A 144,179-nucleotide genomic window follows, 5' to 3' on the forward strand; every position below is an offset into this window, starting at 1 on the left:
TTCTGGTAGAAAGTGCAACATCATTTTAGTAATGTTTTCATTTAAAATTCCTAACCGACATTCAAAAGTTCATTCACAGTTATGCATGTTATATCGAAGTCTTTACATAATATAATCAATTGTGGTTCGATTTATAAGTGTACGCACATAATAACTTTAAAAGATATATGTAAAACAGAAAAAAGGAGGGATTTTTAAGGACTTTTTTCCCTAAATCATCCTGCAAATAGATAGAGAGCAATCGTTTTCTATGCTTATGAAAAAAACTCTAAACCACAGACCACATAACGTATAGTTTAATAACTGTAGATCACCGTAGAGACTTCAACAATGAGTAAAACGTATACCACATACTAGAAGTAAGCTTTTAAAGGCCCCGAAATGACGAAGGTAGATTATTTGAAGTGAAAAAAAAAAAGAAAAAAAAAAAAACAAACAAGAGCGGCCTTCAAGACTATAAACGGAAAATAAATATGATTTACAGAAACAAACGACAACCACTTAATAACAGGCTGTTATATAATTTGGAATCGGGGCATACAGAATGATATGGTTTTAGATATGTTTGCCAGCGCCAAGCCCCAACCCAATCCAAACATTACTATGGTGCAAATACAATAGTGATATTTACTTTTAGATAGAATATGTTTTACTTCTTGAAAATTGTCACCTCTGTACCAACATAATAGTAAAAGTAAGAGATTAATACAGGACAGGGTAAAAATAACGCCACTTAAAGAAGACCAATACATGATTAAACCAAAACGAAGATATGTTTTCTATGCTACAAAATTTCACTTTTCTATTTAGTTGTAATCTTTATCACTCTCTTGATGGGACCGTATCACATTTTCTGATATATTATATAAATATGAAATTTACAAGATAATAAGAGAGAATCACACAGAATATGTGGTATTCAAATTATATGATTTAAGATGCCATTACATGAATTTTAAAAGCCTGCATTTATCATACGTTCTAATGACATGAGATAAAATCGCTGAAAGTCCCTTCGTCCATTTTGATGTATGTGATATTTGGATTTTTTAAAACTCAAGGATGTTCCGACCCATGAATAGATTTCCTTAGCTGTATTTGTGAAGTCAAAATGTTAAGGAATTTTGTGTTCTCAATGCACCTTACTATCTATTTTTTTTTTAAACTTCTTTGATTGATTAGTCTTTTGTAGACGGAACGCGTACAACCTTACAATCCTGGTATATATTATGAGTTTATTTACAACCAATGGATAGATGCGACTGAAAGAGTTTTTTTTATCACCGATAGTGTCACCAGCCAAGTAGTCAACACTACATGATCATTGATATGGTCATAATTACGAATTTATTGTTCGAAATACTGAGGATTTATACCAAAGGATAAGAATATCATATGAAAGCTATTTTTGGAAAACTTTAAGGAACGTTGATTGCTCAATGCTTTTCGTACTTTATTTGGCCTTTTAAACATACGTTTTAGAAGTCACTGCTTTGTAGACAAACTGCGCGTCTTGTGTACACAATTTAAATCCTGGTACCTTTGATAAATTTAATTACTACCACTTCTTTACATGCAACTACTGGTTGTGTCTGTCATCCAGAGAGTATCACAATCATAGTAGTCAGCACTTCTGTGTTGACATGCATTATCATTTATATGGTCGTTATGATGAATTAGCTCTTTTCAAAACTGTGAAATACTGAGGATTTGTACCCAAGGAATATATTAATCTAACTATAATTTGCAACTCATGTTAGGTTTTTCTTCTTTAATGCTCAACTTCCTTCTTTATTGTGTCTTTAATCTTTTTGATTGGAGTATAACCCTTTGAAAACGTGCGTCTGACGTACAACAATTCTGGTAACTATGAAAAGTTTATTTAGATCCATATATTCGGGATAACGTTTCAATAAAGGTAACAGTAGTATACCGCTGTTCAAATCTCATAAATCGATAGAAAAAAAACCCAAACAAATCCGGGTTACAAACTAAAACTGAGGGCAACGCATTGAATATAACAGGAGAACAACGACACAACATTAAAATGTAACACACACAGAAACGAACAAAGCATTAGACAAAATCCGATGAGAATAACTAATATAACATCAAAACTAAATACATGAATTTGGGATAGAAAAGTACCGTAAAACGTCTTATAGTAATGTGAATTCACACTCAAATATAAAAAGAAACAAACGACACAACAGAAACTCAACGTTAAAATGTAACTCACACTGAAACGAACTATAATATAACAATGGCCATATTCCTGACTTGGTACAGGACATTTTTTAAAAAACAAAATGGTGGGTTGAACCTGGTTTTGTTGCATGCCAAACCTCCTGCTTTAATGGCAATGTTAAATATACCATTAAAATGACAACATAACATTACAGGACTACAATAAAAATAAATAGGAGAACAAATTGGACAAAGAAACACACGAATGATTGCTAACAAAAGGCACCAGGTTTAAAATTAAATACGCCAGAAATGCGTTTTGTCAACACAAGACTAGCTAGTGACACCCAGATACAAAAGATTGAAAGCCAAAACAAGTACAAAGTTGAACAGCACTGAGGACCTAAAGTTCAAAAGTGTGTTTAAGACATACTATGTATATACAATACCATAAATAACATACCGATAGATAATAATGCAATGCGATACTCAATACTTTAAAACAGACACAGAATACGATCCAGGGACAGATTCACTTGGAGAAGTTTAAAAATTATATTATCAGGAGACTGTGATTTAGAAATTATATTTGGTAAATGTATGTTATACTGTTTTGTTGTTGAATGTTTGTTCATTAATCTCGCCGTTGGTTGTTTGTTTGAATTGTTTCACATATTGTTATGTCAGGACCTTTTATACCTCACACTAATTTTTTCAATGTTTTTTCATTAATCTCGCCGTTTGTTGTTACTTTGAATTGTTTCACATACTATTATGTCAGGACCTTTTATACCTCACAGTAACGGTATGGGTTATGGTAAATGTTAAAGTCATAAGGTGAACTATAATTGCTAAGGTCGTTTGTTAGATTATACTTTATGTACCAAAATGTAATACTGGAAACTAATCACGTTTTTCACTCATAGTGAAGTTGATGAAACGTTTTATTATTGGATCATTACAGTACTATTATTACATGCTTGAAAATAGTGTCTACTCAATACCAAATTTCCCTAAATTTGAAAGATTTACGTAACTATGTTATAGTCATGTATCTATTGTTGAAGATATCCTTGTCTCTTTTTTTTTAATGTAGAAAGACGGTTGTCAGAATCTCCCTTTCATTACTTCAATATCTTAAAAAAATAATCTTTAATTCTTTATTGGACATCATCACTCAACAGTTTTGAGTGAAAAAACACAGTATTAATAGCACTGAAATATGGACAAAAGATACCAGATGAACAATTAAACTCATAAATCATCAAAAAAGGACAAACAGCCATATAATAATACACAAAACACAACTAAAAATAAAGCTTAAGCAACACGAACTCCTTAAAAAACACGGGTGATATCAGGAGCTCCAAAACTGTATGCAGATCCTGCTCCACATGTGGCACCCGTCGTGTTGCTCAAATTATTACAAACCCGAAACTAAGTCGTATTTGGTAGGTCACATTCGTGAAAAGTGAATACGAAATAAGGAACATATCTGCTATCATCTGCTTAACGGCTATTCAATAACGGCCAAACAACCGCGATGGCGTCCGTACATTTTACGTAGGGATGATAACAGTTGCACCATTTGAAATACTTGGTTTATTAGCGTCATTGTGAGCAGCAATCCTCTTTAACGAAGATCATAATAGGAAATACAAACCCGGTAATAACGTTGCAATTGAGAGATATATACTCCTTATGCAAGCGCTGCTGGCGTGTAGGTACATATAAATGGAAAGTTTACATTTGGAAGCTGAAATAATTTCTTTTGTCATTATGTTTTGTTTTTTAACGACCCTCATGGTCACAAAATTTTGAATTATTTAGTGAGAGAACATCCTCTTTAAGGTTGCACTTTGTAAATACAGCTGTTTCTCAAACCACGCCTCTTTTGGGGAGATTTAGAATATTCATAGACAATTAATGTTGTTTACATACTGGTTCCCAGTTATGATCTCTGTGTTCCATCTCATAGAGACATAACTTGGGAATGTTACCAGTAATTATACATGTAAAATTTGTTGATATTGAAATCTGTGGTAACCTTTTATTCAAGGTAGGGGTCGACAATTAGTGTTAGTTTAAAATGTGAGAAGATCAAGGCATATAAACGTTGAAAATATGCCGCACAGCTCTATATTTTAACCCTTGAAATGTGCATATGAATTTTCAATTCTAGGATAAGATTTTATTCAAAACTTCATAGTAAAAGTGGTACAGTTTTAGCCGTAAAAGGAGTTCCTATGGGAAATTGCACTGTCAATATTTACAGAAATGCAATCTTAAAGGTGAAAGTAAAGTTGTGGAAAACTGTTATCTTAAGTTCCTATATGATGTCTGCCTCATAAGAAAAAAATTACAAATCGATAAAAAGAGGGACATAGTCGGTTCCCATGGGAATGCGGATAATTTGTTGAAAAGCACTTTCTCTAAACGTAACAAATATTTTGTCAATCAAGTAATCAAGCATCTTGATGATATCAGTTTTAACTTCAATAACATTTGTTTGAATACAAAGTAGGATTTATCCCTCCTTAATTCGAGATACCTATATCGACGTTGGCCATTCTTTTGATTAGACAAAACAATACCATATCTTTCAATTTGTCTTTTAGTCTGTATTCCGGAATACTTGTGTACAGTGTAGAAAATCAAATGTTTTAATACTATTGCAAAAAAGGCAAAGGTATGAACACATGCGATTAATAAATATCGAAATCATCCATACCCGTGTTCATCCTCTCCATTCCCCATCCCCAACAAAAGATATTGGCAAATCTAAAACAGATTGTTTTTTATAATATCATCAAAATAGAAATCTAACGCTATTCTTAATGGATGAAACAATATTTGAAATAGAAAATATATCACTTTTGTTATCAATGCAATCAAAATGTAATGTAGTCTAGTCCCACGAATTAATGTTGTCCTGTTATTATCCCATGTGAAAGTTATATCCAGAAAAGCTGTTCCGGAGCACGAAATTTACAAAGCGTTTATTTTGTTTAAGTATGTATACGTATAAGGATCTGATACCAGTGAACTTTCTCGTATCTAAATTTTAAATAATTTGACTTAAAACATCAGACATACTGAAATCACTTCTGGACGGATTAAGACCTGGTGTTACTGTATGTATAAGTTTTGAATGTGAAATGAGTTTCTGTTCTTAAATTATTAAAACATGAATTAAAAAACTGTATTTATGGAATATTAATGCCGGTAATCTCGATAGTCACACAGTTTTAGTAATAGTAATATAGATGGTTTTAACATATGTATACAATTGATTCGATTGACGATTTGATTGATAATCATATATTATCATATGTATGTATACCTATCATACAAATTGCGTAATTGAAAAAGATAACTTTAACTTTCATAATGATTTAGCACATGAAATATACATAAATATATTAACTAAGTATTATATGAATGTTAATATCACACCTTAGCTTAGAATACAATAAAACTCAAAAGACTTCCCAATAGTTTGTGTTTACCTTAGTTGCCACAAATCAGAGATATAGAAATGTTTCCCTGTAAATATTTCAAAATAATAGTGTAATTGTTTGAAAAGTGTAAAGTCGATTTTTCTGGACATGTGGTGGTGTGGGGCAGAAACAGGAAATGCCTGGGCTGGTTTGAACCAAACATAAGTATCAAAAGAACAAGAAAATGCTGCAATGAAACGGTTGTCCTTGAAGTTTGTTGTTTGTATTTCTGATTTTATGATATTTCTTAAAATTTTTTAACTTTGGAAAAGATAGAGCTGAATAATCAAAGGTTGGCAATAGATAGCTCCTTATATTGAATTCTTTTGTACGTATTTCCATTATCTGTTAATATAAAGTTGATCATATATGTATGAATTTCCAGAAAGATATGGTTCAGCCTTTTGAAATATTTAATAGTTTTTTTTCCAAATATATACCAGATATTCGATTTTTTTGGGGTGTGTGGATTAAAATCGCGAAATTTTTTAACAGTGACAAAAATAAAAAAACGCAAATAAGAAGAATCGCACCTGATTTTTCCTAAAATATAAATTTACAATACAGTATATAACATCAATGGTATGTCATCTCCCTAATTACAATTGCATGCATTAAGTATAAAGAAATTAATTTTTAAAGTGTTAAAAAGGTGCTATTTATACAAAATCCACAGTAAGGACCAAATTTGTAGACAACAAAAAGCAAAAGACGATATCTTGTGTCCACGGACCATTTATGTGTTTTGTAGGCAGTGGCATCAACACAGTATATATGAAAAATCATCAAAGATAACAGGCATATCAGTTTGGTGTATTTACGTCAGTCGTCGTGCGTTTTCTGAAGTTTATATTTAAATTTTCCATTTTTGTCATGCTCCCTGTTACATGCAACTTGATAAAAAGTTACAATCGCATTATATAAACATACCAGAAGCACAAAGAATATTGAAATATCTGAACCAACTCTGTTCAATTCTTTGGATACCCTTCGTTTCAACATTATAAAAATCTCGAAAAGTATATACTTGATTATTATCACTTAAATGTCAAATCGACCAAAATATACTTATTCATCAAAGATCCTCCTTATTCTTATTGTTTATGAATAGTTCGTAGCCAAAAATACCCAATCGTTCAAAATTTAATCATAATGACCAATTGAAAGATGTTTCATGTTGAGCAACATTCATTGGGACTCAAGTATTTAAAGAGTTTAAGTCCATTTAAAAGTTATATCTATTTTGTTTGTCAATGAGACAAGACAACTAGATTGACTAGAAATGTATTTCAGTCACGCTATTCTTCTGGTTCATTTTGCAGTTTTGACTGGAGCAGTTCATATAAAGAAAGGTAAGCGTACACCAATACATGTACATAAAATAAAAATAACTATTTCAATTACATTTTCTTACCTATCACAAAACATTATCGACGGAATCTGTAATATCAGGAGCTTGTAGTTTGCAGTGGTTGTCGATTATTGCTGTCTGCTATAGTTTTTAGCTGTTTGTTGTTTTATCATAAATCTGGCTGTTGGTTTTTTGTTTGAATTGTTTTACATATTACCTATTGTATTTTTTTCTGACTTAAATCAATTACACTTGAAAGGTATTTTGCATGCCCACTGTTATGCCCACTCCAGTCATTTATTAACCTTTCTTGATCGCATCATGAAATGCAAATCCCAGACTTTTATTGGGAATTTAGCAAGCCGTCTTCCATTTAAATTCAGTAAAAAAAACCTATTGTTTTACCAAGTGTTGTGCCAAAAAATACATTTAGATATTTTCCCTCATATAAACTATTATTGTAATGAATCAGCTTGTCGACATAAGATATTTATTTCGTAAAATTTAGTTTTTGAAAACAATAAGATAATTGTGGGTCTATAGTTGACATTTCTAAAATTGGTTTGCAGTACACAACTTTTAACATTCAGCTATACCAATATAGTGATGATTGAAGTAAAATTAACCTCGAAATGTATACCTTATAATAAATACGATAGAGGGCTTATACAATCGAAACAGTTCAAAAGTGTAGACAAATCTGGACAATTAATCATTGTATGCTTTTACATTGTTCAACATTAAAAATTTGCCACATTCATCACTGGACATTCAAAACTAATATCCATATTTTCATGCCAGTTTTGAAGGTGCTATAATGCTATATGTCAAAACATATATAAATATTCAAAATTTAATACCCAAGTTGAAAGCCTGATTTGAATCAAAATGCTATAAAAGTATCAACAAACACTGCTACATTCGCGAAAACTTATAAGAAATATAAACTATGCTTCAGTGAGCTATATTTTAAAGAAATAAAAACCACTTAGCTTATATTGCATAATGTTGTTCGAGTTCTGTTCCCTTTTTATATTACAAACTAAATAAAAACTCTTGTACAAGGTAACTATTAAACATCAACATTAAAAGCAGGAGTCATTAAATGACATACAATATTGGCTTACTTCTGTCTGAGAAGATACAATGTAAAGACTATTTCGTTTTTTTTTAAAATAACAATTTTTACTTCCTCGTGTTACTCTATTTGTTCAACAACTAATTGATTTCAAAAAACTTTTGTATATAAAGATTGCTCTTGTTTGTTTTTTTTTTTTAATTTTTGCGGGGTGCTTGTGATATATTTTCTTTTTACTCATTCTTTTTAATTTTTTTTTGGTGTATCTAGTAAATTGTCCGGGGAGGAAGGAGAATCATTTTTATAATTTTTTTTCTAATTTTCCACTTGATGGTTATTTTTCTTCAGAAAAACTCATAGGAACTATTTATGAATTAAACTAACCTTTATTTATAAAATGCGTTAATTTTCTGCTTGTTTTCATATAGATGAAGTAGCAGAAACCATTAATGAACTGGATAACATTTATGGAAGACAATTACGCGAGGTAAGTTTGTCTAAATTTCTTAAACTAGCTATGATAATAATGCAGGGCTTATAATAGCAACGATTAACATCCAAACTATCTTGATCTCGTTTGAAATTAACTGATGTATTTACCAAATTAGATTATAAATTGCCTAAGAGACAGTGTGAAATTTACATGCTTATAAATGTGTTTAAAATTTTTAAACTGTTATAGTCAATATATACATAGAAAAACTAGCTCACTTGAGGTTCAAGTGGACCAGAGGGTGTACGTCCCGCTTTGATTGAAAAAAATATCATTTTGAGATTTTATTCTTCAAAAATGTTTAAAAGTATGGCTACACTCTGTGGTATTTCTTCACTTTGATGGCCCTGTCAAAAATCCTGTATCCGAGCCGGAACTGGCTTCATCATTTGTAAAATTGGTGGCTTATACGAGAATGTTGCAATTTATGGTATATTTGATTACATTTATCACATATTACGTACCTTAAGAAGCTAGTCTGTCTCGTGAAATAGTGCGTTAATCTATAAAACTAAAGCACCCGCGAAATCGACTTGATTAAAAGTATGTAACTAATATGTAGTAGAATGAATTTTTGTAAAATATTTTATGTGTAGAATTTCAGAAAAGGTATCAAAATCATATTATAAAAAAAAAAGTGTATGTGCTTTTAAGTATCAATTTCAAGTTTCTTCTCCACGGCGATCACTGCTTTTATATATAGACAGTCTATATATGTTATAGGAGTATAATCAAAATATACATGCAGAATAACGAAAAATAATTGTCCTATCCTCGAGTAATTATTAAAATTATTTTTAAAAGTATAAAACCGGAAGTCTTGTCTATGACTTAAGAGTCGGTCTGATGACGTAAACAATACCAGGAAGTCTTTTTTGTTTTTCTCCAAAAATAACCCAAACTGAATAATCATAAGAATGGAAGACAAATGCGACTATGAATAAGACTTATTGGAAGAGAAGCGAAACAACACAAAGAGGTCTCCTCCTTTAATAGTAAATGCATTACTATTTGTATAACGCGTATTCGCGTGTTAAAGTCATACATGTATGCAGGAAATGATACTTTCTGAGATAGATTTATCACATTTTCGTTTTCTCTTTAATTTGATGCATACTTTTACAACTATATTATTGTTCAAAGGCTACCGTGACTGAGAAAAACGTATGCTATGATAGTATTTATAAGACCTACACTAAACGTTCATCATTGTCTATATGTTATTCATTGTAAGTTGTCTCGCGATCGGTAGAAAAAAAACACGAATCATTATTATTTTAGTATAACGAAAAAGTCGTTAAATTTGGCTACCAATATGATTTAATATTTCACCGTCAATATCCGTGGAATCCTGTTCACGTCAATTAATAATTATTGTATGTTTTTTATCCGTAACACAGCTATTTTTTCTCATGTGTTAATACTTACTTTTGTATACTTAGTACAAAAGTGTCTTACAGATATTTTGAAGAATAGATTAAAAACCCGTTCATCGCATAGTTTGCTATTTTTTTCTCTGTATAAAACTTTTTTTCAATTTTGACATTTACTTATGCTTTGATAGGTGTGGCCTTGACAACATATCATACATTGCATTGTATTATACGATTATTTCAGATAAGTCAACACAGGCAATTACAGGATAAGGACGCCACCTATATCAGAAATGATAATGCCTTTCGAAACAACCGACAACTTACCAAACTTGAACAGGAACCAAACATGGAGAAAAAGGGTCTTGAAAAGGGGTACAAATTTGATAAACCAACGGTATGTTTTTACTCTTTTATTCTGAGAAAAAAATAACTAGTAGTTATTCTAAAAACATTTATTTAAAGGAGGAGGTTGAACTAATTCTATCAAAGGTTTTAAAATTAAAGGGTTATTAGATCTTCATACATTTGTTCATTTTAAATATATGATATATATATATATATATTATTGACCTATATTAACGTTTTTTCATCTGTTAAAAATAGTACCTCATTCAATAAAATCTAATAGCTAAACGATGATTTAAGTATTGAAATCAATATATACAATGTCCATAATATTCTAATGGTAATAACCTGTTATAATTTTAAGCCTCTACGAAGCAAAATGAAGAACCTTAAATAGAATGTAAAATATCAAAGTAAAAAGCGAACCTGGCAATATGATTTAATAAAAATGTCAATCCTTATAATGACATCAAACAGCGATGTTTGATAACCTGATGAAAAAGAAAGTTTAAACGTATACATTTGATAAGTTGTTAAGTCATTTCTGTCAAACCACTTCACAGCACATCTTATAAAAAGTAAAATAACAAACTATACCGAACTTCAAGGAAAATCAAATTGTGAAAGTAACTGAACAAATGACAAAAATTAAAAGCTCAAATACATCTAACAAAAAGAAAAAGCATATTCCTGATTTAGTAGAAATATATCCTTTTTGTAGAAATATGTGAATAAAACCGGGTTTAAAAGATAACTCAACCTTTCACTTGTATGGCAGTAGCATACAATTCAATAAAGTTAACCATAATGTGTGAACAATTCATTAATGGATTTTAGCTCGAGTAACTAAAAATATCGTAAATCGATTTGGGACAAATTAAAATAAAAAAATAAAAAGCAACTGAAGGAATTGTCTTAACATGCGAGAGGTCGTGTTGTCAAATGCTCAGTTTTCTGTGGAATGATTGTAGACTCAAACAAAGTAATATAAATGCATTTTTAGCTCACCTGGCCCGAAGAGCCATGTGAGCTTTTCTCATCACTTTTCGTCCGTCGTCCGTCGTCGTCGTCGTCCGGCGTGGTATGTTAACTACTTAAATCATAATTGGGGTATCTAGTGTAAAAAATGTTTCCGGTGACCCGGCCAACCAACAAGGTGGCCGCCATGGCTAAGAATAGAACATAGGGGTAAAATACAATTTTTTTGCTTATAACTCAAAAACCAAAGCATTTAGAGCAAATCTGACATGGGGAGTAAAATTGTTTATCAGGTCAAAATCTATCTGCCCTGAAATTTTCAGATGAATCGGACAACCTGTTGTTGGGTTGCTGCCCCTGAATTGGTAATTTAAGGAAATTTTGATTTTTTTTGGTTATTATCTTGAATATTATTATAGATAGAGATAAACTGTTCACTGCAATAATGTTCAACAAAGTAAGATTTACAAACAAGTCAACATGACCAAAATGGTCAGTTGACCCCTTTAGGAGTTATTGCCCTTTAAAGTCAATTTTTAACCATTTTTCGTAAATCTTAGTAATCTTTTACAAAATTTTTCTCCTTTGAAACTACTGGGCCAAATAAATCCAAAATTGGCCACAATCATCTTTTGGGTATCTAGTTTTAAAAATGTGTCCGGTGACCCGGCCAACCAACCAAGCTGGCCGCCATGGCTAAAAATAGAACATAGGGGTAAAATGCAGTTTTTGGCTTATAACTGAAAAACCAAAGCATTTAGAGCAAATCTGACATGGGGGTAAAATTGTTTTTCAGGTCAAGATCTATCTGCCCTGGAATTGTCAGATGAATCGGACAACCCGTTGTTGGGTTGCTGTCCCTGAATTGGTAATTTTAAGGAAATTTTGCTGTTTTTGTTATTATCTTGAATATTTTTATAGATAGAGATAAACTGTAAACAGCAATAATGTACAGCAAAGTAAGACCTAAATTTAAGTCAACTTGACCAAAATGGTCAATTGACCCCCTAAGGAGTTATTGTCCTTTATAGTAAAATTTTAACAATTTTCATAAAATTTGTAAATTTTTACTAACATTTTCCACTGAAACTACTGAGCCAAGTTTATTATAGGTAGAGATAATTGTAAGCAGCAAGAATGTTCAGTAAAGTAAGATGTACACACACATCACCATCACCAAAACACAATTTTGTCATGAATCCATCTGCTTCCTTTGTTTAATATTCACATAGAGCCTCTAGTTTCAGAGTACTCTCTTGAGACAATAATCTGATAAAGTAAAATAATTTAAATGCACGTTGAATCTAAAAGTGTAAACAAAATTGTCATACATGTAACGCAAAATGCAAGCATATTACTGTTGGCTGACACTCATAATTTAAAGCCGTAATCGACAAAATTTGCCAAAACATTCCGAGCGTCCTTATAAAGAAATATTTTTTAAAGATCAAACAAAAAATTATAATAAAAAAAGGCTTTCGTCAGATCAGGATCTCACAGTATTTTTGAGATATAAAAAGTCTGCGTCGACAATTTACATGTTTTATTTTTAAGCATACGGTGATGTACCATGGTCAAACCATTTTCTGAATAGGCTTTCGGACATCAGAACAAGTCAGCACAGTGAAACAATAATAGACGATCAATTTACACTTTAAAAGTATTGATTTTATTCTTATTTTTCTCACAGGATCTTGACCCTGATTCGGATTTGGCGTTTTTATTAGATGGGATGAGTATTGATGACCATGGAAATGTACATCAGGTACAATTTACTTTATAGATAATATATGTATTCAGTTCAAAGTATTTCTCATTTTATCATTCGAAAATATAAGCGTTGACCGTAGAATATATTTGATTGTATTCCACAATCCCCATTTTCTTTATTTTCTTATAAAACTTTGATCATGTTCTTTTTGAAGTCATCTTCAAAATAGTTTTGCTATAAAAGAAAGCAATGACGAACGTGATAAAATAGCACAGTGATCACATAATGATATTTGTGCATGTCTGCGATGTTTCGTTATAACCATAACCATATTTATGACAATTTTTTATTCTGTTTTAGCCCATTGGACGTCATCTCAAGGATAAAACGAGAGCCATTGCGGACAACTTTGATTACCATCCAGCCCGTCCCTCTGTAAGTGGTTTATTGTACATAGTTTCAGCTTATGACAACATCTTTATGTCAATTAAACACCCCATTCTTGATAACAAATATAAAAGTTATATCTACATGTAGTGATATGTTAATAAAAGAACAATATCAAGTTAAAATGACGGACAAAACATTTGAGCGGTCACTAGAAAAGATAATAAGAACCATAAGGAGAGAATTTCATCTTCGTAAAAGACAAAGAGATGTTCAAGAATTTTATAACGTGCATAGACGCGTTTCATAATGTGTTAAAAAGAATCGAACCCTCGCGCTTCCTTTTCTATTAGATTTTGTAAATGTATATATACTAGTCAACTAAAGAAACGATACACAAGTTTGAACTAAGTAACCATTACCGAGTATCATAAAATATAATGAATATGAAAAACTGTTGAAATTTACAATATAAAACAATCATTTTCAAATCAAATGCATATGCTTAACAAAATTTGACTAAAATCAAAAAGTTCGAAAATATCGAAAATAACACTCTGTAAAAATTTTACAAATTGGGTAGTTATTAGGCTCGGTGTATTGTTTTCAGTTTCGTTATAAATGAAAAAAGCATTGCCTTGTACCGTTTCTTTTGGTGGCTGGTATACAAATATACATTAAACACAGTTGAATGAATCTGAGGTCAACTTTGACTGTTGAAACAGAATTTTAATGTGCGTATTGTTATGCGTTTACTTTTCTACATTGACTAGAGGTATAGGGGGAGGGTTGAGATCTCACAAACATGTTTAACCCCGCCTCATTTTTGCGCCTGTCCCAAGTCAGGAGCCTCTGGCCTTTGTCAGTCTTGTATTATTTTAATTTTAGTTTCTTGTGTACAATTTGGAAATTAGTATGGCGTTCATTATCACTGAACTAGTATATATTTGTTTAGGGGCCAGTTGAAGGACGCCTCCGGGTGCGGGAATTTCTCGCTACATTGAAGATCTGTTGGTGACCTTCTGCTTTTGTTTTTTTCTATGGTCGGGTTGTTGTCTCTTTTGCACATTCCCCATTTCCATTCTCAATTTTAGAATAGACAATTCCGACAAAACGATTACCATCGCCGCCTTTTAGTAAGCACACCTTGTCGTATTATTAGGTATTTGACCCGTCAATTCAAAGTTTGTTCGTGTGATTAGATATTATATATTGCAATTGTTGTCAGCATCCTCGACAATATGAAATAAAAAATAAATCATTGTCGTGTAGTTCCGAAAAATCGTATCGAGCATCCCACGAGTATAAACAAATAATTACTTTTAGACCATGCATATGTTTGCTTAAGAGTAATGTTGTAATGAGAATTGACAATGCAAAATTGTAACCTATGTTTAAATTATTGTGAACATATTTAACATTATAAAAGAATAGCAGATGAAAGAATGTCGGTCGAAAATATGAAACTGAGAGAGTGGTGAAGCGAGTCAAACATTAATGGGACTATTTTATATTAATTAATCAAATATTGTTGATGAAGACGGATATGTCATCTATGCCCCACTTTAATCCACCCCTTGACAATTTCCCTTAATTTTCTGTATTGTTTATCGACATTTAAGCGCATGCCGTAAGTTTGACCTTTATATGTATGCGATCATTTAAAATCTTTGTTCTTCATATCCTTCGAGGTTAAGTGTGACGTCCATGTTGATAAACTGGTTTACATAATTGTTTAATAGTTTTCAATGTATTAGGATTATAATTTAGTACGCAATACGCGCGTTTTGTCTACATAAGACTCATCAGTGACGCTCATATCAAAATAGTTATACAGCCAAACATGTAAAAAGTTGAAAAGCATTGAGGATCAAAAATTCAAAAAAAATGTGCCAAAATACGACCAAGGTTATCTTTAATTGGTATAAGAACATCCTTATTTTTTTTGAAAAATGCAAAGTTTGGTAAACAGTAAATTTTAAAAATTGACCACATAATTGATGTTCATGTCAACACCGAAGTGCTGACTACTGGGTCAGCTTAGTCCGCCCTGGATGCAGGATTTTTTGATGACTGAGACAATGATCTGTTTAATACTTCATTTGGTAAAAGATAAATAACGAACTCCGAGGAAAGTGCTAAGGGGAAAACCCGTAATAAAATGGAAAAATCAAAAGCACAACCACATCAAAAGCATTGATTACAACTGACATATTCATGACTTGGTACAGATTTCTATTGTTGGTAAAAAAAGGTATTATAGCAAGGTAAACCTCTCACCTATGTGCTATCAATCAAATTCAGATATAATTACATCAATGTGTGAACAAACAGACATAATAGGTAAAAATGCAAAAAATAGAACATAACAGTCAACATTGTGTTATGATCTTAATCACTATAAAAATATATATACGTAAACAAAACAAAGAATTGACGAAGACTTAGAGAAAGAAAGACACATTTGAGCAAAAACGAAGAAAATAACCCAAACATATACCGTAACACAACTTATTGAAGGGATGAATAAGTACAAAAGTACCTTAGCACGTCAAATACATAGTCACAAAAATAGACTAAAAATTAAAAGATAAAAATAACAAATACATTAAATAACCCAGTATTTTTTAATTCAGGTATACATAAACTCAAAGATACAAGAATTGAAGGTTTTTTTCTGGCCACTACATTTTCATCTCGTAATGAATGTTAATGAAATTTTCACATGATTTAAAGGGAACCGGTAATGATATGTCCTATTAGTTCTTAAAATTTTAATGTTGGTATATATTTGTTCCTTTTTTAGGATCCATCTAAGAGAGAGTTTGGCCCAAATATTCAGTTTTGGCCGAACGGAATTGTTCCTTATGAGATCAATCCAACGTCGTTTAGTAAGTTTATTTGATTTTAGACAATTGCAAATAAATAATTTAAGTTGACATTTGTATAGCTTTTGGTCTCCTACCACACTAAGGTCATGGTAAGATCATAAAGATGGCTGTATCCTCGCAGCGAGAGCGTAGCGAACCCGTGATTATATTCGGAGATATTGCTCTACGATTTCACAGCGACGTTATAACTACCTCACTACGACCATCACGTTCTCACCGCGACCCAACTACGCTTTGACTACAACTATACCACGCTTACACCACGCTGTTCACGGTTCTAGCACGCACATGCCGTCCTCGTCGTCATCTTCTTTTAATATCTTGACTACGTTCATACTATGATCATCATACTTATTGTCAATTTCACATAAAATAGTAAAGCTTTCCATATTTTGTGTGTCTGTATGTAACTAGGATCTCTTGTCCATTTTCTGTAACGGCTCAACCATGCTTGACACATCTGTGTCATCTCCGCTATCGTTCACTAAAAGATCGTTATTTGAGCTTGATGAATCAGCAATATGTTGTAATTTAGGCATGATTGGTCGGTCCGACTACTCTGCTATATCAGTATTCGTTACTCTCAGTGGTATCTCTGTATCTACATCTACACCTAACACCACGCCCAAGTGTTCTATTAAATTTTGGTGGCATGATTGTACTGTTTCCGAGAAATCTACGTATTAATTCGAAATAGAAGGAATGGAACAGTATTGAAATGGACCATGATGTTGACGTTATTGCTTAGAACGTTGTCAGATCGCGGTATGAACGTAGTATAATCGCGATAAAAATTTGCTATAATCGCAGTAGAAGCTTGGTAAGACCGTGTTACAATCGAATAACTCGTGGTATAGTTGTAGTGAGAACGTGATGAGCATAGTAAGATCGTCATAATCGTATAAAAGGCGTGGTGAGAACGTGGTGTCATCGTAGTGGGATAGTTGTAAAAGCGCAATGAGGACGTATCTTTGTCAAAACAACATAAATTAACAAGCCGCTCATTCTGCGACCTCACCACGATCTGAATTATTTTAGATCGCGGTGAGCATGGTGCGATTGTGGTCTAGTGGAACTTGGGCTTTCGATATTACAATTTCATATTCATGGTATGATTTGTAAACTATCGATTGTGGCATTCTCCTTGTGTAACATTTTAGACGAGGGCATAGTTTGTAATGCATTCATAAGAGATGACGCAAAAGTAACATTTAGATGAAATCAGTACCGGTTACTTTTGAATTTATTCGATTCCTTCTGGTACGCTTAGTTTTTTTTTCCCAAACTATTTTTTTAACGTCGGTAAATTCTTCTGATAGTTTACAATTTGGCACTATGAAGCATGTAAGGTTTCAAATCAAATTGAATGTGTGCCTATGTTTGTGATAATTGCTTTTCGAAACATAGATTAACCTTCAACCAAAAACGTATAGTCTTTAAAACAACTAATGATTCTATCATTCGACAATCGAACAGACCCTTACAGTTTTATCTCTACAACATCTTTATCAATTTATATAATTCAGGTTCCAGTTTATCTAATTTATAATTTAGTTCCTAATTATATACAACTAGTTTTGCTTCTTTTGTTATCTCTTTTTTTCTAACTCTTTTGATCAATTTCTATTATTTTCCAACATATAAAAGTAATATAGCAAAAATGATATAGGAAGACAAGATATACAAATAAGTCGACTTGGCCGATATCCTTATAAAACTTATTGAACTTTAATTGAGAGTTTTTTGGTGTGGTTTTTTTTTGCGTTTTTACACGCCCGTCACAATTTTGACAGGACGTTTTATTTAATTAATCAATCCGTCCGTCCGTCTGTCATTCCTTCTATTCGTGCGTTCCTCCATCTATCAGTCATTCTGTCCGTCCGTCTTTCTATATATCCGTCTTTCCTTCTGTCAAGCGTAAACATGTCGCACCGTAACTTGAGAACAGCTTATTTAATTTTCATGAAACTTAACAAAGTTATTTCTTATAATGGTCAAACGATCTGTAAACCTTTTATTGAAAATCAAATTAAATCTTTTTGAGTTACCTGACTTTGTAAGTAGAACAGGAGTGTGGTTTCTTTAACATGTAGCGCCATATCTCAAAAACGATTGCATCAAACTTTACACACTTCTTGCTTATATAAATCGTAACTTCTGCAGTCTTTTTGGTGATGTTTTAAATTTTGTTTAAGCGTTATTTAGTTTTTTTGTAAAAAAAGAGGAGGGGGGGAGTGGGTCACATATTGCGATGTATCTCAAAACCTATAAAAAAAAATATCACAATGTTATAAAATAATTAAATATCAGTGTTTGCTATCGAGTACTTATATTCCATACAAAATTAGTGTGAAGAAATGTGGAATAAGAGATACGCCTTTCATTAGGAAAATGTGTATTACTATAATTACCTAGCTATGTTCAAAAGTGCCCGTTTAAAATAAATTGAAACACGCCAAGTTTACTTTACAATAAATATATATTCAAATTCTTTCGAAAGACAATGTTTAGATCCGTGTTAACGTTGCTTTTCATTAATAGTTGGTTTTAAAAAAAAATTAAAAAAAACCGCGGTGATATATAGACGAAACCGGGTGAATGTGTGGTAAACAACAATGACAAAACCGGTGTATTTTAATTTGATATGATACATTTCTTTCGTTTCATACACAGAAATACAAGTATTGAGATGCTCATAATGACTAGTTTTGCAATCTCCGTGTCAGTATCTATCTTCCTGTACCTTTCTTTCCGTTTAAAGTGAACAATTTAACGAGAAATTAAACAATTTCGAGGCAAGGTTCACGCAATTCGTCATTTTGACGTGTATTTTTACTTATTTCTCCGTTAATATAGAACGGTTGTAGAAAATATTGCATCTCACAATAGAAAATAGCTGTATATGTAAATATATTTTTCGATAACATAAAAAAGGAAAATAAGGAGAAACCTATATTGCTTCTGTCTATTGATGTTCCGTCATTGTTCCGAATGTTAGATACCATCGAGTCCAAACAAATTTTGTCGGTGTGGTTTAAACACAGTGTACCTGTTTGCTTTCTTTATATTTTATATTATTTCAAACACAATATATCATTGTTACTGTTATCATGTATGATAATTTCGACATTATAATAAAGCCTTGCAGTTCTGTAGGATACCTTTATCAATGAATATCAATGGGTAGGTATATATTTCATCTAATTCACTATTCGTTAATACCTTATTATTTTCATTTTTTTGCCGATCTATATTTTTTTGGATTTTTTCACAAGCAAAATACTGTTTACTAAATCAATTCAGAAAACATCTTTGACATATTAGCCTTTTAGACAAAGATAAAGCCCATTAATATCATTATTATTTCGCCTTCTGGCAAAGCCACCTAAAACATTAAATTATGAAGACAATTTTGTATTTGCAGATGCTACCGAAAGAACAACAATACTTAATGCAATAGCAGATTTTAATAACAAAACATGTGTAAAGTGGATTCCATATGACAGCACTACTCATGTTCATTACGTTGTATTTAATGTTAATTACTCGTGAGTATATATAGGAACATCATATAATGTGTCAAAAGTATTTATATCATATCACTAATGTTAACAAGAATCATCAAGAATACCGCATAGTATACATGTAACATACAACATCAACCACAAAAACCCGACACCTCTAAGCTCACTCCGCGGAACGCAGACAACAGAAAGTAGGATCTGATACAGGAATAACCTGTGGTCAGGTTGAACTAGGTGTACATGTGTTTAAACATTGAATTTTGTCGTGTGTTGTTTACTTTAAGCACACAATAAAATTCTTTCACAGTTAGGCTATGAAAATGACGACGGCTAGTTTTTGAGTCGTTTGTGTTTTCTCTTATTTTTGAGATATTGAGATCAGACGTGGCACGGTACTTGTCTATCCCAAATTCATGTATTTGGTTTTCATGTTATATTTGTTATTCTCGTGGTGTTTTGTCTGATGCTTGGTCCGTTTCTGTGTGTGTTACGTTTCAGTGTTATGTCGTTGTTCTCCTCTTATATTTAATGCGTTTCCCTCGGTTTTAGTTTGTTACCCCGATTTTGTTTTTTTGTCCCTGGATTTATGAGTTTTGAACAGCGGTATACTACTGTTGCCTTTATTTAACATGGAATACAAATAACCACAGAATTTTGTAAAGAGGACCACAATGTGTTCGTCTCTTCAGGCAGCCAAATGCGTTCAATCTGAAAATTTTCCAGACTTATCATTATTTATTTCTAACTTATATAAGATTTAAGAATTCATGAAACTCGGAAAGGCCTCGTATTCTAGATAGTTATATCCACGCTGTTAACGTGGTCAAATCATAATAATTTTCTGAAATTGAACCTATTAAAAATTCTAAATAGGAAAATTCTACCAAAAAGAAAAATCACAAACATCACAAAAAACAGTGAACTCCAAATGAAATAGAAAACGGTAATTCCACAATCAAATGTCAAAATCAAAAGCTCAAACACATCAAACTAATGTACAACAACTGTCATTTGTTTTTCATTTTATTTATTTAGTTAGCTAAACCTCTCACTTGGTATAATTCCATGATATTATCCCCAATTGATTATGGATAAAAGACGAAAACGTTTTTGCTACTGGTAAACAATAATATAATAGATTAAAACATTTGATTTACGGTAAGATCTCCTAAGTATGCACGAATATGTTTTTAATCGTACATTATCATTGAAAATAGCCCTACATGAGGCATCAGATTAAACGTTCCCATTTCAAATCGGACTGCAAGGACACTGTACTATACCACAGTTAACAATGCATCAATTGACTGTCCCTTTGGTAACTTTAGTCCCTCTTTTGTGATAACCCAAGAATACCTTGGTGTACAGCTCATAATGAAATGTCTGTTAAAGCTTTATGTACAGTTTTTTATTTACAGCCATACTTTTAATCATTTGTTTTCTTACTACTTGTAGATCATGCTATTCGTTTGTTGGACAAACTCCACACTATCCACAAGAGATAGGGTTGAAAAGAAAATGTGTAAACGTATGTATTGGGTATTCCATTTTTTTGTTTCTTTTATAATTAGCATTATGATAATTTGCATTGCTATTTTAATTCCAAATAACACGATTTACATCAACGAGTATAATTGTTCTTATATTAGAGAAAGGCATAATATGCCAAAGTGACATTCAAATATAACAATATGTCCCCTTTAAAAAGCACTACATATAGTTAACAATTTCAATCCAAATGAAAATCTTTTTAATAAATGAAATGATACTCAATTTTCAAAACAAAACAAAAAGAAGAAAAAAAAGGTATGAATAGGTTTCAGAAAAAAAGGGTAATATTGTCTTTAAAGAATCTAAAAGATTTAAAAGATCTATTGAATTCCACGAAGATAGAAAGCACAACTTCAATTTTGATTTTGGTAGGTCTGTGTTTTTTAGGGGAAGGGAAAGGGGGGGGGGGTGGGGGGTGGGGAGGGAGGTGTCCCTTCAATTATAGATTTTATTCGAAATTTACGATAACTGAAAAAAAAAAGTATTCTAAAAATCTACGTTTGCGAATGTATATATTCAGCTTATTGAATTTATTTACAGGGAAAAAAGTTAGCATCTAAATCTTACATCGGTCAAACCATGACGCTTTTGTATATTTGATATATATATATATATATATATATATATATATATTGTTACGATTTAGTGATCGTATTATTAAATTAATGGAACTTGTGTTTTCCATAGTTTACAGTAGTAATTTTACGAGTCAGCTGTTTTGTTTATGTTTTTCATATCGCTATTTTTACGATGGAATGTCACCTTGTACAGAATATTCACGGTTGGTTGGCAGGTATTTGTATTATAAATGATGAGGTAATGTTGTTACCTTATTAGCCTACTTATTTTCTTTATGTAATAACTTGTATTTTAGCCGTAATCATCTAAATCCCAGCAGTGCCATAGTTTATTTACTAGAGAAGCCATATTTATTGTGTATTGGCGGCCTAATACACGAGATTGCCTGTGAACATAACAAACGTTTTGATTGGTTGAGCCTTTGACCGGAAAATTATAAATAGAAGGTTGACGAAACGAACTTCAGATTTATTCTCATCGTCTGCAAGAGCAGTCAACATTTTAGTCGCAATATAAATTTAGTCAACCTAAATTAATCCAAATGTCTGAACCAAAGTCAACCATTAGTATGGTACGCAGGTTTTAATTGTTTTAAGAAAACTTAAACCTTCTAGCACATGGCTATTGTTTGTTTTGCAAAAGTCAACCTTCGACCTATGGGAAAGTCCCGTCAGCTGTCGTTCCACTTAGTCAACCTTCTATCGATGAAATAGGATGAAAGAGATTTTCTGGAAATCTACTTTCGGTTTAGGAAATAAGATATATGAATATCTTTTTATAAATCAACCCTTTTTAAGTATTTTATACTTTTGGAAATAGAAGGTTGAAAAGTTCAACCTTCTATCAAATCAACCTACGGAAGCAAGTCAACCTAAATGGGAATTTGAAGTCAACCCTCCTGATCTATAAATAAAGATGATTACGGCCAATTGTATATAAATATAAATGTATGTTTTTATGATCAATTGTAAATATTTGATTATATAGATGTTATATAAAATGCATCTGAACTTTATACCTGACTTAGTTATTATTTCAACCATATACCAACTCAAAGGATCCATGCAAATTATGTTCGATCGAGCCTCCTTATTCATTTAAAATTACCACTCGGTTTAAGGGGCGAAATCGTTACACTGGTGTCAGAAGTGGGATTCTATTAACTTTGAATTTGGTGGTTGAAATAAATAATTTATAAATTTATACTAAAGAAGCTTTAGTGTATTTACTTGATGTTAAACTATTTCACTAAATTTTTATAATAAGAATTATTAAAATTTTAGTACATTATGGATGATTCTGGAGAAGTAATTATAGCTATTAATCATTCTTTCCAAGAGGAAAATGATGGAGAAATAACCATTCCTTTAAATGAACAGAAGGTTGATAGTGTTGACTATGCAGAGCAGACAATTAGCCATGACAAAGAACAAAACTTATTTATGAATGAATTAAGAAACCTTAAAAGTTTATTTCATAACCAATTTGGGGAGATAACCCATGAGTTTTCTAATTGTCAAAAAGAAGTTATCATTGCTGTAAATCAGATAAAAAGAGATTTTCAAGAGGAAATTTCTTGTATTAAAGACCGCATAAGCAAAATTGAAGATGCTGTATATGAAAACAAGAGAAATATTTCTACCAATTATAAAACTATTGAACAAAATAAAGATTTAGTAAATCACAATGATCACATGAGCATGATGAGTGACATTGTAAATACTGAAAACAAATCTAAAGGTGATGGGCAAGCAGTTCCTGATGTAGCTAATCAGACAAGTCAAAATACAGAAAAACAACAACAAAACACAGATGATATTTATTCATTTAATAAAGATAAAATGTATAATGTAAATCAAAACTATGCTGTACTGGATAGACCCAAGGTTCCAAGATTGACCAATTCCCATACCCATTTACCCAAGTCTAGTAATGTAACCATGAAGCCACAGTTGTATGAGGGAGATGAAGATTTAGATGAATATTTAGCTCAATTTGAAATTTTAGCTGAAATAAACGGTTGGAATTATGCAACCAAATCATTATATTTGGCTGGTAGTTTAAAAGGGGGAGCAAGAGCTCTTTTAAATGAACTAGATAAAGAATCTAGGAAAGACTACAATAGTTTAGTAAAAGTTTTGGACAATAGATATGGTTCAGCTGAGAAATCAGAACTTTTTAGGGCAAAACTTCAGACCCGTATGAGAGGTAAAGAAGAAAGTTTACCTGAGTTAGCTCAGTCAATTAAGAAATTGACTAGGCAAGCTTATCCAAGTGCCCAATCCACAATAACTAGTGTATTAGCACTAGAACATTTTATAGATGCTTTACAAGATGCTGAATTAAGACTAAGACTTAGGGAATCTAACCCTAAATCCATACATGAAGCAGAAACACTAGCTGTTAGGCTAGAGACATTAAAATTAGCAGAGAGACAAAAAGGTCGCATGGTTAGACAAACAGATTCAGTTCAAACTGATACTAAATTTAATACAGAATTGAATGAAGACAAGGGGGAAGATTTAAAATCATTAAAAAATGAATTGAGTGATTTTAAAAGAGAACTGGTCTCATTGTCCAGAAATATAAAGGGTATGTCCCAAAACCAAAATAGGAATAGCCAAGGGGGAGGTAACCAACAGAGGAACTATCAAAATGGTCAGAGAGGATATAATAACCAGAATAAGAATTTTGGTCAGGGGAATAGAAATTTTAACCAGAGAAATAATAATTTTGGTCAGAATCAGAATAATTATCAACAGGGAAACCAGTTGAGGTCGGACTCAGGGGTCGGAGCCAGGCCGGGACAGAATGGCCCAAGTCGATAAAGATAAATGAATCTTTGGCAAATAACGAGGGATTATTTGTCAGAGCTAAAATTAATAATAAATGTTTAGCTTTTCTTGTGGATACTGGAGCAAATGTTACTATTTTAAGTAAGAAATTTATTGATGAAATAAATCCCTCATTACTTCCAAAAATGAATCCTGTAAATATTAATTTAATTACTGCTACTGGTGATAGTTCACCATTTATAGGACAAATTGATGTTGAAATTTGTCTTGGAAATTATATTTATCACCACAATGTGTTAGTGGCTGATATTTCCAATGAAGGTATCATTGGAATGGATTTTCTTGTGACTCATGACTGTGATGTCTTGTTAAGTCAAAATAAGCTGAAGATTAAAGGGGAGATAATTCAATGTTATCATTATGCAAGCAGTGCTAAATCTTGTTATAGAGTGGCTATGCAAGAGACAGTAGATGTGCCTCCTAACTCAGAAATGATTGTTTCTGGGGAGTCAGATGAGCCTATTTTTAGAGGTTTAGCTGGTTTAATAGAACCTAATGAGAAGTTTATGGAGAAAAATGGTTTATTGGTGGCAAGATCAATTGTACATCCAGAGATGTATAACATTCCTTTGAGGATAATAAATTTAAATAAAGAGCCCTGCACTTTATATAAGGGTACAATTATTGCAACCTGCAATAAAGTAGACGAAGAAAATATTCAAACTTCTGAGTTTGTAAATAGTGTGGCTGGGGGCCAAACTATAGTAAATAAGGGGAGACAATTACCTGATTATTTACATGAAGTATTTGAGTCTAATCAAGCTAATCTTGATAAAGATCAAAAGGAGAAATTTAGAGACCTTTTAATAGAATATAGTGACATATTCTCAAAGTCCTCTGAGGACATTGGTTTAACTGATTTAGTTGAACATACCATAAATACTGGAAATAACCCTCCAGTACGTCAGCGACCCAGACGAATACCCCTAGCTAGAATGAAGGATGCTGAAGCTGAGATTCAGAAAATGGTTAAGCAAGATATTATAGAACCTTCTACAAGTCCCTGGAACTCCAATATAGTTCTCGTGAAGAAGTCAGATGGTAGTTGGCGATTCTGTATTGATTTTCGCGCCGTAAATTTATTGGTTTTACGCCCATCCTACCCCTTGCCCCGAATAGATGACACTATAGACTCCTTGTCAGGCTCCAAGTTCTTCTCAACCGTCGATTTAAAGTCAGGATATTATCAGATTCCAGTAGCCAAAGAAGATAGACCAAAAACAGCCTTTTCCTTTCCAGGGGGTGGTCTCTGGCAGTTCAAGAGAATGCCAATGGGTCTATGTAATAGTGCCCCTGTATTTGAACAATTGATGGAGACAGTTTTATCAGGTTTGACCTGGAAAATTTGTTTAGTTTATTTAGATGATATAATTGTTTTCTCAAAATCATTTGAGGAACATATGAAAAACTTGAAAGAAGTTTTTCAAAGATTAAAAGCAGCTAATTTAAAGCTGAATCCCAAGAAGTGTAACTTTCTTAAGAAAGAAGTTAAATTTTTAGGTCACATTGTTAGCGAAAGTGGAGTAGCTACTGACCCAAATAAAATTCAGTCAGTTAAGGACTGGCCAGTGCCCAAGAGTGTGAAAGATGTGAGAAGTTTTCTAGGATTGACATCCTATTATAGAAAATTTATTTTGAAATATGCTGATAAAGCTAAGCCTATGTATAAGGTTACTGAGAAAAACCAAAAGTTTGTCTGGACAGAAGAATGTCAACAATCTTTTGAGGAATTAAAGACTACTTTAATTAGTGCACCTATTTTAGCCTACCCTACCAGGGAGGATTTATTTATTTTGGATACCGACGCGAGTAATGATGGTATGGGAGCAGTACTATCCCAACTCCAGGATGGAGTAGAAAAAGTAATTTGTTACTTTAGTAAAACTTTCAGTAGATCTGAGAGAAAATATTGTGTTACGAGAAGAGAACTACTAGCTGTAGTAGCCTCTATTAAACATTTTCACCATTATTTATATGGAAAATACTTCAAGGTTAGAAGTGACCATGGTGCATTAAGTTGGTTGTTCAATTTTAAGAATCCAGAAGGTCAGTTAGCTCGTTGGTTCGAGGTCCTGGCATCATATGATTTTAAAATTGAGCACAGAGCTGGAAGGTCCCACAATAATGCAGACGCCCTAAGTAGACGTCCTTGCTATAACAAAGAATGTCCTCACTGTGCTAGAGCAGAAATAAATTATGAATTGGTTCCAACTCATAAAAATGTTTTAACGGTTGAAAAATGTAATGATAATGTCACTATTCGTGAATCTTGCAGAAATGTTCAAGATGTTAGTGTCAAACAATCAGTTACAACAACTAGTATTAGCTGTAAAAATGAAGATTGGCCAAACATGACAAGTGACGAAACTTGCCACAAAATAAAAAGTCATGTAATTCATAATGAATTTAGAAGTAAGGGTCCAGATGAAAACCCTGATGTACTCCCTGTTCAGTCTAAAATAGTAAGAGTTTGTACCAGATCTAAGAATTATAGTTGCAGTCAAAATGAGAAGGATGACCCAGTTAAAGAGATAAATTTTGAAAATGTTTCAGAATCTCAATTATCTGATGATGTAATCAGTATAATTATCCAATGGAAAATAGATGAAGTTAAACCCATATGGGCAGATGTATCCCATATGAGTCCTGAAGTTAAATTTTATTGGTCAAGATTAAATTCTTTAATTCTTGTCAATGGAATCTTATATAGAAAGTGGGAAAGCTATAATGGAAAACATTATGATCTACATATTGTTCTTCCAGCTAATTTTAAAAGGTTCGTGTTGAACCAAGTACATAACACAGTGACCGGTGGTCATCTTGGTGTAAGAAAGACTCTATCAAAAATTAAACAGAGATATTTTTGGTATAAAATGAGACAGGATGTTAAATTTTGGTGTACCAAATGTGATATTTGTGCTTCTAAGAAAGCACCTTGTAAAAAACCTAAGGCCCCGATGAAACAGTATCTTGTGGGTGCTCCTTGGGAAAGAATGGCTATTGACATTCTAGGACCTTTACCAATAAGTGTCAATAATAATCGCTATCTGATGGTAGTTCAGGATTATTTTTCAAAATGGACGGAAGCTATACCAATTCCAGACACTGAAGCAGTGACAGTAGCTAAGAAATTTGTGGAAAGAATAGTAACCATTTTTGGGGTTCCTCTTTCAATCCACTCAGACCAAGGGTCTAATTTTGAATCTAATGTGTTCAAAGAGATGTGTATTATTTTGGGTATCCATAAAACCCGTACAACACCATTCCGACCAAAATCGGATGGTATGGTTGAAAAGTCAAATTCAACCATTGAGACGATGTTATCTGCTTTTGTAAGCAAACACCAGAGAGATTGGGACGAATATATTTATTTATTGATGTTGGCCTATCGGTCATCAGAACATGAGAGTTTGGGTACATCTCCATGTTCTATGTTATTTGGAAGAGAAGTTAATCTTCCAGTAGACTTAATTCTGGGTAGACCAGAGACTGAAAAGTCACCTTTGCCTTTAAAAACTGTTTATGCCTATGAATTATCCCAAAAGTTGGAGGTAATTCATAAGTTTGCACGAAATAAATTAAAACTGTCAAGTGACAGAATGAAAAGAAATTATGATGTTGGAACTAAGATGCAAACATTTGATGTAGGAGATCCCGTGTGGTTACATAATCCTCGTCGTGTCAAGGGATTGTGTCCTAAGTTACAAAATAATTGGGAAGGCCCATATATTGTTGTAAATAGACTCAATGATGTTATATATAGAATACAGAAGGGACCAAAAACCAAGCCTAAGGTGGTGCACCAAGATCGGTTGAAGCCCTATTTAGGGGAAAATGTTCCATTATGGTTTAATTAGGGATATAAGGGGAAGTAATAACCCTTAAAATCCAGATAGCTATCCAATATAGTACAGTTTAAATTTATTTATTTTATGAAAATATATAAATTACAATAGCAAGCTTTTAAAGGAAATGTTCCTTTTTATAATTGCAGGTCACCATGTATACTTGTGGTATCTGTAGTGATTTCACATTTGATCAATCAATAATCTGTAAGAGGCACATGACAGAGCAACACAGTGGGTTTGGCTGGAGATGTGAGGAATGCAGAGTCTTGGTGAGTCGCCGTGCAGCTCACAAGAAGTGTGAAGGAACTTTAAAACTCATTAATAGATCCACAATGACCTGCACCAAGGAGGAAGAAGAGCAATTCCTTCAGTTCCAGAGACAGAGGGAAGATAGAATGATTACGGAGAAGGTAGATAGGGAAGGAAAGATGGCATTACAGAAGGACAGTAAAAAGAGGTCACATAGGAAGGAGCAGGACCAAGGGACGAAGAAGCAGAGAACAGTGCTGGGACAATTGTACACGGAAGAAAATATGGTATTTGGGAATGGAAAGGCAGGAGAGAAAAAGAAGGAGATGAAAAAGGGTCAGGAAAAGAAGAGAACGCCGGAGGAAGAAAAGGAGAGAATGGAAAAGAGGGAGGAGAAGAGGAAAAGGAAGGAAGAAAAAGAAGTAGAGAAGAGGGGAAAAGAGAATGAGAGGGAGAAGGAGAAGAAGAAGGAGGAGAAGGAGAAGAAGAAGGAGGAGAAGGAGGAGAAGGAGAGAAGAAAGGAAGAGAAGGAGGAGGAGGAGAAGAGGAAGGAAGAGGAGAAGAAGGAGAAAATAAAGGAGAACAGGAAGGAGTTGGTAAAGAAACAGAAAGAAGTTTTTTCAAATCTACTGAAGGATATGGAAAGCTCCTCCATGGGAAGTATGGAGGAACATGAGGCCGTATCACTATGTGATCCTGAAGAGAATGTTTTTTTTTATGATATTGTGGGATTCACTTCGGCAGTGGAACCCATTTCTCCTCTGCCAAGTGATCCCTGCAACACCAGTCCGGATCCTGTCATGCCATTTGTAGACGTCCCTATTATAACTATTCCTATTGATGCCCCCATTGAAGATTCATCGTCATGGGAAATACCACTGATCTCCACCAGCCTATGTCTGCCGTTATCCACCCAACCTTGTGAAACATATTCCCCCACCCAAGAAATCCTCTCCCCGTCTGATTTACGACAAGCAGCTGCCATATATACCCCTACCCCAGTCAAGAAGCTGAAGCTTGAGCAGATGAGCAAGAGCCAGCAATCCCGTTTTTTCATAAATGTGGGCGGAACTAGATTTGAGACTTCTGTTATTACTATACAGTCCTGCCCAGATTCCCTCTTGTCAGAGATGATAAAGGAAGATTCCGTGGTGAAGCCATATTTGTTTGATGGACGTCACACCTATTTTTTAGACAGAGATGCAAAACATTTTCATTTAATCCTGAATTATTTGAGGAACCAGGCCAAAATCCATTCAGATATGCTGCCTAGAGATGTGCGAAGCCTGAGAGAGTTACAGGTGGAGTGCAACCACTATGAGTTGCGACACCTGGAACTAGCTGTACAGAAGAAGATTTTGGATTTACAGCAGTTAAGCTTGCTTTGAGAAGGAACATTGGGGGGTGGATTTCATTAAGACAATTTCGTTCATAGGATTATGTGAAAAACATTGGGGGTGGATATTATGATATACATGTGTGTTATTTAAATATCTCTATTAAGCATAGTGAGGTTAGGTATACCTAATACAGCTACAGTATTACCTTAGAAAAGCCCCATGATGTCTTTATGACTGAGAAGTAATTTATCCTTTTCTTTTCTCAGGTTTTACTATACAGTATTGGCTTATTTATTCACATATGGTAGAATGTTTTGTTAATTATGGATTTTATATCTATTGATAGTGCTAATTTGACATGTCATTATTTGACATAATTTTGTTGTTGAACTTCCAATACTCATGTACTGGTATGTGAATAGACTAGTTAAAGTGTAAATAAGGAACTGGTATTATAAGACAGGGTTGTCTTATTGGATTTTTGTTTCCAAGTTTTTAGCCAACCAACCAATTAATTTAATACATGTATAGATGGTTTCTGTGCATTTGAGGACAAACGCCTAGTGGTTCGGGGGCTGTGTTACGATTTAGTGATCGTATTATTAAATTAATGGAACTTGTGTTTTCCATAGTTTACAGTAGTAATTTTACGAGTCAGCTGTTTTGTTTATGTTTTTCATATCGCTATTTTTACGATGGAATGTCACCTTGTACAGAATATTCACGGTTGGTTGGCAGGTATTTGTATTATAAATGATGAGGTAATGTTGTTACCTTATTAGCCTACTTATTTTCTTTATGTAATAACTTGTATTTTAGCCGTAATCATCTAAATCCCAGCAGTGCCATAGTTTATTTACTAGAGAAGCCATATTTATTGTGTATTGGCGGCCTAATACACGAGATTGCCTGTGAACATAACAAACGTTTTGATTGGTTGAGCCTTTGACCGGAAAATTATAAATAGAAGGTTGACGAAACGAACTTCAGATTTATTCTCATCGTCTGCAAGAGCAGTCAACATTTTAGTCGCAATATAAATTTAGTCAACCTAAATTAATCCAAATGTCTGAACCAAAGTCAACCATTAGTATGGTACGCAGGTTTTAATTGTTTTAAGAAAACTTAAACCTTCTAGCACATGGCTATTGTTTGTTTTGCAAAAGTCAACCTTCGACCTATGGGAAAGTCCCGTCAGCTGTCGTTCCACTTAGTCAACCTTCTATCGATGAAATAGGATGAAAGAGATTTTCTGGAAATCTACTTTCGGTTTAGGAAATAAGATATATGAATATCTTTTTATAAATCAACCCTTTTTAAGTATTTTATACTTTTGGAAATAGAAGGTTGAAAAGTTCAACCTTCTATCAAATCAACCTACGGAAGCAAGTCAACCTAAATGGGAATTTGAAGTCAACCCTCCTGATCTATAAATAAAGATGATTACGGCCAATTGTATATAAATATAAATGTATGTTTTTATGATCAATTGTAAATATTTGATTATATAGATGTTATATAAAATGCATCTGAACTTTATACCTGACTTAGTTATTATTTCAACCATATACCAACTCAAAGGATCCATGCAAATTATGTTCGATCGAGCCTCCTTATTCATTTAAAATTACCACTCGGTTTAAGGGGCGAAATCGTTACAATATATACATTATGAGTTTAAGCAGACATGTTAAGACTAGTCAGAAGAGATCTAGTCTGTTTTACCCAGCCTGTCCATTGTTAAACGGTAACTCTTGTTATTAAGATAACAACTGATAACATTCAAATATACAAATACAAATCAACAAGAGAAGCTCTGACACTATGAATAATATAATGTTCTTATTTCCTATGATATTTCATGTTATATTATTATTTTTACAGAATGGAGTAATTATTCATGAAATGATGCATGCCATTGGTTCTTGGCATGAACAATCTCGACAGGACCGAGACAGCTATATGACTGTTATTTGGGATAATATTCCAGAAGGCGCTAAATCAAACTACTATATAAGCCAAACATATAATAATACTCCATTTGACCCATCATCCAATATAATGTATGGTATATATGTAAGTGTTATTTAGAATCAGCTTTTTTTTCGGAGGTCTGTTTCTTTGTTTCTAAAAAGCATCTCCATTTATAAATCATATTAAATTCTACTTTGTCAAAGTTATATCCCAATTACGCAAGTTCATATTCACAATCTTAAAAATGGAAGACATTGTAGGGATGACGCGCTGCCAATTTAGCTATGAAAACCATTTAATATAACATCGAAGCATCATTACGATCCTTATATGACAATTGTATTTCAAAAGACAAATGTATTTACTTGTACTTATCTGCATTGAGGCAACTTAAAACAATTGTCTGATCGGTTGTCAGGTGGAATTTGAAAAAAAAATCATTAATATTTCAAAAAATTCTTATTAAATATGTTTGTGGAAGGGCAGACTAAAAAAAATCGGTGATTGAAGATTATAAACTCTTATCTCATACAAAAAAAGATGTTTTTTTTTCAAAGACATGCATTTTAAAGATCCAACTTGAAAGTCTGTCGTCAAGTACTGTTAGTAAAAATGTAATATTCGAACAAACCCACTCTGTGTTTGTGATTCATTGGAAAGGTATTTCACTTGACCCATACATTCCATTTTTTATTAATGTGAATGTTTGATGTTATAAACCCAGCCCGAAGCCTTGAATCTGAAGCGAGATGATGTATTAAATGCTATTGCATTATACGTTTTCAAAACAAAATATTCAATACAATCACGCCTAAACATATAAAGATGGTCTCCTATTTCTCTTTTGGATGCAACTGTTACCTATAAGTTGAGTCACATAATGGAAGTGCAGAAACGACAATAAAGGAACAAATCGATTAATACGTTTTCCGTCTGTATAATTTTGATTCCCAACTGAATAGACACTTATGTCGTCGACTTGGTATATAATTGTTCTGCTTAATTATGCAAACTATACATTGAATGCTTATATAAATTGTGTTTGAATGAGAAAAAACATCATAATTTAACGAAAACTGTCATTTTGTTTGTTGCTATAAACTTCTAAAAAAATTGTTTCTATAGTAAACATTACAATAAGCATTGTTCGCCTCCTTTAACAATTCTTTTGTTCTATTTCAACTGGGTTTCCGCCTCAAATGCATTATCAGATGTATATACAAATATTTAGCTATTAATTTTGTAATAAACCTTTACGTGAAGCAAATCGTTTGTTCCGATTTCATAAACACAATTATGGTATTTTTGATTGTGATAGCTTTGTGTTTGTGTTGCCGATATTGCATTAACAGACCTTTATTACACTATGTGGCTGAAACGGAGGCTGATGTAGGCTTTTCATGACTTCTTTTTATCACAATTGAAGTCCGCATTTATTTTCTTCCGCCCTAGAACATTATGTTAGATTTGCCAAATTAAAGGATGTACTCAGGTTAGGTTTTAGAAGAAGTGTCAAATGTTCGGACTCCTCAGTGTTTTCTAATCGATACATGATAAAATATGTTGCCACATAACACCTAATTATCTTTTAACATAAGACTTATTGGTTCATAAAAGGTCATTTGACAATCTTTAAGCAGATGCTTGATTTTCTTTTACTCTGATTTGAGACCCAAATAATACCAATGAAAATATAAGGTAAAAGTCCGAGTAAGCCTTTTCCCGTCATATCGTATCGAAAAGGAGCTCAATGACCTATCAATATTTTAGCTAATGTTTATCGATTAACATTGTGATATTCAAACAAAATAAGTATCTAATAAATCCTTATATAGAAAGATATATATATATATATATATAGTCATCAAGATGTCTCATTAAATATTGTTTTAACGTTCCCCCAACATTCTTTTCTACAGTAAAAGATGTCATTAAACCAAAAGAAATCGTGATTATAGGTATCTTCAATTCGCTGTTTCTTTAACAAATATTATGATTAAATGTAATCCTCCGGCGAAATTACAAGACAAACTGGGAAAATTTTCAACTACAATTTTGATATTTTGGCAGTTATATTAAAACTTTGATGTATAACTGGCGTTCTAGTCAGTGTTGGCATTTCATATATCAGTTTAAATTTGAGATTTAAAATACTAACGAAAACGGAGAATTTGCTTCCTTTCTTGAGCAATTGTTTAAATTATATGGACAACTTCAAACTAGAAACTATGACAAACGTGATGATATCAATTTACAATAATTTTTCCACTTCTCAGCAGTAAACGAGACAAAGAACTTAAGTCTTTAGAAAACATAATAATAGTTTTATATGTAATTTAACATAACATTTTGACTGGTTGTTGCGAATTGCAGATACTGCATGCATAGCAGGGGACGAATACAGTGCCGAGGTAACAATTCTCATTTTAGACTACTGTTGCCTAAAAGTACTGCATTCACATGACTCTTTTCAAATGCTCTTTTGAATTTGTTTTTCTTTCTTATTCATAAAATAAAGGTGATAAGTTGATTATTTTTATCATTTATTTTTACTGCCTTTATATTTTTATTTCGTATTAGATGTATCAATATGTTGTGTACTGAAATGAATAGACTGTGCTTTTATTTCTTTAAAAATAGCGTATTTTTGTATTTTTGTATCATCATCTTTTTAGTCATTCTCAATAAATGGAGATAAAACAGCAATCTTTCATGACTGGAGACAAGAGTTTCTTGCAGGAACTGCTACAACTCTAAGTTTCTATGATATTGCTGATGTTACTGCGGCGTATAAATGTACTGGTAAGAAAATCGTCATTAATACTGTTTAATTGTAGAAACATAGAAACTATGGCATTGTTAATTAAATGTTTTGTATGAGTGGTTTACAATAAAATCTCTCTTTAAAATTTAAGTATCCTATACATGTTAAAAGTATACGATATGTAGAGAAGTAAAAAATATATTGGATTTTTTTAATCTAGCTCATTTAATTCATATTTACAGTGAAGTATTTTGAATGATCCAAATACTAACTGATCAGAAAATTTATCGAAATGTTTGTAGCTATGCAAAGTTAAGGCAAAAGTGGTAAACCGCAGTTCAAAAGTCATAAATCGATTCAGAGAAAACAAACCCTGGTTACAAACTAAAACCGAAGAAAACACATCAACTATAAGAAGAAAACAACAAAACAACAGAACAACAAAAAAAAAAAAACCAACAATGCAACATTCATACGATATATATATGTGTGTATCTGCAATGGAAAATAAATTTACGAACATATTCCTTAATTGTTATGTGTTTATAGTGATATAATTGTTTGTAAATGTTAGCGATTTATTATGGGCATAACTTCTTAAAAGATAGGATTCTTTCATGTTAAAATTTCAAACGATATTTTCGTGATTATTCTTAATTTTCCATTTTTTAAAACAGTTGTAAAAGGCCCATGAGGTCTGTTGGTGTATTTTTCAAGTTATGTCAATAATTTGCTTATCTTTTTTACTGTTTTAGATTCGTGTGTCTCACCACCTACCTGTCAGCACGGAGGATTTGTTGATCAAAATTGTTCATGTGCTTGTCCTCCAGATTTAACTGGCACTGTTTGTCAACAACTTGATCAAAGTAGTTGTATGTAAATTATGAGACACTCAGTAAACTGTGTTTACAACCGTAACGTGATGCCATGAAAATATTTCTTTAACATTTTAACATGTTTACTAGTATGCAGTTTTTTTTTACACTTACGTGAAAATAAGACATCAAATAATTTCTGCTTCAGAAGTACTTTTCTGCATTTATCATCATCTCGAACACTCAAAAACAAATAATTGAATTCAAGGAATTTACAGATAAGGAGAAACGTTAGAAGCTATCTAAATTAGGGACAAAAAACGAATAGCAGAGTTGTTTTAAGTCAGTATTGCCTGATGGGTTTGGAATTGTTATTTTCGTATTAAATCGTAATTTATCAAAGCGGGGGTTTAGTAAACATATATATATATTGTATATCATATCAGTAACCAGACACTGACTAGTGAGCTGATGATACACCCGAGAACTAACAGTCTATCATCAGTGGTATCAAGCTAGTTAATAACTTTATACAAAGGTTTTGATAACATTGAGATATCAGATTCCATGCAGGGATGAAATCTTCAAAATTCAAATTTTTTTCAATAGGGAAAATATCAAACTTGAGAAAGTAAAGATTCATTGAATTGACGCATACATTAAAGATGAATCATTAAATGATTTGGAAAATGTTGTTGTTTATGATAGAAACGGCGGTAATTGTGAATTATTGAAATGAAATAATGAATATACTGATACTAATTTCAGCCAATTGTGGAGGTACTATTAATATCGCAGGCGGTGAAACACATTTCCTTACTTCACCAAATTACCCATCGAATTATAACACCGGTTTGAATTGTAAATGGTTCATACAGGTAGGTATAGTTAAAGCACTTCAATCTTGTAATGATATATTTTATAGGCAGTGGTAAGTATTGTGTTTATATTTGGATATTGTATTGAATATCTGTTAAGAGAGGTAGTTGTAAAGATTTCACAGCGATATTTGTTTCCCTTGATTATAACCTTTGATCAATAAATTGTATCTACTGTTAAAGTCGGTTTCAGAGGTTCTTTTAAAAAAAAAAGATATTGCAACTATTATATTATGTAAATTATAAATGCCAGGTTTTCGACTGTTTGGTGTTTGGACAAGGCTTCATGTTGAAGGTCGAACTTTGACCAATATTTTTTTTAAATTTTTTTATACATTGTGACTTGGATGGATAGTTTTCTTATTGACAATCATATTACTGCTTCCTAATTATACCTAATTATACCTATGTAAACGTTAAGTTAGGCACAGTATAATCCAAATAATTTCGTTTATGATTTATTTAAAGTCTTAATAATTTTACAGGGTGATCCTGGCAACCATATAAGAGCAACTGTTACCGATATGGATATAAGCAATAACAACAATGCTTGTTATCATTGGATAGAAATGGTTTATGGCCTTCTTGCCAACAAAGGTCCAGAGTAAGTTGTGTAATATATATGCATGAAACAAAATCATATAAGAAAATTGTTTATATAGTTGAATTAAAAGTGAAATTAAAAAGATATTCAAACTTACACATTTTCAAAGAGAATCTTACAAAGAGGCATAATACAGTCACAGTCAAATACCTATCGTTTAGAATGTTATACACGTGAAAAATTATGTATTAACCTTCGTTTTGACCTTCCAACTTTTATGATCATTGCAGGTATATAAACTACTGCTGTAATAATTGCCTGACAGTTTTAAAATTATTTGTTTAACGTCTGATACTACAATTTCTAAATTTATTGTGCTGAAAACAGTGTTTTTTTTTAGGCGATGCGGTACTACGGACCATGAAGTCTGGGATACATCTTCCGACGGAGAAATGAATACAATGATCATAAAATTTAACAGCTTTGTAGGAAGTGATAAGGCTGCCTCCCGTGGTTTCAATATTACATTAGAATTAATTGGAACAGGTCGGTTAAAAGTATATAAATATTAGTATTCGTGTAATGTTTTTGTAGCTGCTGTCAAGTTGTTTATTATTTTAAAGAATGCAATTCGTGTCTTTATATGATGTTGTTTAAAAAATTATTTTTTTGTATATGCGTATTATAGTATAATAAGATTATCTAAAAGCCACAGCCAGTATGCATGATGTATTATTTTTTCTAGTATTGTGTAAAGGTATGAACTAAACAGGTAGGTGAAAACCTGCTAAACGAGGAACTATTCTCAAAATGATAATGAAAATTTTGTTTTGTAAAGTAAGGCTTAGCATCTTTGAAAACAGTCAATTTTTAATTTTGAAGTTTGTATAGGCTTGAAACTTCTTAGTAAATCAAGATATATAAAACAAAGAAAGATGTTGTATGATTGCCAATGCGACAACTGTCCACAAGAGACCAAAATGACACAGACATTAACAACTATAGGTCACTGTACGGATATGTCTATTCGTCTTTTGGTAAGTTTGCTGCATTTCACATGAAGATGTGGCATTTTAAGAAAAAAAAATAAACTGCTGAATGATAAATCAGGTGAATGGTTGTCACTCTTTTTGGGAATAACTTCTCATTTGGCGGTATATACCCAACATGCAGAACAGACTTCAAATAAATTAAGATTTAAGATTTGTACCTACCACTACAGGGAGATAACTCTGTAAAATCAGCTACGTTTTTGATCACGTTGTATTGTTAAGGAAATATCAAGCTTCTCAATGATAAAAATTTGTGTATGTCAAACTGATATGTATCAACCATTGTTTTCCTGAGAAAGTGATTGTTTCAAGCTTTTTGAAATTCTTATATTTTTTCACAAATTTCATGACAATTAAACGAGCCAAATTAATTTAAGTCAAGGTGCTGGTACCAATCTTAAATTTATGTCGAACCGTATAGTATTAGTCAAGAGGTTTGAAGAAATACATACATGTTTAGTAAAAGCTCATTTTAATTACATCGACATTATTAGTTGTTGGAAAGTGTAATGAAAATGTTTAGTTCATCTTTTACAAAATGAGACAGACATAAAAAAAAGGGAGAATAAAGAAAAAGCAGTATATTCCGATTCAATCAGCGCTAAATTATTAACGATTTATTTCTAAACGATGTTCTCATAAAGCAAGAATCTTGAAATCTGATAGGTTAAAGTCATGTTTAAAATAACCCCCCAATCTAGCGAAGCTAAACTAATATATATCTTGCTAAAACAAATTTGCTGAATATATTTACAACCGGAGTGAAAATAAATCTATAACGCGCAGGAATATAAAATGATACATTTACATTAATTTCTATGAAATAATATTCGAAAAGTACTTATTATATATAAGAAATAAACAATGTTACAATGCAAATTGTTAGTGTAATCATTAAAGGCATGATCCAAAGGTTCACTAAGCTTTTAAGCATTTGTGATTTGATAAACTTTACACTAAAAATTGTGTATCGCGGTAATGATGTCTATCATCTTCATGGCAGGTGTATCTCTTTCTTAACACATCTAATCCAATTAATATGTATTTATGAAGCCGGTTTAACTCACCATTTTCTCTAAAAAGATCAGATGTATGCGAATCTGATAATCGCAATACGCTTAAAATATCCGCATCCGTAAACTCTAGCAAAAAGTAAAATAACAAAAACTAAAATACTGAACTCCGAGAAAAATTCAAAACGGAAAATCGCTAATGGCAAACCTAAACGACAAAACACATCAAAAGGACAACATCTGTCCTATTCCTGACCTGGTACAGGTATTCTTAAATGTAGAAAATGGTGGACTGAATCTGGTCTTATAGCAGTAAACATCTCACTTATACGACAGTCCCATCGATTTCTATTATATATATAACGATGCGTGTGTCAGCTACCTTTTGGAAAGTCTCAGGTTAACTTTTATAGTAGCTTATCGCATGTACAATATAAGTATGCTGATTTTATATATTTCATTTCAAATTGGTTGACGCATGTTACATTGGATTATAAATGAAATGGCAAACACTACTGCATTCCGTGCGAATAGTCCAGTGTATGTTAAAAATGATTTGTATGTGTGGTTTTTTATTTTTACAGTCGGTGTTTTGGTCAACAATAAGATATACAACGATAAATATTCATGGTTTAATTTCTGATGGCATGATAATCTAACAAGGTTCCAATTTTTGAAAGTGAATATCTAGCAGTCAGGTTTTTTAACACTCATTACAATAATCAAAGATATTTATAAATGTTATTATTATTTATAGGATGTGAGAAGAATCCGTGTGTTCATGGCTCGTGTTACAGTCCAATGAATTCAAACAGCTATACCTGTACATGCACCCAGGGATTTATTGGAACTAACTGCGACGTACCTTCAGGTTTGAAATAAACATACCATTGTATTTTATACAAAGTCATTATAAACATGATATCGTATCACTGCAATTATTTGATTTCCAGACAAATACTATATTTCCCATATAATATATTATGACATTTTTGTTATCTTGAAAGCGTTTATATCTTATACGAACCCCCCTTTTCTACGAAGTAAAACACAAACCGTTATATTATTCCATGAGATGTAACTTTTTTTAAATGTTGCAGTTACATTGTAATTAGATTATATACTTATGATTTAGTAAATGATATTTTATTTTATTGTTAATATATGGACGATAAAATTAGATAAAAAGTCAAATCACAAAATATTGAACTCCGAAAAAAATTCAAAACGGAAAGTTCCTAATCAAATGGCAAAATTAATTGATAAAACACATCAAACGAATGGACAGAACTGTCATATGCTTGACTTAGTTCAGGCATTCTCAAATGAAGAAAATGGTGGATTGAACCCGGTTTGAAAGCGCTAAACATCTCATTTGTACGACAGTCGAATTAAATTTCATCATATTGACTAAGATACGTGAAGAAAATATCTCACATAGGAGTACAACAACACGAACCCCACCAAAAACTTGGATGGTGTTCCGGAAAGGGTAAGCAGATCCTGTCCACGTCGTGTTGCTTATGTTATTACAAAGCCGGTAAATAGTTTAATTTGTTAGGTCACATTCGTGAAAAGGAGATTAACACTGTAAGAAAATGTGTATAATATATCTCCCAATGCATTTGTTAACCACAAAAGAGGCGAACAATAGAAATACTATTAATTTTGTATATCCGAAACGCTTGATGCATTTCCCTTCAACCCTATGAGTTATATGACAAAAATGCAGAAGATACTTATATATTGAAGTCTCTTAAGACAAGTAACTGGTAGTAATTAGGCAAAATAAAACGAAAGATGACGAAAAAAAAGACAAGCAAACAAGACACAAAATAGAAAAATCAGCAATACGAAATCACCCAAAACTGGGTATGATTTTAGATGTCTTTTGTGGAGGACTAAGCACATCCTGATTCACACGTGGCATCAGTTATGTACGTCAATTGATGTATCTTCCGGTGTTGTCAAAATCACGAATTAAAGGAAGGAATTTGAAAATATATTGGGCTCACCATCAGTGAAAACCTCATCGTGACAAACCACATCAACAAGACAATCTTCAAAACACTTTGCTTCTTCCATATAAACATGAGTAATGTATTCCAACAACAAAAGTTAACTTCATATTAATTTGTAAGACAACCTCTAGAATATTCTTCCTCGGCATGGTTTTCTAAATTATCATACACGACATGGATCAGGTACAAAGACGAGCAGTTTGCTTTGTTTAAGTGGCTATAAGGACCAAGCCAGAAATGACAGAAATATGCAAAACAGAAGACTGAATGCTTGCTGTAACTATTTGTGTTACACAGTTCATATACCACTGATTACTTGTAAAAAATATTTGCACAAATTATAATTTGTAAAACATTAAAACTTGAACACAACATATATAATGCTACAGCTGCATGGTTTTAAAACAATTTATAATTATGTCATATTCTAAAACATATTACATCTTTCGGTCTACATATATATTTTTTTATTTTATTTTACAGTGTATTCAATATTCGAGTGTACTGCAGAGATCGATCATATATGTATGTTTGTTCAATCCTCTGATGACAAGTTTAACTGGGAGAAAAAATCAGTGAGTAAACATATCAGGTTTTTATTTTATGAATGTTGTTCATCTTTACGATTAAAACCTTTGAAGTTTAAAAATCAATCGGACATTACATCCATCAATCCCCAATTAAGATAGACAATACGTTTAACGTATGATAGCTTAACATTGTAAAATTAGCAGATGTTACAACAGAACACACCAGCAGCTAACTACCGATACCCTCGATAGAAATAGAAGTACAAATAAAAACAAAGAACAGCGAACAGCACATGGTTTAAAGACCGTGACTTTGTGCAGTCAAAAATTTTTAAACGGGTAAAAACCAGACCCATATTGCCTTATTGAGACCAGTCATATGTAATAAATTGAAAAAACATTAAAATAAGACTTGCAAAGATCAGTTAAAAAAGGTTGACCACTAACTTGATAAGGTTGTGTACCATTTTCTTGCATCTATCTAATTTAAACCTAAGACTTATGTGGTTTGATTATTTGATTAATTTTTGAATTACTTTTATTTTTTAATTAAAGTACATTAAACCAGTTTTAAAGTGGTATTAGCTGCCGAATACACGTTCAACAAAATTGATTCGCAATTTATAACATTCTTAAAAGTTAACCAAAAGTTTTAAAAATCACCATCAACAAGGAAGATATCAACAAATCCTCCGAATGTTGCGATGGTTCGCTACCTAATTTACAATCGACATGAACTCCAAAAAGCGTTGAACATGTTTCTCCGTTATGAAATATAGATCCCGATAAAATTACACGTGCATGGAATCAATGTTCTGCCTATGCTATTGTTCCTATATTTTGTCAAATCTTATATCATTGAAAAGAATGTAAACCATAGTGTTTCCTTTATAAGAACGAGGTTTTGCTCACTTTAACCTTACTGCTACCTATGTTCACTTTTTCATGTGACGCTACATACACTTATAATTATAAGTTCATGCGCAATTGATTTCCAACGAAGGTCATATTAATGGTCGGAGCTATTACTAGTCACGTGAGGCCTATTAAATATCTTGCAATCTTTTATACATGTTGAGCAAGTATTTAGTAGTTAGTTACACAGTCAACATCGAAGCTCTTGTCCATTTTGTAGTCGACTGCATGGTTCATTGACAATTTACTATTCGCTCACTCTTTGAATGTTTTTTTGTTTGTTTTGGAAAATAAGTTTTGTTGCATTTTATGCACTATTAAAGATCTCGCATTTTACTTATAGGTACCTGCCTTTATGAAACATTTCGAGTAATTTAGTGAAACGTGCAGTTCGGGTTCACTATGTTGAACACAGTTGTATTCCATTCACGAGGACGGTTGTTCCCTAGTCTATAAATATTTCTACTTTTCTTCAGGGTAAAGCGACGTTTTATGAAATTAGTGGATTTGAGGGTGTTGCTGGTCCAGGTGGTGCAAAAGAAGGATTTGTATATTTATATACAAAGAAATCAAGTCAAAGGTCAACGGGTGATGATGCAGTTATGTCTACTGAAATATCTTTTCCAAGTGAGAGCTCTTTTAATACTTTCTTCTTTTGCTTGATTGTTAGTTGACAGGTAGAATACTTGTAGAAACCCAAGTCAAAGAAAAACGAAGAAAATTCAAATAGATGATATTGACTAAAATAAAAACGAAACATAATAAATTTCATGAATTTTATGAAAGCTAATGTATAAAAAAAACTAAGTTCCTTTATAATCTTAAAATTTATTAACGGACAATATTAAAAAGTTTTATAACAATCCCTTATAATCTAAAATCTAAGGATTTCTCTGGTGATCCTTTTATAGACGTTGTTATCTGTCTTAAAATAAGATTAAGATTGATCATAAGTATATAATTTTTTAGACAATATTTTCTTATAATTTGTCAAATTGAAGATTTTACTAAGGTTTTTTTCAAAAATGTAATAAGGGAATGTGTTACCGTGCTATTTTTTAGGCTATGAGTCGTAAAAAATTGCCTAAATCTGGTTAGATTGTTCATGAAAAAATACATTTATGTGTATAAAAAATATATTTGGAGATAGAATTTTGAAATAAATTGTAAGAAGATAGGTTGTATTATATGTTCTAAGAAAATAAAAAGACAAAATGATATCACCGAAGACTTGTCTTGCTATAAGTAAAAATAAAAAAAATTCCTAATAGACCAGTTTATTTTTTTTTAATTAAAGATTTATCTCCCCTTAAATGGCTTTTTGAAAAAATTATTTTTAAAACCAAAAGAGTTAAATGATATTTGCTTAAATATTTTGCATACTGCAATAAATAACCAAGTTTTCTTTAAATTGATAAGCAGTCTCACCATTACATTGCAAATCTGTCTCCAGATTTGCAGATTGGGGCAAAAAACTAGACTGATTTTGTACTGCGATTGTACAATCCAAGATCCATAGAGCACCTTTAAATTGTGATGAACTTATCCCCATTTGAAATATCAAAACATGCGTTAAGAGTTTGTTTTTTTGTAATTATTTTATTTTTGATGATGAAACATGTGAAATTACATACTACAGTATTCGATGCGTTAAGAGTTAGTTTGGACAGACTTCAGGTATTCAGGTAAATCTTGTTGCAATTCAAAAACTAACAAGGAATTTAAACCTTGTATTTTGTGATGGTGGTTATATAATCAAAAGAGAATACATATTGTTACTTATGTCCTAAATACTCTTCAACTTTGTACTTATTAGGCCTTTATAACTTTTATTGAATGTAGTTTCAATGATGAGTCGTTTAAAGACGAATCGCATGTTTGTCGTATAAAATTTCAATCCGGTAATACATGACGAGTCTATTTGACATAATTTGTCTAATAAAATGAAATTCAACAAATACCTGGATGTGTATGTATTATATTTCCAAGACTCTTGGAATTAATCAGATAGGATAGAGTTTACATTTTATTCATTCGCATCAATATTACTCTCAATGAACTTTTCGACTTTTTTGCTTGATAGAGGTCGAGCGATGTTTGTCTTTCTGGTATCACATGCGCAGTTATTATCCATTAAATATGGGGACATTACGGATTACAATGACAGATAATACTGGAAATGAAACGTTATTGTTTACCCGATCGGGTGATCAGGGCGAAAAATGGTTACAAGCAAAAGTAGACATACCAGCTGTTGATAATTTGAAGGTATGTAAAATGTTACTTCCCTTTCAATTATAAAGATCTGTTACTCATGGCTTTTAAACAGGATAATAAAGATATATGGTATATAAAAGCTTATGGTATATACCATGGGCAACTATGAGACAACTATCCAAAAAACATCGACGGACAAAGAAGTTCGAAAATAAACAAATGTCGCTGTACGGCCTTTTATAATGAACAAATTAAAGTTACATTGTATGATATGATTTAGACAGCCCTGAGATAATAATGTAAAAAAATCGAAAGAAAAAAAAAAACATGAGACCGAATTTAAACAAAGGCCATTGACCTAGGATATTCGCATAAAGACGTACGTATGCAATGGTAAAACAAAATTTTAACAGACTTTTTGACTATGTTTGTCTGTATGTTTGCAAACAATTGATACGTGGAGTTTCAGTCTGTTAAATATATACTGTGATTTGATTGAACAATAAAAATTGACATACAATGTGGAACTTAACCTTGTAATGAAGTTTATGTTTATTGTCAAATCAAAATACCAGTATAAAGGAAACAGAATGAAACAGACAATCTACCTGTTGTTTACAAACATAAAAACAAACATAGCAAGCAAGTTGGTCAAAGGTTTGCTTTGCATGGTGTTATAAAAAAGCTGTAAACATACTAAAATGCAGTCGAAAAGTGCTTAGTTCGTCAATTATTTCGCGGATTAAGTTACCTTTAATACATGAAATATTGTTGATAGATAATGTTTAAACTCTATGTATGTTTTCTAAAACGAACACATATCTGAACCTGATCCCAGGGTCATCAGAGATTCGTATAGGAATGCACTAACCTTATAAACAAGACTGTCACAATGAATAATAAGAAAACACGTTATCGATTTTTGCCATACATGTATTAATCGAAATATTTTGTTTTGTTTGTTTTTGTATATTTTTATGCCCCATTTATGGGCATTATATTTCTGGTCCGTGCGTCCGTTCGTTCGTGCGAATGGGGCATTCATGTACTATGGCTAAATCCGTTTTTTTGTGTGTTTTTGTTAATTCAATTATGAAAGAGTTTGTGCTATAATTCGTTAAGTTTAACAATTTTTAATGCTAACGCACAACTTTAGCATCGACCTATTGGGCGTTTAATTCTGACTGTTCGCAAACGTAGCAGTAATGATACATTTGTGGCATCATCTGAATAACTATGTTATAAGGAAAATTTACACTAATAAGGGAAAGGAAAACGGTCACCAATTGACCCCTTCCACCTTAGTTATATCCATTTAAAGACGAGTGTATCCACTTTCGAAATAGTTAATTATTTTAAAAGAAACATTGGGACTTTAGACAGCCACATATTATCCGTACGAACATATCTATAAATAATCAATATGTCCTCATAGTGTCTATTGCATCCCCAAAGCTGTGTGTTCCCAAATTTTATAAACAAGTTCTGAGAGGATCAGACCTTGTAACAATCTCTTAGCGATCACAATATGCAAATGCTGTTTAAGATTTTAATGTTGCATATTGTTTGCAGAAATTCTAATTTCTGGATGTATTTAGAGGTTTTGCTATACTTTCTTGTGCTTGAAGACTCGATATCAAAAGCATTTGCCAGAATTATTATTCCTTACAGATTACAATTAACGGGACGATAGGGATTGAGTGGATGGTAGAAATGGCTCTAGATGGAATATTCTTGGTTCCTGGTACCTGTGGTTAGTATGACTTCGTTATAAGAAAAAGGATCCAACTATATTAGGTTCGAGTACACAGTTATTGTCCTTTGATTTTCGTTTTCCACAAATATAGTCCCTAGTGTGGACAGTGTGTTACTTGCCATTTTTTTTATACCCCTTCCAAAGTTATTTTCTCATGTTTTATGTTTCAAATAGCAAGTAGGGGGATGAAATTTCACTTTAAAAAAAAATGGGTCATGCATTTAAAAGTCAAGTAGGGATTTGGTCCAGCTAAAAAGTGTGAAAAAATAGCATTTCGGAAGCTGTCAAAAGATTTCAAGACCCTCAAACATAAAATTGTCCACATTTTGAGTTAGAGCTGATGAAGTTTTCTATAAATTTGATATTATAATTTATCCCATAAGTAGTACAACACCCTTTGAAAATATAATGGAGAAAGCGCAGGTTGGATTTTTTAATTTTCCTTAATTGTCTAAAAGAAATGCACTAAGAAATAACTATGGTCTCGGACCATATCATTTTCAAAGCTAATCTGGAGTATAGGAATCAGGAGAAAAGTGGCATATAACAAACAAAGCTAGAGGGAATGCACAATAACCGAATCTAATTTAACATCATTTGTAATATCTTAGTTGTATTGTAATTAGAGGTAAATAAATAGTAAAGGATATATAGGACTCGACACATTAAAGGCTGGCAAAATTGGTATTATGCCTGGAATGTCATTATCATGTTAATTTACTCGTTTTAGTTTGACCTAGATAATTGTTTCGAGTTATGTATATATATATATGCTTCCGTATTTGCTATGAAAAGCTTCATTATACAAATTGGATATTTGTTAAATATACCTTTAATTAGTTTGTAAGTTTCTTTCTAGTTGATCTACTTCTACAGACTTTGTGGTCCTTTGACATTCTATATGATGTCTTTGAAATGTTTTAACACTTTCTTTAAAACGTTTCAATCTTTAAATTGTTAGTCTAAAAAAATTGTAAACTATTAAAAGACATCTGTAATCCACACTTGTATTTAATATCTCAACTGTATTGGCAACATTTTTTTACCTTTGACATAAAAGTTCAGTCTATACCTTCCGCACAATTGAATGCAATATCTTCATGTTATGTTCCAACATATCCAATCATCGATGTCTGTCGAAAAAGTGGCATTGTACTGCATGTGATATACATTCAGAATGTTAGTTCATGTTAAAAAGAATGTTGTTTTTTTTAAGGAAAATTGATTTTTACCTGCTTTTTTTATATTTGTAGCTCCCTTTAATCGAGGAGCCAGCGTGAGCTTTCGTCAACACTTTTCCTAAATCACCGTTTGTCATCTGTTCAATTTATAAAAAATCATCTCCTCTGAAACTACTGTATCAAATTTAACAAAGATCACTGGGTATTTAGATTCGAAGAAAATGTGTCTGATGACAACGTTTGCAAACAAGCATGGCAAACATGGCTTATAATACAAAAACTGTTCACAATCATGAGATCTACAATATTTTCATACGACTACGTGTAGAGTTGAACAAGAATGATTCCGATTTTTATTTAAAAAGAAAATTGTGAATTCTATCTCAAAAACTATAACTGAAAGGCAGTAACTTCGAATTTTAAAAAAGGACAAGACAAGATCCACGAATAATTCTAAGTGCAATTTTCATTTTGAAAGCTATAAAAGATAGATAGATATTTTAAACAGAAGAAAAGACCAGAAGGACAAAATCTACCAATAAACTAGTATGACCGTAATTGTAAGTGGACAACATACATAAGTTATGGTCTGTGATGGCAATTTTCCTAAAATAGATGCAAAAAAAAGAGGAAATTTTCATTACTTTTGCTTATTTGTGCTTTATTTTTACGTCATTGATCTGATTTTATTTTGAAAAAAATAATATTTCTATTTTCACTTCAATGTATGTGAATTTTACAGCAAGTCCTTTGTCAACACCCGCTCCAACTAAACTAACTACAACAGCTACTTCGACCACAACAACCACTCCGACCACAACAACTACTCCAACAACAACAACTACTCCGACCACAACAACTACTCCGATCACAACTACTACGACTACAACAACTACTCCAACCGCAACAACTACACCGAGCACAACAACTTCTCCAACCACAACAACTACTCCTACCACAACAACTACTCCGACCACAACGACTACTCCGACCACTACTATTCCGACTAGAACAACAACTCCGTCCACAACAACTACTCCAACCACAACAACTACTCCGACCACAACAACCACTCCGACCACTACTACTCCGACTACAACAACAACTCCGGCCATAACAACTACTCCAACCACAACAACCACTCCGACCACAACAACTACTCCGTCCACAACAACTACACCGACCACAACAACTACTCCAACAACAACTACTCCGACCACAACTACTCCGATCACAACTACTACGACTACAACAACTACTCCGACCACAACAACAACAGCGAGCACAACAACTTCTCCGACCACAACAACTACTCCTACCACAACAACTACTCCGACCACAACGACTACTCCGACCACTACTACTCCGACTACAACAACAACTCCGGCCACAACAACTACTCCAACCACAACAACTACTCCGACCACAACAACCACTCCGACCACAACAACTTCTCCGACCACAACAACTACAACGACCACAACAATTTCTCCGACCACAACAACTTCTCCTACCACAACAACTTCATATGGCACAACAACTTCTCCGACCACAACGACAACATGTGTTCCTACATGTGACAAAGGTATAATGAAGTGGCATCGACGGAAATGTGGATGTAGTGTTTTATTATTTTACTTATCATTTTATGATATTCTTGTATGCCTCTTCTCAATCATCTCATGAGACATTTTGAAGGATTTTTCACATATAGTGTATGCATCCTTTTTTTTTCTTTTTCGGAGTATTTTATATTCAGCTAATACTAAGTTAACTAGAATACTTGAATCTTTGCTGGGAGATTATGACTAGTTCGATTTAAAAAAAAGGAATTGTATCAACGAGTTGATCTCATCTGCTTTCTATTTATAATAAATGACTCTGAACTCAATATTTTAAAAGAAGGAAACATTAAAAGCACGGGTCAAAATGTATCTTGTTGATTGAGCTAAGCAATCGGTGTCATATAGTTGATCAAATACTGGGAAGCGGAGGGGTTTCACGAAAAAAAATATACACAGACTGTATGTCTGCCTTTTTTCTCTTCAGTTATTGAATGTGGATTTGAACAAGGACAAACATGTGCATTCAAAAATACTAATGGCGACGACTTCGACTGGACTTTAGAAAAATCCGTAAGTGTTGTTTAGAAGCAAATAATGAATATTTCTCTACGTATAATTTAATTTTTGATGTACTGCGTCTTCTGATTGGGTGACGTTTTTTTGTTGATCAACTCATTGACATAATTTAGTCATGTGACCATAACGTCATCAACTTTTTTTCATGGTTTACTCTGGTTTAAAATGGAATTTAGAATTAAATTATAAGAAATAACTTTAATATTTTATTTGTCTATTCGAAATAACATGAAAAATGTAGAGCACACCTTAATTAACATGCTACGCGGGTTATTCAGTGTGCACCACAGTTTTTATGTTATTTTTTCATAGACAGAAAGATATATTACAGTTATTCCTTTATTATATCACATAGTTCTGCTATTAGATTTGTGATCGTCATAGTGTCATTAATGTACAACAACTGCTAATTTTTACTGAAATTGGACATTCTTAGTTTTTTTTTTAGTTTAAACATATTCATTTATAGTGGATTGGGAAATAAGTTTTGCAACTTATATTTATCCCTTTCCACTTTGCGGGTGCGAGTGCTGCCCTGTAGCGGCATTGGCCTGCTCTTTTTCGAAATCTACAAGGGTGTCTTTAACGTGCAAGAGATATGGCTCTCTCTTAACACGGGTCAATCATTTATCGTCCCCTTCCGACGGACTATCATCGTTTCCTCAAGAAACATACTCGCAAATGGTGTCAAGGGAGCGCCAAAAAGTCAGTCCATGAACTTTTCATCCCAGACGGAAATCGAACCAGGAACATTTGTGTTAGTAGTCCGATGCACTAACCACTACACCACGGCGGCTCATTCTTAGAAAATACAAATTCAGGGATTAATTGAATATAATACAATAACATCATCGGCTCATGTTATAAAAAGTGATAAGAATCCTACATAAAAGAGTTTCAATGAGACTTATCTTTTGGTAAGTATTTTTTATGGCCCCGGTTGTCGGTGCCATATAGTTTTACCCTTGTAATTTCGAAATTCCGTAATTCAGTCATTCCGTCATTCCGCAACAAACCAATATACGGAGTTTTTTTCTAAACGCCTTCAGATATTGGGATGATTTTTGGTTAGTGAGTTAACCATGATGAGTTACAGATCAAGTTTAAGTTTCGTTCCGCTCCGCTAATTTTTGCCGAAATAACGGCCTATGGACTTGTCAAATTATTGAAAATCACGGTTAAACGGACTTTTTTTGTTAAACGCTTTCAGATATTGGAATGACTTTTGGCATATGAGTTAACCAAGATGTGTTACAGACCAAGTTTAAGTTTTGTTACGCTCGGCTACTTTTTGCCGAAATTACGGGCTAAGGACTTTGTTAAATTGTTGAAAATCATAGTTATACGGACTTTTTTCTAAACGCTTTCAGATATTGGGCTAATTTTTTATATGTGAGTTACTCATGATGAGTTACAGATCAAGTTTAAGTTTTATTCCACTCTGCTAACTTTTGTCGAAAATTACAGGCTTTGGACTATGTTAAATTTTTGAAAATCACAGTTATACGAACTTTTTTTCTATACGCCTCCAGATTTCGAGCTGATTTTTGATATGTGAGACCACCATCATGTTTGTGTCCACATGTGTTATTGAAAATGCAGATTTTCCAACTTTTTGAGACGGGGCCATTCGTGTCGCTTTGACACATCTAGTTTATTATTTTTCTTTTAAAAGAAATAACGTCCTTTCTCAGATTACGGTTAATAAGAATAGTCGAAAATATACGGTATTAATCATGACGACGAGGCAGCAATCCAACGAAACAACAAACAAATAAAAAAATATACATTTGAACTAAAATTGTTAAATGTGTAAATTTGAGTTGATATTAAAAAAGTTGGTAAGTTTGATTATGATGTTAAAAAAAGAAATCGTTAAAACATTTTTCAGCAAGTCCAAATTCATATTAAAAAAATTAACAATCATGTTTTTTGTCTCATGCACGTACTCTCTGTCTCAATCCAATTGTCAGCTATAGCTTAATATTCTTTTATAAGACAACTTATTGTCGTGTACAGCTTATGACATACATTGAAAACACAACTAAACTCTCAATATGAGACGTAATATCGAATTGTGCTAATAAGTTGGTATCGAAATCAGATAATACAGAAAGTATTGCTATTAAGCAATCACTGAAATACCTTCTTGTGTCGAACACAAGTATTTTGTTATAGCAATCAATGAAATGTTTTCTTGTAACGAACAAAGTATTGTGGTATAGTACTCACTAAAATATTTTCTTTTCGAACAAAGAATTGTGGTATAGTAATCAATGAAATGTTTTCATATGACGAACAAAGTATTGTGGTATAGTACTCACTAAAATATTTTCTTTTCGAGCAAAGTAGTGTGGTATAGTAATCAATAAAATGTTTTCTTATGACGAACAGAGTTTCGTATTATATCAGTCGCTGAAATGTATTCTTGTGTTGTACAAATAATCGTGTGACGACACATCAAAGAGGGAACTATAAAACATGACAACAAACACAATTTTATTTTTCATATTATAAATGTCATTGCAATACAGGGATCAACATCTACCACAAACACTGGTCCTTCGGCTGCACACAGTGGTAACCAATATGCCTATATTGAGGTAAATGGTCAAGGACAGGGATTTGTGGCCTTTTTGAGCTCAAAGAATACTAACCTGTTCTGTAAGTATTAAAGACATTCACTTATATATGTTAAAACCTTACTATATCTTAACAACGTGTTTTATTGTTTCTGCATTTGTTTTCGTTCTATTATTAATATTACTTGTACTGTTGGATTGTTTTATGTGATATCCATTTAACGTGGCTCGGTACTTATACATCTCGTCAAAGTGTTTGTATTGTCTTTTATTTTTTGCTGGTGTGATTTATATATGCGACGTTTTGTATTTTTTTGGTTCTTATAACGTGACTCTGTACTTTAAAAGATCCCGTTAGTATGATATTGTTCTATTTCATGTCATTTTGAGATATTTCTATTAAGAATTACTAAATACATTGAACCACAAACGTCAAAATCCTTCAATCAAGTTGTGGAATTAAGTATTTGTGGATTCTTATAAATTCTATATAATCTTTGGACTCGGTCCGGAAATCAGTTATTCCTTCAAATTTTTCCTACCAGAGTAAACTTTAAATACACATTCATTTGTCCGTTTGTAAAGTTTCACTGAGATTGTGTGGGCTTATTATTTTATGCACTGACCTTGAATAAAACGTTATCGTTGACACTGGACTTCGAACATTGCTATCAAGAATCAAATGTTAGAGGGAGAAACTGATTCATTTTGATTGGACTGTCAGTGTTAGAAAATATTGGGACTATATATGTTAGAAATATTTTTCCCAAAGTGATTATTCTGATTATTATATAAATAAACTAGCAATTTTCAATAAATCCATCAATATATTATAGAAAATGTACAAAAAATATAAGAACTTCATCTCAATCAAATGTTTGTCCCAAATAAATGCACTATTTTAAATCTCGGTCTATTTTTGAAATTTCCTAACATTGCCTATGTGAAATTTTAAAACTGTTTGTATGTACATTGAACGACAAATCTATGTGACGTATAACATTTTCTGACGTCAGACACGCAAATCAATGAATGTGTTTGTAGATAGTAGTTTTTGTGTTCAGTTAAATTGTTTCTTTGATAATTGTTACACGATGATGACTGCTGTACCCATATTTTGACCATTTTATTTATTGTGTCTGTTTAGTTCACGCTTCATTGTAAATATAACGGACTTTGATGAGACTGTCATCAAAGTGAGAAGGTTAACGCTATAAACCAGGTTTAATCTACCATTTTCTACATTTGAAAATGCCTGTTACCAAGTCAGGGATATGACAGATCTTGTCCATTCGTTTTTGATGTGTTTTGTTATTTGATTTTGCCATGTGATTATGAACTTTCCGAATTGATTTTCCTTTAAGTTCAGTATTTTTGTGATTTTACTTTTTACATTAAATTACGTAAGTATTTTTGTTATTAGTTTCAACTGCACTATTGTTTTCTTGTAACTAGCTTTCATGTTGTCTTTAGTGTCGTGTGAAGACAATATAATCCATCCTTGTGCTTCAGGTTTATGCTCCAATAATATGGAAGATAATTGAGTGTATCGGAGCGATAGGATTTTTTTCGCTGTGTTGAAGACCCATTGATGGCCTACGTCCATTATTTGCTCTTCGGTCGTGTTGTTGTCACTTTAACATATTCCCAATTTTCATTCTCAATATCATTTATATGAAGCTGTCGATTTAAAATTATTAGATACTCTATCTCTTTATTTTCGATGCAGTTGGAATTTTTTCGATTTTTCAACTTTGACCCTAATGTGGCTTATCTATTGTAACAGCATGATTGTCATCTGCTATCTGTTCTGTGATTTTACACGTCATTTTGGAGCCCCTTTATAGCTTGCTGTTCGGTGTGAGCTAAGGCTCCGTGTTGAAGACCGTACTTTGACCTATAATGGTTTACTTTTACAAATTGGGATTTGAAAGATAGTTGTTTCATTGGCATTCATACCTCATCTTATTATGTCTATTATAATAAAACGTTTCAACAAAAATAAGCCACTGGTGAACAAGAAAACAAATTGATTTTATAATGTACAATAGTTTTATCCCCTGGGAATTTTACCTGTAAGCATGAAATATAGACGACCAAAAAAACTATGTTGGAAATAAGTGAAAAATCTTTATAAGTAATTAAGATATATCATCAATGAAATTAGTATCCACGGTGTATCCTTATGAAAAATTATGTTCCGAAAGATTTCCTAAACTTTAATCTACGAAAAAAAAATGGTTGTAGAAACATGCACACTTAACAACATGTAAAATAGGTCAATAGAACACTTATCATTATTAAAAATACACCTGTACGTCATTAGTGTTCCTGTCAATGGTGAGACTACTTTGATAAAGTAATATCATTGACCAGTTTAGTACCACCATTGAATATATCATGACAATATGCTAGTGTTGTATGTTTTTTTTTATAGGTTAAACAACTGATATATCATATTATATATAAAATGCAATATTTCTTTTAACACTTTAACGTATTACCTATACCAATGTTTCACACAAACTCGTGCATGCTGGTAACAGCAATGATACTATTTAGTAACACTATTGATATTTTTATTTATTAATATTATTTTATATAATTTGGGACTTTGTTTTTTTTATTTTTATGCTGCTTAGTGTTCTTTGTTTCATGTTAGTACTTTATTTAAATCATAATTGAACGGTGTTGTCAATGGTAATACTTTGTGCCATTGTAATTACTGAAGAGATAGAGGTTTTACTATATAAAAATGCCATTATCTTTATGTTTTATTAACAATTGACATTTGTTTATCCCGTATAGGAAAGACAAGCCATTGTCTGTCTTATCATTTTGTCTTACACATTTTACATGTATTCAGTTTTAATGTATACTTTAATATTACCAACAACCATAATTAGGACAGTTATGAGTTTTGCAACAATTCATTCTGATTTTTTTGTTAAATATAATGCATACCTATAGAAATGACTAGTTTTTTAAAACTTTTAAACAACAAATTGAAACGTTGTAGTCAATCAGCACATAATATGCAGATGAGCATATTCACAAGAAATTAGAACCATTTGAACCTTTTAGAAGTTGAGTGTCTTCGAACTTAATAATATGGTGAGATTTTGTTTTCCCAGTGACAATGTATGGGCGTAGGATATGTCAGTTATTCTCAAAGGGTTCTTTAATTTCCCTGTTCATTTGTATAAACTTCATATTTCAATTGTTTTGATAATGAATTACATATCTCACTTGTCAAATGATTATGGTGATCATTTCAGCCTCTTCGTATTGCCTCAGATTTTATTATCACATGTATGGTCAAGATATCGGATATCTAGCAGTGTACTCACAAACAAACAACTCGGGCTATTGGTCCAATCCTTGGACTCGGTCTGGAAATCACGGAAATCAATGGATAGAAGCTAGTGTGGATATTACTGGTAATATACATTCAGGCATTGTTGTAAGTATATAACCAGGATACATGTATCAGTTCTTCCTGTAATTTTTTCCTACCAGAGTAAACTTTAAAGACACATTCATTTGTCCGTTTGTAAAGTTTCACTGAGATTGTGTGGGCTTATTATTTTATGCAATGACCTTGAATAAAACGTTATCGTTGACACTGGACTTCGAACATTGCTATCAAGAATCAAATGTTAGAGGGAGAAACTGATTCATTTTGATTGGACTGTCAGTGTTAGAAAATATTGGGACTATAAATGCTAGAAATATTTTTCCCAAAGTGATTATTCTGATTGTAATATAAATAAACTATCAATTTTCAATAACTCCATCATTATATTATAGAAAATGTACTAAAAATAATAGAACTTCATCTCAATCAAATGTTTGTCCCAAATTAATGCAAAATCACCTAGTCGGTTCTTAGTAGTAAGGCTCTATTTATATTGCATATCGATGGCATCATAATGATTGTAACTTGTGGCACTGCCGTTGTTCGTTGTTATTTGATATTAATTGGTTTGTTCCTTCTGTATCTTATTTGCAGCAATGGACATTTGAGCGAAATGAAAGAATATTTGAGAAATTAAAAAAAGAATTCGAGTGTCAAAGTATCGAATATCTAAGAGAAAATACAAAATAAGCATAGGACATTTTAACGAGAGAAAAAAATAAGAATGATGAAGGAGTACCTCTTCTGTTCTATATATTTAATCTGTAATCCTTGCTCACCACGGGAGGTGGAAGTAGAATCTCAACCAGGATATAGTTTACAAAGAGTTGATGACGCACACAATTCAAAACATCTTTATAATACACTGTCATAAAACATAAAACTCGTCAATGGCAATATTTTAAAGTCAGTTCGGGCTTGGAATTTATTTCTAAGGCTTCTGACATAGAAATCCCTCCTGACGGAAGATTCAGGTTCTAAGTAGGGAATACGTTTGCTGAACAGACGGACAAGCAGCTGCAAGATTTTTCATGTGATGACTTTCTTACCGTTCACACATTGATCTTAAATGAGCTGTTATATGTTGTTTCGTATACCACAATGAATGTTAAGTTCTATGTTGTAGATTTCCACGTTTGTTTATCAGAATTTGTATTATCTGGTCTTTGATTGATTAGAACATGACAATTTCCATGCATTAGCTTCAGAGTTATCACACCAATGAATTTCGAATTTGGATATGTTGTATCTGGTAACAAAATGAAGGTCATTAACGGGGTTGACCATTTTTACTTCAATTGTTAAGGAGTTACGGCCCTTAAAAGTTTTAATAGTGACACCAATGATATAAACTGTCTATACACTTTCGTTGATGACACACCTGTCCTTTATAATAGAGTGAATGTATGAAAGACGACATTTTCTGTAACACGATTTATCCTTGACGCATGCAACAAAATTAAGTGTATGCATAGCAAAACATCAAGAGATAAATAAAAAAAAAATACAAAACTCCAAGGAAACATCAAAACGGAAACTCTCTTGTCAAAAGCTCAAACAGTTACTCATCAATCGAAGTTAAGAGTAACTTTTATATTCTTTACTTGGTAAAATATGGTTACTCTCTTGATGTAGCCATGTATTGAAACAAACATTACTAAACTATTTTAACGTAGGATACATACAATTGGACTCTTCAATGTTAAATTTGTGTCAATTAAAACAATGTTAAATTGTGAATTTGTCATAATTCTATAATTTTTCAAATCAAGTACGCAATTACATTTCATACTAATCAGAATGTAAAATATCAATTACAATTAGCGACTAACTGAAACATTCAAAACACGTGAATGAATTATGTGTGCGAAAAAAAAATTAGATAACATAAAATGTATTTCAACTTATTAAAAAAAAATATAAAGTGTGAATGACAATTATTTTTAAATACTTGTAAACCTAAACAAAAGAATATTTTCTACATTAATATTTTTTTCAGATTGATATCGAGGCTTCGAAAGGAAAAGCTGGTAATAACGGTGATATTGCAATTGATAATATAAGATTGTGTACCGGTTCTTGTACTCCAGGTATATTTATATTCAGCTAATACATAGTTATTTGGAATACATGAATCTTTGCAAGGTTATTATGGCTAGTTCGATTTAAAAGAAAAAGGAATCGTAGCAACGATTTGATCTTATTTGCTTTCTATTCATAAAAATTGACTCTGAACTCAATATTTCAAAAGAAGGAAATAATAAAAGCGCGGGTCAAAATGTAATTTGTTGATTGAGATAAGCATTCGGTGTCAAACAGTTGATCAAATACTGGGGAGGGGAGGGGTTTCACATAAAAAAAAATATAGACTTTATGTCTGACTTTATTATCTTCAGTCATTGAATGCGGATTTGAACAAGGACAAACATGTGCATTGGAAAATACTAATGGCGACGACTTCGACTGGACTTTATATAAATCCGTAAGTTTTGTTTAGAAGCAAATGAAAAATGAATATTTCTCTACATATAATTTAATTGTTTATGTAATGCGTCTTCTGATTGGATGGCGTTGTTTTGTTTATCAACTCCTAGACATAATTTTTTCATGTGACCATGACGTCATCAACGTTTTTTCATTGTTTACTCTGGTTTGAAATGGAATTAAGAATTAAATTATAAGAAATTACTTTATATTTTATTTGTCTATTTGAAGTAACATAAAAACTGTGGTGCACACCTTAATTAACATGCTACGGGTTATGCATCATATTTTTAGCTCACCTGGCCCGAAGGGCCAAGTGAGCTTTTCTCATCACGTTGCGTCCGGCGTCCGTCGTCGTCGTCCGTCGACGTTAACTTTTACAAAAATTTCTCCTCTGAAACTACTGGGCCAAATTAAACCAAACTTGGCCACAATCATCTAGTTTAAAAAATATGTCCGGTGACCCTGCCAACCATCCAAGATGACCGCCATGGCTAAAGATTGAACATAGGTGTAAAAAGTAGATTTTGGCTTATAACTCTGAAACGAAAGCATTTACAGCAAATCTGACATGGGGCAAAATTGTTATCAAGTCAATATCTATCTGCCCTGAAATTTTCATATGAATTGGACAACTAGTTGTTGGGTTACTGCCCCTGAATTGGTAATTTTAAGGAAATTTTGCCGTTATTGGTTATTATCTTGAATACTATTATAGATAGAGATAAACTGTAAACAGCAATAATGTTATGCAAAGTAAGATCTACAAATAATTCAACATGACCAAAATGGTCAGTTGACCCCTGAAGGAGTTATTGCTCTTTATAGTCAATTTTTAACAATTTTTATTAATTTGGTATTTTTTGGTAAATTTTTACAAATTATTGTCCTCTGTAACAGAAGGGCCAAGTTTATTACAGATAGAGAAAACTGTAAGTGGCAAGAATGGTGAGTAAAGTAAGATCTACAAACACATCACCATCACCACAACACAATTTTGTCATGAATCCATTTGTGTAATTTGTTTAATATGCACATATACCAAGGTGAGCGACAAAGGATCTTAAGAGCCTCTAGTTATGTTATTTCTTCATAGACAGAAAGAAATATTACAGTTATTCCTTAATCATATCACAAAGTTTTGATATTTTGATTAGATTTGTGATTGTCGTTGTGTCATTTATGTGCAACAACTACTAATTTTTACTGAAATTGGATATTCTTCGAAAATATAAATCCAGGGATTAATTGATAATACTACAATAACATCATCGGCTTCTGATATTCTTGTTTAACATGATATAAAAAGTTATAAGAATTCTACATAAAAAAGATTCAATTAGACTTATCTTGTTGGTATGAAAAAAAATCCCTCTTTTGGTATGTTTTTTTTTTATTTTAAAAGAAATAACGTCCTGTCTCAGAATACGGTTAATACGAACAGTCGAAAATATACGGTGTTAATCATGGCGATGAGGTAGCAATCCAACGAAACAACAAACTAATAAAAAACTATACATTTGAACTACAAATTCTAAATGTGTAAATTTGAGTTGATATTAAAAAAAAGTTGGTAAGTTTGATTATATGTTTAAAAAAAGAAATCGTTAAAACATTTTCAAATTCATATTAAAAAAATTAGCAATCATGATTTTTTCTCATGCACGTCCTCTCTGTCTCAATCCCATTGCCAGCTATAGCTTAATATTCTATTTTAAGACAACTTATTGTCTTGTACACTAATGGCATACATTGAAAACACAACTAAATTCTCAATATGAGACGTAATTTCGAATTGTGCTAACAAGTTGGTATCGAAATCAGACAATACAGAAAGTATTGCTATTAAGCAATCACTGAAATACCTTCTTGTGTCGAACACAAGTATTGATATATAGTAAGCACTGAAATGTTTTCTTGTTACGAACTAAGTATTGTGGTATAGTAATCAATGATTATTTTTCTTATGACGAACAAACTATTGTATTATATCAGCCGCTGAAATGTATCATTGTGTTGAACAAATAACCGTGTGAACGACACACCAAAGAGGGGACTGTAAAACATGACAACAAACAAACACAATTTTATTTTTCATATTATAAATGTCATTGCAATACAGGGATCAACATCTACCACAAACACTGGTCCTTCGGCTGCACACAGTGGTAACCAATATGCCTATATTGAGGTAGATGGTCAAGGAGAGGACTTTGTGGCCTTTTTGAGCTCAAAGAATACTAACCTGTTCTGTAAGTATTAAAAACATTCACTTATATATGTTAAAACTTTACATTAAATTACGTAAGTATTTTTGTTATTAGTATTCAACTGTACTATTGTTTTCTTATAACTAGCTTTTATGTTGTCTTTTGTGTCGTGTGAAGACAAGATAATGCATCCTCTTGCTTCAGGTGTATGCTCTTATAATATGCAAGATAATGGAGTGTATCGGAGCGATATGATTTTTTCGCTGTGTTGAAGACAATTGGTGACCTACGTCCATTGTCTGCGTTTCGGTCGTGTTGTTGTCACTTTGACATATTCCCAATTTCCATTCTCAATATCATTTATATACAGCTGTCGATTTAAAATTATCAGATACTCTATCTCTTTATTTCCGATGCAGTTGGAATTTTTTCGATTTTTCCCCTTTGACCCTTATGTTGCTTATCTATTGTAACAGCATGATCGTCATCTGCTATCTGTTCTGTGATTTTACATGTCATTTTGGAGCCCCTTTATAGCTTGCTGTTCGGTGTGAACTAATGCTCCGTGTTGAAAACCGTACTTTGACCTAAAATGGTTTAATTTTACAAATTGTTACTTGAAAGAGAGTTGTCTCATTGGCATTCATATCTCATCTTCTTATATCTATTATAATAACACCTTTCAACAAAAAGAAGCCACTGGTGAACCAGAAAACAAATTGATTTTAGTATGTTTCATTGTTTCTCCCCTGACAATTTTACCTGTAAGCATGTAATATAGACGACCAAAAAAAACTATGTTGGAAAGAAGTTAAAAATCTCTATAAGTAATTCAGCTATATCATAAATGAAATTAGTGTTCATGGTGTATCCTTATAAAAAATCATTTTCCGAAAGATTTCCTAAACTTTGATTTATTAAAAGATATTGGTTGTAGAAACATGAACAATGAACAACATATAAAATAGGTAAATAGAGCACTTATCATAATCAAAAATACACCTGTACGTCATTAGTGTTACTGTCAATGGTGAGACTACTTTGATAAAGTAATATCATTGACCAGTTTAGTACCACCATTAAATATATCATGACAATAAGCTAGTTTTGTGTGGGTTTTTGTTTATGTTAAACAACTGATATATCATATTATTTATAAAATACAACACTTATTTTAACAATGTTTCAATACTTTAATGTATTACCTATACCAATGTTTCACACAAACGCGTGCATGCTGGTAACAGCAATGACACTATTTAGTAACACTATTGATATTTTTATTTATCAATATTATGTTATATAATTTGGGAGTTTGCTTTTTATTTTTATTTTGCTTTGTGTTCTTTGTTTCAAGGAAGATAAGTCATTATCTAGTCATTGTTTCTTACACATTTTACATGTTTTCAGTTTTAATATATACTTTAATATTACCAACAGCCACAATTAGGACAGTTATGTTTTTTGCAACAGTTCATTCTGATTTTTTTTGTCAAGTATAATGCATACCTATAGAAATGACTAGTTATTTAAAACTTTCAAACAACAAATTGAAACGTTGTAGTCAATCAGCACATGATATGCAGATAAGCATATTCACAAGAAATTTGTACCAGTTGAACCTTTAAAAGTTGTGTATCTTTGGACTTAAGAATATGGTGAGAATTTGTTTTCCCAGTGACAATGGATATGTCAGTTATTCTCAAAGGGTTCTTTAATTTCCCTGTTCATTTGTATAAACTTCATATTTCAATTGTTTTGATAATGAATTACATATCTCACTTGTCGAATAATTATTGTGTTTATTTCAGCCTCTTCGTATTGCCTCAGATTTTATTATCACATGTATGGCCAACATATCGGAAATCTAGCAGTGTACTCACAAACAAGAAACTCGGGCTATTGGTCCAAACGTTGGACTCGGTCCGGAAATCAAGGAAATCAATGGATAAAAGCTAGTGTGGATATTACTGGTAATATAACGTCAGGCATTGTTGTAAGTATATAATCAGAATATCAGTTCTTCCTTCAAATTTTTCCTACCAGCGTAAACTTTAAATACACATTCATTGTCCGTTTGTAAAGTTTCACTGAGATTGTGTGGGCTTATCATTTTATTCACTGACCCTGAATAAACCGTTATCGTTGACACTGGACATCGAACATTGCTATCAAGAATCAAATGTTAGAGGGAGAAACTGATTCATTTTGATTGGACTGTCAGTGTTAGAAAATATTGGGACAATATATGCTAGAAACATTTTTCCCAAAGTGATTATTCTGATTCTAATATAAATCAACTAGCAATTTTCAATAACTTCATCAGTATATTATAGAAAAAGTAGTAAAAATATTAGAACTTCATCTCAATCCAATGTTTGTCCCAAATAAATGCACAATCACCCAGTCGGTTCTTAGTAGTGAGACTCTATATATATTGCATATCAATGGTATCATAATGATTGTAACTTGTGGCACTGCCGTTGTTTGTTGTTATTTGATATCAATTGGTTTGTGCCTTTTGTATCTTATTTGAGCGAAATGAAAGAATTTGAGAAATTAAAAAAAGAGTTCGAGTTTCAAAGTATCGACTATCTAAGAGAAAATACAAAATAAGCATAGGAAACTTTAACGAGAAAAAAATAAGAATGATGAAGTAGTTCCTCTTCTGTTCTATATATTTAATCTGTAATCCTTGCTCACCACGTGAGGTGGAAGAAGAATCTCAACCAGGATATAGTTTACAAAGAGTTGATAAAGCTCGAAATTCAAAACATCTTTATATTACACTGCCATAAAACATAAATCTCGTCAATGACATTATTTCAAAGCCAGTTCAGGCCTGAAATTTATTTCTAAGGCTTCTGACATAGAAATCCTGTTTGTTGTTTCGTATACCACAATGAATGTCAAGTTCTATGTTAATGATTTCCACGTTTGTTTGTCCGAATGTGTATAATAGGGTCTTTGATTGATTAGATAATGGCAATTTCCATACTAAGCTTCAGAGTGATCACACCAATGAATTTCGAATTTGGATATGTTGTAGCTGGTAACAAAGCGATGGTCATTAACGGGGTTGACCATTTTTACTTCAGTTGTTTAAGGAGTTATGGCCCTTAAAAGTTTTATTTGTACATAAATATAAACTTTCTATATACTTTCGTTGATGTCACGTTTGCCCTTTATAATAGAGTGAATGTATGAAAGACGACATTTTGTGTAACACGATTTATCCTTGACGCATTCAACAAAATTAAGTGTATGAATAGCAAGACATCAAGAGATAAATAAAAAAATACCAAACTCCGAGGAAACATTAAAACGAAAACGCTCTTGTCAAAAGCTCAAACAGTTACTCATCAAACGAAATTAAGAGTAACTGTTATATTCTTTACTTGGTAAAATATGGTTACTCTCTTGATGTAGCCATGTATTGGAACAAACATTACTAAACGATTCTATCGTATGATACATACAATTGGACTCTTCAATGTTAAATTTGTGTCAATTAAAACAATTTTAAATTGTGAATTTGTCATAATTCTATAATTTTCCAAATAAAGTACGCACATACATTTTAAACTAATCAGAATGTAAAATTTAGCGACTAACTGAAACATTAAAAACACGCGAATGAATTTTTTGTGCGAAAAAAAAATAGCTAACATAAAATGTATTTCAACTTATTCAACTTATTCAAAAGAACATAAAGTGTGAATGACAATTATTTTTAAATACTTGTAAACCTAAACAAAATTCTCGAAATAATATTTTCTACATTGATATTTCTTTTCAGTTTGATATCGAGGCTACGAAGGGAAAAGCTGGTAATAACGGTGATATTGCAATTGATGATATAACATTGTGTACCGGTTCATGTAATTAGCTTGTAACACTTCTCGATATTGTGTGAACTGAAAATTCACGCTATTATAATTAATATCTGTTCTAGAAATGTACCCGATAGTCCAGTTTTTATTGCTCGAAATTCTCCTTTTAATTCTGTTTTTTTTTTTCTTTTTTTCTATCACATTATGTGTGCAACAAACAGTGTTTTCAGTTTTAAATGACAGTTTTCTTCGTGCATCTATATTTTAGAAACGAATATCTTATTAAGTGTATTAAAAACAATTAAAAAAAAATTTGCATTCAACAAATGTTTTCTTTGTGTAAAATAATCTTATTGTAACATGCCACAATTTGCTACACAGTGAACATTTCACTGTGACTCAGCGACTTTAAACATATCATATCACAAGAGTGTATTTCGTCCCTCAGAGACCTTCTGAGACACGTCGAATAGCAATTCGATGCGAATTCACACTCTGCTAACAGTCAATTTGAGGAAAATGGTCACGTTCGGTACTTTGCACATACGACTAGATGGTAAACCATAACATAAGACGTGGTAAAACTGTCGTTAGTTAGAATAAACACTGACACATCGTATAGATCAACAAATTCGTGTGGTGTCTATAAAGTTACGAAGTATCATTTTTCAACTTTACTCTTTATAAATAAAGTAGTATATCATGTACAAAAGTCATAAATCGATTGAGAAAGAACAAATATGGGTTAAAACTCAAACTGAGGGAATCACATCAGAAACACTGAAGTGCAACAAAAACAAACGCCAACATACATAAAAAGGGACTATTTGACAACAACTGCCATATTTCTGACTTGGTGCAGGACATTTTGAGAAAAAATGTGGATACAATTTAGTTGGATGGTTAGAAAAACCTGTTGCTTATATGGAAATGTAAACAATATTTGATAAATAGACACTACTATAAAAGAGAGACGAAAGATACCAGAGGGACAGTCAAACTCATAAATCGAAAATAAACTGACAACGCCGTGGCTAAAAATGAAAAGGACAAACAGACAAACAATAGAACACATGACACAACATAGAAAACTAAAGATTAAACAACACAAACCCCACCAATATCCATGGGTGCTCTCAGGTGGTAGGTTACATTTATGGAAGGGGAAGGGGATTGTAGTTACGACGTAAGGAACATACATATTTGAAATCATTTGTGAAACGGTTATTCCATAACGGTCAACCAACTCGTGATGGTGTCCATATTTACGAAGAGATGATTACAACTTCACCATTTGGAACTCTTGATTTAATAGCTTCCTTGTAAGCAACAACCCTCTATCAAGAAAATCATGATAGAAAATGCAAGCACGGGAATATCATATCAATTGGGAGATATATACCCCGTATGCAGGTGCTGCTTGAATGTTGCTACTTAGAAATGGAAAGTTCACAATTGGAAAGCTGAAATCATCTCTTTTGTCGAAAAGTTCTGTTTTCAATCGACCCTCATTGTCAATTTCTAGATGTAAGTCAAGATATGGGGCCAACTTAACTGTATATGTTGTATCCTTTATCTCTAGTTCAATGGGATAGTAATACTATAAACGTACATGACAGGAATACTATACAAACAAACGCAAGAGTGCCAAGCACAGAGAAACGCATAAACAATAAATAAAATAGTACAATAATATCATATAAACCGAAGAAAAACAACGAACAGCTTCCATTACTGACAGCACCTGACTCTACAAACACATGACATATGTTTGTGACGAATGTATAATCTTGAAATTCATACGATTAAATGGAACTAGATCGAAAAACTAGATACATCATAGCTAAAAAGATGAATGTTGGATGGATAAATACTGAGACACGTCTAATTGCAATGCGATTTGAATTCACACTCTGCAAAACAGTCATATTTGGGAAAAGGTCACGCTCGGTACTTTGCACATTATTGTTTTTCTGTTTGTCTTTTTCATTTTTAGCCATGGCGTTGTCAGTTTGTTTTAGATTTATGAGTTTGACTGTCCCTTTGGTATCTTTCGTCCCTCTTTTAGACCAGATTGTAAACCATAATCTAAGACGTGGTAAAAACGTCGTTAGTTAGTTTAAAAACTGACACATCGTATAGATCAACAAATTCGTGTAGTGTCAAAAAAAATTTCCGAGTGTCATTTTTAAACTCTTATAAATAAAGTAGTATATCCTGTTCAAAGTCGATTGAGAGAGAACAAATCTTGGATTAAAACTTCAACCGAGGGAAACACAACGAAAACACTGAAATGCAACAAAAACAAACGCAAACATACATTAAAAAGAACTGCCATATTCCTGACTTGGTACAGGACAATTGTGAATACCATTTAGTTTGATGGTTCGCTTATATAGAAATGTTAATCAATATTTGATAAAGAGACACTACTACATGACAGGAATACTGAATAAAAACACAACGCAAGAGTGTTAAGCACAGATAAACGTATAAATAATAAATACAATAGTACAATAATATCATGTAAATCGAAGAATAACATCGATCTAAAATTAAACAATTATTTTCACAATACTAGTCCAGGTGATTATCTTCATTTTGATCATATTGAAAGACTATTTGAAATTAATGCTGTGACGAAATTATAATTATTTGGACTAACATAATACTTTATCCAAAGAAAACGGAAATTTGATAACTTGGCTCTATATACGGACAAATAAGACATATACATATATGAAATGTACCGAAAATGTATATTCAAACCACAAACGATAAAACATAACATAATACCCAACCGAACCTATACAACTAGATGAATATTAGGTGTGTAAGTACCGAGACAAGTCGTAAAAAAATATAAATCACACTCGGAAAAACAGTAATATTCGGTAAAAAGTCAGGTTCGGTATTAGCAGATACAACGTGGAAAAAAGTCAGTTGTTTTAGACACAGACACATCGTAAAGATCTACCAATTCGTGACGGTGTCCATAAAATTTATGGAGTGTCATTTTTAATCTCCCAGTGTTATTTGTTATCTTCCCTCCTCATATTTCTGTAAGAGCAGTTTCTGCGTAAGGAACACGCTCCTGTATATGAAGTCCACATAGTGTGAAAATGAACCATCATAACGTATCGACTGGGATATGTTAACACCATATTATAATAAACATATCCAATTGCTCTTTTAAATTGTTCTTGCTGAAAAAAATATTAAATGGTGGTAAACCCAATACGAAATCGACTGCAATAGTTCTAGTAATATCATAGGTGAGCCCTTGCTCGATATGACCAAATTTATATGAGTATTGGGTGAACATTGGGTTTGAACTTAACCATATCGAGATACATGTACTATACGGTACCATCATTATACACAGATCATGCGAATGTCAACCGTTGTATTGACATCATGCACAGACCATTTCGCGCTTTGCTCTGATAGCAGCGGCCAAACTGATCAAATTTCGCGGGACTCACTTATGTTATAGTAAAATCATAGGTAAGCCCTTGCTCGATATGACCAAACGTATTTGAGTATTGGGTGAAAATTGGGTTTAACGGCAGACCTCCATACTATAAGCTAGTATAACGACAACACTCTTATAATTCCAAATTCTAACCTTTAACATTCCCAATACTCACCCAAAACTTAAAAAATTGTCTTTTATAAATAAAGAAGTCAAAATTCTTAAACAAATGGTAGTTTTGAAAACCATGCAAAATAATAGTTATTTCAGAAACCACAAAATATTCGGAAACCATGACAAACTTGAAATATCGCCAATTAAGCTGATAAAAGCAAACATCAAAAAGTTAAGAAATTTTAAATGTACGCATCTCATGCAGAAAACTATTTAAGGCAGATTGTGCCAACTGCTAACTCTTCCGCGCACTTCTTATGTTGTTTTGAGACTTTCATGTGCACGTTCCATGTCATGAATTTTCAGCCAACGTATGCAACCTATGACTTAAATTAAAGTGTTAATATCTTCAGTTGAACTGCTCTTATGTTTGAAGACACCCAGAGCGAACTATCTCTGATGTGGTAGTTTTTGCATACTTCAAGAACGATCAAGTGGTGCATGAGCTCTAGATTTATTTTTTGTATGTATTACATCGGGTGACTAAGAAATGTTTTGGTGTCTTAGCCCTTGATTCGTTATTTCCCATAATCAGGGAAATACCCTTGAAAATTCAATACATCAACTACATGTATCAAAAACATAAGAACGTGTTTAGAATGACATGTGTAATGTGTTGTCCATTTAAATCAGATGTGGTTTAATTGCCAAGATCAAAATGTTGTCGATATAAGCAAATCGCATATCTAAATAGAATAGAAACCACAAGTCTCCCTCTAAACTTAATTATCTTGTTTTCAAAACAAGTTACGTAAAACAGATTCTTAAAAGTAATATTTATTAAAGAAAAGTATATTCAAAACAGTCCTTACAAAATTCAATTTTAACATGTATGTACCAAATAGTAATACATAATATCCCTCGAAAATAGGCAAGTCCAATTTAAGAAATTCTCTATTTTTACATTCCTTCATACTAATAGTAATACATACTATCCCTCAAAAATACAAGCAAATCATATTCAAAATACATAAATACATAATTCCCTAAAAATACAAAAAAAAACAACTAAACATGCATCACAAGTAACAAACTTTTACTGTAAACTCTTTAAATTGTTGCTGAAAAGCACTGGAAAGTTGATTGACCTCACAATACGACTCGAATATAGATCTACAAATTTAGATTCAGAAACCCCTGAATTAGCCACGATGGCACGGACTGACCCTCTTCCTACCATACTTGACAATCTACTACTCTTTGTTAAGAGGATGAAGAAGACCAACATATTTGCTACAGGACGTCATTTGTAGACCCCCTGACAAAGCTAAAGTAATAGCACAAGCTCCCCGAATTCCATGAGGGGTCTCACCGTCGTAAATATCGAGTTTCTTTAAATATTTCTTCAAGCGATCATACATTGCATTCGAAGATACAGGACTGTCAGTAAAATCTTTTCGATTTTTACTCAAAGTACGGAATAAATAACCAAACCGTAACTCCAAGTGCCCTGACACCTTCAAAGGGGGACGAAATACCAAAGGGACAGTCAAACTCATCAATCTAAAATAAATGGACAAGGCAATGGCTAAAAATGAAAAAGACACAAACAAACAATAGTTCACATGACACAACATAGAAAAATAAATAATAAACAACACGAACCACACCAAAAACTAGGGGTGATCTCAGGTGCTCCGGAAGGGTAAGCAGATCCTGCTCCACATGTGGCACCCGTCGTGTTCAACATACCTTTCCAGTGCTTTAACTGGACAAATCAAAGTATCATCAAATCTTAAGATGGCAAATTAATTCCCTTTCTCTTTTCCAAGTGTTTTGCCTACTTTGTGTGAAAATAGAAAAAAACATCACCTTGTGGTAATAACTTAACCTCTTGTGAAAGCCAAAGTCATTCTCTCCGTCTTCTGAAGAAATATTGAATTTTGAAGAAAGCTTGATCTCTAAGAAATATGAATCTTTCGAGGATTTCAAAACAGGATCCAACAACAAATCATCAATATGAGCACTAATTGATCGGAGTTTGTTTAAAAACAGTGGTTTTGCCTGTTTTTGTACCACATGGGATTTTGACTGCTCAAACTGAATAGCATGCAAATATTTGTCTACCTTTGGACTACACAGGATTACCAATTTTAGTTATTTCATTGTACTCAGAACCCCGACCATTTGATTCAAATATATCTTTTAATTGTCCTAGCATAGACTGAACAGTTCCCGCTGCTAACCTTAACGGACACTGACATGAATGAATACACAACTTACCAAGAAATTCACATGATTAGCCATGTACTTGAGTGTTCCCCCTTGAATCCTTCATGACCATAAATCGCCTTACATCTAAAGGGGAAGCGGATTTAAGACACTTCACAGGTTCACTTCTTAATAAAAACTTCTCAATTTCTTTTTTCCAGCGAAAGTTTTTTCTTAATATAATTAGTGCTTCTAACTAAACTGTGTAAATATCTCAAACGCCTTTCCACTCAACAATTACTCGTGATTTTTTCCGAACTTTCAATCAAAACGGGGTTTTGTCCACATGACTGGCAAATTTTATACCCAGCATCATTTGCATAACCACACACTAAACACTGTTTCTGCTGGCAGTCACTCGTGGTACACCATTCTACAAAAAAGGTAAAACTAAAAATGAAGTCGTGCGAAAATTAAACGCAACGGTTAACCATTAGTGTCAAACTTAACCCATTTAGCAGAAGATATGGGTACAACAGGGCTTTATGTTCATTTCGTTCAGCTAAAACATTCCAAACTGACACATGCTCACAGAAAAAAGGTAACCACACTGGTCTTTAAAACCACTCAGTTTTTTTTCCAAATTCAAGAAAAAACATTAACACCATATGAAAAATCTGTGGAGAATAGTGTAAAATGTTTTTAACGGATTACCATTATTATCATTCATATCATTTGAGTATAATGCCATCAAATCTGAAGTGTGGGGACCAAATAAACTCATCATAGATACCAGGATTTTATATTTACGCCAGACGCGCGTTTCGTCTTAAAAAGACTTATGAATGACGCTCGAATAAAAATATGTTTTAAAGGCCAATCGAGTATAAAGTTGAAGAACATTTAGGACCAAAAGTTCCTAAAAGTTTTACCAAATTCAGCTAAGGTAAGGTTTGTTAACAGTTAATTTGTAACCAAACCTCTGTTCAACAAAGTTCCATTTCATAGGAGATAACATAGCATCTGATAATCTTAACATCCTGACATCCCTGTCAGCAGGATTTGTACTAGAACTAACATACACAAGACGTAGGTTAACTGGTTTTGAAAGAGTGAATATCTTCCGCAAAACTGCATTCAACGAGAGGTTTCTATCTCCTTGATTAATCATAGCATTAACTTCCGCAAGATTATCACAAAACGCGTCCACTCAAGAGTTGACAATTTTCTCTTTAACAGAACAGAGGGAGTGTAGTAGGGCAATAGCCTCCTTAACGTGGATAGGAGAGCTATCGTTCTCTTTTCAAAAATCACCAAACTCTACCTTTACCTCTTTGCAAATCATAAAGGCACCCCACTTAAAAAGCGACGAGTCAGTTGCTAAAACCAATTGTAAATGGGTTTCTAATATCTAAGAGGCAGTTCCCTTCCAATTATAAAAAAAACGCCAATATTCTTACTCTTCTTTTAGCTCTTTGTACATGCTAATATTCTTACTATTTCTAGAAGCAAGGCTAATGACCCTATTGATTTCCCTTGAAAACAATCTGGCAGAGGGACAGCAAGAAAAAATGAAATACATTTTCCTGCAAAACGTTTAAGGGTTTTAATGTCTACGTCATTGCCATCAAGGATAGATTCCCTTTAAATTCTAAATAATTCTTTTTTCTGCTCCGGCAAGATAAAGGCCAGTTAAGCTTAGTCACAAAACATTCCCAAGAATTTCAAACATTTGGTTGGTATAAAACAACACTTGGCCAAGTTTAAAAAATAGCCCAATCTAACAAAAACCTGCCAAAAAATGTACAGACTCTTTACCAATTCGGCATGCCGGGATTTCTTCTTCAAATTAGTATTTTTGAACTTGCAAACTAACCTATCATCTAAATAGAATATAGAAGGTACACCAATAAAGCGACAACAGCTGTATGGGACCAGACCAGTAGTTTGATGAATAAAAGCATTAGCTTTGAAGCCTACACTACAAAAGTCTAAAAGTCTGAAAAGACCAGTTTTTGTCTTGATTTGCATGAACTTTTACTCGACATTCTCCAAAAGTATGACTTGTGTCTTATTTTTTCTTGACAAATTCTCATTTATATCAAATTTGTATGAAAATTACTGGACATATTCTTGACATTTTGAATATGGTCTTAAAATTTCTTGACAAATTCTTGACATTTAAATACTGTCTTGAAATTTCTCAACATGTTCTCGACATTCTTATTTTTTCTCAGTATGGCTTGACATATTCTGAACATTTTGAATTGTGTCTTAATAAATTTACTTGACAGTTCTGAGTTTAAATCTAATGTTTGAAATAATTTAAATTTGGATGTGTTGATATAAAACAATTTAAAATTGAGTTTTTAAATAATTACAAATTTTGATTCCTAGATCGTATAAATTAAACTATTAAAACCAATCATACTGTAGACATATTTTATTCTACATTCATAATATTAAATGTTTATATGGTAAAAAATTATTGTACCAAAATGTGGTTTATATATTAATAGCAAATTATGATGATATACAAATCATTCATTTAACAGAAGAAAAATTGTGTAATGTCATCTGTTGGAATATATATTAAGTATTACACATGGACAGGATGTTCCACATAAAATTAAGGTATTCAACACCCCCAGAGTACACGCAACTGTCAAATAGAAATTACTGCTTTACCTGTAATAAGCCATACAACTTATCAATTGACCGACCATGCCACTACAATTTAAAAAGTTTGTTCATAGACGAAAATGAAAATCATCATTTTGATGAAAAAAATGAATTAAAAATTGAATATTTCCCAAAGATTAAAAGAAAAGTATTATCTACTCCAGGAATAATAAAAAAAATGTATTTATAATGAGTCCATTTTCTATAGAAATCATTGGTCTTATGAAATGGATCCCAAACAGACATGCATAATATAGATCTTAACATTTTTTTCTTTTCCGGAAGGTCAGTTATCAAAACTATTTTATTTTTGTTAAAAATTTATAAAATTCAACACTCAAATTGGAATAAAAAATGTTTTTTGGTTGTCCTAAAAAATTAACAAGGTTTTTGAATCAAGATGGGAACTAATTCTTCGACCTTCACGAAAGCCCACCCCCTCTTATTTCAGCCACATAAACCCAAAAGATGAATTTTGGGGTCCAAAAGAGACGCATGGTCACATTTAAAAACTGCCTTATAGACACCTATTTTAGTAACTAAAAGCAAATTTTACTGGCAGTTTTGCGAATTGCAAAAATCTAAATGCTGTTTGTCAGCAACTTCAACTTATATTCCAAGTGAAAACAATTAATTAAACGTTTAATAGAAATAAATCAAAATTAAATTACATGGGGGATTATTCAGGGTATTCCAACTAAGTTGCACCAAAAGGGTATCTTACTACAGAAAATTAATCCTTGATTCTTCAAAGTTTAGTTTAGCCATAATAAATATATAACAGCAAAAGAATGTCACAAACGGTGCAGAATAAGTCTGTTCACATTTTTAGGCGAAATTTATACTGTTGAGATAGTGTCAAGACATATTTAAGACTTCAAGAATGTGTCGAGACATATTCAGACATTATTTAGAATGTCAAGAATATGTTAAGACATATTCAGACATTATTAAGAATGTCAAGAATGTGTCAAGACAGATCGAGACATTATTAAGAATGTCAAGAATATGTCAAGACAGATCGAGACAAATTTAAGACAGTCAAGAATCCAGGCTCTTATCAGATGAAACAGGAAGTGTCGAGAAATTTTAAGACAATGTTCATACTGTCGAGACATTTGTCAAGAAAAATTAAGAACCTTATGAGACAAATTCATAATGTCAAGATTTTCTTAAAATTATTTAGACAAATCAAGAATGTCGAGTAAAAATTCATGCAAATTCAGACAAAAACTGGTCTTTTCAGACTTTTTGACTTTTGTAGTGCTAATAGAAGAAAGTTAAAACATATACCAGCCTGCAAAACACTGTCTAGAATTAGGATTTAAAAGTATATGATCGTAACCAGACTTATCATCAAGTGATGCCATGAAAAACCCTTTTCTATTAATCTAGGAACCTCTTTAAGAGTATCTAAAGAAAGAGGGAAATCCTCAATCCATTAATTCAAGTATCTTCCGTCACGGCACATACGTGGTTTTGATGGCTCAATGGCAATAGGTAAAACAAGTAACGGTGGATCTCATTCCACAACTCTGCCAATTACAGTTAATGATCTATTGGCTAATCTTTCTAATAAAGTGTCATACAGAAATTTCTCAAAATCTTCGCAACTAGCAGAATTTTAAAAATTAGCAGGTTGGGGAAGGCTTGATTGACCTATAATGGTTTACTTTTATAAATTTTTATTTGGATGGAGAGTTGTCTCATTGGTACTCACACCACATCTTCCTATGTCTATTGAATCATAACAACGACCCTTAAAATTGCCCTTAAAATTTCACTTAAAATGTTTAAACATGAGCTTAATATCTACCCTGTGTTTTATCCCCTTAATTTTATTACTACCACTGGTTCGATGCCTCTGCTGGTGGACTATTAGTCCCCAAGGGTATCACCAGCCCAGTAGCCAGTACTTCGGTACTGGCATGAACATACGGATTTTTTGTGTTATTAAAATTTGCTGTTACAAAATATTAGAAATTATTATAAATTAAGGAATGTATCTCCCTCATGCAAAGCTCTGATTCCTTTCACAGATTTGGCTATACTTTTTTGACCTTTTGGATTATAGCTCTTCATCTTTTATATAAGCTTTGGATTTCAAATATTTTGGCCACGAGCATCACTGAAGAGACATGTATTGTCGAAATGCGCATCTGGTGCAAGAAAATTGGTACCGTTAATTTTATTTTATCCCGTCCAAAATTTCAGCAGGACAACCTGCTTATTCCCATTGTTCTGAACAAAAAAATAACAGGTTTAATCCACCATTTTCTACATTTGAAAATGCCTGTACCAAGCACGAAATATGACAGTTCTTGTCCATTCGTTTTTTATGTGTTTTGTTATTTGATTTTGCCAAGGGATTATGAACTTTCCGATTAGATTTGCATCTAAGTTCAGTATTTTTGTGATTTTACTTTATACATTAAATTTCCTGCTTTGAAAAATTTAGGATCTAAAAAAGACAGATCCTCAAAATTATAATCGCTACCATTTACCATCTCTTCAGCATTTAGTAAGCAATCAGAGGGTTGGGTGATCTCTCCTTTATAATTTACTGAAAGTATGTCACTTCGCTTTCTTAATTTAACGCTAGATGGATCGAAACTCGATTTTAACTCACAATCTGGAATTTCTGGCGCAGACTTTTCTTTTTAGCCAAAGGTTCATGATCCCTGATATTCTTAAATTTACAAAAAAGAAAATCTTTGAAAACCCTTAAAATTGCTTGAGATTTATAAATAAGAGAGACACTCAACTCTTGTCTGCGTGAAAAATTTCACTGGAGATCGAAACTCCTGGGAAAGGGAAAGGCATCTAAAAGATTAAAATTAAATAAATACACAAAATTGATTGTCTTTTTTTTCTCTTTGGACAATTTGCAATAAAATGTCCCGACTCCTTGCAAAAATAGCATACACCGTTTGACCCGGTTGTTGATCGTATACATTTGATTTCAACAGACGTAGTACACTAATAGATCTCTACGGTAACACTCGCGAGATGTTATAAAACAGCGTACGTGTTCGCCATCGAGCGATCTTCCAATTGAATTCGTCAAAATTACATACCAGGTCAGTTTCGTATGTCTCCGACAATGTTGAGATTTGTTCGATTGTTATATTTCCTACAATACGAGCAGCAGATACTGCAAAAAGAAGCGATTTTCTGATAATACCAGACGTGACTCCACTCTGCAGTTCCATTATCATATGGTCTATAAACGCAAAATATAATGAGACTTTCCAATACTGTTTTGGCGTGTTTGCAGGGTGATTGGCTCGGGTAGTCTGTCAAACACAATGCCGTGGCATATTTTCAATAATCTATTGCCGATTGGTACATCTCATTCCAAACAGATAAACCGTACTCTGTAATATGTGCTCCGAAACTACATGTCTCAGACTTAGTATAATAAATTCAAATCTTGTAAAAGATACAAGTTACTGTCCGATTTTGTCATGATCTCCAAAAATACTTCTGTTTTGAAACCAAATGCCGTTATTTAATGACATTTCATCAATTAAAAAAGTGACAACATATGTGTTTCCTATAAAGATTTAATTTATAAATTTTCATTTTGCAAATATTTTTTTTGCATCACAAATTGATGTGCACGCAACTGCGTGTTAGCGTATAGGGAGCTACACGCCTGCGGCCTGGATACAAATTAGGCAACGGGAAACCAAAACCTCGATTCTGATATCCATATCCAGGAAATGGAAATGCAGGAGCTAAAGTAGATGGAGCATCTAATTTATCCTGCCTCTCCTTTGACCCTGATGGTTCCTTGTATTTTTTAGATTTTGCCAAGTATGAAATTAAGGAAGAAATCTTCTTGTCCTCCTGAGAACCAAATATCTCTAAGACGAGCCTACAAAAATCAACATCATCTTCGTATTTTTTACACATTGAAAAAGATTTTTGAAAATAAAGAACAGTCCTTATGATTCGCTTTTTAGCTACATCAACCAACATTTCGATGACCGCAAGTAATACTCCCGGTGTTGTAAGTTTTCGTCTTTCTGCCACAGTTCTAACGTAAGATAGGGCTTCATCTACCTGTAAAACCTTTAAATTTTCTTCAACTTATCCCGGTCTTGTCTCGTTGCTTGCAGGTGCTGGTTTGTTGTGGATGGGTCACCCGGAGCTGCTTTACTATCACTTCTTACAGCAAAAAAATCGAAAATAACAAAACTTTCTTGTAACATTTTTTAAATATATATCAAAAGAAAAATCAAGAAAATCAAAGCAATGTATCCTAGCAATACAAATACAGGACAATGCCTTGCCCTAAATCACATTCGTAAGTTGTAAATGTAGGAAATCATGAAAGTAGCGCTATCATTAAGACAAAATTAAGTGTAAAAGGAAATAACGAAAAACTTTATGAAATTATAAAGTCTGTTTTCTGTAGAAATTAAGTTAAGTTAGCAAAAAATTCCAGATTTCCTAAAAATGCAACGAAACAAGACTAGATCTGTTGCCGTGAATGATATGTCACTTGAATAAACAAAGGCCTGCATAAAGGTTCATCGACATTAAGTAACAAATAAGGAGAGACTATCTTCGATAAGCATTTAAAAAGGGATAAATTAGGACAGACGGACAAGCAAACTTATCCAAAGAATAAGGTATAAAAGAAAAATTCATACCCTTCACCGCTGGTGTATCTGTACTCGGATTACTTAACCTCTGACCTCTAGCACCAACAGAACTAGTTCATGCACTAGAAGTCCCACATTCTCAATACTGTCATCTTTCCCACACAGAAGAATTAATACATCTTTAACGGATTCACTTTGGAATTAAATAAAATCATTAACTAATCAATCGGAACAGATACAATTACATGTTCAATGTGTTAAAAATCACGAACCGTCAATAGCGAAAAACCCGGAGGTACCAGATGCAGATCTAGATTTCTAACAAAAATGTTTGTTCAAAAGAGCATTATCGGTCTATTGAAGCTAAATTATCAAAACATTTCATGCCATGTTTACTTTGAATACACGGTTCTCTGAAATTCGAAAGACTTAATAAAACTTTATAATAAATTATAAATTACCCGTCACCTTCTCGAATTGAGCAATTAATTCGACTTTTGTTAAAGTCTCTAATAGTTCATCTTTTCGCAGTCTTGACAGCTCTAAAACAGCTTCAGCATCTGCGTTTTTACCCTCAAAATGAAATTAATAAAATTAAATTAATAACCAGTACAAAACCGCCATTAAAAATCGTGCAATGAGGGCTGTCTTCGGCAAAAATTGAGGATACAAATAACTTTGTACAAATTGACTCATGAACATTCAATAAAATAAATATGCTCTTAAACTCCTTTATTGAACTAAACTAAAAAACATTCTCCTTCAAAGTTATTATTTCCAATACCTCGACAATGACGAAAAATTCGGAGACTTCTTCTCCCAAGATATATTCAACAAGAATATCTTAAAATATTTTTATTAAACGCTGCAACCTATGCAAACGCTACTAAAAGCTTTAAATCATTCAAAACTTCCTGACTTACAGTACAGTTCTCAATAGGCGTTGCAACCAATGCAGACGCAAACTCCATTTAAGAACATTAATTATAAAACAGCATCTAACCGAAACTATTAGCTGTTATCAACAAAATACATTAAAAGCATTAACTACATTTAACAAGGATTTAAAAAACTTAATTCCACAGTGAGAAACTTCTTTACTTTAACACTACAACCACGCTTTACTCAAAAGCTGTAAAAGTCCGTGCTACCACGCTTGATATCAGCGGCCAAACTGATTGTATTGGTCAAATCTTGCGGAACTCACTTATGATATGCTGAAATGCTCAATTCAATAATGAAAAAGTACATGTGATATGCCTCTAGATCTGAAACATTCAAATCTTTTCCTTAAACTTAAAAAGGTTAAGTATGTTCTTGTAGGCAAAGCATTTTAAACTTCAGTTGTCGTGGACCACAATACAGCCATTAGGTGATGGACCATTTAACACTGAAGGCATACAACACTATCATAATGTCGTTACTTCTGACAAGGAAGCAGGGGTTTCCGTCATGGTGGAGCTATATCACTGGGATCTACCTCAGGCACTTCAAGATTTAGGAGATTGGCCCAATTCTACCATTGTTGATAAACTTGCAATGTATGCAGAATATGGCCTCAAGGTAGTGTGGCTTTAGTGAGAAGAATGACCCATTTAAATATAAATAAGAAGATTTGGTATAAGTGCCGATGAGACGGTCAGAGACAACTCTCCGACCAAATCACAATGTGTAAAAAGTCAACAATTATAGGACAAAATACAGTCAGAGACATGAAGCATTGGCTCACAATGAACAGCAAGCTATTGAGACCCCAAAATGACAAGTGTAAAACAATTCAACAGGAAAACTAATGGTTTAATCTATGTAGATATAAAAAAAAATGAGAAGCATTTCAACAAACGACAACCACTGAACAACAGGCTCCTGATCAGTAAGCCTGTCGGTGTATAGTGTGATGAATTTCATATTTACCCAATGGATTATACTTTGTATACATGCTTCCATTAAAGGTTTGTAAGTTTCGTTAGTTAAGAACTATTTTCATAAAGTATTTTCCTGTAGGTGAAAACGATTGTAGTGGAAAACAAACTTTGAAACCAATTTGTGATATTATGAAAAGTATTTCAGACAAAAAAGGTCTGTTTGAAGCCATACTGATGTCTCAAAAATTTTAATTATAAGATTCACTTAAGTTTTGTCATGGGATGAGAACAAATGTAAATATGTTTATAAATACATAGTGGCCTATATATAAAGTTGTACTTGGGTTTTAGTGTTCATTTAATTAACTCAACAAGAATATACCATAACAATAGGTCACAATTCTAACTTTCACAATTAATAAGTGGTGACATAATATTCCTTGTTGTAAACAAATAGTACTAACGACTAAAAAGTTCTCACTTCCACAGGGGATGTACAATTAACAATATAGACGTGACATCATCATTGTGCAATTCTATATTTAAAAAGAAATGTAAATGTAAAAAAATATTACTTTATAGTTGAAAAGAGATATTAACACTATGTAACTAAAAACTTCAGTAATTGATTCACGATTTTCAAAACTAAGCAACAGAAAAAAAGATTGCATACAATATAGGGAACGGGTGACAATAAACACTATTTTTGGTCATACGTGGCTATGGTTGACAGTACTTTAAGCTAACTAATTTTCATATGTGATTTATTGATTGGACTTTCATGCGTTTAAAAATAAAGCTAGTTGTAACCTAAATCTTCTCTGATAGTTTAATAGCCTTCAAGTAAGCTAACATGGGCTAACCATGAACATTTAAACTAACTAATAGTGAAAAGATCAGCACTGACATCAATTTCATATCATTTAGTTAATTATGTAGGTGAATCAATGGATCACATTTCATGACCCTTACACATTTATTTATGGAGGATACGGAACTAAATACATTGCCCCTGGTATTGGTGATCCTGACTGTTTACAAGGCTGCTTGTAATTTCTTACTGGCTCTTGCAGCTGTATACTACAAATACAAGAACAGCTACAAAACTAAACAGAAGGGTGGGCGATCATAATGTTTCTGACATGTTCAAATTACCATGATTATGGAAGAAGGAATGTTCTCCTGTTTGCAACTTGAGACAATGAATTAATGAAATTTACAGACTATCAATGTGTTCATCCAAATTGAAAAAATGTCAAATTTCTGTTGTTTATTTTCAGTTCAGTGTTAAAAAAAAGTTTGTATGAATAGAACTAAGAGTTCAGAGACATTAAAACTATTTATATTTAATATCGATGACTAACTGACTGTTTATTAAGTTTTTTAAGTTCTTTTTATGAAGTTGCAATATCAAATTTTCATGTCTATGGCATACAAAAATAAAAATAGATTTTAAATCTTCAAATGGTTTTCAGGTGCATAATAAACCAAAGTAGAAAAAATAAAGTGGAATTGAAAACTTCTTTGACAGATCTGTTCAGAATTTATACTTTTGTCTAAAAATACAGTTTGAAACAAATTTATTTTAGATATTATGCAACATTTGTAAAATTTCCTTATTCTTATTTCAGGACCTTCATGAAGTACAGTTGAATATGTTTATAAAGACGGATTAAAAGGTATCATCAAGTTTGTCTTATATATGAGCGTGAAGTCGCAAGGTGCTTTTTATTTTTGTTTTTGTAGGTTCATCATAACTCTGTCTGCAAGTTTCTATGTAATGAGCACACTACTGTATATGAAGTCCGAAAAGTGTGAACATGCACGAGCATAACGTACCAACTGTGATATGTAAACACCATATACGATGGGAAAGAAGGTATGTCACTTCTAAAAAAATATGCAATTGATAATTGGGAAGTAAAAATCATCTTGTGTCATGAAGTCGACCCTTTGTGTCAATATTGAGGACAATATCAAGTTATGAAGCAGTCCTACTAGTATCATGCAGAAGTATCTTCAAGTTCAGGTTTACAAAGTAAGACATTTAGTGAAAAAAATAGAGTGTACTTTTTTTCAAGTCTATGCTGTTACCAACAATCTTGATTAATTACACCAACAGTATGCTTGTAAAAAGTGCAATAACGTGTTGAAAACCAAATTCACAATAGAAAACCATAATCAATTCACCAAAGGGAGTAGTTATTTCACAACAGCAATCAAAAACGAAGAAATTTGTCTATCCTGTTATGTCTATCCTGTTACTATGGTTGTTATGGTTAAAGTAACAGAATAGACAATTGTAGACAAAATCGTCGTTAATTTTTTTATCTTAACATATAGGTGCAAAACGAATAAAATATTTCTTTGTTTGAACTCATTTCAAGGTTGTAACGTCTTAATATTCCCAATTAAGCATTTGCAGCTGCAATACTGACATCGGTAACAGGATAGACAAAACGGTAACAGGATAGACTTTTACATAGTGATATATCAGAAACGTACGTTCATGTTACCAATGAAATAAAGAGAAAAGTAAACTAACTTATGATGGATTTACTTGATGTTGGGTTTATTTGAAAGGGTGAAAAAATGCCGAACATTATAAATTGCTATCTTAAACCTTTTCTTAATAACCAAAAATTTCTTTTGAAAATGGTAACAGGATAGACAAAATATTGTACCACCGATCAAAAAATGTTTCAAGATATTTTTGTATGACATCATTAAGATTGCATCTTTTAATATCTTGTTCTTAAAGTAATTTTTGTTTTGATTTGCTTATGTAGAGGGTTGTTTGAATAAGCAACTTTTAATAATTTTTTTCAATTTCAAAATTCGACATTTTTTGAAAATTACCCAGATATGTGATTTTTCATGGTCAAACTTTTTTATTGTTAACGGACTTTTTGAGATTTTTTATTGTAAAAAAAAATGGTGTCTTTTAAAGAAATCAACATTCAAAATTTAGAACTTCATGAACATGTACAGGAAGCTGAATTATTGCACATCTATGCACTACTGAAAATTGTACTTCGATCTGTTGCGTCCTTAAAATGTTCTGACCGTCCTAAGATTTAATGTACGGAAATATGTCGGTAAATTAAATGCAAATCCGAATTGAGTGTTTATGACACACAAAAAGAGAAACCAGAATCTCTTGATGACCAAACGTATGTACACGTTGGGGCGATTTAGAGTTTTTCAGAAGGAGTGAGATTCCACCCTTGTTGAAAGCCTTGTGGAGACCTCTAGATTTTTAAATTCCCTCCGTTTTTCTCATGGATGGAGTGTGGTCTCTCTGTAAATTACTCCATATCTTTTCATTTTCCTATTTACCGAAGGTTCCATGTGAAAATGTCCATTGGATCATATCTGTTAAACTAAATGTACAAAACAGGCTCAAGAAAAGAGGAAATTTCTTTTTTCAAACCCAAACTAGAAATCCATGTGAAAAATTATATAATCATACACAAGAAAGAAACCCTGAACAGGCTTTCAGCAATAATTTTTACCTATTTAATATTAAGTAAATATTAACATGTACATGTATTTGATAAAGTACAGATATAACAAAGAAACTGAGAAATGTTTTTTACTGATTTTTACTAAAAAAAATATTCTCTGTGTGTGTCATTGCAAGAAATAGTTTTGCTCGTTATTTTGTCATATTAAAAAAAAATCTCAACAAAATTTTCCCGTTTAAACTGTACTAGAAAAAGTTTGGCATGTAAAACGGACGAAGACATATTTTAACAGAAGTACAAATACCACTCCTCCCTTTTGTGTATACATATGAGAAAACATTTCAAAGTTATTGATTGAATTCAAATCCATCACACATACGGTACACATTGTAGTCCGAAAAAATAAAGGACTTCATTCCTATCAAACACCTTTTTAATTGTTTACCAGTATATTTCTTTTAGTTTTTGGTAAAATTGTAAAGGAAATAATACTATCAAGACGTCCTTCCATAAATCTTTTTTTTTCTGTTCTGACTTTGAAGAAATGACTACTTTTCGCCCAATCGAAATGGTGCATGGACATATTTTGTTTCATATTATTAGAATTATTTACAATATTATCGGTATTAAACTTTATTATCGACACATGAAAGTTTGTCAGCATTGTCAATCTTTTTAACGTTAAAGTACCAATAGTTCGTTCACTACTCAATTAAGTTTGTCGATAACTTAGCTAATTTTGACGGTAATGAAACCTCAATTCGATCACTTCTCTGTTACGGGCTGTAAGTACTGAATACAAATTTGGATTATTCAGTGAAAAAATATCATCAATATGTTTTTCTGTGATTTGAATTTACAAAATTACTGAGTGATGTTTTATCAACGAATTGGTCAATTCTACTTTTTTCCATGCTCAATTGAAAGAACGACTTCACCATCTCCTATACAGAGCGTTTTCTATAAAAAAATATATAAATTTCGTGTTTACCATACTGATTCTATCAGAAATTAAGCTGAAGATCGCTATCGACAATATATGTGTAGTCTGGAGTATTTATATTTCAATAGACTGTTGGTTAAGGAATTAGTTAATTAGTTATCAAGGCTTTATGTATTACGTTTCTGCGCAAAATTTCAAGAATTCCAACGAGCTTACTTAATATCAATCATAAAATATGTATGATCTGTTTAACGAATAACAAACATATATATGTTACTACAATGTAAAGATTTAGAAAATTTAAGGAATAAAGATTAGACAACTCATGAAAGTCTCTGTAATAACACAGGAAAGATATTTTCTATTATAACCCTTTCAATAGAGTTACATGTATATCCCCGACTGGTAGTTAGATTTAAAGCACGTCATCCCATTGAAGTTTTACAATAGTCCTTTTCATTATTAACCCTTACCATGCGGGGGCGTATTATTACGGCCGTACCCATACCACCGTTATTTCACATCCATCGCGCTCCATACATTTGGAGGTAATCGTAATGCCATTTGCATGTTTCCTCAATATGATACTGTTGATTGTCATGTTTCTTACTTTTAATGTTCATTTTATGAGACCTGAAACTTTGACAAATAGTGTATACCCGAAGGCATAGAACTACTGATCGTATTTCTTATCAAAATACGCCAAGAAAGCGACTACTTTCGGTTACAAGTTTAAGTAAAAAGCGGAAAAAATCGCGAATGTTTAGAATTTTGGTGCAAAGGATCTTCTTTAGACTGATGTACCTAGTTCAGTTTGACTCCGATCTAAGAACTGTTGTGAAACATGTGTTCACTTGTGTCTAGTCTACATGTAAACTAAAATTGGATGCATCTATAAGCATCCCTCAGACTTCCAGGTTGAGAAAAAGTACGAAAAACCGTAAAAATTGACGCTTTTTGCACATGCGGACTAACTTTGGTGCAAATCCCTGCCCATCCTTCCCCGTGATCCCCTATCTTAGATGTTATGCATCAACATCAGGGAACAGCTTTTGCATATGATTTGCATATTTTTGCAAATACTAGAAATTTAGGCAATTTCTTAAAACAATTCAGCTTTTTCTAAAATTGTTTGTTTTTACATTTTCCCCTTAAACTCCCACATGAATGTTATATTCTTAGCCGTCATGACCATGGGGGCCACTTTGGTTGGATCACAGGGTCATCTGATACATTTTAATCAAGATACTCTTTTTCACAGTGTGGCTAAGTTTAATTCTATTTAGCCCAGATTTTATAAAAGATTACAAAATATAACTTTGAAGGGCAATAACTCCTGTTACACCTAAATACTTTTTGTCCGCCTTTACTGGACATCACTAAAGTTGCCATACAATTTTGACGTCTTAATAGAAAATGTCTGACACCACTATGAAAAAGTGATTTTTGTATGACGTTAAAAGTTCAAGACGGACATACGAACATTTTTACCCTCAGGCTGTCAGATTTGCTTTCAATGCTTTTGTTTTAGAGATAATATGAGGCAGGCGTTACCTGTGAAATACCGTTAAAGTTTCCGATGTTGGTTCTGTTCTTACGGATTTAAGATGTGACGCCGTTTTAGTCATTACGTCGTTTTCAATGTAAACAAAGAGATGGTATCATTAGGTAACGGGGTTTTTATCATATCAAAGAGTAATGCAAATGAAATTGTTAATGTGTTTATTCCTGTATATTACTAGACTGATAAATATATATTATACTCAAATTCTTATGACTAACGAGACTAGAGGAAAGAAAGATATTTCTGCGTAAATGCGGGAAAATAAAAAAGTTAGAAAAAAAAGTTTGAGTTCATTGATTTTCCCCCTTATAAGTACACGAAGCCTACCTACATTTAGCTACACTTACAATTGTGCTATTTTAAGCAATGGCGGCCATCTTCTTGAATAGTCTCAGTAGTGGCTTTCAAGACGCCATTTATGCATTTATCATTTGAATCTTTAGTTTATAACAGTAAATGAAGCAAGTTTATCATTTTATTTATCTGGGGCAATATGCGCACTTGTTTCTCCATAGGCGGTAATGGTAACGTTTCTTCTGTAGTTCAGCTTATATCGTAAACTATTATATCTGTGACGACTTGTTCCGAAGCTGAGACATTTTCAAATATGTGATTAAATTTTCCGGGTACGAATTGTGATTCATTTTCTCGTAAATTAGCATACCCCGAAAATCCTTTTGTGATGCGGTTTATCATGGTAAAAAAAAAAAAAATTTCACACAATAATATATTTGAAAATTTAATACTTTGAATACAAACAATAACTCCATAGTTTTTACACAATTATTCTAAGATCCTATCCTTTCTAGATCAACAAAATGGTTAACATGATTGTTTTTATTAGTTGATAGTGGCTTTGAACTAGCTCTCAGATAACTGCGAGTACTCTCAGATATGTTCCTAGTGTCTTTTGTTGTCGGGATATACAAGTACCCGGCCACGTCCACTTGTATTTTTGTCCATCTGATGAAATAAGCCTTTTTCAATTTATTTTTATAGTTCGTTCTTATGTTGTACTGTTATACCACTGTCCCAGGTTAGAGGAGGGTTGGGATCCCGCTAACATGTTTAACCCCGCCACATTATTTATATATGTGCCTGTCCCAAGTCAGGCGCCTGTAATTCAGTGATTGTAGTTTGTTTATGTGTAACATATTTGTTTTTCGTTTTTTTTTATATAAAGCATAAACAAAGAAAAACAGTCTCATATTAAACAACGAGACTTTAGGCAACTCGAGTTAAAACTCAAAAAGAAAGAAGAGCAAATTAAAATGAAAGAGGCAGCTATCAATGACGAAGCAAAGGCAAAGACACGACTATTAGATATATTCCATAAAGCATAAAGCAGAAACTTGTAACTAGAGTTAACTATAAAAACCTGGAGCAAGAGACTAGAAATACTTAAGAATCAAAGCAGTAATAAAGGTACATCTAATAACAACAAAAGCAGTACTGATGACCTAATCTTAGCAGTTAGAGACAAGGAACCCGCTTCGTACTTCGTAAAGTAGTAGGAAATGAAAAATGTTTAATTGTTGTTCAAGTACAGATTCTTCCCTTTGACTTTTTTTTTTAAATAGATAGTTTTTCCTCTTATAGTACATTTTAATAACTCCCAAAATATATGGGGATTTACAGATAATTCTGTTTCTTCCCAAGTATCTTTATTTGATAGGTTATATTGATTAACAGTGTCTGATATACACTTTTTAATCACATCAACATAATAAGTATCATGTAGTAAGGTATTATTGAATTTCCAAGTACCCCTCTCCCTTTCTTGGTTATAAAATTTCAAACTGAGAGAAACAGGAGAATGGTCAGAACGATAACTAATATCTATATCAGATTTATTTAATAAGGATTCAAAGTCAGTGGATATAAAAAAAAAGTTTTAACGACTTTGTTTATGTTCCGGGGCTCTCCATGTACACCTTTTCTTGTCTGCGTTATTTGCTCTCCAAACATCTACCAAGTCTAAGGAGTTCTTTATTTCTATTAGTTGAGTGTGCGCTTTGACATTATTTTTTGTTTTATAATTAAGTGTATCAATTTCATAATCTTAAACTACATTCCAGTCTCCCGCCATAATTATTGACGAATTTTGAATATTTAAAATTACCTCCTGTACTTCTGAGTAAAAACCTGGATTACCATTATTTGGGACATATACACCAGCGAAAGTTATTCGATACTCATGAATGGTCATATCAAAAGTTAAATAGTTTCCATCTTTATGTTTGTATTCTTTGTGAACAATAACTTTGAATTTATTATTTAGAATTATAGAAACTCCCCTGCTGTGTCAAGTGAACGAGCAAAAATAGGTATCCTCATTCATTTCTCCATTTTTTTCTCTTTCTTTTGTACAATGTATATCCCATAAAATAGTTATGTCATATTTTGTATTACATCTATCAAAAATATCTCTGTGTTTTACTGCTTCCGACAGTTCCCTGCAATTGAGAACCCCTATAGTAACTGCCATAGTACCAAAATATTAAACTAAGTTGTATTATACATATATATATATGTATATGTAATCAAATAAATCAATTGCTTCAATTAAAGATATGAAAAGAAATTTAATCAATATATCAAATTCATAGGCATATTCAAGTTGTGCAGCATGAACAAAAAAATAGTTTTCTTATCCTTATTCCCTGACTCTGACAAGTTCAACCTAAACACAACAAATGTTATGCATACAAAAATGTTATAAGTGAAAAAAAATATTTTTGAAATAAATAAACCGCCTAAGTTGAACCCAACAGAGGTGATTCAATATTAAGAACACCAAAGTCATAATATGCTCTCCGATTCTTTTCTTTTTAGCTTGAGAATTTTGAAAACTACAGTTTATGTAATTTCGTCTTATGTAAGAGAACGATAATAAGTGGAAAATGATTGAACAAAACAACAAAACACACCCTGGGCATGGATGTACATTCGTTCCCGGATTACCTTTATCCTTCACTGTAAAGAAATTTTTATTGAAATCTATACTATTAAACGAGAAGACCTCATGTTGTGTGTCGCTTCTCCTCCTTCCACAATACATTAATCATCATGCCTATGTGTCCTATAGGTAACATGTATAGTCGCATTTGTCATCCATTCTTATGATCATTCAGTTTGGTTTATTTTGTGATAAAAACGAAAAAGAATGTGTCCGGATATTTTCCCGTCATTGGACAAAACTTTAAGTCAGATTAGACTTCCGGTTTGTGTTTTTCTGTACTTTGAACATACAAAGACTATGAATAAAGTATATACGTTTGCTTTCTGCTATCATTTTGAGTTCTAGCATGTATCATTCTTGCTTAACGTGTTTCAGTCTGGGTTATTTGGGGAGGAAAACGAAAATGAATAATATTTGCTATTTACTATCAATTAGTTTACAGTTTAAAAGGGGGGCCGCTTACTGGCCTTAAAGGGGGCGTTCCTCTCACGCTTCAGTGATTCCCCATATAATCAACAAATTTTTTTCAACGAAACGGGGGGGCCCTACGGTAACCTTTGACTTTTGATACCTCTCCTGAAATTCTCTGTATAGTAAGTAAGTATATATGCATGTTCATAGAGTCCGGAAAAACAGAAGGTATAAAAATCGGTATTTGGAAAATAGGGGGAGTGCAAAAAAATGTGCCCAGTCCCTCAGTACCTTTGACTTTTGATACCTCTCCTGAAATTCTCCAGTCAGTATATTTTTTTTACAGTTTACATACGCTTTATTTCCCCGCGATTTCGCGGGTGTGTTCTAGCATTTAATTAAAGGGGCCTACTGCCGAATTTGTATTTACATGTAAGTCTGGTGCATGGTTTACAAAATAGAAATTGTTGCAATAATTTATCAATTTTGCCAAATTGCGGTCAAACAAAAGGTTGTTGGAATGTTGCCAAGTTGTTCTTACCGAGCGCCCATATTAATGAGTCTACATGCCTGTAACTATTGTAGTATGTGGTGATTTCACCTTAAACCGTTTGGAAGAAATTTTCAGGCGCATGGGGGTCGCCATCTTTGTTAATATTGTATATTAGCACTTTTATATTTCAAATGTACAAACAATCATGTGATTAAAACAGCTTATTTTTAAAAGCACGGACTTCGACGAGGACACCCAGGCAATACACAATTTAGAAATTTTGTATAAACACAAGACCGCACAAATAAGGTTAAAATAAATTCTTTTGAAATATTTAAGGATTTCAATCTAAGGACAAATATAATGATAATAAATGTAAATAACACATAATTCAAACATAGATTAACTAAAAAAACAAACTTGTATTATACACATTGTAAATTAACGTTGTAATCTATGAACGCTTGGTACCAAGCTTCAAAAATGGAGCATCTCGTAGGTATACCAATTTCGTTTTCCTTCTGAATTCTGGTGACAAATCCCGTCGTACCTTCAAAAGTTCACCTCGTTAGTCTTAGCATAAAACTGCGCCTGTCATCTTCGTAGACGGTGGACTGCAATGAAAAGCATTTTGTCTGAACGTTCTGGTGGTATGTTTAGTGTATTCTTCAGAAAGACTCTAGTGTATGTCTCTGTAACGTTTGCCAGTTCCCGATGGTTGGAGTGGTTTCCTTGTACACCTCTGATAACGAAATTCCACTTACGTCCCCGTAGTTTTAACTTCAACCGTTCAGTTGGTTCCTTTTCTATCAAACTCTTTAGATTTGGAATGTGTGTGTTGTTCAGAGTTCATGAATTCATTGTGATTGTCTATGTGTTCAACCCTTCTTTCCGTCTCAGTTTGTTTTGTCTTCAATATTTTGACTTCATTGTTGATGTTCAGATGTAACTTTTCAAAACATTTTGCAATGTCCTCAAAGTCCTTACATTTATACGACGGGGGTTTATCACTTGAGTTGCTCATTGTGCTCGTGTGGCGGGACATATAGAATCGATTTCAAACACTAAATTAAATGCAAGTCACCAAATAGACGACAGTTGTTGGTACAACGATGAATAAAAAAGTGTTCTTACTTATCAGTTTTCAAATTCTAATAGATTTCTAATAGAAATACCGGGAGCAAAATTTTCGTGTTATTCAAACATGGCAGTCACAGGAAGTTCACCTTTGGTCGAGTATGCTTAATACTGAAAAACATAGGTCGAGAACGGGTTACGACTGTTTCAGACTGGTCGAGTATTAGTTCAGACTACATGTATTTTCAATGTCGTAGGTAAGTCATTTATTCTCATATTGAAGTGATATGTTTACTTATGAAGAGTTAGATTTACAGTCCGATATGTTGCTAAAGCAATTGAATGGCTTAGATATGCTTGACATGATATCTATGAGATTGAACTCGACAAATGAAGCAACAACAACAAAAGAGAAATGGTCCAATATAAGCAACAGAAGTATACCGCTGTTCGAAAATATTGATAATATTATAGAGAAATAGAGTTCAATGTAAATGCATTCTGTAATGTATTGGTGAATTAGTATTTTATAATTGGTAACAATTATGGTTAATAACCATATCTATTTGAGTTATTAAATTTTTTTGTGTACATCTTCATTTGTAGATGAGACTTGAATAAAAGAAAATATTAGAAATATTTATTATAAAACCAAAATCTTAATAAATTCCAATGCGTTCGAAGCACTTTTCTTGATTAATCTTCGTCGGGAACGCCGACTATTTTACAGCAAAGTATGTTTACACACATGAACAGCTACACGACAAAGACAGTCATAAAACAATAGCCTGTCATACGTGGTGAAGGCCTAACTGTTGAGTTTTATACTGCACTCGTTCTTTTTGAGCAGTCAAAATGCGTTGACCGTATATTTCTATGTCATATACAGTCACTGACCTGATGTCACTTTTCCTAATGAATATTTAAATAGAAATTGCCGAAATTATAATTAATCATGCATACAACCTATTCAAACTGTTCTTGTTTCCAATGTATGCAACGAACCAAACATATTTCTTTTGCAATTTTTAGAAAAAAACATATTTCACTTATTCATATTTTTGGTTTGCAAACTATCAATCATTAAGTTTTATGCTTATTGTTGATATTTTAGTTCATTCTCAAACAAATTCGTTTACCATCGATTTCGGGTTTCTACAGGTAATGTACATGTCATTGTGTTGTTTGGTCCGAAATGGGGGAAAAGCTCGGCAGTGCCTCGCATTTCCCCATTTCTAAGCCTCATCCTTATATCGTTGATATTTCAAGTCAATGCACTATTATTGTCTATATATTATGTTATGCAGGATCGAAGATATAAGAGATTGAAGAAAAGACATACAATTATTATCCATTTCTTTCAAAACTGAAGGTACAATTTGGGAATTTTGCTAAAAATGGTAATAGATCAGGAACATATATATTGATATAAATAATAGATACACTGTTTCCAGGTTTTATCTGTAGAATTCCCCTGCAATTTTAAAAATAATTCCTAAAGTTTGAAAATCGTTATATATATTCTTAAAATAAATATTATAGAAAGTTGTTCCTATTAAACATATTCTTAATCAGTGTTACTTGCCAGCTTATTAATAGCAATTTCCTCTGAAACCAAACGTTTGTGGAAGAAGTTTGTTTTATTCCGTTTGACAATTTATCTACAGTTAAAATAAGGGTTTTAAATGGATAAATAATGCAAACAACTTTTATAATTTGATATTCAAACCATCATAATGACTCGTGACACTGTCATATTAATGTGGCATCTAAATGAGCTTTTCATTAGCACATCGATGGTCAAAGATTATTTTCAACTGTGTGCTAACTAGTAATATGGCGTTTGAATAAATTATCTCTACCCAAAATGCACACATAACATTTTGACATTGATTTTTGCTACTTTTGATAGCAATCTCGCTCAAATCCCGTTTTAATCACAGTTGGAGGTACAGATACAACGTGATCGCCTTACTATATAACGGGTTACCCACTTGTCTAGTAATGGACTTCTGGAAATAACAATAACGGTACCAAATTACCCACATCAGATACCAGATTTTGACATTTTATGTCTTCAGGGATACTCGAGGCCCAAATATTTGATAATCTAAAACCTTTTACAAAGTTTAACGTCGATGAGCCACAGTGAATTCTTAACTGTGTAGCAACTATTGGTATGGTACATTAAAAAAAAAATTCACAAAGAAAACATTTGTTGAATGCAATTTGTTTTATTAGTTTTAAATACACTTAATAAGACACCCGTTTCTAAATAATAGATGCACAAAGAAAAAATGTCACTAAATACTGAATACACTGTTTGTTGCGACTAATGTTTTTAGTATTCATAATCCGATATTAAACAAAATTAAAAGGGGAATTTCAGGCAATATAAACTGGACTATCAGGTAAATTTCTAGAAAAGATAATAATAATAAGGTTAGTCAATCAATTGACTTTTCTGTTCACACGATATCGAGAAGTGTTACAAGCTAATTACAAGAACCGGTACTCAATGTTATATCATCAATTGCAATATCACCAATATTACCAGAACTCCCTTTCGAAGCCTCGATATCAATCTGAAAAAATAAATGTCAAAGTAGAAAATACTATTGCGAGAATTTGTTTTAGGTTTACAAGTATTTGAAAAAGAATTGCCAATCACACTTTATGTTCTTTTGAAATACATTTTATGTTATCTTTTTTTTTTTCGCACATATAAGTAATTCACGTGTTTTGAATATTTCAGTTAGTAGCTGCAATTGATATTTTACATTCCGATTAGTTTGAAATGTTTTTGCGTACTTTATTTGGAAAATGATAGAATTATGACATAATCACAATTTAATCTGGTTTTAATTGACACAAATTTAAAATTGAAGAGTCCAATTTTATATATCATACGGTAAAATCGTGCAGTAATGTTTGTTCCAATATATGGCTACATCAAGAAAGTAACCATATTTTACCAAGTAAGGAATATAAAAGTTAATCTTAATTTCGTTTGATTAGTAACTGTTTGAGCTTTTAATAAGAGAGTGTCCGTTTTAATGTTTCCTTGGAGTTTGGTATTTTTGTTATTTTATCTCTTAATGTCTTGCTATACACACAATTAAATGTGTTGCATGCGTTAAAGATAAACCGTGTTAAACAAAATCTCGTCTTTCATACATTCACCCCATTATGAAGGTTAAACGTGTCATCAACGAAAGTATATATACAGTTTATATCCATTAGTGTTACTATTAAAAAAGGGCCAAAACTCCTTCACAATGAAGTGAAAATCGTCAACCCCGTTAATGACCTCCATTTTGTTACCAGCTACAACATGTCCAAATCCGAAAAGCATTGGTGTGATAACGCTGAAGCTATAGCATGGAAATTGCCATGTTCTAATCAATCAAAGACCATATAATAGTAATTCTGACTAACAAGAGTAGAAATCATCAACATAGAGCTTGACATCCATTGTAATATACGAAACAACATATAACAGCGCATTTAAGAGCAATGTGTCAACGGTTAGAAAATCATCAAATGCAGATGCTTGTCCGTCTGTTCAGCAAACGTGTTCCCTACTTAGTACCCGAATCTTCGGCCAAGAGGGAGTCAGAAGCCTTATATATTGATTTCATGTCCGAACTAACTTGAAAATAATGCTATTTACGAGTTTTATGTTTTTTGGCAGAGTAATATAAAGATGTTTTGAATTTTATGCGTTATCAACTTTTTGCAAACAAATTTTCTCAACTATATCCTGTGGTGAGCAAGGGTAACAGATGAAATTATAGAACAGAAGAGGTACTCCTTCATCATTCTTTTTTTTTCTCGTTAAATGTCCTATGCTCATTTTTTATTTGCGCTTAGATAATTGATACTTGGACACTCCAACCCTTTTTTAATCGCTCAAATATTCGTTCATTTCGCTCAAATGTCCATTGCTGCAAATAAGGTACAGAAGGCACAATTGCTATCAAATAACAACAAACAACGGCAGTGCAAAAAGTAACAATCAGTATGATGCCATCGATATGGCAATATATAGAGCCAACCTGCTAGGAACCGACTAAGTGATTTTACATTTAAATGGGAGAAACATTCGATTGAGATGAAATTCTGATATTTTGAGTACATTTTCTATAATATACTGATATAGTTATTGAAAATTGCTAGTTGATTTATCTTAGAATAAGAATAATCACTTTGGGAAACATATTTCTAGCATATATAGTCCCAATATTTTCTAACAGTCAAATCAAAATGAATCAGTTTCTCCCTCTAAAATGTGATACTTCATAGTAATTTCAGAAGTCAAAGGTCAAAGATAAAGATTTATTTAAGGTCAGTGTATAAAATTATAAGCCAACACAACCTCAGTGAAATTTTACAAACGGACAAATGAATGTGTATTTAAAGTTTACTCTGGAAGGAAAAAATGTGAAGGAAGAACTGATTTTCTGATTATATACTCACAACAATGCCTGACTGTATATTACCAGTTATATTCACACTAGCTTTTATCCATTGATTTCCTTGATTTCCGGACCGAGTCCAAGGATTGGACCACCAGCCCGAGTTGCGTTTTTGTGAGTACACTGCTAGATATCCGATATTTTGGCCATACATGTGATAATAAAATCTGAGGCAATACGAAGAGGCTGAAATAAACACAATAATTATTTGACAAGTGAGATATGTAAGATATGGTTATTGGAACACAAACTGTAATATTTATATACATGTAATTCATTATCAAAAGAATTGAAATGTGAAGTTTATATGAATGAACAGGGAAATTAAAAAAACCTTTGAGAGCAACTCACAGACCCCACGCCCCTACATTGTCACTGAGCAAACACAATCTCAACATATCCTTAAGTCCAAAGAAACACAACTGATCAATGGTTCAACTTAGAAAAAATTCTTGTAAATATGCTCATCTGTATAGTATGTCCTAATTGAGTACACATTTTCAATTTGTTACGATTTAAAATTATTCGTCATTTTTATAGGTATTCATAATATTTTACCAATAAAATCAGAATGAATTGTTGCAAAAACATAACTGTCCTAATTATGGGTTTTGGTAATATTAAAGTAAACACTAAAACTGAATATATGTAAAATGTGTAAGACAACACGATTAGATAATGCCTTATCTTTCGTATACGGCATAAACAAATGTCATTGGTTAATAAAACATGAAGATTATTGCATTTTTATATAGTAATACCTCTGACCCTTCAGTTATACACATAAGTATCACCATTGACAGCACAGTTCAATTTTAATATCCAAATTATATATATAATATCAATATCTAAAAATGACAATAGTGTTGCTAAAAAGTGTCATTGATGTTACCAGCATACACGAGTTTGTGAGAAACATTGGTATAGGTAATACATTTAATTGTTAAAAATTGTTAAAAGAAGTATTGTATTTTATAAATAATATAATATTTCGTTTGACATGAAAATATCACACAAAAATAGCATATGGTCATGATATATTCAGTGGTGTTACTAAACTGGTCAATGGTATCACTTGATCGAAGTAATCTCACCATTGACAGTAAGACTTATGACGTACAGGTGTAATTTTAAATTTAGTTGCATGATACGTGCTCTCTTTACCTGTTTTATATGTCGTTCATTGTGCATGTTTCTATCATCAATATCTTTTCATAAATCAAAGTTAAGGAAATCTTTCGGAAAATGATTTTTGATAAGGATACACCATGGACACTAATTTCATTTACGATATAGCTTTTACTTACATATATATAGATTTTAACAATAATTTCCAACTTTTTTTTGTCGTCTGTACTACATGCTTAAGGTTACATGCTATTGAAGACACTATTGTTAATGCTTAAATCTTTAGAAAAATAAATCTGACCCAACCAATTTGGGTTACACCATTGGCGTAAGACATGAGAATTTTCGTTTTGTTGAAATTTTTATTAATATAGATATAAGAAGACCAGGTATGAATGCCAATGAAACCACTCTCTTTCATGTCACAATTTATAAAAGTAAACCATTACAGGTCAATGTACATTCTTCAATACGGAGCCTTTGCTCACACCGAACAGCAAGCTATAAAGGTGCCCCAAAATGACGTGTAAAATCACAGAACAGATAGCAGATGACAACCATGCTGTTACAATAGATAAGCAACATTAGGGTCAAAGGGGATACATCGAAAAAATTCCAACTGCATCTGAAATAAAGAGACAAAGTATCTGATAATTTTAGATCGACGGCTGTTTATAAAAAAATAATGATCTGGAGAATGTAAATTGGGAACATGTCAAAGTGACCACAACACGACCGAAGAGCAGATAATGGACGTAGGCCAGCAATGGGTCTTCAACACAGCGAAAACATCCTCTCGATCCGACACAACCTATTATCTTGTATATTATTAGTGCATTAACCTGAAGCACGAGGATGCACTCTACTGTCTTCATACGGCACTAAAGACAACATGAAAGCTAGTTAAAAGAAATCAATAGTGCAGTTGAATACAAATAACAAAAATACTTATGTATTTAATGTAAATTTTTAACATATATAAATGAATGTCTTTAATACTTACAGAACAGGTTAGTATTCGATGAGCTCAAAAAGGCTACAAAGCCCTGTCCTTGACCATTTACCTCAATATAGGCATATTGGTTACCACTGTGTGCAGCCGACGGACCAGTGTTTGGGGTAGATGTTGATCCCTGTATTGCAATGACATTGATAATATGAAAAATAAAATTGTGTTGTTTGTTGTCATGTTTTATAGTTCCCTCTTTGATGTGTCGTCACACGATTATTTGTACAACACAAGAATACATTTCAGCGACTGATATAATACAAAACTGTGTTCGACATAAGAAAACATTTTATTTATTTCTATACCACACTACTTTGTTTGTCACAAGAAAACATTTCAGTGATTGGTATAACACAATACTTTTGTTAGACACAAGAAGGTATTTTCTGATTTCGATACCAACTTGTTAGCACTTTTTGAAATTACGTCTCATATTGAGAATTTAGTTGTGTTTTCAATGTATGTCATTAGCTGTATAAGACAATAAGTTGTCCTATAATGGAACATTATGTTATAGCTGGCAATGGGTTTGAGACGGAGAGTACGTGCATGAGAAAAATCATGATTGCTGAATTTTTTAATATGAATTTGAACTTGCTAATTTTTTTTTTTTAACATTATAATCAAACTTACCATTTTTTTTTAACATCAACTCAAATTTACACATTTAGAGAAATTTTAGTTCAAATGTATAATTTTGTATTAGTTTGTTGTTTCGTTGGATTGATGCCTCATCCCCTATTCGTATTCGTATTAACCGTTTTCTGGGAAAGGACGTTATTTCTTTTAAAAGAAAAAAGAAAAAAATAACATACCAAAAGCGGAATAATATTTTTTATATCAACAAGATAAGTCTAATTTAAACTCTTTTATGTAGGATTCTTATAACTATTATAGCATGTTGGACAAGAATATCTTTAGCCGATGATGTTATTGTATTATAATCAATTAATCTCTGAATTTATATTTTCGAAGAATGTCCAATTTCAGTAAAAATTAGTAGTTGTTGCACATAAATGACACACCGACGATCAATGATCTAATCAAAATAGCAGAACTATGTGATATACTTAAGGAAAAACTGTAATATTTTTTTCTGTCTATGACGAAATAACATAAAAAAATGTGGTGCACACTGAATAACCCGCGTAGCAGGTTAATTGAAGTGTGCACCACATTTTTATGTTATTTCGAATAGATAAATAAAATATTAATGTTATTTCTTATAATTTAATTTTTAATTCTATTTTAACCGGAGTAAACCTTCAAAAAACGTTGATGACGTCATGGTCACATGATCAAAAAATGTCTATGAGTTTATAAACAAAACACCGTCAGCAAATCAGAAGACTCGTTACATCCAAAATTAAATTATATGTGGATAAATATTCATTATTCATTTGTTTCTAGATAAAACTTACTGATTGATCTAAGGTCCAGTCGAAGTCGTCACCTTTAGTATTTTCGAATGCACATGTTTGTCCTTGTTCAAATCCACATTCAATAACTGAAAAGAAAAAAGTCAGATATAAAGTCTTTATATTTTTTTTCGTGAAACCCCTCCCCTCCCCAGTATTTAACTGTTGACACCGAATGCTTAGCTCAATCAACAAGATACATTTTGACCCTTGTTTTTATTATTTCCTTCTTTTAAAATATTGAGTTCAGAGTCAATTAAAATGAATAGAAAGCAGATGAGATCAACTCGTTTCTACATTTCCTTTTTTTTTAATCGAACTAACCATTATCTCCTTGCAAATATTCATGTATTCCAGTTAAATAAATATGAAATACTCCAAAAAAGGGAAGAAAAGAAAAGGATGCATACACTTTATGTGAACAATCCTTCAAAATGTCTCATGGGATGATTGAGAAGGGGTATACAAGAATATCATAAAATTTTAAGTAAAATAATAAAACACTACATCCATTTTTTCCTTGATGCCTTTTCTTTATACCTATGTTTGTTGTAGAAACTGTTGTCGTTGAGGTCGGAGTAGTTGTTGTAGTCGGGGTAGTTGTTGTGGTCGGAGTAGTTATTGTGATTGGAGTAGTAGTTGTTGTCGGAGTGGTTGTTGTGGTCGGAGTAATTGTTGTGGTCGAAGTAGTTGTTGTGGTCGGAGTAGTTGTTGTGGTCAGAGTAATTGTTGTGGTCGGAGTAGTTGTTGTGGTCGTTGTGGTCGGAGAAGTTGTTGTAGTCGGAGTAGTTGTTGTGGTCGGAGTAATTGTTGTGGTTGGAGTAGTCGTTGTGGTCGTTGTGGTCGGAGAAGTTGTTGTAGTCGGAGTAGCTGTTGTGGTCGGTGTAGTTGTTGGGGTCGGAGTAGTTGATGTTGTGGTTGGAGCAGTTGTTGTGGTCGTAGTAGTTGTTGTGGTCGGAGTGGTTGTTGGGGTCGGAGTTGTCGTTGTAGTCGGAGTTGTTGTGGTTGGCTTAGTTGTTGTGGTCGGAGTAGTTGTTGTGGTCGTTGTGGTCGGAGAAGTTGTTGTAGTCGGAGTAGTTGTTGTGGTCGGAGTAATTGTTGTGGTTGGAGTAGTCGTTGTGGTCGGAGAAGTTGTTGTAGTCGGAGTAGTTGTTGTGGTCGGAGTAATTGTTGTGGTTGGAGTAGTCGTTGTGGTCGGAGAAGTTGTTGTAGTCGGAGTAGCTGTTGTGGTCGGTGTAGTTGTTGGGGTCGGAGTAGTTGATGTTGTGGTTGGATCAGTTGTTGTGGTCGTAGTAGTTGTTGTGGTCGGAGTGGTTGTTGGGGTCGGAGTTGTCGTTGTAGTCGGAGTTGTTGTGGTTGGCTTAGTTGTTGTGGTCGGAGTAGTTGTTGTGGTCGGAGTAGCTGTTGTGGTTGGTGTAGTTTGAGCGGGTGTTGACAGAGGACTTGCTGTAAAATTCACATACAGTGAAGTGTGTTTAGAAATGTTTTTTTTTTATAATAAATTCGATCTGATGAATTAAAAGAAAATCCCAAATAAGCAAAATGAAAGAAATGTTCGTTCTTAAAGGTTCTTTGTTTCTATTTTAGGAAAATTTCTATTACAGACTATAACTTCAGTAAGTAGTCGACTTACAATTTCGGTCATTCTAATTTATTGGTAGATTTTGTCCTACTGGTCTTTTTTTGCTATTTGAAATATCTATGTATATACTATAGCTTTCAAAAAAAAATTTGAAAGTTGAATAATTTGTGGATCTTGTCTTGTCATTTTTTAATTTTCAAAGCTGATCCATTCTGTTATTTTTTTTGTTATAGAAATCACAAAAAAAAAATTCAATCATTCTGGTTTACTTTTACAAATAGTCGTCTGACTGTTGATGTCATCATTGTGAACAATTTATTCTTTTTTTGTAGCGGTTTTCACGTTTTGAAAGACGAACCTTGCATTTTTACCCCTATGTTTAACCATGTTTGCAATGCTTGTTTGCAAGCGTGGTCATAAGACACATTTTTCAAATCTAAATACCCAATGATGGTTGTGGTAAAGTTTGGTTAAATTTGGTCCAATAGTTTTAAAGGAGATTATCTTTATAAAAATTAACAGATGACCAACGAGGATTTAGGAAAAGTGATGACGAACGTTTACGCTGGATCTTCGGTTCAGGCGAGCTTAAAATATAAATAAATGCAGGTCAAAATTTATTTTCTTTTATAATGAATTTGATTGTGCAGAAGGGATCGACTGAAATTTGTATGCCAAAGGAGAAAAAATGTTGCCATAACAGTTGAAATATCACACAAAAGTGTGGGTAACAAATGTCTTTCAACAGTTTACAATTTCTGGAGGCTACCAATTTATAGATTGAAACATTTTAAAGAAAGTGTTTAAAAATTTCAAAAACTTCATGTTTAATGTCAAAGGACCACAAAGTCTGCTGAAGTAGATTATTTTCGATTTATGAGTTGACTGTCCCTATGGTATCTTTCGTCCCTCTTTTTTTAGCAAATATTGAATTTGTATATTGAAGCTTTTCATAGCAAATACGGAAGCATAGATTATATCTCGAAACATTAATCTAAGTCAAATACAGCTTTGTTTGATGTATGCCAATTTTCCCTTGATTTATATACTTCAGATGAGCTTTAAAATGATGTTTTATTAACGAAGTCATACTAACCACAGGTACCAGGAACCAAGAATATACCATCTAGAGCCATTTCTGACATATAATTATTCCCTTGGATTCCATTAATTGTAATCTATAAGGAATAATAATCCTGTCATATAATTATACTATCGAGTCTTCAAGCACAAAAAAGAAGAGCAAAACCTCTAAATGCATCCAGAAATAAGAGAATTCAAGGAGCTTTAATCGCTCATTCAGCAAGCAATATACAGCATTAAATTCCTAAACAGCATTTGCATATTGTGATCGCTAAGAGATTGTTACAAGGTCTGATCCTCTCTGATCTCATTTATAAATTTTGGGAACACACAGCTTTGGGGATTCAATAGACACTACGAGGACATATTGATAATTTGCAGATATGGTCGTGCAGATAATTTTTTGCTGTCTAAAGTCCCAATGTTTCTTTTGAAATAATTAAGTCTTTCGAAAGTGGACACACTCGTCTTTTAATGAAGGGGTCAATTGGTAACCGTGTTCATCTACTATCTAATCTAATAGTAACTTATTAGTGTAAATCTTGTCTTGCTTATCATATTCGGATTATGCCACAAATGTATAATTGCTGCTACTTACGCAGACAGTCAGAATTATACGTTTACTAGATCGACGAATGCCCATAAATGGGGCATGAAAAAGACAATTAAAAAAAAAGCAAATATTTTGATAAATATTGCGAAAATCGATTACGTGTTTATTGAACATTCATTATTTAGTGTGACAGTCTTGTTTATAAGAAGAAGAAGAAGCTTCACGAATATCTGATGACCATGGGTATGCTGTTTCATAGATATAGGAAGATGTGGTATGAGTGCCAATGAGACAACTCTCCATCCAAGTAACAATTTAAAAAAGTAAACCATTATAGGTCAATGTACGGCCTTCAACACGGAGCCTTGGCTCAAACCGAACAAGCTATAAAGGGCCCCAAAATTACTAGTGTAAAACCATTCAACGGTCTAATCTATATAAAAAAAACGAGAAACACGTATAACCTACATAAACAAACGACAACTACTGTACATCAGATTCCTGACTTAGGACAGTGTCAAACATTTGCAGCGCGATTAAACGTTTTGATGGTACCAAACCTTCTCCCTTTTTCTGAAACAATAGCATGACATCACAACATAGAAAAACATATGTTTACTTTATACTGGAATTTGATTTGACAATAAATATTTTCGTTCATTTTTTTACATAAATAAGGCCGTTAGTTTTCTCGTTTGAATTGTTTTACATTGTCTTATCGGGGCCCTTTATAACTGACTATGCGGTATGGGCTTTGCTCATTGTTGAAGGCCGTACGGTGACCTTTTTGGTCTTTTGTGGATAGTTGTCTCATTGGCAATCATACCACATCTTCTTTTTATATAAACTTCATTTCAAGGTTAAGTTCCATAATTGTGTATGTCAATTTTTATTGTTCAATCAAATCACAGTATATATTAAACAATCTGAAATTATAAAAAAGAAGATGTGGTATGATTGCCAATGAGACAACTATTCACAAAAGACCAAAATGACACAGACATTAACAACTATAGGTCACCGTACGGCCTTCAACAATTAGCAAAGCCCATACCGCATAGTCAGCTATAAAAAGCCCCGATAAGACAATGTAAAACAATTCAAACGAGAAAACTAACGGCCTTATTTATGTAAAAAGATGAACGAAAAACAAATATGTAACACATAAACAAACGACAACCACTGAATATACAGGCTCCTGACTTGGGACAGGCACATACATCAATAATGTGGCGGAGTTAAACATGTTAGCGGGATCCCAACCCTCCCCCTAACCTGGGACAGTGGTATAACAGTACAACATAAGAACGAACTATAAAAATCAGTTTAAAAAGGCTTAACTCATCAGATGGACACAAATATAAGTGGACGTGGCCGGGTACTTATACATCCCGACACAAAAAGACACAATGAACAGATCTGAAAGTACTCGCAGTTATCTGACAGCTAGTTCAAAGCCACTAACAGCTAATAAAAAAATCATGCATCTAAGACTAAACTATCAATCCGTACACATTCAACATCCAATGGATTTAGTGTAAAGACATCATAAACAGCCAGAGAAAAACATGACCTTGTGCAATGCCAAGTTACAGGTATCGACAGATTGTAGATCCTTGAATATGTATATATATATATATAACATACTAGTAAAATTTAGTTAGCTTTTAATCTACTGATAACAAAATCAATATGAAACTCCGCTTACTAGTATCGATTGTTTGGAAACATCCAAGCAAACATAGCCAGAAAGACGATCAAATAAATTCAGAATTGAAATTGGAAATGTGTCAAAGAGACAACAACACGACCATAGAACAGACAACATCTGGAGGTCACCAACACAACTTTTGTTTTGCATGCTTTTATATAAAAGCTTTATTTGTTATGCTGTTTTACCATGGCAAACGTACGTCTTTATGCGAATATCCCGGTCAATGGCCTTTGTTTAAATGCGGCCTCATGTTTTTGCTTTTAATTTTACATTATATTCCAGGGCTGTCTATATCATTCCATACAGTGTAATTGTAATTAGTTCATTATTAAAGGACGTACGGCGACATTTGGTTATTTCAGATCTTCCTTATTCATCGATTTTTGTTGGAAAGTTGTCTCATAGGCAGTTATATACCATATATCTTTATCATCCTATTTTATAATTGAAAGGGAAGTAACATTTTACGTACCTTCAAATTATCAACAGCTGGTATGTCTATTTTTTCTTGTAACCATGCTTGACCTTGATTTCCCGATCGGGTAAACAATAACGTTTCTTTACCAGTACTATCTGTCATGTTAATTTGTAGTGTCCCCATAGAACTTGGATAATAACTGCTCATATGATACCAGAAAGACAAACATCGCTCGACCTCTATCGTGCAAAAAAGTCAAAAAGTTCATTGAGAATTGAATTGATTCAAATGAATAAAAAATAAATTATATCCTATCTGATTAATTCTTAAGATTCTTTGAAATATAAAACATAAACACACAGGTATTTGTTGAATTTCATTTTATTAGACAAATTATAGCGATTTTCTTTAAACGACTCATCATTGAAACTCCATCCAATAAAAGTTATAAAGGTCAAATAAGTAAAAAGTTAAGAGCATTTAGGATACAAGTAACAATATGCATTCTCTTTTTGATTAAATAACCACCATTACAAAATACAATATTTAAATTCCTTGTCAGTTTTTGAATTGCAACCAGAATTATCTGAATACCTGAAGTCTGTTCAATATTATCTTTACGCATGTTTTGTTATTTCAATAGAGGATAATTTCATCGCAATTTTAAGGTGCTCTATGGAAGAAGAAAAAACACTTAATCTTAATTTAAGACGGATAACACTGTCTATAAAAAAATCACCAGAGAAATCTCTGCTCTGATTTTAGATTAAAGATGATTTGTTTTAAAACTTTTTAACATTGTCCGTTAATATTTTTTTTAAGGTTTTCACCGGTCTAAGTTTATTTTAGATTGATTTTGCTCTTTGAATGTCATTTTAATCATATAGCCCTGTTCGTCAACTGTTTCGTTTCTTATACATTGGCTTTCATAAAATTCATGAAATTAAATATGTTTCGTTTTCATTTTACATAATACCATCTATTTGATTTTTTTTTCGTTTTTCCTTGACTCAGGTATTTGATAAGTATTCTAACTGTTAACTAACAATCAAATAAAAGAAAAAGAAATCAAAGTATTAAAAGCTCTCACTTGGAAAAGATATTTCAGTAGACATAACTGCATTATCCCCCGTTTTCCTATTTCCTAATCTTGTAGTATATAAATATACAAATCCTTCTTTTGCACCACCAGGACCAGTCACTCTCAATATTCCACTAGTATCATAACGCCTTGATCGACCCTGGAGAAAAGTGGACTATTAAAAGACTAGACTCTTAAAAGGAATAAAATTATTTTCAAAGTAGTGAATTAGAACTCCGCGTATCACTAAATTAATGAAATGCATAAACAGCAACAAAGATTATTCTAAAAAAAAAACAAAAATAACATTTACAGAGTGAGCGAATTGAAAATTGTCAATAAACCATGCAACCGGCAGCAACATAGACAATTGCTGCGATTTTGACTGTATAATTCATCATAGATACTTGCTCAATATAGGTGATAGTTTGCAAGATATTTAATAGGACTTACTTGAGTTGTACAAGCTCCGTCTATATCGACCTTTCATATGACCTTAGTTAGAAATATATTGCTCATGAACTCATAATATTTAGTGTGTGAAATGTCACATGAAAAAAGCAAACAAAGGCATCAGTACGGTTAACGCGAGCAAAACTCGTTCCTATACAGCTGGTTACACGAAGGTATAAATTCTTTTAATTGATATAAAATTTGCCAAAAAAAGGAAAAATAGCATAGCCATGAACATTGATTCCATGGACATCTATTTTAACGGGATCTGTATCTGATATCGCAGAAACATGTTCAACGCCTTGATGAGTTCATGTCGATTGTTAATTAGATAGCGTACCATCCCAAAATTCGCAGGAATTGTTGATATCATCCTTGCACTGTTTATCGTTTTCTCTGAAACTCGTGTAAACTTTTTAAGAATGTTAAAATTTAAAGTTGAAGGTGAATCAAATTTGTAGAACGTGTATTCGGCAGCTAATACCGCTTTAAAACTGGTTTGCTGCACTTTAAACATCTAAATAGTGTTCATGTTCAGGTTTAAATTATATGGATGCAAGAAAAAGTTACAAAACCTGATCAAGTCAGTGGTAATCCGTTTTTTAATTTGATCTGTGCAAGTCTTATTCAATGTGTTCTAGTTTATTACGTATGTCTGGTCTCAATTAAAAATTTGGTTCTGGTTTTAACCGCTCAACAGTTTTTGACTGTACAAAGTCATGGTCCCTAAAGCACGTGCTGTTCGTTGTTCTTTGTTTTTATTTTTCTGCCTATTTCCACGTAGGATGTCGGTAGTTGGTTGTTGGTGTGTTCTGATGTAACTGCTGCTAGTTTTACAATCTTTAGCTATAATACGATAAACGTATTGCCTATCTTTTTGAAGGGAATTACTGATGTAATGTTCGATTGTTTTTTAAACGTCAAAGGCTTTAATTCGTATATATGAACAACAATTATACACAATATTGATATATTTACTCACTGATCGTTTGCCCCAGTTAAAATCATCATCAGTGGATTGAACAAACATACAGTAATGATCAATCTCTGCAGTACATTCGAATATTGAATACACTGTAAAACAAAATAAAAGCATGAATCTGAACCAAAAGATGAAAGGAGTAGGTCTAGTAAGACCCTTTTTTTGCCCCAAAATATAGCAGTTTTACCAAATTGTTAAAATGTAAACTTTGAGTTATTTATTGGACAGAAGAATGTTTCTGCTACATAAATATGGTCTGTTTTTGACAATAAAATGCACACATATCGAGAACTAACATTATTAAGTTATGCTTAGTTACTGAAATTTTCACAATTCTAGCATTTTACTTAAATTTTAGACGGTTTGCCTGTAAAACAAAAGTGGCCGCATTCGTGTTCATCCTTAATATTGAAATGTAAGTTGTATTTGATGATAATACATAACATATATAAAGGTTCAGGATGAACACAGATGCGGCCACTTTCATTTTTGACAAAAACCATCTGAAAAATGACATTTGTCGGCATATTTAGTAGATTTTTCATATTTGAGCTTGAATCGGATCGTTTTTAATGACTTAATCAGTTAAAATCTTTCACATGAACTAATTGAATCATATTAAATAGACACTTAAGTGGTTTAAAAAATGTCAAAATCTTTCGTCAGATGAAGCTGAAATTTAAGGCCAAAATCGGTCCTTACCGGACCTACTTCTTTGTATGACATAATTGTGTATTATTTTAAAACCATGCAGCTATAACATCGTATATAAATATAACCTGTCAAAACCGTCTTATTTTGAAATAAAAGAAATACAATAATTTAAAGGTCGGACATGTTCAATATTATATCCAATATGTCATAATATACAATAGACAAGCATGGGAGTTGGAATGAAAGGACTAACATCAACCCGAAACTGAGTAATGTTTTGAATATTGAATTTAAAAAAAACAACATCTGCATTGTAAGCAAAACTGGTCATCAACACTGGTTTCTGGAATTCAAACCCACGGTCCATACTCAGCGGAAAAGTTAGCTTCACTACAAAAACGGAAGTATTTGCCTACGCAATTGCACCATTGACAAAATTGGACGTAATGACTCGTGGATCTACGACAAAGCTTCTACATCTTCTTCCCGTTTACTAGTCGAACTCTACAATGGAGTGTACCTGACTCGAGCGCATCTCGCCAAAAGCAAAAGTCAAGGGAAACTGGATAGTATTTATAATAAAATTATAAACTAATTAACAACCATTTACACTGGTTGTCCTATGGTGTTGTCCTATGGTGTCCTGTTGTATTTTTCTTCTTTGATCTGCATTTTGTATTTTGAATTTTATTCGTTTGTGCTGTTCTCTGTGATGAATATTCTTGCGTGTGTTTGTGTTGTTTTACTGTCACGCAGTATTGTCATTTCAACTATATGTTTTAACATTGTCGTAAAGCGGACGGTTTGGCTAGCCATTATACCAGGTTCAACCCACCAGTTTTTTCTAAAATGGCCTGTACCAAGTCAGGCGTATGGTAGTTGTTATCAAAAAGTTAGTTTCTATGTATGATTGCGTTTGTTTTTGTTGCATATTAGTGTTCTTGTTGTTCTTTTATTTTCATCTAATAGTTTATAAGTTTCCCTCGGTCATGGTTTGTAACCATGTTTTCTGTTTACCGATTTATGACTTTTCAACACCGGTATACTAATGTTGTCTTTATGTATATTGCTGTCTAGTATTCACTATGTGGTTGGGGCTTTATAGCCACTATAAACAAAGCGAGCTGTTCGTCTTTGTACATGATCTATGTCGTGTATGATTGTTGAGAATCCCATATCGGAGAAACATATTCCAGTGTTGGTCTTACTAAGATGAAGAAAGCTTTTGTTGTTGGAGTACATTAAACAGGTTTCTCTGTAAGAAGCAACGTGTTTTGACTTTCTTATTGATGTGGTGCAACCAGATGAAGTCTTTGCTGATGGTGAGCCCAATATATTTTCCAATTCCTTTCTTTAATCTCCGATTTTGACAACACCGAAAGAGACTTTGATATACGTAATATGAGCAACATAAATTGTACCACGCGTTTAACAGGATGTGCTTAGTCTTTCACAAAAGGCACCTAAAATCCAGTTTTGGGAATTTCGTGTTGCTGAGTTTTCTATGTTGTGTCTAGTGTAATTGTCTGTCTTTCGTCGTCTTTCGTTTTATTTTGCCTAATTATTGTCAGTTTCTTGTCTTAAGAGTCTTCAATATAGCATTAGTATCTTCTGCATTTTTTTTGCATATACCTCATAACGTTGAAGGTTAATCCATAAAGTGTTTCGGACACACGGAATTAATGGGATTTATATTTTCCGCGTCTTTTGTGTTTATCAAATGTATGAGGAGATATATAATACAAATTTTCTAATAGTAGAAATCCTGTTCCCTTTTCATGAATGTGACCTACTGAATAAGACTATTCACCGGCTTTGTAATATTATGAGCAACATGACGTGTGCAACATGTGAAGCAGGATCTGCTTACTTTTCCGAAGAACCTGATATCAACCCAAGGTTTTGGTGGGGTTCGTGTTGTTGTTGTACTCCTATTTGTGACATTCTGTTTACGCATCTTAGTCAATAGAATGGAATTTGACGCAACTGTCGTACAAATGAGAGGTTCAGCGCTACTTAACCAGGTTCAAGCCAGCATTTTCCACATTTGAGAATGCCTGTACTAAGTCAGGAATATGACAGTCCATTCATTTGATGCGTTTTATCATTTGATCTTGCCATTTGATTAGGGATTTTTCGTTTTGAATTTTCCTCGGAGTTCAATTTTGTTGTTATTTTACTTTTAATGTGATTATATCGTCCATTGATTAACTATTAAAGAATATTAAAGCAATTAACATATCAATAACTAAATAAAAAGAAAATAGCCTAATAACAATCGTATTGCTGCATTTAAAAATAAGTGGTCTCATGGAATAATATAACTTTTTTTTTTATTTCGCAGAAAAAGATGGTTCGTATAAGATAGAAACGCTTTCAAGAAAACAAAAAAATCATATTTAATATGTGCAAATCGCAGGTATTTGTCTGGAAATCAAAATATATAAATGCAATAATACGATATTTATTTATGACTTTGCATAGAATACAGTTGTATGTTTTTTTCATACCTGAGGGTACGTCGCAGTTGGTTCCAAAAAATCCCTGGTTGCATGTACAGGTATAATTGCCTGAATTCATTGGACTGTAACATGAGCCATGAACACACGGATTATTCTCACATCCTATGAATAATAATAACATTTATAAATATCTGTGATCATTGTAACGAGTGTTAAAAAACATGACTGCTAGATATTTATATTAAAAAATTGGACTTTGTTAGATTATTGTGCCATTGGCAATTATATCACAAACATTCATCGTTGTCTTCCGTGTTGTTGATCAACACCGACTGTAAAAATAAATACATATACTTACAAATTAATTTTAACATACACTGGACTATTTGCACGAAATGTAATAGTTTTTACTTTCACTTATAATCTGATTTAACACGTGTCAACCAAATTGAAATGAAATATCGTAAATCAGTTTACTTATAGAATACTAGATAGATAATACTTATAGAAAGCTACTAATAAAGCTAACCTGAGTCTTTCCAAAGGGTACCTGACACTTGCAAGAGTTTACGGATGCGGATATTTGAAATGTATTGAGATAATCAGATTCGTATACTTCATAAATTAGCATCAACTGGGATCAATGTCTTTTACTCAATTATGGACTTTTTTTACATTATTTTTTGCGTATTCAATTAGTTTGAAGTAAAAACTAATTCAGAAACATTAGATAGTCATATTTACTAACGAATGAGATCACTTTTATCCTAGATTGTCTCTCATGCTTACCAAACTGTCAAACTTAAAAACAAACTAACTCGATTTTATGACATCTTACAATCAATGATACATTAAAAGAAGAACAATTACTTAATTCTGCCACCAGCGCTCTTATGAGCTATGTTCTCGTTAGGTGTTTCTATAAAAAAGATGCCCGCATCGCTTCTGAAGTTCATTTGATAGTTAATTGATGAAAAATCACACAAAGACGCTTATGAACCGTATATTGTCCCTAAAGATTATATAAATTCGTAAATGTATGGCTATTACAAAATACATCATTTTTGTAGCAACATTCGCCCCATTACATCTGGAAGTGGCCGTACAGTTCTATCGAGAATATTGGAATATGTGTCACGAAAATTGATGGAAACTTTGTAGCCTAATGAATACTGGCTGTGGCTTTTATATATTCTTATTATACTATGATACACATATACACAAAAAAAAAGATGCTAAACAATATTATATAAAGAAACGAATTGCCTTCTTTGAAATAACAAACAACTTGGCGACAGTTACAAAAACATAATTACATATACTTTTAACCGACCTGTTCCAATTGATTCTAATGTTATATTGAAACCACGGGAGGCAGCCTTATCACTCGCTACAAAGCTGTTAAATTTGATGATCATTGTATTCATTTCTCCGTCGGAAGATGTATCCCAGACTTCATGGTCTGTAGTACCGCATCGCCTTAAAATAAAACACTGTTTATCAGCATAATAAGATTAGAAAATTGTAGTATCATTTGTTAAACAATTCGTTTTTAGAATATCAGCCAATTAACAGCAGTAGTTTAAAAAACTGCAATGATCATGAAAGTTTTAAGGTCACAACGTAGGTTACTACATACTTTTGCACGCTTATAGCATTCTAAACGATAAGTATTTGACTGCGATTGTGTTATGCCTCTTTGTAAGAATCAACTTGAATATTTGTAAGTTTGAATATCTTAATAATTTCATTTATATTTAAGTACATAAGCAATTTTCGTATATGACTTTGTTCCATACACATAGATTACATAACGTACTCTGGACCTTTGTTGGCAAGGAGGTAATAAACCATTTCTATCCAGTGATAGCACGTATTTTTGTTATGGCTTATATCCATATCGGTTACAGTTGCTCTTATATGGTTGCCAGGATCTCCCTGTAAAATGATTAAGACTTTAAATAACTCATTAAAGAAATTATTTGGATTATAATTTGCTAAACTTAACGTGTATTTCGTCTACATAAGTATAAGTAAGAAGCAGTTATATGAGTGCTAATAAGACAACTATCCATCCAAGTTACAATGTATATTAAATCAAAATAAGATATGGGTCAAAGTACGGCCTTCAACATGGAGCCTTGGACAGCCGAAAACATATTATTCATATTTTACAAAAAAAAAGTTGCTATATTTTTTTTTTTTTAAAATACGAACCTCTCAAACCAACTTTAACAGTAAATCAAATTCATTAATCAAAGGTTATAATCAAAGATACAAATCGCTCTGGAATCTTCACAAATACCTCTGTTATATGTATTCAATACAATATTCAAATATAAAAACAAAATTTACCACTGCCTATCAGATATATCATTATGTGATTTAAGTGCTTTCACGATACATACCTGTATGAACCATACACACTTCAAACCGGTGTCATAATTCGATGGGTAATTTGGTGACGTCAGGAAATATGTTTCACCGTCTGCTATATTAATAGTACCTCCACAATTGGCTGAAATCAGTATCAGTACATTCCTATGTCATTTCAATAATTCAAAATTACCGCCGTTTCTATCATATACAACACGAATTTCCAAATCGTTTAATGATTCATTGTTATCTGAAATGTATGCGTCAATTCAATGAATCTTTACTTTTTGAAGTTTCATATTTTACCTATAGAAAAAGATTTTAGAATTTTTAAACTTTCATCCCTACCTGAAAAATGATATCTCAATGTTATCAAAACCTTTGAATAAACTCATTAACTAGGTTGATACCTCTGTTTCTAGACTGATATGATATACACTATATATTTTTACTAAACCCCCCACTTTGATTATTACGCTTTACTAAGAAAATAACAATTCCAAATCCATCAGGCAATACTGACTTAATAGATTAAATGTTCTATTCTTTTTATTTCCCTTCATTCAGATAGCTTCTAACGTGTCTACCAATCTGTAAATTTCTTGAATTCAATTATCTGTTTTTGAATGTTCCAGATGACGAAAAATGGAGAAAAGTACTTCTGAAGCAGGAATTATTGGAAGTCTTATTTTCATGAAAGAGAAAAACACTGTATACTAATATACATGTTAAAATGTAAAATAAAAATGTTCAATGCATCACACTGCGGTTGAAGACACTATATAATCAGAATTTACTTACAACTACTTTGATCAAGTTGTTGACAAAAAGTGCCCGTTAAATCTGGAGGACAAGCACATGAACAAGTTTGATCAACAAATCCTCCGTGCTGACAGGTAGGTGGTGAGACACAAGAATCTGAAATAGTAGTAAAGATAAACATGTTATTGGAATATCTTGAAAAAAAGACCAAGAGACCTCTTGGTTTTTTTTATCTAAAATATAAAATAACTGTTTTCAAAATTTCGAAATTAAGATTAATCACGAAAAAAATCGTTTGAAATTTTAGCATGAAATAATACTATCTTTTATGAATTGATGCCGATAATAAATATCTAACATTTTAGTTAACGCATCAATGTAAATATAACGGAATTTGTTTAGACTGTCATCAAAGTGAGAGGGTTAGCGCTATAAAACCAGGTTTAATCCACAACTTTCTACATTTGAAAATGCCTGTACCAAGTCAGGAATATGACAGTTCTTGTTTATTCGTTTTTGATGCGTTTTGTTATTTGATTTTGCCATGAGATTATGGACTATCCGAATTGATTTTCTTCTAAGTTCAGTATTGTTGTGATTTAACTTTTAACAAACAGTTGTATCATTACAAACATAAAGATAAAGAATATGTTTGGAAATTCTTTTTTCCATTTGAGATACATATAAATATATAGTAGGTATGTTGTATTGTCGTTTTCGTTGTTGTTTGTTTTGTTGTTTCGTTGTTTTCCTCTCGTAGTTTATGTGTTTTCTTTGGTGGAAGATTGTAAACCGGATTTGTTTTCTCTGAATTGGTCTATGACTTTTGAACAGCGATATACCACTGTTGCCTTTACTTTGCATAGCTACAACAATTTCAATTTTCTTATCACTAAGTTTTTGAAATATTCAAAACACTTCACTGTTAAAAATGAATTGAATGAGCTAGATTAAAAAAATGAGATATATGTTTTACTTCTCTACATTCTCGTATTCTTTTAACATTTATCATGTTTATCGCATACTTTAATTTCAAAGAGAGATTTTATTGTCAAACAACTCATACAAAACACTTAATTAACAATGACAAAGGTTCTTTTTTTCAACAATTGAACTGTATTAATGACGATTTTCTTACCAGTACATTTATACGCCGCAGTAACATCAGCAATATCATAGAAACTTAGCGTTTTACCAGTTCCTGCAAGAAACTCTTGTCTCCAGTCATGGAAGATTTCTGTTTTATCTCCATTTATTGTGAATGACTAAAAAGATGATGATACAAAACTACAAAATACGCTATAATAATAATGCAAGAGTATTGATACATCATTTCATTTCAGATTTATATTTTTTTTTATATCAAGGCTACAGGTCGACTTTATAACATCAGACTTTCTAAGTACTAAAAACTGAAATATAATATGGGTCAAGTGAAACACCTTTCTTATGAATCACAAACAAAGAGTAGGTGTGTTCGAATAACAATTTTTTAATAAAAGTGCTTGACGACAGACTTTCAAGTTGGATCTTGAAAGTGCATATCTTCGATTAAAACTTCATTTTTTGTGTGTGAGAATTAGGGTTAATAGTCTTCAACCACTGAAAATGTAAGTCTGCCCTTTCACAAAAGATTTCATTAAATTTTCTTTTAAATGTCTATGAATTTTTGAAAATTCCACCTGACAACCGATCAGACAATCTATACTAATAAACGAGAAGACCTCATTTTGTGTGTCGCTTCTCTTCCTTCCACGATAAATTAGTCATCATACCTCTGTGTTCTATAGGTAACATGCATAGTCGCATTTGTCATTCATTCTTATGATTATCTAGATTCAGTTATTTTTGAAAAAAAAACGACAAAAAAAGGAGTCCGGATATTGATTCCGTAATCAGACTGACATTTGTCATAGCTAAGACTTCCGGTTTGAAACACTGCTCAAGTACAACCAATCGTTTGATAGATAATAAATATAAATAAGCCAATCAGAGCGTTCTCCATATCAGGGTGTTTAGATTGCAAGAACCACAACTATTATACCTCCTTAGAGAGGACAACTATTTTTCGTGTTTATCTACATGTAAACTACAATTATACTACTTTAATATATAGAGACTCTCTGTATTCTGTCTACTGTTTTCTTTGAAATGTTTACTATTGAAGGGGTCATACCAGTTGCATATATATATAAATATATATTAAAATAAGTAAAACATGTGGGAACAAGAATGTGTCCATAGTACTCGGATGCCACATCGGCACTAAATTTACTAAGTTTCGAGTTGATTGGACTTCAACTTCATCAAAAACTACCTCGACCAAAACCTTTCAACTAAAGCGGGACAGACGGGCGGACGGTCGAATGAACGAACGAACCTACGGATGCACTAGAAAACACTATGCCCATAAATGGGGCTTAAAAATTATTGAAGAAAGTGAAAGTTTTGATTGGCAAAAATGAAAGTAGGATAGAGATTAGAGGGAGGCAGAACCTTTTTCAGGACGTCGGAATCGGGTGTTTTCAAGCTCGGGATTCGAGTTGATTGGACTTCAACTTCATCAAAAACTGCCTCGACCAAACATTTTAACCTGAAGCGGGAAAGACGGACGAACGAACGAACGAACTCATGGATACATAGACTAGAAAACATTATGCCCATAAATGGAGCATAAAAAAATTACTGTGGAAAGTGCCTGAAAGTAGTAGTTTGTCAAAAATGAAATGGGTAGAGATTAGAGGGATGCAGGACCTTTTCGGGACGTCGGGATCGGGTGTTTTTAACTTCGGGATTTGGGGATTGATCCTTACAGGAACCGGGAATATGTTTTTCGATTTCGAAATTTCGGGATATGAATTTCTTTAAATTCTGCATCTCGGGATTTCATGTTTTTAAGCTCGGAATTTCGGGATCAAGACCCCTCCGACCACCCCTCAAATTAGCCTCAGTCGGCCTAAGTCATTTGTACAAGATTCATATCCTGCCATTGGCATGTTAATAAGGCTCACAAAAGAAAAAGCACTGATGGATTGTCCTAGAAGCATATTTTATTAGACAAGTAATTGTCTATATATAACGGTTACATTTATTTCATGTTTGAAGCGCTGCAAATTCTAATTTAATTTCATTTTCACCAAAAGATACATTAGAAACACGAAAATAATTGAAATTAAAAGAAAGGAAACAAATATCGGACTTTGGAAAAAGGGAGAGGGCTATTGATACCTTTTTTGAAATTCTCCATACATAATACCTTTTATAAAAAATCATCCTACAACAGTTCCCCGCGGGTGTGTTCTAGTAGTTTTTTTAAGTTGACTGAATGCAGCCAAGTACATTAACTGATGCTCATTAGCTACGTGTAGTAGATGCATTTGTCTTTTAAAATACAACTGGCTTATAAGGATTGTAATGGTGCTATGTGGATAAATTTAATGGTTTTAATGAGCTAAATTGGTAGCGCGTCATCCCTACAATGGCTTCAATTTTTACGATTGTAAAAATGAACTGGCGTAATGGGGATAAAATTTTAACAAAGTAGAATCTAGACTGATTTATAAATAGAAAGGTTTGTCTCAGAAACAATGAAACAGACACCTGAAAAAAATAAGGAAATGATGATTCTAAATAAGACTTACATATACACCATACATTATATCGGATGCTGGGTCAAATGGAGAAATATCACTTGTTTGTCTTATATGGAAGTTTCCACCCTTTCCCTTAATAACATTATTCATATCAATAGTCATATAGTTGTTTCGGTCCCGTCGAGCCTGTTCATGCCAAGAACCAATGGCATGTAGCATTTCATGCATAATTGATCCTTTCTGTAAAAGTAACAATATTACACGAAATATGATAGGACATAGGAACATTATATCATTATTAGTGCCAAGGTTTATTTTGTTGATTCGTATTTGTAAACTTAAATGCAATCAGTTGTTATTTTGATAATTTGAATTGAAATTGTAAACTATATGTAATGCTTTAAAGAGGACATATTGTTATATTTGAATGTTCCTTAGGCATCTATTGCATTTCATTAATATAAGAACAATTATATTCGTTGATGTAAATCATATAATTTGAAATGGGAATAACAATAAAAATAATCATTGTGCTAAATGTCAAAGAAACAAAAAAACTAAAATACCCAATACATACGTATACACAGTTGTTTTTCAATCCTATCTTTTGTGGAGAGGACGAAACGAATCCAACAGTCGAATAGCATAGTCTATAAGAAATCAAATGATAAAATGTATGGCTGTGAATACACTTCTGTACAGAAAGCTTCAACAGACATTTCATAACGAGTGTACATCATTAATTATGTATTTTTGAGTTATCACAATTAAATCATGGTTAACTGTGGTATAGTACAATGTTCCGGCAGTCCGTTTTAAATGGGAACGTTTAATCTGATGCCTCGTGAAGAGCTATTTTCAACGATTATGTAAGAAAGAAAAAATAGCGACAACTATTCGTGGATAATTAGAAGATCTAACTGCAAATCAAATGTTTGAATCTATTATATTATTGCTTACCAGTAGCAAAAAGTTTTCGTCTTTCATCCCAAATCAATTTGTGATGATACCATCTGATGTTTAAATTATGGACATTCCGTTTTGAATTTTCCTCGTAGTTCACTATTTTTGTGATTTTTCTTTTTGTTAGAATTTTCCTAGTTAGAATTTTGTTCAAGGTTCATTTTCAGAAAATTATTTTGATTTGACAACGATTACAGCATAGATATAAGTATTGATCCATATTAAAGCTAGTGGTCGTCCTAGTCATAGCCTAACTGTGAAAATATTTAATTGTGTGCTGAAAGTGAATAAATTACAAAGAGAAAATGTTGAACGCATGAACAACTAGTTCAACCAAACCACAAGTTGTTCCTATACAAAATCCGACTTTCTGGCATCTGATTTCCTCGGAGTAAGCGTTACAGGAGTCGGGTAATTGTGGTTGTTGTAGTCTGTTATACTGTGCGGTATTGTTTTTAATTTTTGTTATCATTAGTGATAAGTTATTAGTATCTTTGACACAATGAATGGTGTTCCTTTATAAACTCACTTATCATGAGGAACGAATTCAACGTAGTGAATATGAATACTGTTGTCATATGGTATCCACTTAACACATGTTTTTTCATTAAACTCTGCTATTGCATCAATTATTCGTATTCTCTGTTTATCATCTGCAAATACAAATTTGCCTTCATAATTAAATGTTTTATGTGGCTTTGCCAGAAGGAGAAAGAATAATCATGCTATTGGTTTTTAGCTTTATCTACAATGCTAATATGTCAAAGACGTTTTCTGAAATGATTTAGTAAACACTATTTTACTTGTGAAAAAAAAAACCAGAACAAATAATCATCGGCAAATAATAGAAATTAATAAGGAATCAAAGGATAATGAAATAGATAAACTTAACCTATAAATATATTCATTGATAAAGGTGTCCTCGAAAATTGCGAGGCCATATTCTATTGTCGAATGTTGGAATTATCATACATGATGAAAGTAGCAATGAGATATATCAAAATATTGTGTTTAAAATAATATAAAATTAAAAGAAAACAAACAGATAAAGAAATTTAAAGAGTAAGAAAAAATAAATAGCCAAACAAACAAAACTAATTAGATATATAAAGAATAATTATAAATTAGATCAACTAAAAACTTAACTATATAAATTGATAAGATTTCCTAAAGATAAAACTGCAAGAGTCTGTTCGATTGTCGAATGATAGAATCATTAGTTGTTTATTAAGACTATAAGTGTTGGTTGAAGGTTAATCTATGTTGCAAACATGCTCAGTGAAAAACAATTATCAAAAACGTCGGCACACATTCAATTTTATTTGAAACCTTTATTTTACACATACATGCTGCATAGTGACTAATTTGCAAAATATCAGAATAGTTTTCTGACGTTTAAAAACTTATTTGTGAAATACAAACCAAGCGTACCGGAAGTATTCTTATAAACTCATAATTAAACGGTACTGATTTCATCTAAATGTTACCTTCACGTCATCGCTTATGAATGCATTACAAGCCATGCTCTCGTCAAAAACGTTACACTAGGGTATTTGACACAATCAATAAATTTACAAATTATACCAATATGAAATTGTAATATCTAAGCCACAATCGATAAATTTACATTAACAGCCCGCAATACGAATATGGAATCGTAAGTTCTACGTCTTGGTTAACATGGCCTTGGCATTGCGTGTTTGTCGTCGAATTACGGTTTTTATTGTCCCTTCTCCTTGTATTGTCAAATAACAAATATTTCGAAGGTACTCCGCGGAGTTTCAAATGTAAATCTGTGGCGGGTCAAAAACTTATAATTCCGTAAATTTGATTTTAATGCAAACAATAAATAGATTTATGGGCGCACTACATTTGCACGCATTTGGGGATTAAAATGTTTTACGTTTTGCGCAGCTTTTGATTACATTTGCGCGCATTCATTTTACAGGCAAACTCAGGTAAAATATAAATAGAAATCAATCAAATTACAAATGACTATATTTGTTTTATTTTCATGATAAATATGACTATCAATTATTAGTTTTGTGCAATTAAAGTCATGTATTATCAGTACTTTTACGATTTAGATTAGCTATATTTTAACATTTTAACATTTGTATCGGTATATATTTCAAGGATTTGTTTGTGCATAACAAAATGGACTTATACTTGTCGAAATCCTCCTTCATCCTCGCTGTTGAGCAGGTGACTTAGACTAACGGAAGGTTTACTTATACTAGTAAATATTTGAAAAAATAATAAATTATTAGATATCATTACCTGTATTTTACCTGAGATTACCCTGCACCTGTCAAAAATATGCGCGCAAATGTAATCAAAAGCTGCACGCAAACGTAACGATTTTTGCGCGCAAATGTAATGGTACAATTTTTAGGGACCGTTCAATATTTACATAATGGGTTGGCCGGTGCATTCTTAATATTATTTCATTAAAAAGTGAATGCCCATCCTTTTAAATTCTGCAAAAAAGACCTTTTCCATCTAATAAAAATTATAAAATAAGTACTTGTCCCTCTTAAGCTCAAAGACAATCAAACAAATTTAGTTTTTTTTATTATTTTGATGTTTGCATATTTATGTCTGAAAATAAAATTGGTGTATAATACAAAATTCAAAATGTGTTTGTTAAATCCATATATACATATTTTGTGTGTGTAACAGAAACATACACTTTATTGTTTTTACAACCAGTATGAAAATACTATGAATTTACATGTATAGATTTGATTTACATGTGCAGCCTCAGATACAATGTCACAATTAAATCTCAAGACATAAGTAAAACCATACTATTATATATCATCCAGCCTTTCTTAGAGGCTTGATAAGTGCTAACAATGTTCATGCAAGTCAAAAAAACATGTGAAGAAATATTAACCATAATATTAGATTATATTTTTTTTTAAATCTGAGGGCAGTTTAATGTATCCCTTTTTATGTCTTTGTCCTAAATTAAATAATTGCGGGTCAGAACTTTTTTCCCCTTTTGTGAGCATAGGACATGACATTTATTCAAACTGTTATTAACAATCCTAATAATTTATTAACTAAATATCCAATCTGTATTCAATTTTCAAAATACCCTATTAATATAAAATAAAGGAAATACTTTAAATTAAGGGACAATAACTCTTAGACTATTTAACATATTATCTCATGTTGAATAACCAATTATTGTCTTAATATCAGAGCATGTTTATGTCAAAAATAACCAATGTCCCTTTATCTATTCTTCTTTTCAAGAAATAAATAAATTATAGTCTTTATAAAGCAATTTAGGATGACATGTTTTTAATGCAGCTTTTTTCTAACATATTAATAAATTTCCTAGTTTTTTTTAGATCAATATGTAAATGAAATAGCTGTAAATTTATATGAAAATCCAATTTGATATAAAAAAAGATATGAAAATTTCTAAAATGACTATCTGGAATCAGCCTAAACTGAATATTTTAGGTTTTTTTCACCTATTTATAAATTCCAAAAAAATGACAGCAAAACACCAAACTTCCAAACAATCTGGCTTTCTATAAGATCAATATGTAAATGAAATAGCTGTAAATTTATATGAAAATCCAAGTTGAATTATAAAAATTATAAAAAAATCTAAAGATGACTATCTGGATTCAGCCTAAACTAAAAATTTAAGCTTTTTTCTTACCTTTTAATTAAATCCATAAATTTAACAGCAATACACCAAACAATTAGACAATTTGATATTCTTTACGGTAAAAACAAATTTAATTTTAGTCAGAACAGAAAATTCTAGCTTTTTTAATCCTCAATTAAATCCTTAAAATTGACAGAAATGAACCAAGCTAGTAGTTTGTTGAGACATGTTTTGTGCGCCTGCAAAAATATTTTCCTACCCACCGATACATTTGATGGCAATTTTTTCCTGTTTAATAAGTTCTAGCCCATACACTAAGCATATTAAAAAAAGTTCTCGCCAACCAAATATTTCCACCAAAAAAAAGTGCTTGCCCCGCCCCATTTTGCACCGGACCATACATCTGATAAATATTGAACGGTCCCTTAAAAGAAGAAAAATCAATAAAAAAATTTAAAAAAATATAATTTACTAATGAACTAATGAACTCAAAATCGTTAACTTGTTTTTCTAACTTTTTCATTTTCCCGCATTTACGCAGAAAACTATTTCTATCTCATTTCCGGTCTCTTTTGTCAGGAGACTTTGAGTTACATAGAACCAATATGAAAGGACACGAAGTCCGTATCAATTACAAAAACATGTAATTGATACGGACTTCGTGTCCTTTCACAGGTAACGCCTGCCTCATATTTAATTGTTTAACTGATAATCCTGTATACACCATGTATTTAAATTATGCAAGCATTGATTTCCAGATTTAACAGTGGACACGTTATTTGAATGTTTGAAAACGAGACTTGTTGACTAAGTTTGATAGGAAACAAAATGTATACAAAATGTCATCTTTTTGTGGTTTATTTGTTTCATTTAGTAACTAATAATACATGTATGTATGTATATGATAAAATATTATAAAATGTACAGTTTTTAAGACTTGTAAATTATTTCTTTGAAATTGTCCAAATTGTAAATCAACTTACTAAAGGTTGAATTAATATCATAAGGAACAATTCCGTTCGGCCAAAAATTAAACGTCCTGACAAAATTTCTCTTAGATGGATCCTAAAAAAGAAACAAATATATACCTGCATTAAAACTACTAGAATTATAAGGACAGAATGCTATATTTTTACCGGTTCCCTTTAAGTTATGTGATAATTTCATTTATACTTATTTCGAGATTAAGAAGTTATGGCTTCTGGTATCTTTGATGAGTTTATGCATATCTTTATTACATAACATTTGGTTATTTTATGTATTTGCAATTTTTATCATTTTCAATGTTGATATATTTTTATAGTGATTAAGATTATTACAAACTGTTGACTGTTATACCCCTATTTTTTACATTTTTACCTATGATGTCTGTTTGTTTTATTCACACATTGTTGTAATTAAATCTGAATTTGATCGTGTAGCACATAGGTGAAATGTTTAGCTCGCTATCAAACCAGGTTTAATCAACCTGGTTTTACAAACAAAAATGTCTGTACCAAGTCATGAATATGTCAGTTGTTTTCAATTTGTTTAATGTATTTTTGCTTCTGATTTTTCATTTTATTAGAGGCTTTCCGCTTAGTATTTTCCTCAGAGTTGGTTTTTTTTTTTTTTTACTTAATGAATAATTAAACAGATGATTATCTTGATCATTGAAATATCCGGCATTAAGGGCGGACTAAGCTGACCCTTGAACAATGATATTTACCAGTTCAACAAAATGGACGCCACACTATACCTTGAAAGATATTAACAACCAAAATTTAAAATGATCGCACAGAACTAAAGGTCAAACGTAGGACAGGCGCTCAAATGTCGATCAACAATACAGAACATTAAGGGGAATTTTTCAGTATTGGATTAAGGTGGGGCATAGATGACATATCCGTCCTCATTCAATAATATATGATTTTATCAATATAAAATCATCCCATTAATGTTTGACTCTCTTCACTATTCTCTCAGTTTCATATTTTAGACACCCTCTTTCGTCTGCTGTTCTTTTACAATGTTAAATAGGTACACAATACTTTAATCCTAGGTTACAATTTTGCGTTGTCAATAATAATTACAACATTATTCTTAAGCCCCAGTCCCACTAGACCACGATCGCACCACGCTCACCGCGATCTAGAATAAATTCAGATCGTGGTGAGTTCGCGGTATGAGCACCATGACAATGTAAATTTTCGTTGCCTTTACGATGTTACTACGTCCTCATTACGCTTCTTCAACGATCCCACTACGATTATATCACATTCTCGCCGCGCTTATTCGGCGACCTTACTACGCTTATCAAGATCTTTCTACGTTCATCACATTCTCACCACGATTATACCACGAGTTATCCGATTGCATCACGATCTTACCACGCTTCTACTGCGGTTATACCACGTTCTAACCACGATTATACTACGTTCCTACCGCGATCTTACTACCGTCTCAGCAATAACATCGTGTTCCATATTAATACAGTTCCATTCCTTTAATTTCTGATTAATACGTTGATTTCTCGGAAACTATCCAGTCATGCCACCAAAATTTACTAGAACACGTGGGCGTGTTGGTAGGGGTTGATGTAGAGGCAGAGGCAGAGGGAGCTCTGATAGTATTAAATCCTGTTCAAACAGAGATGTAGAAGACCGACCAATCCAACCTAAATTTCAACCTATTGCTGGTCCATAAAGCTCAAATAACGATATTTTAGTGAACGATAGCAGAGATGACACAGCTATGTCAATAGATTTAGGAAGATGTGGTATGAGTGCCAATGAAACAACTCTCCATCCAAGTAACAATTTGTAAAAGTAAACCATTATAGGCCAAGGTACGGCCTTCAACACGGAGCCTTGGTTCACACCGAACAGCAAGCTATAAAGGGACCCAAAAATTTCTAGTGTAAATCCATTCAAAGGGGAAAATCAACGGTCTAATCTGTATAAAAACGAGAAGCATGGTTGAGCAGTTAGAGAAATGGACAAGAATTCCTAATTACATACAGACAAACAAAACCTGGAGAGATATATTATATTTTATGTGAAAATGACAATGAGAATTATGGTCGTAATATGAACGTAATCAGGTCGTAAGAAGAGCGTGATGAGGACGGCAAGGGCGTGCTAAAATCGTACTATGATTTTGAACAGCGTGGTGAAGTCGTAGTGGAAGGGTAGTTGGGTCGCAGTGAGAACGTGTTGGTCGTAGTGAGGTCGTAATAAAGTCGCTGTGAGATCGTAGTGCAGTCTCTCCGAATGAAATTATGCTTTCGCTACGCTCTCGCTACGATGGTACAGCGGCCTTTGCGATCTTACTACGATCTTAGTGCGCTCTCAATACGCTTCTACTAAGACCTGATTTCGCCACGACCGCCCCACGATTGTTTTGAAAATGTTCAGAGTTGGCTACGCTCATCACGATCTTGAAGACCTCACCACGACCGTGATACGACCTTACTGCTACTACACGATTGTACTACGATCATAAAAATTTGCATTTTTTCACAGATCGTAGTGCGATCGTGGCCTATTTGGACTGCGGTATAAGCACAAATATGCATTATCGAAATAAGCTCCAAAAGCAATTATTGTTTTATACTCTTGGGATGCTCTATACGCCTTTTTGTCGGAACAAGACGACAATAATTTATTTTTTATTTCATATTGTTATAAATTTTTGTCATTGGCGGTTAGAGGATGCTGACAACAATTGCAATATGCTTTGCCTACTCACAGGAACAACATATAAACTGACGGGTCCAATACCTAATAATACGACAAGGTGTGCTGACTAAATGGCGGCAATGAAAATCGTTTTGTCGGAATTGCCTATTTTAGTTCTGTTTTAACAATTAAAGTTGAACTTAGATTCATTCAACTGTATTCGATGTATATATGTATACTAGATAACAAAAGAAACGATAAAAGGCAATGCATTTCCCATATTTCACGAATTTGTATACAATACACCGAGGTGAGTAATTTTCCAATCGGTCTAATTTTTACAGAGTGTTATTTTCGCATCAAACCCATTGATTTAAGGCAAAAACTCTGGGGTTTCAAAATTCGTTTTTCACCCACAAATTCAAAAATTGATATTTTTACTTTTTCTTCTTCGAAATCAAGTTCCGATTCTTGTCATCATTTTCTTCAATACCTCGATATTTTCTAACTTTGCAATTTGGTCAAATTCTTTCCATCATATGCATTTGCTTTGTAAATGAATGTTTTTCATTGGATAAAAACACAGTTTTTTATATTTATTATATTTCATGATAAATCGTAGTTCAAACTTGTGTATCGTTTCCTTTGTTGACTAGGACATATACATTTACGAAACCAAATTAGAAAGGAAGGCGAGGGTTTGATTCTTTTTGACCCATTATGAAACGGTCTCTGCAAGTTATAAAATTCTTGAACATCTCTTTGAGGTAGCCTTATACGAAGCTGAGATTCTGTCCTTATTGTTCATATTGTCTTTTCCTGAGTCAGCCCAAATGTTTTGTCCGTCATCATATATTAAATATTGTTCTTTTATATTCATATCGCTAGACACTTTTATATTTGTTATCAAGACTGATGTGTTTAATTGGCATTAAGATGTTGTCATAAGCTCAAAATCTTTAAAGAAAACCACTCACAGAAGGAGAGTCTGGGTGGTAATCTAAGTTGTCTGCAATGGCTCTCGTTGTATTCTTGATATTACGTCCAATGGGCTAAAACAGAAGAAAGAAATTGTCATAAATATGGTTATGGTAATAAAGGAAAATCGCAGACATGCAAAAATATCATTATGTGGTTACTGTGCTATTGTATCACTTTAGTCATTGTTATTCTTTTGTAGCAAAACTATTTTGAAGGTGACTTCTATAATAACGTCTAAACCAACTACAAATCTTTCATATCAATTTAAATATAACATGTGATTCTGCCAAAGAGAATGTATATCATCAGAAACCGCTTCTATATGTACAAAAAGGAATATTTTATCGATGCAATGTTCAATGTAAATATTTCGTATATATTGCGTTCAAATATGGGAACGCTAAAACCCAAAAACTTGAAATCCTAAGACGTTTAAGTTATTTTTTATAACTTTCTCCTGGTACGTGAACGACCAAATGTTTAAATGATAAAAAAAAAACGTTAATGAGCATCATAACTCTGAGCATGTACAATACATATATATCAAGTCATCATCATTAAACAATTGTAAAAACTTTAATATTTTAAGTATATTTACAAATTTTATAATTTACTGATAATACCCCACTATCACAATTGAATCTTACAACCTCATTTCAAAGAAGATACACAAAAGACCAAGAGGGCATTCAAAAACAATAATGAAAAAAACAATTGTTTTAGATTTAAAATTAATATACTTTTACATTATATTATTTATATTACAGTTAAAGGTTTCGAGGACTTCTTTGCTATTTTTGCTGATAAATTGGCATTCCTCCTTGGAGGTTTTTCAACAACTTAAATAAATATTTTTTAAGAATTTATAAAAAGAGGGATAAAAGATACCAGAGGGAGAGTCAAACTCATAGAATAGAAAATAAACTGACAACGCCATGGCTTAAAATGAAAAGACAAACAGACAAAAAATGGTACAAAAGACAAAACATAGAAAACTAAAGACTAAGCAACACGAACCCCACCAAAAACTTGGGGTGATCTCAGCTGCTAAGGAAGGGTAAGCATATCATGCTCAAAATGTGGTACCCGTCGTGTTGCTTATGTTTTTACAAAAAATAGTCTAATTCGGTAGGTCACATTTGTGAAAAGGGAAAGGTATTGTAGTTACGACATAAGGAACATATCCGATAGTTTACACTTACATAATATTACTAGTTTTCTCATTTGAATTAATTTACACTTGATGATGTCGTGGCTTTTCATATTTTATGGTTGTTTATAAAGGCCGTCTGTCTAGCTATCTTAATATAATAAAATAAAGTATGAGCTTTGTTCATTGTTGAAGGCCGTACGGTGACCTATAGTTGTTAATGTGTGTGTCATTTTGGTCTGTTGTGGAGAGTTGTCTTATCGGCAATCATACCACATCTTCTTCTTTATATCTATTGAATAGTTGCCTTTCTGTATCATATAACATCTCCTTATTTTCATATAAATTTTGTTTAAAGTATTTAAAAATGTTTAATAGTACATCTTTTATTATGTTTTAACAACAAGATGAACATATGATGAAAAAAGGGTATGAAAAAGTTTCATTTTGTACATACACATAGTGTTTCTTAAAAGAAGATCAATCATAATCTTCAGATTAGAAGGCAAAGAAAAGGGGATTGTGGAATACAATCAAATACAGTCTACGGTCAACGCATACATTTTCAAATGATAAAATGAGGGTTACTTTAAAACTGAATACATATATTATCTATGAAGTGAATTGTACCTGGTATACTTGTCCGTGGTCATCAATACTCATTCCATTGAATAAAAACGCCAAATCCGAATCAGGGTCAAGATCCTGTGAAAAAGATAAGAACAAAATCAATGTTTTCAAGTGGAAATTGATCTTCACGTATTGTTTTGCTGTAGTCCGGCCGATCGGTGAAAAAATTGCTCAAAGAATGAGGAAAGCACTAATTTTTGCATGATGGTACATTTTTGTGTACTGAACAATTTTAGCTATGGACCCACCCTCAAAATTCAAAATGGCGGCTTATTTCAAGAAAATCTAATGCTCAAAGAACAGTTGAGATTTACCGCAATATAAAACAGAGCGAAGCGCGAATTGATAAACTATGTGTTGGTCTCATTACGTTTTAAGCTGAACAGAAAGAGGCAATGCATATTAATAACGAACAGATGAGAGCAATATCTCGGCAACTTCAGCAATCTGAAGACATGATAAACCCCAAGGCTAGTAATAATTGCTTGGCGGAATTGACCAATACGATATTCAATGTTGTGGTGAGATGAATGGACAAGCTGACAACAACTGAGGAAGGAGACACAGTTCAATTTAAAAGTGCATTTGAATAGCAGGGTACCTTCCAACAACTGGCGTCTGTTGTAAATGAATTATTGGACAATCGAAATAAAGAAGTTAAAATTCTTGCAATGGACACATCATCTAAGCCAAAACGTGACCTTAGCCAGAACAACGCAAATTTACCAAAAGTACACAACAAAATCAATACCTTGGGTCTTTCTCCAATTGTAGTTCGCATGAACCATCAACCGCACCAACTCTGTTGAAGGTGTCTTCACTATAAGTCAAAAGTCCTTTGTCAGGGCCCTTGGCCCTGCCTGAGACAGTTCAAATTATTCAACAACAATCTCTATTTAAGAAAATACTATAAACCTCTAGTACTAATCAAGGATACCAGCAAAAAGGATTATGTGTCTTCTTACGCACACTTACCATCTACTATGAGTCAATAATATTTAGTTAAGAGCAGCACACTATTACAGAAACAATTGGCTGCAAGTAGATTCTATCAAGCTTCTTCTATGCTGAATGCAGTGCCTATACTTACGGTATCATTCCCGTCGAGTCAATGGCAAATCCCACATTTATCACTCCAATTATGACATTGAACTCGTCAGCTCCTGGAGCTCTAATAGGCTTCCCCTAATAGCAAGCTGACTCCACTGACCGATCCAGGAAATGGCAGAGGAAACCAAAAGAGTGTGGCAACACCTCTTCTTCAGACTCCTCATTGGAGAGAGAATATACCCGATGGCAAGAAATTCTTGGTGCAAGGGACCGGAGCCGAAGCCCACCTCCAAAAATGCAAAAACTCAATTGAAGAGGATCCATGAATTGGGCGGCGTTCATTTACCATTTTGAACGAACTGTCGGTAGATGACAATGGTAAAACAGGAAAAATGTGTGTAGGCCCCAGATTGCCAAGCTGATGTTTGCTTTCAGGACGCTCGCAAGGTAAACACAGATGATGATTCCAATGCCTTAAAAAAAGCATTCATTTGGAGCAGCGCTTCATCAAGAAAGATCAAACCAGATTGGAACTGAAGCAATCCGTCGAGGATGTAAAGACAAAGATTCTATAAGACATGTTATAGAGAGGAACCCACAAACATTCAACAAGGCGTTAAAACAATTGAAAACCTTAATAGCAAACCAGATGGCGATATATGGATCAAAAAGTGCCAATTATGACCATCGACAAGTCTACTTTGCTGATGGCGCAGTATCACCGACCGATAAAAAAAAATATGAGCAGTCCTTTGGATAATGAGGTGCATAACGTCACACAAATTGTCACAAAACTAGCTGATGTTATGCTTTTAACTAATCAGCATAATTGTGGATTTGCCGATTAATATAACCTCGGTTCTTCTGATCAAGTAATCATGGAAGATCACCAGTTAAATGGAAGATCACCTGATCAATATACACGTGGATCTCCTGAACAATACAATCGCGGAAGATCGCAAGATAGAAATATACCCAACCTTAATGCCTATCGATCAGCAACACCCCCACTAAGCTAGAGATCATATGGTCCCTAAAGACAACGGTTAGCATCTCCAGAAATCCCGGTTATTTCAAACAACGGTCACCTTCACCAGGATACGGAGCAAATCAATTTGCAACCCCAACAATAGAGTCTTAAAACAGCAAAGGGTCGGGCCAGTAGGCCAACGCACAATTCCAAAGTATATTGGCCATGACACATCACCTCATCACAAAATCGATCAGATGCCCACGTCCTCGTCAGATATTGTCATCAGACAAACCATGTGAAGGAGCTAAGCAGTAAGAGGTACTATACATGACCAGAATGTGAGCATGATTGTTGGCACTGCTGCAATGATAACATTAGTAAATAAGAAATTAATTCCGGCAAAAAATTTGAGATTTGGAGAACGTAACGCTACGTGGTGTGTGTTAACAGCTTGTTATTGGGAAGATTATAAAGAACGACTCTCGACATTAATAGAGTAAACAAACAATGGGATGTGTGCAAAGAGCCATTAACAGACGATGTTATACATGTTATACTTAGGGTAGATATTTTGAACACACTGAGCGCAGTGATAAACCTGAGTACTCCCACAATTACCATCAACAATAAAGTGATAAATGCGGCATTTGTTAACAATGAAAACGAGATTTCAACTTAGCAAGTTTGCATAAAACGAACCATCACAGTTCCGCAAAACTCAAAAATTACTGTTACCATTAAAACTAATAAAAGTGCTGACCAGGAGTGCATTCTAGGACCATGCTCGCTGAATAGTTGCGAATTTGTTTCGCTCGTAGTTGGAAAAGGAAATAGTTACCCCTTAACCGTTTTAAGTGAAGGCAATCGTCTAATCCCCCTGAAGAAAGGTACACATATTGATTACATAGAATAATTTGACGATGCAGTGGGTACGGTACGGCAGATGAAAACTCGATAAATGACGTAAGACGTGGCATTGAAGAGACACGAGTCAAGGTTCCCTCGGCACTGCCTCAAAGTTCAGATGAGTTACCTACTATTCCACCACATTTAACCGCCATATATTAACATTCAATCGACTCGTTTCAACCTATTTCATTCCAACCATTAAAACTGAAAGCGTTTGAAGAACAATTACAATAACATGTAACATATTGATTAACATTTTGAATTTCTCTTTTTGTTTTTGTATATGTAGCCATATTTGCAAATGTATGTGTTATAGAAATAACCAAATCATTTTTTGATATTTTAAAATTAATTGATAACAAATTCGAGAACATGAAGTCCATTTTTAAAGAATCATTACTTTAATTTCCAAAATTATATAGAATACCTATAGGACAATCTTGATATTTATACCGTTTTTCCGCCATCTTGAAAATGGCAGCCATATTGGATTTTTCAGAGTGGGTCCATAGCTGAAATCAAAGGGTATATAAACAAGAGCTACTATGCAAAGTTTCATGCTTTCCTCATCAAGTGAGCAATTCTGCTCTATATTTGCACCAATCGGCCGGACTACTGTGCCGACATGTTTTAATGTCTGAGAGCCTTTTTGGGAATGGTTGAACCTTGTTACTTTACGATCTGAGTCAAAATAAAAAATAAAACATGAACGTTTTGGACCCAGACTTTTGCCGGAAGTTTACTAGTATATCTAAAAAAAACTATATGAGATCAATATCAGACGAAAGCCCTTTTTATTACTTTTTGATTGATTTTAAAATAAAATATCTCTCTATAATGACGTGCTGAATGTTATGGCAATTTTTGTCAATTACGGCTTTAAAATTTGAGTTTCAGCCAACAGTGATATTCTTGCATTTTGAGTTTCATGTATAACAATTCTACACTTTTAGATTCAAAGTGTATTTAGATTATTTTAGTTTATAAGATTACTGTCTCAAGAAAGAACTCTGTTATTGATCTTTATTTTCTTAAAAATGCATCTATATTAATTTGTTTTAGTAAACAATGATTGCACAGATACCTGAACATAAGACAACAAGCCCTCTCGTATGATAATAAATTCCTTGAGTTGCTATTTATTTTGTTACTTTAATTTGTCACTCCGAAATCGATTTACGATATTTTTAGTTACTCGTGCTAAAATCTAATGATGAATTATTCACATATTATGGTTAACTTTATGATTTTGCATGCGACTGTCATACAATTGAAAGCGTGAGCTATCTATAAAAACCACACATTTCTACATAAGGATATATCTGTACTAAGCCAGGAATTAATTTCGTTTTATATATTTGAACTTTTAATTTTGCAATTTGTCCAGTTACTTTGAATTTTCCGAATATAATTTTTTCTTGAAGTTCGGTATGTTTGTTATTTTACTTTTGGTAAGATGCGTTGTAAAGTTTGAAAGAAATGACTTCACCACTATTCGGATGTATATTTGTAAGCGTTCTTTTGCATTGTGTTGGCAAACATCGCTGTTTGATGTTATTATAAGAATTGACATGTTTATTTAATTATATTGCAAGTTTCGCTTTTACTTTGATATTTTAGAATCTATTTAAGGTTCTTCGTTTCGCTTCGTAGTGGCTTAACATTCCCCATTTCCTTTCTCAATTTTAATGCCATAAGAATATTATGGACATCTTATATTCCAATATTAATGTCATTACTTAAATCATCGTTTTGTTATTAGATTTTATTAAATGAGATTCTGTTTTTACAAATTGAAAAAAACACGTTAATATTGGCCACTCATCATCAGACGAATCTTTCTATTAACTCTACTTGAAATAAGACAACTCTTTCTAAATAACATGTATATTATATATCGAAAGTATGACGAATGTTTGACGAAGTAATAATCTTTCAATTTTAAAACCTTTGATAGAATTCAGTTCAATCTTCTACTTTAGATTAAATTGAGGATAACTACTAGAAAGTAACAAAATCCTTTAAATTTACTTCCCGCTATATTGATGATGTTCTCTCACTTTCATTTTTTGCCATGGCGTTGTCAGTTTATTTTCGATATATGAGTTTGACTGTTTTTTTTTTTGGTATCTTTCGCCCTCTTTTACTACTTATTTCATTTCCAAGAATAATAGATTTAAAAACATACCGTTGGTTTATCAAATTTGTACCCCTCATCGAGACCCTTTTCCTCCGTGTTTTGTTCCTGGTCAAGTGTCCGTAAGTTTTCCGTAAGTTGTGGGTTGCCTTGAAAGGCATTATCATTGCTGATATAGCTTTCGTCTTTATCCTGTAATTGCCTGTGTTGACTTATCTGAAATAATCGTATCATACAATGCAATGTCATATATTTAATCAAGGTAACACTTATCAAAGTATAAGTTCAATTAAAAATTGAAAAAAAAAGCTTTATACACAGAAAAAAAATAGCAAAGTACTGAACGATGAACGGGTTTTTCTTCTATTCTTCAAAACATCTGTAAGACATTTTTGTACTAAGTATACGGGAAATATATAAGCAATAATTGAAAATAAGACATGAGTGAAATTAGTTGTATGAATTGACGTAAAACAGGATTCCACGGATTTTGATGGTGGAACATTAAATCATAATGATAGCCTTATATAACGTCTTTTTCGTAATATTAAAATAATGAGATTTCATATTACTTTTACCGAGACAACTCCCATGAATAACATATAGACAATAATGAACGTTTAGTTCAGGTCTTATATATACTATCATAGCATACGTTTCTATCAGTCACAGTAGCCTTTGAGCAATACAATAGTTTTAAAAGTATGCATCAAATTAAAGAGATAACGAAATTGGGATAAATCTATCAAGGAAAGTATCATTTCCTGAATGTATGACGTTAACTCGCTAATATATTTTATAGATAACCACACTCTTTCACGAGACAAGCTAGCTAGCTTCTGAAGGCGCGTAATATGTGATGAATGTAATAAAATATACCATAAGCTGCAACATTCTCGTATCAGCCACCAATTTTCCCTATGAGATACAAATGATGAAACTAGTTCCGGGTCGGATCTAGGATTTTTAATAGGGCCATAAAAGTGAACAAATACCACAGAGTGTAGATATACTTTACACAATTTGGAAGAATAAATGCTCAAAATGATATCTCTTTCGATCAATGAGGGACGTGCACCCTCTATTCCCACTTTGAGATATAGTTTTTCATATGTGACGTAATTTTTCTGCTGTTTCAGAAATTTCATATGTTCAAATTTTTAATGCCTTTTCACCATCGTATGTGACGTAATTTTTAATGCGTTTTCACCGTCGTATGTGACGTCATTTTCATAATTTACTGCAATGAGGCCTGGACTGAGTCGGGTGTGTATATTCTGTGTTGGTCATTCATTATGTATTCGTGTTTGTTTTATGTAATGAGTTAATACTTCAGTTTCATTATGTATATCTGTTATATTCATTTGATAAAATGTACTGTTTGCAATAGCATTAATTGTTCCAAATAATTAGGATGTTCTATCCCAAGCATACAAACTTAGCCGTATTTGACACAACCTTTTTCAACTTTTGATCTTCAGTGCTGTACAACTTTGTACCTTTTTTTCGCTTTCGATCTTTTATATCTGGGCGTCACTGGTGAGTCTTGTGTGGACGAGGCGCGTTTTTGGCGTATTGAATTTTAAACCTGATGCTTTTTGTTATTCATTAATCATGTGTTTCTTTGTCTAATACGTTTTCCTATTTATTTGTATTGTAGTCCTGTAATAGTATGTTGTCATTTATATGTTATATTTAACATTGCCATTAAAGTGCGAGGTTTGGCATGCCACAAAACCAGGTTCAACCCACCATTTTTTCCTTTAAAAATGTCCTGTACCAAGTCAGGAATATGGCCATTGTTATATTATAGTTCGTTTCTGTGTGTGTTACAATTTAACGTTGCGTCTTTTGTTTTCTCTTATTTTTGAGTGTAAATTGACATTGCGATAAGACGTGTCACGGTACTTGTCTATCCCAAATTCATGTATTTGGTTTTGATGTTATATTTGTTATTCTCGTGGGATTTTGTCTGATGCTTGGTCCGTTTCTGTGTGTGTTAGTTACATTGTAGTGTTGTGTCGTTGTTCTCCTCTTATATTTATGCGTTTCCGTCAGTTTTAGTTTGTTACCCCGATTTTGTTTTTTGTCCATGGATTTATGAGTTTGAACAGCGGTATACTACTGTTGCCTTTATTTGAACCCTCAACTGAACTAGTTTATTTATGGAGATATTGCGTAAAGCTATTGACTATCTTTAATTTAATCTTTAATCACATATAACCATGCAAAATCTACACTTTTAAGCAAATTATAATCTAATTTGGTAAATGCATCAGTTAATTTAAAACCCGATCAAGATAGTTTGAAGGTTAATCCTTGCTATTAATAGACCCCCATTATTATTATTATCTAGTTTAAGAATGTTTTACAAACTTACCTCACGTAATTGTCTTCCATAAATGTTATCCAGTTCATTAATGGTTTCTGCTACTTCTTCTACAAGAAAACAAAAGAAAGAACGAACGCATTTCCTAAATAAAGGTTATTCAATTCATAAATATTTCTTTCTGATTTTTTTTGTAGAATTAACCGGAAAAATAAAAAAAAAACAGAAACGATTCCCCTTCTTCCCCAAACAATTTACTAGATACACAAAAAGATATAAAAATAATGATTAAAAAGAAAATATATAATAAACACCACAAAAATATTTAAAAAAAATAAACATGAGCAATCTTAATATACAAAAGTCGTTCAAACTTTTCAATAATTAATAAGTTGTTGAACAATGTAAAAAGGAGAAGTAAAAATTGTCATCTGAGAAAAATTAACAAACTAAAACAAACGAAATAGTCTTGAAATTGTATGTTCTCAGAATGGAATAAGTCAATGTCATGTAATTACTTTTGATTTTAATGTTTTTGTTTAATAGTAACCCTTGTACAAAAGTTTTTATTTAGTTTGAAATATAAAAAGGGAACAGAACTCAGCAAAAATTATGCAATATGAGCTAAGTGGTTTTGTTTTTCCTCTAAATTAGAGCTCCCTGAAGCAGAGCTCTTATTTCTTATAAGTGTTCGCGAATGTTGCAATGTTTGCCGATACTTTAATAGCATTTCGATTTAAATCAGGCTCTCATCTTTAGTATTAAATTTTGAATATTTATATATGGTTTGACCTATAGCATAAGTGCAGTCCAACCTTTGTGACTGGCATGCAAATACGGATATTAGTTTTATAAAATGTGCAGTGATAAATATAGGAAATCTTCATATTAAGGAATGTAAAAGCATAAAGTGATTTATTGTCTAGATTTGTATGATATTTAACAAAAGTTTATATGTGGGAAATATTTAAATGTGTGTTGATGCACTTCACTTGGTTATACAATAGTTTTTCATTTCAGAATCTAAATGGAAGACGGCTTGATAAATTAGTAAAATCAGGGATTGGTATTTTATGACGAGACAAGGAAAGGTCAATAAATACTGGAGTGGATATAACAGTTGGCATTGAAAAATACCTTTAAAGTGTAAATGATTGAAGTCAGTAAGACAAAACTCTTATGTAACATGTTTAACAATTCAAACAAAAACCCAACGGCTAAATTTATGATAAAACAACAAACAGCTAAAATTATAGCAGACAACAATAATCGACAACCACTTCAAACTACAGGCTCCTGATATTGAAGATTCCTTCGAGAATGTATTTTAGTAGGTACAAAAATGTAATTGAAATATTATATTTAATGTACATATCTTTGTGATCGCTTACCTTTCTTTATATGAATTGCTCCACTAAAAACTGCAAAATGAACCAGAAAAATAGCGTAACTGATGTACATTTTTAGTTAATCTAGTTGTTTCATCGACAAACAAAATAGCTTATAACTTTTTAATGGACTTAAACTCTCTAAATACTGGAGTCTTAATGAATGTTGCTCAACATGAAACATCTTTTAATTGGTCCTCATAATTTAATGTAGAAAGATTGGATATTATTGGGTAATAACTATTCACGAAAAAACAGATGAAGGAGGATCTTTAATGCATGAATTTATTTTCGTCGATTTGACGTTTGGTGATAATACAGTGAAACCTGGGTAAACCGGAACCTGATTTAACCGAATTTCAGTTTAAACCGAACAATTGTCAAAGTCCCTCAAAATTTCCCCATCAATTATCATTAATCTAACCTGAAAAAAAAAAACGAACCCTGTCAACACCGAATTTGGAACGCTTTTTGAAAGCTCGTTAGTAAATATGTATTTACAAATTACCTGTCAAAATTATTTTGAATGATTAAATTAAACAAACACATGATGACTGAATATCCCCGAGTATATTTGAGGTAAAATGAACTGGTGAGTTGTTATTACAAACTAATGAGCATGTTTGTATTCATGTATTCAGTGATCAAAGAATTTTTGTGTAAAAAAACGTTAAACTGGTTAGATGCCTTTATTGCCGAAAGGGAAAAGTAAGGAACTTTCCCTCGGATCGATTTAATGCACTTTATTCAAATATTTACAGCCACAGATGAACAATTACCATTCAATAGCTAAACTGTTTAATTAAATAATAGTTTTTTAGCCATTCATTGGATTAACAAGTCGTGCAACACAACAATGTCATTGAATTTCGAATTATGTTAAAGGGATGCCGGATTTTCTTTAGATGTCCTATAATATATATATATATATATATATATATATATATATATATATATATATATATATATATATATATATATATATATATATATATATATATATATAATTCAGATGCTTCTGCAGACTTCCGGTAGCTATTTAGCAACGATAAACTGGACTCTTGTTGTTGTTTCATTCTTATCTTGTAGCGATGTATCAATCAGCGAGTTAGTTTAGTCAGAGAACTATGTGTACAGACAATTGAAAATGACGATCTCGATTCAAACTACGGACAGTGACTGGGAATCTTAACTAACGGATGAGAAAATATTTATAAAAAGCAAAATCGCTCCACGTCGGACATCATTGAACGATTTCTACATTTCTACAAAGAGGAACGTGATTGACGGAGTGGATTTTTATTGATAACAAAAATGTAACAATACGTCTAACTTCATCTACTTATAGTTTTACATCTTAATCAACATGAAAATAAATTGTCGTTTGCTGTATCACCTATTGTCCTTTGTTAAGTATGCACAAACAATGAGTTTGGTGTCGACTTCCGTTTGACTGTACAATCCGGACACCAGTGAAAACCGAACAAAACGCAATGTCTCGTGGGTAATCAGTTTGGACAGGTTTCACTAAGTCGTGTATACTCTTCGAAATTTTTATAATGTCGAAACGAGGGGTATCAAAAGAATTGTACAGAGTTGGTTCAATGTTTCAATATTCTTTGCGCTACTGGTATGTTTATATTATGCTTTGTAGCTTTGTATCTAGTTGCATGTAACATGGAACATGACAAAAATCGGAAATTTAAATAGAAACGTCAGTAAACGTACGACAGACGTAAAGATATCTAACTGATATGCCAAGAATCTTTGATGATTGTTCATGTATACTGTGTTGATGCCACTGCCTACATAACACATAAATGGTCCGGGGACACAAGATATTGTATTTTGATTTTCGTTGTCTACAAATTGGGTCCTTACTGTGAATAGTGTATTAATAGCTCTTGCTTTATACACTTATAAATTAATTTCTTCATACGTTATGCATAAAATTGAAAGAAGGGGAATGACATTCCATGTAAATAATATGTTTTAAACTTCATTGTGAATTTTGTTTTAAGAAACAAACAGGTGCGATTTTTCTAATTTTCGTTTTGTTTTTTTTGTCACTGTTAAACAATTTGGCATTTTTAACCACACACCCCAAAAAAACGAAAATAGTCTGGTATTTATTTGGAAAAATTTATCAAATACTTAGAATGGCTGAACGTTATCTCCAATTAGAAAATTCATATACTGATCAACTTTATATTAACAGACCTACGTACAATATAATTCAATATATGGAGTTATCTATTGCAAACATGTGAATATACAGCTGTATTTTTGGGGAATTTAGAGAATTTGAAGTAATATTATAAGATCAGAAATACAAACGACAAACTTTACAGAAAACCATTGCATTGCTTTTTCTTTTGATACTTTTTTTTATCAAACCAGCCCAGGCAATTAATGTTTAAAATTATTTGACCCACCCCACTCCACCCCACACCAAGAAAAATTAAATACTCATCCCTCAAAATTAAAACAATTCCACTATTGTTTTGAAATATATACAGAGAAACATGTTTATGTCTTCGATTCGTGGCAACTAATGTAAACACATCCTATTGGAAATTACTCTAAGTCTCATTGTATTATAAGCTAATGTATTTTTTTACATAAATAAGGCCGTTAGTTTTCTCGTTTGAATAGCTTTACACTGTCTTATCAGGGCCTATTATAGCTGACTATGCGGTATGGGCTTTGCTCATTGTTGAAGGCCGTACGGTGACCTATAGTTGTTAATGTCTGTGTCATTTTGGACTTTTGTGAATAGTTGTTTCATTGGCAATCATACCACATCTTCTTTTTTTTATATAAGATGTGATATTAACAATCACGTAATACTTAAAACATACTCACCCTTTCTCGTCCAATGAACAGTCAGTTTTCCCCCTAATATTTTTATAGTACATGGTTTTCCATGCACTATAAAATGCTATACATGAATGACATTTAATTGTCAGTTAATTATGAAAGTGAACTCTTAATAACTGCACTAACGAAGTGTACAATCCCCTGAGGCATTATCCATGGAAAAAGAGCCTACTGACTAAAGATGAAAGAGCAAAGATTACATAATAACATTTTGAATTTTGCAAATTTTCATACATTATCTAACGCCGTGGAACGGTACACATATATAGAATAAACAAAAACAAGTTGGGTAAGGATGTAGGTAAAATAATACTTATTTAATTTATAAAACTGACATTTGAGGGATTATTTTTTCTTTCAAGAAAACAATGCCAGACTGCTGATATATAAAGCAAAGATTTGTTTCGGAGAAACACAATACATGTAAATTTATCAATAAAAAGTAAGCATTAAATGTTGAATGGTCTGAATTTAAATATTGATACAGAGAGTTTTATATCTATAAAAAAAAAAAGACAAAAAGGGGATTTATAAAACATTGTGTTGCTTTTTAAAATAAGTAAATCTCAAGATATATAAGTATTAAATTTTACCAGAAGCAGAAGAAAATCAATTTATCCACAATTCAGTCCTCACAAACTATGTTTGAGCTTTTTCATTCTATCCATTGAAATGAGTATTACCTATGCTTTACATTTATTTCATAACAAAAAGTGAACTCTTAGTTAGGTTTGAATATTACAATGGGAAAGGATAATTTTGTAAGGTCACTCGAATGTGTGAATATGTGCTAAATTGGTCAGACAATACTTGGTCATGTTTTATGACGGTTTAAGCCCTGTCTTACAAGTATTGTCTAACCTATAATTCATTATGTTATGTATATCTCTTGAGCTTAATTATTACCAATGTCAAAGATATCATTTTCAATTAGGTAATTTGTATAGGTTAATATGATTACTCTGCCAAAATTTCCATAAACACTTTTGATAGATATGAGACATTAAAGTAAAACTTGTATGATAAGTATATATGCATATGATAATATATGATAATCAACCAAAACGTCAATACTATCAATTGTATACATATGTTAAAACCTATTATATAACTATTGCTAAAACTCTGTGACTATCGAGATTCCCACATTTATATTTCATAAATAAAGTTTTTTTATTCAAGTTTTAATAGTTTAAGAACAGTAAATTATTGCACATTTAAAACTCATTCATAAAGTAACACCAGGTCTTAATCCGTCCAGAAGTGATTTCAGTATGTCTGATGTTTTAAGTCAAATTATTTAAAATTTAGATACGTGGAAGTTCACTAATATCAGATCCTAATACGTATAAATACGTAAACAAAGTAAACGCTTTGTAAATTTCGTGCTTTCGAACAGCTTTTATAGATATAACTTTCACATGGGAAAATAACAGGACAACATTAATTCGTGGGACCAGACTAGAACACAAAATCGTAACATTTTGATGGCATTGATAACACAAGTGGTAGATTTTCTTATTAGCTAGCTGTCTCATAGTAGATGGATTGTATAATGCTATCATCAAATATTGAAGTTTCATCCATTAAGAATAGCGTTACAAATCTATTATGATGATGTTATAAAAGAAATCTGTTTTAGATGTACCAATTTCTTTTCTTTAGGCGTGGTGGATGGAAAGGATGAACACGGGAAGGGATAATTTCGATATTTATTGATCACATATGTTCATACCTTTGTCGTTTTACGTTTTGATAAACGTGTGATGCCAATAAGTACATGTAGGTGTGTCTTTTATCGGTCAATTGTCGGTCAGTATTTACCAAAACTTGCCATTTATTTACTTATTCTTTTATCTTATTCACATACATTCTAATACTCTTTTATCTGGCAATAGTATTAAGACAATAACAATCAAAACCAAGGAGTAAACAAAGACTCACAAAACCAAAGGACATTTACAGTAAAGTTATAAATACTAAATAAAAAAACAACACGAATTCCACTAAAAACCGGGAGAGAAATCAGGTGCTCCGGAAGAGTTAGCATTTCTTGTACCGTATACGACACCCGTCGTGTTATTCCTTTGTTCAGTTCGGTAATGATGGAAGGTTATTATGACTAAGGAAAAATATCAGATATCATTTCTGAAACACTTTTGTCATAATGACCAATCAGCTCATGATGATGACCGTAAAATTTCTTGAATGATGACCTTTATTTGATTGATCCATAGCGCTGTCTTAACAACTTTTGAGAAAGCAGTATTCCTCGTTCAACAAAATCAACGTACTTTAAGCTAGCTCTAGAGTAGCGTATTCATTGAGACACGTATACTCCATATGCTGGTGCAGTTGGGATGTTGCTACACACTAAAGGAAAGTTGACTATAGGAAAATTAAAATCATCGCGTTTGTCATAAATTTGGGTATTCAACCTACCATCAGTAGTCATTTCGATTGACATTTGATTTTCTACATTGTACACAAGTATTCCGGAAAACAAACTAAAAGACAAATTGACAGATATGGTATTGCTTTGTCTAATCAAAAGAATGAACAAAGTAGATATAGGTATCTTGTCCTAAGGAGAGATAAATCCTACTTTGTAAAAATTCACTCTGATTCAAACAAAGGTAATTGAAGTTAAAACTGACATTATCAAGATGCTTGATTACTTGATAGACAACAAATTTGTTACGTTTAGAGAACGTGTTTTTCATCAAACTATCTGCATTCCCATAAGAACAGACTATGTCCCTGTTCTTTCTGACTTGTTCCTTTTTTTATGAGGCTGACATCATACAGGCACTTTGTCAGAAGAAAAAAAAAAGAAGTCAGCAGTTTTCCTCAACTTTACTTTCAGCTTTAAGGATGATGTTCTCTCACTAAATAATTAAAACTTTGGTGACCAAGTTTAGCGCATATATCCAATTGAACGAGAGATAAAGGATACAACAGACACAATTAGGTTTGCCTCATTTCTTTACTTTCATCTAGAAATTGACAATGAGAGTCGGTTAAAATCAAAACATTACGACAAACGAAATGATTTCATCTTCCAAATGTAAATTTTACATTTCTATGTAGCTAAATTCCAGCAGCGTCTGCATACGGAGTATAGATCTCCAAATTGCAACGCTATTCCCGGGTATTTATTTACTATAATGATTTCCTAGATAGAGGATTGCTGCTCACAAGGACAGTAAAAAACCAAGTATTTCAAATGGTGAAACTGAAATCATCCCTGTGTAAATTTTACGGACGCCTTCATGGTTGTTTGACCGTTGTGAAATAGCCATCAAGCAGATGATAACAGATATGTTCCTTATGTCGTATAAACTACAGTCCTGTTCACTTTTCACGAATGTGACCTATTAAATACGACATAGTATGGGGTTTGTAATAACATGAGCAACACGACGGGTGTCACATTTGGAGCAGGATCTGCATTCACTTCCGGAGCCCCTGATATCACCCCTAGATTTTTAGGGGTTCGTGTTGTGTTCTGTGTACTATTATATGTCTGTTTGTCTTTTTTTTTTATGATTTATGAGTTCAAATGTCTGGTATCTTTTGACCATCATTCCATAACCAATGAAATTATCATTATCCCAAAAACATGGTAAAAGTTCTACGTTTTGAATTTCACTGGTATTAGTACTGCTTTTCATTTTTTCTCTCAAAACTATCTTAAAAAGAATTGAGGATTTTTTTAATGTATTGAAGAGATGAAAGGAAATTCTGACAACAGTCTTTCTACATAAAAATAAAGAAGAGATAAGGATATCTTCAACAAGAGAAACATGATTATACCATACGTAAAGCTCTCAATTTTAGGGAAATTTGGATTTGAGTAGACACTGGTTTCAAACATGAGTTTGCTATGAGTAAAGAAACGTGATAAGTTTCCAGTAACGATATGTTCCTTATGTCGTAACTACAATACCCTTTCCCTTTTTACGAATGTGACCTACCGAATTACGACTATTTACCGAATTTGTAATCACATAAGCAACACGACGGGTGCCACGTGTAGGGCAGGATCTGCTTACCCTTTCAGGGCACCTGAGATCACCCCAAAATTTTGGTGGGCTTCGTGTTGCTTAGTCCTTAGTATGTTTATGTTGTGTCTTCTGTACTCTTATTTGTCTGTTTGTCTTTTTATTGTTAGCCATGGCGTTGTCAGCTTATTTTCTTTCTATGAGTTTGATTCTTCTTCTGGTAGCGTTCGTCCCTCTTTGGTATATAAATTATAAAATGGTACACTTGCGAATAATACAACACTCTTATAAACGACCTAAGCAATTATAGGTCATCTTATGACTTTGATATTTACCATAACCCATACCGTAATTGTAAGGTATAAAATGCCCCGACATGACAATATGTGAAACAATTCGAACAAACGACCAACGGCCAGATTTCTGATAAAACAATGAACACAAAACAGTATAACATACTGTTACCATCAACAACTTCCAAATTACAGGCTCCTGATATTGTAGATTATTTAAACTTATCCAAGTGATTCTGTCCCTGGATAGTATTCTGTCTGTTTTAACGTATTGTGTATCACATGCAAATCTTATGTCTCGGTATCATGTTTATTTTATTGTATATATATTGTTTGCCTTAAAAACAAATTGAGGCGTTGTCCCGAATATATGTATAAAAAAAACTCTTCATAGATACCAGAATTGTTGTACGTCAGACGCACGTCTTTAAAAGGGTCATGTTCCAATCAAAAAAAATAGAGATACATAAAGTACGATTTGAAGAGCATTTAAGAGAAAAACCGAAATGTTTTGCAAATTATAGCTAAGACAATATATTCCTTGGATAGAAATCCTCAGTATTTCGAACAATTCAAATTGTTTTAAAGATCTCATTTGATTTTGCCATGTGATTATGGACTTTCCGAATTGATTTTCCTCTAAGTTCAGTATTTTTGTGATTTTACTTTTTATCATAACGACCATATAAATGATAATTCATGTCAACACAGAAGTGCTGAATACTAAGATTGTGATACTCTCTGGAAGACAAACACAACCAGTAGTTGCATGTAATCCAGTGGTAGTAAATAAATTTATCATAGGTACCAAGATTTAAATTTGGTACACTAGACGCGCATTCTGTCCTCAAAAGACTCAGCAGTGACGATCGAATGAAACAAATGTAAGAAAGGCCAAATAAAGTACGAACAGCATTAAGCAACCAAAGTTCCTTTAAGTTTTGCCAAATGTAGCTTACATATGATAATCTTTTCCTTGAGTATAAATCCTCAGTATTTCGAAACAAT

The 144,179-nt window shown here is 32.4% G+C and overlaps 4 protein-coding genes across 4 annotated transcripts; 3 read left to right on the forward strand and 1 right to left on the reverse strand.

Moving 5' to 3' along the window:
- The first annotated feature begins 28,758 nt into the window (after positions 1-28,758).
- LOC143064590 (uncharacterized) lies at positions 28,759-31,831 on the forward strand. Its single transcript, XM_076237510.1, has one exon. It carries the CDS (start codon positions 28,807-28,809, stop codon positions 30,289-30,291), a length of 1,485 nt encoding a protein of 494 aa, XP_076093625.1. The 5' UTR covers positions 28,759-28,806; the 3' UTR covers positions 30,292-31,831.
- Positions 31,832-32,304: 473 nt separating this feature from the next.
- LOC143062555 (enteropeptidase-like) lies at positions 32,305-45,050 on the forward strand. The gene is made up of 10 exons (XM_076234220.1): positions 32,305-32,319; positions 34,893-35,019; positions 35,737-35,853; positions 36,565-36,674; positions 37,160-37,278; positions 37,619-37,764; positions 40,041-40,154; positions 41,788-41,879; positions 43,226-43,376; positions 44,833-45,050. The coding sequence occupies exons 1-10, from the start codon at positions 32,305-32,307 to the stop codon at positions 45,048-45,050; spliced, it is 1,209 nt and encodes a 402-aa protein (XP_076090335.1).
- Positions 45,051-46,647: 1,597 nt separating this feature from the next.
- Positions 46,648-64,898, forward strand: LOC143064593 (MAM and LDL-receptor class A domain-containing protein 1-like). Its single transcript, XM_076237512.1, has 10 exons — positions 46,648-46,719; positions 48,646-49,488; positions 49,953-50,038; positions 52,579-52,708; positions 55,905-56,089; positions 58,044-58,134; positions 58,441-58,526; positions 60,651-60,780; positions 62,550-62,734; positions 64,538-64,898. Exons 1-10 carry the CDS (start codon positions 46,671-46,673, stop codon positions 64,625-64,627), a joined length of 1,875 nt encoding a protein of 624 aa, XP_076093627.1. The 5' UTR covers positions 46,648-46,670; the 3' UTR covers positions 64,628-64,898.
- Positions 64,899-92,662: 27,764 nt separating this feature from the next.
- Positions 92,663-134,838, reverse strand: LOC143064594 (uncharacterized). The gene is made up of 23 exons (XM_076237513.1): positions 134,658-134,838; positions 132,329-132,493; positions 127,209-127,283; positions 125,425-125,499; positions 121,772-121,853; positions 117,687-117,810; positions 116,772-116,844; positions 116,243-116,434; positions 113,740-113,866; positions 112,641-112,757; positions 111,872-111,981; positions 111,283-111,401; positions 110,797-110,942; positions 109,512-109,625; positions 106,348-106,439; positions 104,922-105,072; positions 103,886-104,070; positions 101,160-101,241; positions 99,022-99,927; positions 98,485-98,570; positions 97,058-97,187; positions 94,928-95,112; positions 92,663-93,033 (listed from the first exon to the last, which is right to left on the reverse strand). Exons 3-23 carry the CDS (start codon positions 127,239-127,241, stop codon positions 92,944-92,946), a joined length of 3,219 nt encoding a protein of 1,072 aa, XP_076093628.1. The 5' UTR covers positions 127,242-127,283; positions 132,329-132,493; positions 134,658-134,838; the 3' UTR covers positions 92,663-92,943.
- Between the last annotated feature and the right edge of the window lie 9,341 nt (positions 134,839-144,179).

Source organism: Mytilus galloprovincialis, chromosome 2, assembly GCF_965363235.1.
Source record: "Mytilus galloprovincialis chromosome 2, xbMytGall1.hap1.1, whole genome shotgun sequence".
NCBI classification, from domain to species: domain Eukaryota; kingdom Metazoa; phylum Mollusca; class Bivalvia; order Mytilida; family Mytilidae; genus Mytilus; species Mytilus galloprovincialis.

Excerpts from the sequence above, each read along its gene's own strand:
- LOC143064590 (XM_076237510.1), top strand. The coding sequence starts at position 28,807 with ATGTATACTTGTGGTATCTGTAGTGATTTCACATTTGATCAATCAATA.
- LOC143062555 (XM_076234220.1), top strand. Across the intron at positions 41,880-43,225 it reads TTAACTGGGAGAAAAAATCA|GGTAAAGCGACGTTTTATGA; the intron begins GTGAGTAAACAT and ends ACTTTTCTTCAG. Across the intron at positions 43,377-44,832 it reads TACTGAAATATCTTTTCCAA|AGGTCGAGCGATGTTTGTCT; the intron begins GTGAGAGCTCTT and ends TTTGCTTGATAG.
- LOC143064593 (XM_076237512.1), top strand. The coding sequence starts at position 46,671 with ATGGTAGAAATGGCTCTAGATGGAATATTCTTGGTTCCTGGTACCTGT. Across the intron at positions 50,039-52,578 it reads ACTGGACTTTAGAAAAATCC|GGATCAACATCTACCACAAA; the intron begins GTAAGTGTTGTT and ends ATTGCAATACAG. Across the intron at positions 60,781-62,549 it reads AAAGAATACTAACCTGTTCT|CCTCTTCGTATTGCCTCAGA; the intron begins GTAAGTATTAAA and ends TGTTTATTTCAG.
- LOC143064594 (XM_076237513.1), bottom strand. The coding sequence starts at position 127,241 with ATGAGTATTGATGACCACGGACAAGTATACCAG. Across the intron at positions 116,845-117,686 it reads GAATTCGTTCCTCATGATAA|ACTATGCTATTCGACTGTTG; the intron begins GTGAGTTTATAA and ends GATTTCTTATAG. Across the intron at positions 113,867-116,242 it reads ATATAATGTATGGTGTATAT|TCATTCACAATAAATGGAGA; the intron begins GTAAGTCTTATT and ends TCATCTTTTTAG.